Below are 144,179 nucleotides of genomic sequence, written 5' to 3'. Positions count from 1 at the left end.
TCTTCATCACTGAGCTCCTATTCCTCCTTACCACCCTCACGTGTTGGTGCATCTTCACCACTGAGCTCCTATTCCTTGTTACCACCCTCACGTGTTGGTGCATCTTCATCACTGAGCTCCTAGTCCTCGTTACCACCCTCACGTGTTGGTGCATCTTCACCACTGAGCTCCTATTCCTTGTTACCTCCCTCACATGTTGGTGCATCTTCACCACTGAGCTCCTATTCCTTGTTACCACCTTCACGTGTTGGTGCATAGTCTCCACTGGGCTCCTAGTCCTCGTTACCACCCTCACGTGTTGGTGTATCTTCACCACTGAGCTCCTATTCCTCCTTACCACCCTCACGTGTTGGTGCATCTTCACCACTGAGCTCCTTTTCCCTGTTACCACCCTCACGTGTTGGTGCATCTTCACCACTGAGCTTCTATTCCTCCTTACCACCCTCACGTGTTGGTGCATCTTCACCACTGAGCTCCTATTCCTTGTTACCACCTTCACATGTTGGTGCATCTTAGCCCCAGAGCTCTTATACCTCAGTGCCACCCTTCATGTCTTGGTGCATCTTTGCTCCTGAGTTCATATTCGTTGTTACCACACTCAGTTCTTGTCCCATCTTTGCCCCAGCCCTCCTATTCCTCCTTACCACCTTCAAGGCTTGGTGTTTCTTTGCCCCAGAGCTCCTACTTCTCTCTACCACTCTCATGTCTTGGTGCATATTCTCCAGTGGGCGCCTAGTCCTCGTTACCACCCTCACGTGTTGGTGCATCTTCACCACTGAGCTCCTATTCCTTGTTACCGCCCTCACGTCTTGGAGTATTTTAGACACTGAGCTCCTATTCCTTGTTACCACTCTCATGTCTTGGTGCATATTCTCCACTGGGCTCCTATTCTTCCTTACCACCCTCACGTCTTGGAGTATCGTAGCCACTGAGCTCCTATTCCTTGTTACCACTCTCATGTCTTGGTGCATATTCTCCACTGGGCCCCTATTCTTCCTTACCACCCTCACGTCTTGGATTATCTTTGCCACTGAGTTCCTATTCCTTGTTACCTCTCTCATGCCTTAGTGCATCCTCGCCACTGAGCTCCTATTCCTTGTTACCTCTCTCATGCCTTAGTGCATCCTCACCACTGAGCTCCTATTCCTTGTTACCACTCTTGTGTCTTGGTATTTCTTCACCCCTAAGCTCCTATTCCTCCTTACCCCCCTCATGTCTTGGTTTATCTTCACCACTGACCTCCTATTCCTCCTTACCACCCTCACTTCTTGAAGTATTTTAGCCACTGAGCTCCTATTCCTTGTTCCCACCCTTGTGTCTTGGTGCTTCTTCACCCCTGAGCTCCTATTCCTCCTTACCACCCTCATGTCTTGGTTTATCTTCATCACTGACCTCCTAGTCCTCCTTACCACCCTACGTCTTGGAGTATGTTTGCCACTGACCTCCTATACCTCCTTACCACCCTCACGTCTTGGAGTATCTTCACCACTGAGCTCCTATTCCTCGTTCCAACCCTCGTGTCTTGGTGCTTTTTCACCCCTGAGCTCCTATTCCTCCTTACCACCCTCATGTCTTGGTTTATCTTCACCACTGACCTCCTATTCCTCCTTACCACCCTCACGTCTTGGAGTATCTTCACCACTGAGCTCCTATTCCTCGTTCCAACCCTCGTGTCTTGGTGCTTCTTCACCCCTGAGCTCCTATTCCTCCTTACCACCCTCATGTCTTGGTTTATCTTCACCACTGACCTCCTAGTCCTCCTTACCACCCTCATGTCTTGGAGTATCTTCGCCACTGAGCTCCTATTCCTTGTTACCACCCTTGTGTCTTGGAGCTTCTTCACCACTGAGCTCCTAGTCCTCGTAACTGCAGAGTTGATTGTTGGAATGTAGACCTCTCTAGTGTCACAGGTGTAGTGTGCATGAGAGCTTCCATTCTAATCATCGGATTAGAATGTATGATCATTTGGTTTGTAGATGGCAGTTGCATCTGTGAAAGGTGGCGAGCAGACGTATGTAGGGTTGAAGAATAACCTTGTGCATACTTTACGGTATTGTGCAAGTATCCTTCTTTTGGGACACAACATTGGCGATGAGCAGGGACCCTACAGGACCCCGCATGCTTGTGATCATCATTGTGGCTGAGCTGGGAGTGAGCAGTCAGAGAATGACTGGCTGCTTGGGAGGGGCAATCCCAGAGTTTAAAAGAAACTTTGAAGGCGTGCGTGCTGCATTTCTTTGGGCTCACCGGGTTTGGCTTTGGTATTGCGGAAAGGCCGGATAGTGGAGCCGGGTGATACCGGAGCGCAACGTTGTGCGTTCCATGGTGACAGGACCTTGCATTACAGATCGGAGGTGTTCAGACAAAGTATTAAAAATAAAATATTGTCAGACAGGAATATCGAGTCAGGAATATCGTCACATAGACATATCATGTACAAAAATATCGTCAAGAATATCGATTATAAGTAATTAGTATCCCTTTTACAATATTTAAATTATTAATGAAGTTTACAAACATATTTAAATCATTAATATCGTTTACTAAAGTATCGCTTGTAAATTTAAACAACATTGTATTTATTGGTTAATATTATTTTGAGAATATAGGGCCTGATTACGATGCATGTTGGACTCTAGTCCTACCGGCACCATAGCTGAAGCAGGACCACCCGACTAGAAGTCAGCGGTCCCGCTGCAACTAGATTACAATGAGACCCCCTTAACGGTGGTTGCAAAGTGTATATTTTCTATTGCGGCATGTGCTGTGGCTGCAGCACATTCTCCAAAATAAATAAACACTCTAAAAACATCCCTTCGGGGAGGAGCCTAGCGCGCATCCAAGATGGTCGCGTGAGCACAGGGCTCCCCGGACCCTCGCTGCTCCTCGGAATTTATCCTGACTCTATCCTGATTTGGTTGATGGAATCTGGAAGACGAATGCTGGCTGAACATTAAACTCCTTTCGGAAATCAAATCGGACCTGGCAATCCGGAGTTACGGTGGTTTGAATTTTTGAGGCCCACCCGACGGCTGTGCCCGATGCGAGGGTGATCTGTGGAGCCGGGGAGTAGTTGATCAACAACGGCAGCGGGGCTGTGCCAGTAGCCGTCACATCACTTTCGGTTTCACTTTTGGTCTTTGAGGGGCTGGACTGTGGACTTGCTTGGTGCGACTGGGCTTTCACTTTGCCTTCGCTTGATGCCGGTGGCTTCGTCTGCTGCCAGTGTGCTCATCGACGGTGGTCCCTTCGCTCCGCTATATTGCGGCCTGTGGTGCGACACGCGTCTGCCTGGCCTGTGCCACCTCGACGCTTCCTCGGTGGTCCCCTTCGGCAATCGAGGTTCTCATGGGAGGCAAGGGAGACCCCGAGAGGCGTAAGACCAAAACATCCCTACGTGGGGGACCGGTCCAGACGAACAACATGGACCGCTACACTCAGGGTAAAGGATCCCCCGGGACGGCCACTGTCCCCCGGAGGACACCAGTGGTGGCCCGTCCGTTTCTCCGGATCTGTCCCTGCAGGACATCATGAGCGCCATTAAGGGCATCAGAGAGACCATCGCTACGCAGTACGAGGCCCTGGCCCGCAAAATCGACACGGTGGCCATTGACATTACGCTAATCCGGGCGGATCTCTCTAAGACCAACGAGAGGGTTAAATCGCTGGATGTGCGGACGTCCTCCCTTGGTACGGGCGTGTCGGACCTGCAGGCCACTCTCGGCGATCTCAAGTCGGCCAATGATCTGATGGCCCGGCGGCTGGAGGACTTCGAGGGACGGGCCCGCCGCAATAACATCCGCGTCATAGGCGTTCCGGAGACCTCCGATAACCGCCCGGTTGATCTCCTGGTCGAGGAGCTCATCCTTGAACATCTGGCTCCTGCTGGCCTGAGTAAGTTTTTCGCTGTGGAGCGGGCCCATCGAGTCCCAGGTGGGCGGCCGCGACCGGGGGCCCCCCCGAGGCCTATCGTTGCGAGACTTTTCCATTACAGAGACCGAGTCGCGATTCTACAGGCCTCACGGGTCCATGGCCCGGTCCGACATGAGAACTCGTCCATTAACTTTTTCCCGGACTTCACCCAACTTGTCCAGAAACAGCGGATGGGCTTCCAGGGGCTGAAGCGGCGTCTCCGTGACCTCGGTCTCAAGTACTCTATGCTTTATCCCGCAAGGCTCCGAGTGGAACATGAAGATCGGACTACCTTTTTTGACTCTCCTGCGACTGTGAGTGACTGGCTGGATTCGCTACCGGACCGGGGTGACCGGACTGGGCCCTCTGCCGGTACCGAGGGTGGCGGGTCTCCTTTGGAGTGACTTATGGTCCCGGACTCTGCCATGTTGCACTGTTCGGCTGGGTTCTACTTCTTTTGTGCATTTTGTTTCATTATGTTGTGTGTGGGGGGCGGGCGGGGACGGGTCCCGTCCCTCCTCCGGGGTCTTTTCGTAGAATGGGGTTTGTAGGGCGACAGGCACACTGCAAGTTGGGGTGGTTTTTTGGACCGCAGGGTTGCAGGGTGGGGGGTGTTGGAGTTGGAGGGGGGTTGGTGGGTGGGTGGGGTTGTTTGGATTTGTGTTTTTTGTTTTCAAGGCGAAGTATTGGCTATGTTTTATCCTTGGGTGTTGCGCTCTTTGCTTGGGGGCCCTTGATCTACTGGAGGGGATGGGGGGAGACGGGTTGAGATTGATGTCTTGGAACGTCAATGGATTGGGGGACCGTATCAAACGGGGTGTTGTGCTGCAATATCTGCGTCGTCTGACTCCTGATGTGGTGTTCTTACAGGAGACGCATCTGGTTGGCAATGTTTGTCGGGCTATGAACAGGGGGGGATATCGACTTGTGGCCCACTCTGGTTTCACCACTGGTTCGAGAGGGGTGGGCATTCTCTTGCGAGCTTCACTTCCGTTGGAGATCACCAGGGTGGTCCCAGACGATAGAGGGCGCTACGTGGCTCTGACTGGGAGGTGGGAGGGGCAGTCCCTTTCCTTGATCTCGGTCTATGTTCCCCCAGGCCTCCAGAACTCCACCTTCTCAGACTTGGGTCGTATGTTGCTTGGGCTTCCTGACAGTCTTTTGCTTATGGGTGGGGACTTTAATTCGGTTGTCTCGGGTGACCTGGACCGTCATCCGCCCAGGACCCTCCCGGCTGCCCAGGCGTGGCTGGGCGGGCTCCTGGAAACCTTCGGTCTGGTGGACTGTTGGAGGTTAATGCATCCGACACAGTGTCAGTACACCTTTCACTCTGGGGCCCATGGGAGTCTCTCCAGATTGGATTATTTCCTTATGCCCGCGGCCCAGGCTACTCGGATTCGAGAGGTCAAACACCTGGCCAGGGGTATTTCTGATCACTCCCCACTGTGGTTACTTTTTGACGGATGTATGACGTTACAACGCACACTTTTACAACGCATGCACTTACAACGCATTTTTTACAACGCATAATCCATTACAACGCATGACATTACAACGCATGACACTACAACGCATTTTTAAAAAATACCTTTACAACGCATTTCCATTACAACGCATACTACCTTTACAACGCATACCATTACAACGCATAATATTAAATTACATTTAAGGTAAGTATTAGATAGTATAGGGGTAAAAGTTACTTTTCTAACTCCTGGGGGTGCAACAGTAGGGTAAGTGTTGGATAGTATAGGGGTAAAAATTACTATTCTAACTCCAGGGGGTGCAACAGTGGGGTAAGTGTTGGATAGTATAGGGGTAAAAATTACTATTCTAACTCCAGGGGGTGCAACAGTAGGGTAAGTGTTGGATAGTATAGGGGTAAAAATTACTATTCTAACTCCAGGGGGTGCAACAGTAGTGTAAGTGTTGGATAGTATAGGGGTAAAAATTACTATTCTAACTCCAGGGGGTGCAACAGTAGGGTAAGTGTTGGATAGTATAGGGGTAAAAATTACTATTCTAACTCCAGGGGGTGCAACAGTAGGGTAAGTGTTGGATAGTATAGGGGTAAAAATTACTATTCTAACTCCAGGGGGTGCAACAGTAGGGTAAGTGTTGGATAGTATAGGGGTAAAAATTACTATTCTAACTCCAGGGGGTGCAACAGTAGGGTAAGTGTTGGATAGTATAGGGGTAAAAATTACTATTCTAACTCCAGGGGGTGCATCAGTAGGGTAAGTGTTGGATAGTATAGGGATAAAAATTACTATTCTAACTCCAGGGGGTGCAACAGTAGGGTAAGTGTTGGATAGTGTAGTGTAATATTATGCGTTGTAATGGTATGCGTTGTAATGGTAGTATGCGTTGTAATGGAATGCGTTGTAAAGGTAGTTTTTAAAAATGCGTTGTAGTGTCATGCGTTGTAATGTCATGCGTTGTAATGGATTATGCGTTGTAAAAAATGCGTTGTAAAGGTAGTGCGTTGTAAAAGTTGCGTTGTAAAGGTTGTTCCCCCTTTTTGACACCGGGTCGCGGTCCGCTGGGCGGATCGCTCCTATTAACCCTTGGTACCTGCGAGACCCCGAGATCCGTGATAGCCTGATTAAGTCGATTGATCAATATTTTTCCGAGAATGAGGGGTCGGTGTTGTCCTCGGTGTCCCTGTGGGAAGCTTTCAAAGCAGTGCTTCGCGGGCATGCCCTGTCCCAGATAGTGGAGGCCAAGAGGGTTAAGAGAGAGGCGGTTGTGACGTTGGAGACTGAAATCTCGGGGCTGGAGGCAGCCTTGGAGGCGGGTGTCACCCCGGATGGGCTGCATGCCCTCAGCCTGAAGCAGTTTGAATATAAGTCTCTCGTCACTGATGCTGCCAAGACTATGTATAGGGAGCAGCAGGGTAGGTTGTATGACGCCGGAGACAAGGCGGGTAAGCTGATTGCCTGGTTGGACAAGAAGGAGAGAGTGAATCGTGTGGTCCCGGAGCTTCGGGTGTCGGATGGAGTGTGTGTGACTGAGCCTGGTGAGATTGTTGAGTGTTTTGCTGATCACCTCCGTGCAGTGTACTCCCCGGTGTCTGATAGAGATGAGGACGATTCTCGTCTTCTGCTTCGGGATATTGCCCTGCCCGGCTTATCCGTCGAGGACCGCGAGCTGATGGATGCCCCTTTGTCTGTCGAAGAGATAGCTACTGCGATTCGCTCCCTTCGCTCGGGCAAGGCTATGGGCCCCAACGGTCTGCCGATTGAACTATATAAGTTGCGCCCGGATAAAATCGCGCCTTTCCTCCGTCATATGTTTCAGGAATCGCTCGAGAGGGGTTCCCTTCCTGACGACCAGCGTCTGGCTACTATAGTGGTGATTCCCAAGGAGGGTAAGCCACGTGACCGCTGTGCCTCATATAGGCCTATTTCCCTGCTGAATGCCGAACCCAAAATCCTTGCTAAGGTCCTCGCCAATCGCCTGCTGAGCGTCATATGTGACTTGATACATCCGGATCAATGTGGCTTCATCCCACATCGTAATACCGCTCTCAACTTACGGCGTCTGCACGGCGTCCTCGCTAGGGCTGAGTACTTCGCTGAACCGGCCATATTGGTTTCCCTAGATGCCACGATGGCCTTTGATACCATTGAATGGCCATTTCTTTGGGCCGTCTTGGCGAAGTTTGGTTTTGGGGAGGGGTTCCTTAGCTGGATGAAGCTCCTTTATGCTGGACCAATGGCTCAGGTGGTTGTCAACGGGCGGGTTTCTCGGCCTTTCGCTCTCGGGAGGGGAACTAGGCAGGGGTGCCCGTTGTCCCCGCTGCTCTTTGCTCTCGCCCTGGAACCGCTCGCTGCCTGGCTCCGTTGGGAGCCCTCGATTAGAGGGCTCCGGTGGGCCCCGGGCTTCGAGGATCGGGTTTCATTGTACGTGGATGATATTCTCTTGTATCTCACCTCACCGCGGAAGTCGCTCAATGTTCTCTTTGATGTCCTTACTTCCTTCGGGAAAAACTCGGGTCTGATAATCAACTGGTCCAAATCTTGTGTGTATCCTATCTCTGGTGGTCTTCCTCTCTTGCCGCCTCAGCTTCCGCTCCAAATATCTCAGTCCGGCTTTAAATACCTGGGGGTGTACGTTTCGTTGGATCCGGCGGTCCGCTATGAGCAGAATCTCCTGTCTCCACTCCGGCGTTTGAGGGCAGATACGGCTCGGTGGTGTAAGCTGCCCTTGTCCCCGCTTGGTCGCGCGGCGCTGTTTAAAATGATGTCCCTTCCCAGATTCCTTTATGCACTCCAGAACTCCTTCGATGTCATTCCTGCGGCCTACTTTAGGGAGGTGGAGAGTTTGCAGAGGAGACTGGTTTGGGACGGACGATCGCGTATCGCTTTGGCCAAGCTGACTCTTTCCTGGTATGACGGGGGCATCACGCTTCCTGATATTAGACGGTACTATTGGGCCTCCCAGCTGTCTGCCATTAATCATGCTACGTACGCTCCTGGTTTGAACCCGGCATATGAGATGGATAAATCCTGCTTCCCGGCGGTAACTATAACAGAGCGCTTTACTCGCGGTCTGCTGGTAGGGCCCTTACGGGCCCTACCAGGATTGCGGTCCGTGTGTGGAAGGCGGCTAACGTAGCGATGGGCTGGAGTGAGCGTTTAACGTGCGCCACTCCTCTATTCGACTCAGACCGCTTGGGAAACCTCTGGACAACGAAAGGCTTTGAGCGCTGGGATACGATCGGCATCAGCAGAGTGGGGGACCTGTGGGTTAAAGGTGCGGTTAAATCCTTCGCGGCGCTTCAGCGCGAGTATGAGCTTAGTGACAGAGAGTTCTTCCGTTATGCACAGGTTCGGCACGCCCTGCTTTCGGTCTTTGGGGAGGGGACCACGGTCCCTTCTTCTTCGCCTCTCGAGGACCGCATACTCGATGGTCACGTCCCCGACAGTACTATCTCCCTGATTTACAAAAAACTGATAAACAATCGGGCTGACCTCTTGGTGCGTCTTCGGGAGGCATGGACGGGAGATGGGGTGGAGCTGGACGACGAGGACTGGCAGACTGCACTATCATCCCCTAAGGAGGTGGCCATCCCGGCCCGTCTCCGCCTGGTCCAGCTTAAGATTCTCCATCGTGTATATGTGACGGGCCCCCGCCTGGTCTCGATGGGGTTTTCAGACGACGGACTCTGTAAGCGTGGCTGCGGGCTCACTGCTACCTTTCTCCATATCCTATGGGAATGCCGCGAGGTGGCGGAATACTGGCGCCGGGTGCATGATATTATGAGACGAGTCACCGGGGTCGCTTTGCTGCCGGAGGTGCGTCGTTGTGTGCTGAATGTATGGGAGCCCAATGACTGCAATGCGGCTCAGGCTCGGTGGACGGCCTTGGGGAACATGATTGCAAAGAGAGATATTGCACAGCTTTGGGGTTCCCAGCGGCCCCCCACCGTGTCCGTCTGGAAGGAGAACATGGACTGGTGCATGTTCAGGGAGAAAACGGTGTATGTGGCTCGTGGTAAACCGGGGGCTTGGGGTAGAATTTGGGGACAGTGGAACGCGTATCGTGGGTCTATCTGTGCTCCCCCTTTGGTGGATACGTCCGGGGTTGCCTCGTCCCCCTGATCCTTGAGGGTTCCTTGTGTATCTCGTACTTTGGAGTACAGATTTGGTTCTCTCGTCGCCCCCCCCTCCCTCCTGGGTCTTCTTTTATTGACCACCCTCGGGTGGTTGGGTGTTGACTCCCCTGGCTGGTGTTCGCCGCCCATCATAAGTCGTTTCGCCTTGTTTTTGTATTTTTGTATTTTTCCTTTTTTTGTTGTTATTTATACTAAAAGTGTGTATTCTGATTTCTCTTATGTGCAGTTTGATCTACTGTGATAGTGCGGAGCCCCTGTGGGCCAGTCATTGTTTAATGATATGCTGGAACACTTCGACTACTGCCGGCCCTGGTGGTTGTAGGCCCGTGTTTGTAACCCCTTTTTATGCACAATAAAATCTTTTCAAAAAAAAAAACAAAAAAAAAACATCCCTTCACCGTTGGGGCCCCATGCGGAGCCTGAAACGTGGCACAGGGATGATTAGGGGGGCACCCCGGCACCATAGCTTAGTTACTTTCCACCTGCCTTTTCATGGCAAATTAACCGCCATGAAAGGGCAGGCGGAAAGGGACATTGCAATCCCGACGACGGTGTCTGAGTAGGCGCTGCCCTTATTGTAGGGATTACCAACCCACCAGCGCACCGACAGGCTCATTGAGCCCGTCAGAAGTGCGGCAGATGGTCCCTCCACCCGATGCCTCAGCCCCCGTATCGTAATGCGGTGGGCGGACGGCAGGGGCAGATGTCGTTGGGTCCGACACCGACGAACCATCCGTGTCGGACCCACTGACATCATAATGAGCTCCATAGTTTTGTATTGTAATTATAAAAATATTTGTAGTCATTTTTGATGTGTATTAAACATTGTAATACATTTTTGATTTATTTAATTTTATTTTAAAAAATGGAATGCCTGATTACGAGTCTGACGGTCGTGCGACAACCAGACTCATGGTGGCACAGAGGTGGCGGTCCACCATTTTGCCGATTACGACTTTGAAAGTCGTATCGACAGTGGACCGCTGACTGCACCAGGGAACAGTCATACCCTGGGGGTGGTGCAGCTGCACCACAACACAACGTGCTGAGCGGGGAATGACGCAGTCTCGCTCAGCATATTACCAGTTCATCCACTGCCAGCATTTCTTGGTGGCAGCCCCGCCATGAACCGGCTGGCGTTGGGGATATATTCAGGGGGGTAAAACACGTGCCCACCTGTCTGTACAGGGCAGCACGGTATGTGTTTTCCAGGTACCACCATGGGAAAGGCAAAGGACTGCCGACCATATCACAAGTTGAACATGTGCAACACTACATTTTTACCCCTCCGCAATCCAACACTTTCCCTACTGTTGCATTGACTTAGGTGGCAATAGTAAATGTTACCCTTCCTGAGTTCAACACTTTGCCTAATCTTGTATAAATTGTACTGGATATACTATATGTATTAATTGTAAACTTTTCTAGTTTACTATATTGTTCAAGTTTATTTTATTATGTTTTTGTTTATTTGAAACTCTAATTTCTTTTCATGTTTTTAATATGTGATATATTTTTCGTAAATTGTAATTCTAATTTTTGTTTAATTTTTTATTTGTAATAAAAATGGTCTCTTTTTTAAATTGTTCATGTTATTGTGTATATATATATATATATATATATATATATATATATATATATATATATATATATATATATATATATATATATATATGAATGAATGAAGCACTTTGTTTATTTAGACCATAGTCTTTAAACACTGCAAAAACCACAATATCAAATAACAAGCAATGCGTAAAAAATTCCTTATAGTAAAATTCATGATAAAAGGTTTTTGTGGTTTTCATATAGTTTCCCAAAGCGATGGCTATATCAAGATTTATCATTTCTACTAGTAAATCTATTGCTTGGGCTCTTGACCTAATTCCATATTGTAAGAAAATTGTGCGTAAAAACAATTTCCTCAATGCTAAAACTGGAAGGCAATCTACCAATATATGCAGGATATCATTTTTAGTTCCTAGGCCACGTTTACATATTCCGTCGGCATTTGACATTTCAGCCTTTATTTTTCCCTCCATTAGCCACGGGTTAATTCCAATTCGTACTCTTAGTAGTTCACACCTAAGCTCATAATTTGGCAAGGTGTCCAGGTATGGGTACCATGATTCTTTTACCCATGAGTGGCTTAACTCTTTCACTGATTTTTTCGTAGTCAAGTATTCCAAATCATTCTTTCTTGACTGTTCCTGACCTTGGAACCTAAGTGAGCCCTTAGTAAATTCTAGCTCCAGTGTGTGCTGAATTAGACTCACGTTTAGGTGCCGATCACGATCCGGTAAAAACCGGGTACGAACCGTCGGACGGAGCAAAATCTCCGTCCGACGCGTACCCGGTCGTCAAAATTTACAAACAAGGAATTACGATTCGCACGGAACACCATTTCCGTACGATTCGTAAAAAAGCCCGACCGAACAAAATAAACCTACCAATGCGATCCGGGAAAGGGCCGACCTGACGTCGGGACGCTCGCAGCCTGCCATTCACGAACCAGGAATCACGATTCGCACCGACGTCATCCCGCACGGTGAATATTTTCCGGCTGCCAAAAACTGGCGGGAAATCAGGACGACGCGAACAAGGACCACCAGTACGCGACGGACACACAGGACGACGCGAACAAGAAGGACCCGTACGCGACGGACAGACATGGACCCGAACCTACGGGTCATCCCGGCCCTCATAGCAGTCCACCTCCTCTACAGGTTCCGACGCAGACGCCGCAGAAGGTCAGAACAACTAAGGGAGGGGGGAAAGGGGGGGGGGTGGGGGTGGCAGGACCAGGGCAGGCCACAAAACCCCCACCAAAGTCACACACCACACATGCCCAGGACATACCTGACACCCATGCCCTGGTCACTACGAGGGGGTGGGGGCGTGTCCAGCTAAGCCAGCGACCGCCACAACGGAAGTCCATCACCACGCGAACCGGCAACACAACCAGACCGGTACCCACGCCTCAAGAGCGTGGGTACGAGACGTACCACGCCCACACCCACGTCACCCCAACAATGGCGGGACGGATCGTACCCACGTGGCAAAGGCCTGGGTACGGCCCGCACAAGCATCACATAGCGTGGGGATAGAGATGTACGGACCCTACCCCCACCCCCCCTATGCATGGAACGTACACCCACCCCACCAGTGGAAGTACGACCCGTACCCTCACCCTCGTATGCATGGAGCGTACCCCCATCCCAACAGTGTAAGTACGACCCGTACCCTCACCCGTGTATGCATGGAGCGTACCCCCACCCCAACAGTGTAAGTACGACCCGTACCCTCACCCGCGTATGCATGGAGCGTACCCCCACCCCAACAGTGTAAGTACGACCCGTACCCTCACCCGCGTATGCATGGAGCGTACCCCCACCCCAACAGTGTAAGTACGACCCGTACCCTCACCCGCGTATGCATGGAGCGTACCCCCACCCCAACAGTGTAAGTACGACCCCTACCCTCACCCGCGTATGCATGGAGCGTACCCCCACCCCAACCGCGTATGTATGTACCGTACCCCCACCCCAACAGTGTAAGTACGACCCGTACCCTCACCCTCGTATGCATGGAGCGTACCCCCACCCCAACCGCGTATGTACGTACCGTACCCCCACCCCAACAGTGTAAGTACGACCCGTACCCTCACCCGTGTATGCATGGAGCGTACCCCCACCCCAACCGCCTATGTACGACCCGTACCCTCACCCGCGTATGCATGGAGCGTACCCCCACCCCAACAGTGTAAGTACGACCCGTACCCTCACCCGCGTATGCATGGAGCGTACCCCCACCCCAACAGTGTAAGTACGACCCCTACCCTCACCCGCGTATGCATGGAGCGTACCCCCACCCCAACCGCGTATGTACGTACCGTACCCCCATCCCAACAGTGTAAGTACGACCCGTACCCTCACCCGCGTATGCATGGAGCGTACCCCCACCCCAACAGTGTAAGTACGACCCGTACCCTTACCCGCGTATGCATGGAGCGTACCCCCACCCCAACAGTGTAAGTACGACCCGTACCCTCACCCGCGTATGCATGGAGCGTACCCCCACCCCAACCGCGTATGTACGACCCCTACCCTCACCCGCGTATGCATGGAGCGTACCCCCACCCCAACCGCGTATGTACGTACCGTACCCCCACCCCAACAGTGTAAGTACGACCCGTACCCTCACCCGCGTATGCATGGAGCGTACCCCCACCCCAACAGTGTAAGTACGACCCGTACCCTCACCCGCGTATGCATGGAGCGTACCCCCACCCCAACCGCGTATGTACGTACCATACACCCACCCCAACAGTGTAAGTACGACCCGTACCATCGCCCTCATATGCATGGAGCGTACCCCCACCGTGTATGTTCCAAGCGTACATATCCAGAAATAGGAGGTGTGTGTGCAGAGTCCTCCCAGCAGTGCCCTGAGACAGGAGGTGTGTGTGCAGAGTCCTCCCAGCAGTGCCCTGAGACAGGAGGGGGGGTGCAGAGTCCTCCCAGCAGTGCCCTGAGACAGGAGGGGTGGGTGCCTAACACTCCCAGCAGTGCCCTGAGACAGGAGGGGTGGGTGCAGAGTCCTCCCAGCTGTGCCCTGAGACAGGAGGGGTGGGTGCAGAGTCCTCCCAGCAGTGCCCTGAGACAGGAGGGGTGGGTGCCTATCACTCCCAGCAGTGCCCAGAGACAGGAGGTGTGCAACACATGTGTGTGAGGCTGGAAGTACCCACATGCATACTGCCTACAAGGGAACATGTCCCCATGAACTCATGTCAACAGACTCCACACACAAGTACAGTGATCACCAAGGATGCCACGAATGTTGCAGGTGGAGACATGGCCCTGCATGCATGGCCAAAGTAGAAGGGCTCCGTCACACACACAGCTCATGTAGACACAGCTCTGCGCTAAACATTGGGAACACCCTGCAGGGAAGATATCAGGGTACACAGAGGGAGGAATACACCCTGGGACAATTGCACCATGCAGCAACTGCTTACATGAACAAAGAAAGTTAGCTAACACCTTGTGATGGCACACAGATCCCAGGGTCCCCCCAATGTGCAGCACACTACTACATTTCCCACACACCCAACACATAAACACCACCCAAAACCATGTAGCAGCCCCACCAACACCAATACCAGCATAGCAGTAGTGTCAGAATGAGAAAAAAAATAAAGCTTCATTCAGCATGATCACAGTGTCCGTGGATTGCAGGCAGTTAAATATTCACAAAGCCCATAGGGCAGTCAATAAGTCTCAGCTGGATGGGGGACACAGTGGGATGCGTGTCCCCTAGCTTGCCTGCACAGTTACATGCCGTCGTCTTCCACAGGGGTGAGGCCATCAGGGGGGGGGGAAGCACCAGGCACCGCAGGGACATCAGGGCAAAGGGGAGGCGTTGTGGGTGCAGGGATGGAGGACTCCACCACAGGGGGTGGGGCAGGGCCAAAGGCGGAGGCCAGGATGGCACTACACACCTTTGCAAGGTCCTCCAGGGAGTCCCCTGCACCCGAAGGATCCACAGGCCCCAAGGAGGGGGGGGGGGGTCAGAGGGATGGGTCGCAGCGCCACCGGGGGAGGGCGTAGACAGGGGGGGAGAATCAACCACCCTGACCGAGGACTTCCTTGACCGCTTGCGGGGTGGTGTCACTGTGGGGCTCAGGGACAGAGCGGCCATGAAGGAGTCCTTGGGGGAGATGTGGCCAGGAGAGCTGAGGGGAGGGGATTTGGAGGGAGTGGACTGGGTGGAATGCGGACTCCCACTATGGCTGCGTGTCACACGTTTGCCCCCCGACCCAGTGGGTGTGCCTACCTCACCCTGTGTGTGCGTGTCAGGAGGAGTGCGGTGGACCTTCCCTGCTGGTGTGGTGCCTGTGTCTGTTGATGTGGGTGCATGCCGACGTCTGGGTGTACGTGGAACAGGCATGGGAGTGGGAAGTGTGGATGGGGCAGGGGTAGGTGGGGGGAGGTCGCGCTGCAGGAGACCCACTGCTGCAGTCAGTGTCGAGTCTATGGACCTCAGCAAGTTGCGTTGGTCAGCCTGCGATGAATGAATGCCCTCCAAGTATGCCTCAATGTTGTTGAGGGTTTGCCCGTGGGCATGGAGGACATTAAGGATCGCAGCCTGACCAACCTGCAGTTGCCGCTGGATGTCCACAGACTCAGCATTGGCGGCAGCAGTGGAGACAGGGGCAGGGGGTGTGGTGCCTGGCATGAAGGAGACATGCGGTGACCGGGCACGCTGGGAAGGGACACGAGCAAGTGGGAGGCGGCTGATGGGAACTGAGGGGGCGGTGCGAGGTGTTGTTCCGCTGTCAGCTGCTGGTGCAGCCTCCGCCCACTCGGAGACATCCTCCTCGGACCTGTCAGCTTCGTATTCTGATGTGCCAGTCGACAGGTCCTCGGCCGCACTATCCTCCGCCTCTGTCCCACTCGATGTGCCAGCCCCGATGTCACGGCTGGCACTGGTGCTCGGTCCCTCCGCCTGGTCTGTGTCCATGTCTCCCTCTGTGTCCCCCGACGATGCTGTGGGCAGGGTGGAGAGACAGAAATTAATCAGACACCTGTACACATCTGTCACATGAGTCCAATCTACATAGGTAACATTGCATAGCCTGAAAAGGAAGATCCCTAACATCTACTAAACAAGGTACCGATGTAGGGCATGAAACACACAGTTGGTTGAGCCACCATGCCACTGAAATACCATGGAGAGCATGAGACAATAGCTAAAGACAGGAAACCGAGTCTGACATAGCACCCAGGCCCTGGGGACAATCCAGCACTGCATCTGCACCACACAGCGTTGGCGAAAATACCGATGACCAGGGACCATATCCATGAACTTGAGACACATGCTGCATAGGTAATGCTGAAAACATGCACAACATGACTCGGTCACTGCACCTTGCGTGTGTGTCCAGACAAACATCACACACTGCCCAGACCCAGCAAGTAGAAATCTGGATTTGACATATAGGCTTTGCCCGCCCCAACCACCCCCTACACGAGGCAAATAGTTGAGACACAGGTGGCACCAACATCTCATAGTCTGGGTGATTAACACAGGGGCAGGCAAAATGCAAGATTGGACGCCAAACACCCAAGGTGCGCCTGTACAAATAATGAGGTACCAGTGCCCATCCTCAGATGAGTATAACAAGACACACAGGCACTAGCAACTGTGAGTATGAAGAAGGACATTCAGGTCAGGCTGCACAGTGGACACCTGTACAAAATAGCACGTCTATATACATGGTGCCAGGGGACAATGGCACAGAGCACAACCTACGCTGTAGACACTGAGAGTGTCCACGTTTATGATGACACATACAACACCGATGAAAAGGTGCCCCAGGGGACAGTAGTGGCAACGCAACTCCATGCTCCTGAATGGTAATGACTGCAACCCACGCCACCATCCCTGCACTATGCGTATCGCACACTCATGCACATCATGTCACAGGCCACTACATAGGACATGCGCGCTGTAAGGCATGACACATGAGAGCCCAACTCCCATGTCTGGAGTCAGCATCAGTGCCAACTGACATGGAACCCACATGCAGTGAACTTGACAGGGCACAGCCAAGGTCCCAAAACCTGTTACACACCACCCCCACACATGATGCTACAGGCATAGTTCTCGTGGACAAAGCGCCAGCCTACATTACCTTGTGAAGGAGTGACTACACACAGACCAGGGAACACATTGCAAGGAGGGGAAGGGTGGCAGGGGCGCAGCGCTATACTGGGGCAAAATGGATCTGCACAGCACCTTTAAACCCTGGCAGTGAATTCATGCTACTGTGCCCTTACAAATGCCGGTGACACACAACACACACATGTACCTACCCCCTTCCGGCTGCTGCTTCGCCTGTAAGCGCCTATCCAAGTCTGGAAAGACCACCGGCAGCACACGCCTGTGGAGGTGGCTCAGACGGCGGCGCCCGCGGTTCTTGTGGCTCTCAGGTGAGTCCTCCAGCAGGACCCGTGCAATCCTCCGCGTCCAGCACCGGATATCCTGCCAGCGTTTCCTCACCTGGGACAGGCTCCGCCTCCGACCATCCACACCCCTCACGGCACTGACGGCGGTCAGCCAGATCTGCTCCTTGGCAGTGGCGCCTACCTGTGAGGAAGAACAAGTGACACCACATCAATACACCAGCCACATGTCACAGAGAGACATTTGATAACAAATTAGCTGGTAACAACAAGGCATGTCATGCAGCCAACGCATTGCACCTTTGTCATAGGGACATGATCCTCTGGTGAGGGAAAAAGCAGTACGTGCCATAGTGGGTACACAGGTGGAATGATGGCAATGTCACAATCAATGATCAAGGCTCACACTGTGCATCACACCCACCCCTCCTGTCTCAGGGCACTGCTGTTAGTGATAGGCACACACCCCTCCTGTCTCAGGGCACTGCTGGGAGCACTCTGTACCCACCCCTCCTGTCTCAGGGCACTGCTGGGAGCACACTGTACCCACCCCTCCTGTCTCAGGGCACTGCTGGGAGGACTCCACACCCACCCCTCCTGTCTCAGGGCACTGCTGGGAGCACTCTGTACCCACCCCTCCTGTCTCAGGGCACTGCTGGGAGGACTCCACACCCACCCCTCCTGTCTCAGGGCACTGCTGGGAGCACTCTGTACCCACCCCTCCTGTCTCAGGGCACTGCTGGGAGCACTCTGTACCCACCCCTCCTGTCTCAGGGCACTGCTGGGAGCACTCTGTACCCACCCCTCCTGTCTCAGGGCACTGCTGGGAGCACACTGTACCCACCCCTCCTGTCTCAGGGCACTGCTGGGAGGACTCCACACCCACCCCTCCTGTCTCAGGGCACTGCTGGGAGGACTCCACACCCACCCCTCCTGTCTCAGGGCACTGCTGGGAGCACACTGTACCCACCCCTCCTGTCTCAGGGCACTGCTGGGAGACATCAGGCATCCCCCCCCGGGACCCCCCCAACAGTACATGGCATGTGTGTCACACCAGGACACAATGGCAGAAGTCACAGTCACAACATAGGGACAGTCTGTGCCAGTGGCCTATGCACTCACCTGATACCCTGGTCGCCCATACAGCATGGGGTACTGTGGGAGGATCACATCCAGCAATGCCATGTTCTCCTCCAGGGTGAATGGCTGTGACCTCTCCACAGCCCTTGACATGGTTCCAGGGAATCAGTAGCAGCAGCTGGGTCGACGAATTCAAAGATGTGCAGGCAAGTACTCCCTCATGGGACCTGGCTGCCTTATATGTGCCTTTCTGCCCTGTCTCATGCACAGGAGTACAGAGTGATTGGTCACTCACATTTGCATCCTATGTTTCCACCAATCCCTTCAAACCTAGCAGTCTGTGTGTACTCTATCGGTTTCATTCTCCTGCATGATGTCAGCTCCACAAACACATTGCAACAAAGTATTTTAATTCCAACTGACTTTTGCTGTTCACCTTCCAGAAGAAATTCGAATTTTGAACTTGGTCTCCATGACAACCAGCATGCATGTAGGCCTTAATACTTGTCCCTCATGTGTCCCCTATGTAATTTTGAGCTCCACACACCGGTACGGTGCGTTCCGGGGCCCTAGGGCACCCCAAATGCATTGCAACGGCCCGTACACGCGTGACTACGTTCACTATCAGTATGGGTGGCCTCGCGTATGCGTACTCGTAGTGGTACGGGCCGTACACACGCCTGTACGCTCCCTATCACTACGAGTACGCATACGCGAGGCCACCCATACTGATAGGAGCGTACAGGCATGTGTACGCTCCCTATCAGTATGTGTGGCCTCGCGTATGCGTACTCGTAGTGGTACGGGCCGTACACACGCCTGTACGCTCCCTATCAGTATGGGTGGGCTCGCGTATGCGTACTCGTAGTGATAGGGAGCGTACAGGCGTGTGTACAGCCCGTACCACTACGAGTACGCATACGCGAGCCCACCCATACTGATAGGGAGCGTACAGGCGTGTGTACGGCCCGTACCACTACGAGTACGCATACGCAAGGCCACACATACTGATAGGGAGCGTACACACGCCTTTACGCTCCCTATCAGTATGTGTGGCCTCGCGTATGCGTACTCGTAGTGGTACGGGCCGTACACACGCCTGTACGCTCCCTATCAGTATGTGTGGCCTCGCGTATGCGTACTCGTAGTGGTACGGGCCGTACACACGCCTGTACGCTCCCTATCACTACGAGTACGCATACGCGAGCCCACCCATACTGATAGGGAGCGTACAGGCGTGTGTACGGCCCGTACCACTACGAGTACGCATACGCGAGCCCACCCATACTGATAGGGAGCGTACAGGCATGTGTACGGCCCGTACCACTACGAGTACGCATACGCGAGGCCACAAATACTGATAGGGAGCGTACACACACCTGTACGCTCCCTATCAGTATGTGTGGCCTCGCGTATGCGTACTCGTAGTGGTACGGGCCGTACACATGCCTGTACGCTCGCCATCACGATGGGTACACATAAGGCAGCACTCCCATAGTGATATGGGAACGTACACAGGCCCTCTTTGCAGCAGTACAGCGGTATTCACACATCACAGTGGTGACAGGCGGCACACAGGTAGGGATAGGGCGGACATACTTGTCCATGGATGGACATACTTGTCCATTAATTGACATCGAGGCATCGTCTGTGCATCACTACATGTGTGGGGCACAGGTGTGAAAGGCCTGTGATGTGGAACATTACTCCTGAGTCGAGAAGGCACCAGATGTATGATGAGATGTGTACAGATGTACTGTGTGATGGTGCGATGTGTGCCAGGCATGCCCTTGACTCCTTTGACATGTGTGCATGTCGTACTGCGCACTTGGGGTGAGCGTCACTGGCATGGCACGGACACCAACACACGGAAGTGTCCCCTGATGCCCGGTACAGGGGTTATGACACCTGACTTGTCACTACCCACGGTGCACAATGTGACTATGTCATGTATGTGTGGGGGCTTCCCATCAGGTTGATGTTGGAGCACCCTCAAAAGCTGCAGCCGTTGCAGCAACCAACATGTGTCTGTGTGTAGATTGTCATTGCACACTGTTCCGCACACCATGCCACATGTGGTATCGGATGTGAGGTGCACATGTATGCATGGGACACGGAGTAGCGTGACAAGGACATGTCAGCATCCTCACAAGGTATGTGTGGTGAGTCATGACTTGTGCACCTTCATGGCAAGGTGTGTGGGCTGGCCTAGTGTAATGTCATGTGACCTGTGGCTCCAGTGTTCCGCTAACAATCTCTGCAATCGGCATCCTACTGCTGCTGATGTGTGGGCGTATGTCACTCCTGTGTTGCGTCTGGCTGTTCACTTGCACTGGGACACAGCTATTCCCATGGCGTGGCATGGGGAGGTTCTCAATCTCCGTGTGTAGCTGGGTCTTTGAAGGAGTGTCACCTTGCATCCATACGTGTCCTGGCCATGTAGCACATACCTGACTCCCTATGTAGCATGTGTGTATTGCCAGATTAACATGTGCTCAGTACACATGAGTTGTTGTCGTAGTGCACTCACTCTTCGTTGTCACTTCCAAATTACTGCAGAGCGCCGCCTCTTGCCCGAAGAATTCCAGACTTGGCTGCCATGCAGGATAATGACAGCATCCGGCTCTACCGCTTCACCCAACCGTTGATTCTGGAGTTGACGGCGAGACTGGCACCACACCTGCAACCGCAGCACAGGTATCCCACGGCACTGACACCCCAGCTGAAGGTAATGACTGCCCTACATTTTCTTGCCACGGGTACCTTTCAAAATACCATAGCTCATGTTGGTGGCATGTCCCAGAGCACGTTCAGTGGTGTGCTGCATGATTTCTTAGAGGCCATGTTGATTCACCTGGATGACTTCATCAAGTTCCCAACCCCTGAACAGATGACTGAGGTCAAGCGTGGATTCTATGCCCTGGGAGGGATGCCCCATGTCATTGGGTCCATAGATGGGACACATGTAGCTTTGGTACCACCACACGCACGGGAGGTGGCGTACCGCAATCGGAAGCACTACCACTTCATCAATGCCCTTGTGGTGTGTCTGTCCAACATGGTGATTTCACATGTCTGTGCTCGTTTTCCAGGATCAGCACACGATGCCTACATCATGAGGCGTAGCGGGATGCCTGATATGATGATGCAGCTGCGCAACGAACGGGCATGTGTTGTTGGTGGGTACAGTCTGTCTGTCCTGTATTCAGTATAGCCTACCAGCACGACCGCTTCACCACTTCTAACGATGACCATGTGCTTTCCATGTAGGGGACGCTGGCTATCCCAACATGCCATGGCTGCTCACACCTCTCCGCAACCCCATCACACCGGCCCAGCTCCGCTACAACACCGCCCATGGCCGGACAAGGCGAGTGATAGAGAGGACGTTTGGCATGCTGAAGAGCCGATTCAGGTGCCTCCACAAGACCGGCGGCGCACTCCCATATGCCCCGGCGAAGGTCTGCAAGATCTTCATGGTCTGCTGCATGCTGCACAACATGGCAGTTGAAAGAGCAGTGCCACTCATCCTGAATCAACATGACGAGGACCATCCACCCGTGGAGGACGAAGGGCTTGGCAATGGGGCTAGTGATGTGGAGGATGTGGAGCCGCAAGAGGACATCCGGACTCGGCTCATACGCGACTTCTTTGCATAGTGGTGAGTACCAGTGTCTGAGTGTGCACGCATTGGTCCCCGTGTGGCATGCGTTGTGATGTGTGTCTCCACCTGCATGTATGGCACGTGAGTCAGAGGTGTGTGTGGGTGTGTCACTGGAGTGATGGTGCCAGTGATGGTTGTACTTCCTCAGTCATAATTGTGACCTAGCATGTTGTCATCCATACATGTGTCGAGTAAATGCACATGCAAGTGGCTGTGCTTTTTGTGGCTGACTTCTTGTGTGTCTCTCTTCCCCAGGTACCTGGGCATGCCGTCTGCTGCTTGCATTGTTGTGGCACTGCTATTCCTCATGGACATGACATCGTGGGCTGACTCAGCGTTACATGCACGGACACGTTTGGAAGTCTCCATGGGGTAAGGGATGCATCTGGGGTGTATTGGGTGTGGCAGTTGTTCACGATGTGTGCACACTGCCCCTGTCGGTGTTTGGTTCCTCTGCAGCCATGTCGCATCCCCATGGGACACGACATGCAGCTGTGTACACCTGAATAGATGGTCTGCCTGGTTGACAGTCATCAGTGATGGGATAGGGGATTGTCATGTGATGATGGCATCAATGTGTGTGACACTGCCCTCGGACACATTCGGTTAGCATTGGCTTGACATGGTGTGGGACTTCGACATCCGCGGATCTATGGTGTATGGCAGGCTCTCCGTGTGCAGCTGTGGGTATTTAGCTGTTAGCCGACGCTTGTGTGGCAGTTCCATGGCGAACACGCATGTGTGCTGCTGAAGGGGGGTGCCAGTGTTGGACCCACATGTTACTCCACATGATGTGTTCCTGTGTACTTCGAGTTGCCTCTGCAATCCCCAATACATGACTAATAAAGGTGTCCCTATGCCTCCAAGGTGCCTCTTCTCAGTCAATGCTGGTGTGTTGCCACGGTGCATCCTGCTTGTCTGGCATGGTATTCCCTGATTGTGGCTATGTGTCAATGTGTCGAGTGGCAAGATGCAAGCTGTGTGTGTGGGCTGAGACTGTGTATTGGGCATGATGTCCATGACTGTGTGGGTATTGTGACATGTGCCATCCCCATGCATCCAACGTTGGCCAGGCCCCCATTCTCTGCATCCACCGGACTCAAGCTTGCAGGACATGTTTCTGCCACCTGTCTACACATACCTGGGTGCCCCCCAGGACACTGGACTGGATCCCTGACCTCTGCGCATGACTGTTGCTGTACTCAATGTGTCTGTCAGCACGGTTGTTCGGTAACCCCCTCAGCTGGTTGGGCCCATCATGGGTGTGTATGGTGCTCCATGTCTGTCTTGCCTAATACACTGTGACCCATGTGTCCTGTGCCAGACTCAGGCCCCAGGGTGTGGGTGGTTGAAGACAAAAGATGACTCAGGCATGTTTTAACTTTACAAGACACATGTTAGGTAATAATGCTACCAGCAGCCATCTACTCTTCATAGTGTGATTTATTATTGGGGTGGGGGGGGGAAACAAAGTGAGTGTCTTTCCGGGAATTTGGAATCCAAAGTTCAGTAGGGGAGTTGGTGTCCTTGCCATTGGATGTCCTCAGAGTCCATGCCACAGTCTTTGTCAACATTGGTCAGCCAGTGACCAGCAGGGCCATGTGGCAGAGAATGTCTCTTGATGCTGTGATGCTGTTGCTCCAGTGGGCCAGGTGCCAGGCCAGGTGTCCTGGGAGATGGTGATGTAGCGCCGACCCTCACGGTCCTTTCCGTGGACGACCCGGCCTCCTGCGGGGAACCTCACCAGCAGGCCGTGACGACATCTGGGATGCTCCGTCGGATGTTTCCTCCTCCTCCTCCTCCTGATCCCTCCCTGTGGGTGGTGATGTTCTCCGCCTTCTGGCACAGGGAGGGTCGGCCATGTTGTCGGCCATCCGACGGAGTGTAGCGTGAATCCCCTGGAATGCCGTCACTTGCTCAGCCTGTCTGTCCTCCATCCTCCGTTGGTGTACCAGTAGACAGGCATGTAGCTCCGCATGTTGCTGGGCCTGCTGGGTCTTTATCTCATCGAGGCTCCCCTTGATCTCATTGAGGGTGGACACAACCTGGGCCATGCCCGTGGTGTCCTGCCGGTATGAGTCCAGGATGTTACGGACATGGGAAAATACCGGATCCCCAGCCAACTGGTCAGGCTCGTGCCTCCGCCGTCCTCCACTCCCACCACCCCTGCCCACTTGCGCCTGGCCTGCCCTTGTGGGCACATCGGGTCTCCGGGACCCCTGAGGGGTGGCATTGGCGTTGTCGCCTGCCTCCTCCTGGGTGCCCGGGACACCGTGTCCCTCCTGGCCTGCCTGGCTGCATTGTGGTGTTGGGGCAGGGATCCTGGGTGTCTCCTGGGATGTGGCAGGAGTGGGGGTGGTGGTTGGCACAGTTGTACCTGACGCAGGTGCTGCAGGCGGTTGGACACCAGAGGGGCCAGGTCGGTCGGGCTCGTCCACAGAGTGGTGAGAGTGGTCGCTGCCGGTGGGATCGGGCTCCTGCAGATCCGGGTCCTGTGAGTGTTCCCCCCCAGTGTTGGGGGGTGCACCACGACGTTGACCTGTGTGTGAGAGAGACAATGTTAATTTTGGTCCATGCAACATCCATGTTTCATCATTTCCTAAGTTGGCACATTTCCTCTTGGAATTAGGATCTGTCTTGCATTCCACTCACAGTGCACTTGTGCATGGGTGTGTCCCTTGGGCACCACTTTGGCACCTTTAACTATGTGTGGCACAGTCTTACTTGCTGCGTCAAGTGTGACTGCAGTCAGCAGTGGAGTGGGCAGGTGTTGCGAGCCATGCATTGGCGCCTTCCGTGTAGCACTGTACATGTGCACATGGATTTGTTCCACACACTTATGTGATGCAGGTAGCTGTCATTGTGCTCGTGCACAGGTTGTGACATGGCCCTGTGTTTTGCCATGGAGTAGAGGGGGGGTTCTGGCACCGGCCACCCTTGGCTACATGCACGCAGTCTACCTGCTGACGAGCAGACATTCCCACACACCACACGGCTGATTTGCTCTCCCTGTGTCTCCCTCCCTCTCTGTCCCCCTCTCCCTCCCTCTCTGTCCCCCTCTCCCTCCCTCTCTGTCACCCTCTCCCTCCCTCTGTGTGTCAGCCTCCTCCCTCTGTCCGTCTCCCTGTGTCTCCCTCCCTCTCTGTCCCCCTCTCCCTCCCTCTCTGTCCCCCTCTCCCTCCCTCTGTGTGTCAGCCTCCTCCCTCTGTCCGTCTCCCTGTGTCTCCCTCCCTCTCTGTCCCCCTCTCCCTCCCTCTCTGTCCCCCTCTCCCTCCCTCTCTGTCACCCTCTCCCTCCCTCTGTGTGTCAGCCTCCTCCCTCTGTCCGTCTCCCTGTGTCTCCCTCCCTCTCTGTCCCCCTCTCCCTCCCTCTCTGTCCCCCTCTCCCTCCCTCTCTGTCCCCCTCTCCCTCCCTCTGTGTGTCACCCTCTGTCACCTCAGCCCAGCTTCCTGGGCACACACTGTTAGCAGATCTTTGAGTGGCCCTTGGCTTGTTGATGTGAGTTTGTTTCTGATCTCCAGGCACCCATTGGGTGTGATGTGTGTCTGTGCGCTGCTGCTGTGGTGGTGTGTGCTGCCACTCTTTCACAATGTTGGCTGTTCATTAGCTGCTGTCATGTGCAAAACAGTGCCTTCACCCCCATGTGTTGATGCAAGGCGGCCGCCATTTGCTGGCAAGTCATTCCTGTGTTGGGACACACTGTTTGTCTGGCTGTGACCTAGGCCATATGGGCAGAGTGCATTGTTGTCTGCTTCGGAGTCGCACTATGTGATTTTTGGTGCCCAGCCTCCCGCCATCCGGGTTACCGTGTCATGTGTTGTTGTCTTCTGTGACTTGACATTGTCCAGCTGGGTGCATGGGGCATGGTGGCAGCAGTGGCATGTGCGTGCTCATGGAGTGTGGTTGAGTAATGCGATGGCTTGTGGTGGTTGCGTGCCTGTTAGTGATTTTGGTTGTGGATGCCGTTCCCCCCATGTGAGGTGCGTTGTTTGTGTACTCACCCGGGTCTCGGAGTCCTTCTAATCCTTCGACTGCCTCCACCGGCAGTATGGCCATCACCCTCTCCTCCCAGGGATGGTACTGTACGGGTCTGCGGGAGGGCCCTCCTCCGGTGGCGTTGGCCTGGTCGTGTTCCTCCTGCCTCTTGGCTCTGACCCTCCTCCGCAGATCGTACCACCTGTTCTGGCATTCCTGCCTGGTCCTCCTGGTGTCCGCAACAGCATTCACAGCATCGACGATGGTCTGCCACATGGCTGTTTTTGCTGCCAGGCTGGTGTTTCTGACCAATGTTCCAAAGATCTGTGGCTCGACTCTGAGGATTTGATCAACAAGGACCTCCAACTCTCGGTTACTGAACTTTGGATTCTTGGTAGTGGGCATGGTGAGGGGTGTGGGTGGGGATGGTGGGGGGGGTGTGGATGTTGGGGGGGGTGTGTGGATGGTTGTGTGTGTGTGTGTGTGTGTGTGAATGTGATGAGGGGGTGTTTGTGAGGGTGGTTGTGTGAAGGTGTGCAAGTGTAAGGTGTGGTGTAGCTTGTTGTATGGTTCTGTGGTGTCTGGCAGCAGTGAGTCTGTTGCAAAGGCTCATGGTTTGTGTGTGGGGCCCTTTTTATTGGTCCATGGGTGGGTGTGGCAGTGTTTGAATTTTGGGTGGGTGTGTTATAAGTAGTGGTGGTGTTTTGGCCCTCTGTTTGTCTTTGGCAGTTGCAGGTCAGTGAAGGTGTATTTGTAGTGTTTGTTGGCCATGTTTAGTGGCTTTGTGCCATTCGAATAGTGTCTTCTTGTGTTGTTTTGTTTTGTCCTGGTTGTGTACGTGCGTTTTGAGCGTGTGTACGGTGTGTAGATGGGCCATTTGGTTGTACGGTGCAGTCCTTGTGTGTGGGTTGGTACGACTCGTACATGCGGTTGTGATGTTGGGACCTGGGGTGCGCTCCGTACTTAGGAGGTTGTGTTGGGGGTAGGACCGGAACGTACTGGGGTGTACATAGACGGGGGTATGACACGTACTGGGGTGGGGGTACGACTGGAACGTACTGGGGTGTAGGTACACGGTGGTGCGACACGTACAGGGGTGGGGGTGGGGCTCGAACGTACTGGGGTGTACATAGACGGTGGTACGACACGTACAGGGGTGGGGGTGAGGCTCGAACGTACTGGGGTGTACATAGACGGTGGTACGACACGTACAGGGGTGGGGGTGGGGCTCGAACGTACCGGGGTGTACATAGACGGTGGTACGACACGTACTGGGGTGGGGGTACGACTGGAACGTACTGGGGTGTAGGTACACGGGGGTATGACACGTACTGGGGTGGGGGTACGACTGGAACGTACTGGGGTGTACATAGACGGTGGTACGACACGTACTGGGGTGGGGGTACGACTGGAACGTACTGGGGTGTAGGTACATGGTGGTGCGACACGTACAGGGGTGGGGGTACGACTGGAACGTACTGGGGTGTAGGTACACGGTGGTGCGACACGTACAGGGGTGGGGGTGGGGCGCGAACGTACTGGGGTGTACATAGAGGGTGGTACGACACGTACTGGGGTGGGGGTACGACTGGAACGTACTGGGGTGTAGGTACACGGGGGTATGACACGTACTGGGGTGGGGGTACGACTGGAACGTACTGGGGTGTACATAGACGGTGGTACGACACGTACTGGGGTGGGGGTACGACTGGAACGTACTGGGGTGTACATAGACGGTGGTACGACACGTACTGGGGTGGGGGTACGACTGGAACGTACTGGGGTGTAGGTACACGGTGGTGCGACACGTACAGGGGTGGGGGTATGACTGGAACGTACTGGGGTGTAGGTACACGGGGGTATGACACGTACTGGGGTGGGGGTACGACTGGAACGTACTGGGGTGTACATAGACGGTGGTACGACACGTACAGGGGTGGGGGTGGGGCGCGAACGTACTGGGGTGTACATAGAGGGTGGTACGACACGTACTGGGGTGGGGGTACGACTGGAACGTACTGGGGTGTACATAGACGGGGGTATGACACGTACTGGGGTGGGGGTACGACTGGAACGTACTGGGGTGTACATAGACGGGGGTATGACACGTACTGGGGTGGGGGTACGACTGGAACGTACTGGAGTGTAGGTACACGGTGGTGCGACACGTACAGGGGTGGGGGTGGGGCTCGAACGTACTGGGGTGTACATAGACGGTGGTACGACACGTACTGGGGTGGGGGTACGACTTGAACGTACTGGGGTGTACCTAGACGGGTGGGGGTATACATACACGGGGGATACGTGTCGGACGTACGGGGGCTGGGGGGAGTGTTGGGCGCGTATGCGGGCACATGGCTCCATGGTTGCTATAGGAGTTCGGTGCGGACGGTGTTTTTTCCATACGGTTGTAAGCTCGGACGCACGGGATGGATCGTGATTCCTCAGTCGGACTTGGCTTTTCACGTTTGTAAGGTAAATCGTCCGAGGACGTGTCAGACACATTTTCCGACCCGAGGACGTGTGGGGAATGATTCCCAGTGCGGTTCGTATGGACTTTTTACCATGCGAATCGTGATTGCCAGTTCGTACGGCACTTGTACGATTCGTACGGTAAAAAGACCCGATACGAGTCGTACGGGGACATTTTTTACCGGATCGTGATCGGCACCTTAGTGTCTCCGCTATGGTTGACAGCTTCTTTTTTACCTCCCTTGCCCACTTTAAGCTACTGCTTCGGATCTCCTCTCTACACCATTGTGAGACCTTCTTCAGACCCCCGGGATCCTGGCGTTTCCAAAATCTTAGCAGTGACATTTGAATCTGAATGTTCCAAGCTATTGTTCCTATCTCCATTCTTACCGCCCGGATCATAGCAGAGCTTGGTAGAGACAATAAGGTTTTTAGGATCTTCCCTTCTTCCTGGTCCCACCTGCATTCGCCACTTAAGTACAGAACTTCTGCCCTGTACAAAACCTGCGGAGGTATCATGGCATCATATGCTTTTAGCATAGGTCTATGGGACATTCCTCCATATTCCTTATTACATTTTTTCAGCCCACAGATTGAGGAACAGGTTTTGCTTTTTGGGCTTCGATGTGGGTTCACCGTTTAAGGGCGCTATCAAACCAGAGGCCCAAATATGTGTATTCTTTTAGAATCTCCAGTTTTATTTGCCCTAAGAACCAGCTAAAAAAACAATCTCGTTTTAAAAAGCATAAAATCTTCGTTTTATCCATATTTACAACTAAAAACTTTCTCTCATAGTAGTCTCTAAAAACATTTAATTTCCTTTGGAGCCCAAGCTCCGTTTGATCGAGTATCACAAGGTCATCTGCATATAAAAGACATGCCACGTTATTCCCGCTCATTCTGGGGCTTGCACTTCTTTCCACTTCTAGGTAGGGGTAGGTCGGCCAGGAATAAGGCAAATAGTAAAGGAGCCAAAACACAGCCTTGTCTCAGCCCATTCCCTACCCCTATTTTCGGTGTTAGTGCCCCTTGTATATCTTTAATTTCCTGGGTCTAATTATTGCACCTTTCCAATTGTTGGGGATCTTCCCAGGATCTAATATTACTTGAAACATTAGTGAGAAGAATTCTGCCCACCAATTCAACTGTGATTTTATTATCAAGGCTGGAAGATTGTCTGGTCCTGCTGCTCTTGTTAAATTAAGGGTTTTTATAGTATATTTTACATTTGAGGGCAAGAAATCAGCTTTGATCTCCTCTACTAGCTCACCCCACTCCACAACGATCGTTATATACCATTCACAACAAAACGATGCCAGGGCCACAGAAATCCTTTAACTCGTGAACAAGGAGGTTCCCTCCGAAACGCGTCGAGTGACTTGGCTCAAAAAAGAAATAAACACGCTGTTAAAGGATTTCTGTGGCCCTTACATTGTTTTGTTGTGAATGGTATAAAACGATCGTTGTGGAGATTTGGGGTTCACGACCCCGCCAAGGCCCACCGCTGCATGGTATGAATAACATGAATATATATGTGCATATATATACATCTATATATATAGATGTATATATAAATATATAATATAAATTATCACATTAAAAAATATATTAAATTATAATATAAATTAAAATCATGAGTTTAACAATATTTGTAATTAGATATATGTCAAACAATATGCATATATTATTATACAAGTGTGTTTCACTTTTTGAAAATTATAAAAAAAAAAAATTAAAAAACATTAAATATATTTTATTTGTATTATATTAGTGGTATTATCTAATGTAATTAATGTTTACAATTTACATTTATAGACATTTAAAAAAACAATATTTTAGACAACTATGGGGCATATCAGCAACAACCGGCGATAATTCTCGCTAAGCGCACTTATCGCTAGGATAATTATCGCCAGCTAGCGTGGATTTTTATCGCTGAGATAGCGTGCTATTAGCAACGCTTATCTCAAAAGCGATAAAAATCCTAGCGCTAACTGCCTAACGTGAGATTATCGCTGGAAACCCAGCGATAATCTCAAGCAATGTGGAGTTAGCTTGCTGATAGGGACTCACAAACTTAGCCATGATATCCACCTTCCATAGGATATCATGGCCAAGTCAGTCCTGAAGCAGGCGTAAGGAAAGTAGCGATAACAGGAGTTATCGCTACTTTTCCTGCCGCTATGCTTCATAGCGTGGGGCTTGATGATAGGAGAAATGTCGCTTAGCGACATTTCTCCTGTCATGTCAGGTCAGGAACGCCCACTTTGCATCTCATCAGAGATGCAAAGCTGGGCGTTAGGAATCCTGACGCCAAAGCAAGGTTTCATGCGTTAGCGTGACCTTGCTAATTAGGCGATAAAATTATCGCCGCTTTTCGGCCAAAAACGGCCACAAAAGCGGTGATAATTTTCTATCGCCGCCTTGTAAATATGTCCCTATATTGGTTACAACGATATTTTTTGTTGTTGATAATGTTGTAATTTACATTATAATTATGGCATGACGATATTTTAGACATCGATAACTATGTCACAATAGTTTTGAATGGCGATATTTTGAGGGTCGATATTTTGTCCGTGGACCGAGCTCGGAAGCCTCAGTGTAGTTAGTTCACGCTACAATCGGGTGACTACAAATGTGTATTGAACATATGAGTAAGGTTTAAGGGGCATATCAACAACAACCGGCGATAATTATCGCTGAGCGCACTTAGCGCTAGGATAATTATCGCCGCTAGCGTGGATTTTTATCGCTGAGATAGCGTGCTATTAGCAACGCTTATCTCAATAGTGATAAAAATCCTCACGCTAAGTGGCTAACGTGAGATTATCGCTGGAAACCCAGCGATAATCTCACGTTAGCTTGTTGATAGGGACAGACAAACTTAGCCATGATATCCTCCTTCCATAGGATATCATGGCTAAGTCAGAAAAATACCAGACGTAAAAAAGCAGCGTTAACCGCGGTTAGCGCTGCTTTTTTTGTCTCTAACAGGGTTAGCGACATTCTTGATAATAGGAGAAATGTCGCTTAGCGTCATTTCTCCTATTATTTTACTCTGGAACGCCCCCTTTGCATCTCATTAGAGATGCAAGGGGAAGCGTAGAGTAAAAGGGTGCTAATATGCGAATTTGCATGTTAGCGCCCTGTGTTGATAGGGCGCTAGTTTTATCTCTGCTTTTTTGGCTTTTAAAGCCAAAAAAGCAGACATAAAGCCTTTGTTGATATGCCCCTAAGTTCTGTAGACTTACGACTTGGGGACGGAGTTCTCCCTTCAAGGGGTGTGGGGTAGAAATTATGTTTTGGGACACAGAGCTGGCGTTGGAGCGGTTCTTTGCCTAGAAACCGGCTATAGTCTCGCACTGAGTATTTAAGAGAGTATTTGACTAAATATTACTGGAGTATCACCGATATTAGGAACAGTAGCCAGGATGTGCGCTGCACCGTCATTTACCGTGAGCCGCCCATTCCTTTCTTGGCAGCCCCGGGAGAACCGGTTATGACGTGGCAAGAATGGAGGGACTCTTTTCAGCATGGTATGCAAACAAGTGACACTGAGGCATTGAACTCTGAAAACAAAAAATGAATGATGCTCCACTCTGTGGGCCCGAAAGGGGATCCGACAATATAATGCAAAGACAAAAAGGTGCAGGAACCAGACGAGGGGAGACCTGAAGAGAGACTGTTCACCAGCAGTTTGCGTTGCTATGGAGAGATATACATTTTTCCACAGGAAACAAGAACCAGCTGAAACGATTGATGATTATGTGTCCGCGTGGAATAAACTTGCCGCACCCTGTAGAGTTGGTGTCTTCTTGCTGATGAGTTAACAAGACCCCAATCATACTGCACGCGGAACACAGGAGTGCTCAGGACGGGTATGGGCAGGTGGGGCTGCGGCTCTGAACGATGCTTTGTCTGTGACAAGACAATCTGAAATGTCAGGTAGATGCTCAAAAGCCCTTTCACGTTCATCTGATGCTAAAGGAGCTGTAGGTACAGCAACTGACAAAAGGAACAAACAAGCATTTACAATGCAATGGTCTCGGCATTGGTAAAGTTGGGGCTGTTGGCATTGCTCATGACATTATTTTTGTTTATGTTTTTGTTTTTAAAACATTTAAAGAAACGGCATTGTTATTTACAATGTCAATAGCTTAATCACTCTCAAATGCGAGACCTATTGCATTTGCACCCACACACAGAGCCACCTACACACACACTGATTAAGCTATTGACATTGTATATAACAATGCCGTTTCTTTACATGTTTTAAAAACAAAAACATAAACAAAAAAAAATGTCATGAGCAATGCCAATAGCTCTAACTTTAACAATGCCGAGACCGTTGCATTGTAAATGCTTGTTATCATTAAAGTGTACCAGTGTGTAACCGTCTAGTAATCTATTTCCTGAACTTTCTCAACCCCCATTGTTTAGCTCTGTTTGAAAATAGCTGTCTGTGATGCAGCAAATTGAGACCAGCTACTTGCCTGTGTGAAGACAGTCGATCTCCCCATCGCAACAGTAAAGAGCTGTTTTTACATTGTCCAAGAAGAGTCTATCTTTTCTTCAAATTTAAGTTACCCTGCAATAAAGGTTTGAGTGACTTCCTATGACAATTTCCCTGTGTGAGCTGCTTTGCCTTGGAAAGTGCCCAGGGCCAGAATCTCTGCAATTTATGTCGCCTGAAGTTCCTTGGCTCTTATAATCCTGACCCCTTTCTTGTCAATAACCTATATTACTTCAACAAATAACGGATATATGCTTTCTCATATTTCACAGTTCCCAGTTTATATCCCCACATACTGATACCGTTGTTGGTATTTCTGGGGAACTGTGCTTAGGACTTTCGTGGCCTGCACCTTCCAAGCTTGTAAAAGAAACGCACAAACCTATTATTGAGGGTCTGGGGATTTACCGAGACTGTGACTTCAGCACTTTTAAATTCAGCAATGAGTAATTTACTTTACTCCCTTAGTGTTAAATGACTACCGCATTGACAAAGGGGTAGCGCACCAAGCATGATACTGCCATACAATCAGGAATAAACGTTGTGCAATGCACATCATATTTCCTCGCTACCTCTATTATACAATGCATGCATACTATCAGCATCAACTTTGCTGCGACACAAACAGATCAGATGTTAGTCCCGTGTGTACCTCTAGCCACTCTTTCCACATAGGCAATATTACAAACACACATCTCTCCAAACAACTACCTGTAATCGTTCTGAACAGTTGGCACTATGATACCACCATTGGTAGATGCACACTACACAAATGCTAGGTTACATAACATAACTTGACAAGCGTCACTTGTGAGTCCTACACATTGAAAACGATAGAACAAAAAACATAATTTTTATGTCAAGACAAAGTTGGGGAAAATCTAAGAACAAAGCGCTATAAAATGTTCTTCTGCCAAAAAAAGTGCGCCAAACAACATCAGCTCGGTCTAATTTCACTTTAAACAATTGTACGTGAAAACATAAGAATTGTACGGCCGCTTACTTTGAAAAGGCTCTGGAGCAAAGACAGACAATGTCACTGTCCTCACCGGGCTCATCTAAATGCAACACGATCTCTGCCACCATGCTCCACCATTCGCACAACATGATGGTTCCCGCGGAGAACAGCAACCAAATATGCCTTCTCTGTACGCGGGGGTGCCACACAAATGCCCCAGTGCCTCTTGGCGACAAGCATCGAACGTGTGAGTCGTGCCAAGATTGCGCTTTATCACCGGTAAACACGGTAATCACTGCGCACGAGGACCGAAACAGCGGCTCCAAGTAAACACACTCAATCAGGTAAAAGAAAACATATTCTATTTAGATAGGGCAGTACTGTGACAATCAGGGATTGGTTTGTTGAACTTTTGTCATGTGACTGGCTGGGATGCTATTGCCAACTGTTCATTGGCTAATAGTGCTCTGAAACTACACGGCTGTGGATTGGCTGAGAGACGTCTGCCAATTTATTACTGGATGAGTGATCCCGGAAGACTGCACTCAGCCCTACGATTGGATGACGGCATGCCTGTTTTCTTCTGCGCGGGCAGTGTGTTTTGTTTGCAGCCCACCCGGCCTGTACTGTCGTCATAGGCGTGTCATCTTCTCCTTCTTTTCCTACGGCAGCACCGGCCTCTGTAAGAGCACCTTTCGTAATTTACGCCACCGCACCCGCTCTGTCTGTTGCGCCCCCGCAGCTTTTCACTTGGATTATTTTCTGCAGGCGGTTCAGGTGAGGCTGCTGCAATGTGTAGTATCACCTGACATCGGACCAGTTTTGGTACCGAATGGGGCTAGGTTGCTTATGATTTAATCCCACTTAGGTGCCAGTGCAGAGCTGGCTATGCGAAATTGCCCAGATGCTGTCTTCCAAGCCCCTGTACGAACCAATAGAAACACCCCCCCAACCTATTTAAACAAGAACACCCTTGGAGAGGTGAGGAGACCAGAGCAGCAACCGGACGAAGGGGGAGCGGACGAGCACACGACTGCCTTTCTCCGTGGCAGAGCAGAAATGCCTCGGAGAAAGGCACCGCCCTTTTTGGATTCGGGGGCGTGTTTTGCTGTTGTCTCCTCCCTGAGACTTTTCGCAAAAAACACGCCCCCCGATCCGAAAAGGACGGGGCATAATCGGAGTGACTGGACCTCTTCTCCAGTGGCTGGCCAGCATTTAAGAGGCCAGCCAATGGAGAACAGGAGAGAAGAGGGGCGGGTGCAAGCCCCTCTTCTCAAAGTCACTCAAACTCATTAAATCTCGGAGCGAGACTGCGCAAGCGCAGCCTTTCGCAGCCGAGACCTAAAAAGGGGCAGTTAATCAAAAATAAACTGTCTAAAAATAGTAACAGGGTCAAAACCAACAGACCAACTTACGAGACAAAGAGAAATGAGCAAACTGACCTAAATGCTATCGATGAGGATGTATGGATCACATGGCCAATAGGAAGGGTTGTCCTGCGTGTAATCAAGAGTGTGCAGGCTGTGGGATCATAGGACATTTTGTAAGAGTCTGCAAACAAAACAAAAATGGCACCCCAAGGCGAAATGCGTGAGTGAGATGAACGCCGAGGAGAGCTCAGAAGGTGAAGAATTTGTTGAAGAGCAGAGTTTTCAACATTAGCGGTCAAGCTGTGTGTTTGAGTGAAACATCAGGAACAAGCCTGTGTGTGAGATGTGGATTCCTGGCATCGCCCACCATTGGCATTGTGGCTGATTCAGGGTCACCAAGCACAATAGTTAACGAGGAGGCTTGGAGAGACGCGTGCGTCCAATAGGAGAAGTCCTGCCGCCTTCCGATGTCAAGCCTGATAGGTTCCCGGGTGAGCCCGTTCCAATGTTGGGCTTCAGATGGGTGAAGATGGAATCCGAAGGGAGTACGGCTGAGAGGAAACTCTATGTGGGCGGCAGAACACGGGCCATCAGTGTTAGGGTGGATAGGCCAACGTCAGCTGAGCATCATTTTGGAGCCTAACAGTGCAGATGAACAGGGCTGGGGTTAGAGCTGGTGGCGCCTGGGGTGTCAATCATTGTTATGCACCCCCCCCATAACCTCCTTTTAAAATTCCCCCACTACCACTGGGCAAAATGACCCCCTCATGTCTCCATAGCCCCTCTCTCACATACATTTAGTCTCTTTTAAAGCACTGGTTAAGGCTGACTTTACTAATAAGAATGTATATCTATTTAAATTAACTCTTTTTATCAATATCAGAATAGATCATGAAAGACTGGGGGCAAAGAATCATAACATCCTAGCGTATGTTATGCAGTTTGCCAGCAGGTCTTTGATGAAAGTTCGTAACAGTCACCGGGTCTATATTGGGGATGGATCATATGAACTGAGGTAAGAAAAGGATCCAGGTGACAAAAGCAGTAATCCACTCAGCTATCCACATAAAATACAGATCTGTGATCTGCACGGTACACGTACTTCTCAGAAGGCATATTAACAATCTGCGCTATATAATGGGCGCACAAGGAACTCTGCCACAGTGAGTTATTGCTGAGCACAGAGCCCCCCAGAGGTCAGCACACCCTTACCCAGGTCATCGCTCAGTGCGGCCGCACCAGTCGCACCCCTTAAAGCCGGTCCTGGTGCTGGGCAGGTGTTGGTAGTAGCAGACAGTGTTGAGACAGGTAACAAGTTAAGAAGAGAGATCCCAGAAGTATTCTCTGCTCAGGTCGGTCAGTTGAAGTGTTTTCAACACAGAGGGGCCGATTCCGATCCGGGTCAGAAAGTACTCCAACCGAGCCGGATCCGGAGTGTTTTCTGACCGAGCCGAAGTCCTGCAGTCCAACCGAGCGAGTATGATGCGGCCGTATGCTGTCGGACTCGGTTCAGACGGACTCCCATAGAAGTCAATATGAGTCGGTCGTACGACGCGTACATGGGCTTGATATTTTTTTGATATTTTTGGGTATTTGTAGAGCGCAGACATACGCTCCGGAAGGAGCATCTTGGCGCTAAGTTAGCAAGCAGCGGGTACATAAGAGATGGTACGTGGTGAGGAGACTAAAGCTAGATAGCTGCCAATACAGAGGTATCTGATTGTTGGTAAACCCAGGTCTTTAGGAGTTTTCTAAAGGTGCTCTCCTTGTCGGTGAATCTAAGATTGACAGGTAGATTGTTCCATGCCCTAGCTGCCAGGACGGTAAAGGTCCTCCCACCCCTGGTTTTGTATTTGAATCTTGGAATGGTAATAAGATTTGTACCAGATGATCTCAGATCTCGCGAAGGGTTGTAGCGTATGAAGCGCTTTGCAAAGTAATGGGGCCCTGAGTTTTTCATAGTTTTAAAAACAGTAAGGAGAAGTTTAAAAAGAATCCTTTTGTGTAACGGTAGCCAATGGAGAGTGTTCAACGCCGTTGAAGCTGATGACCTTCTAGGAAGTCCCAACACCAATCTGGCGGCTGCATGTTGTGTGCTCTGCAGCTTTTTAAGGGTGGACTTTTTTACTCCCGCCATTAAACCATTACAATAATCAAGTCGGGAGAGTATTAGAGCTACCGCAACTGATTTTCGGGCTGCAATGGGGAGGAAGTCAAAGAATTTTTTCAAAGACTTAATGAGTCCAAAACAGCGGCCAGCAGTGATCCTGACGTGGTCATCGAAAGAGAGGAATGAATCGAATTGCACGCCCAGGTTTCGCGCTGAATGTACAGCGCTAGGTGGAGCCTCAGATCGTGTGGGCCACCAGTCCTTCGGGCAGAAGGATATATCTCTGCTCAGCAGTATGATTTCGGTCTTGGCACTATTGCATCTTAGATGATTGTTGTTAAGCCACTGGAAGACATCGGAAAGACAATTTTGGAAACGCAGATCTGCGCTCGTACACTTTTTGTCGATCGTAACGACAAGTTGTGTGTCGTCAGCGTATGACGTGACGAGGATCCCATGGGATTCTATCACAGCGAGGAGGGGGGCCATATAGATATTAAAAAAGAGGGGACTTAATATGGACCCCTGGGGCACTCCTGATGTTATGGGTTTCTCGCTGGATAGATAGGGACCCAAGGACACAGTTTGGGACCTATTAGATAGGAAAGATTTAACCCATGCCAAAGCTGTGTCTGTCACGCCGATCTCTCGCAGTCTGTTGATCAGGATGACATGCGAGATAGTGTCGAACGCTGCTGTTAGGTCAAGCAGGATGAGGATGGCCTGCCTGCCCTCATCCTGCAGGAACTTGATAGAATCAGCTAGTTCGATCAGAGCTGTTTCTGTGGAGTGACCAGATCGAAATCCCGACTGCTGCGGATGCAGGATGTTACCAGTCTCTACAAAGGTTTTCAACTCTTCATATACCAGCTGTTCCGTGATTTTACCAAGGACAGGTAGTAATGAGATGGGGCGCATATTGGTAAGATCAGTGGGGGATTTGTTTGGCTTCTTCATCAGAGGCTTCACAATAGCCTTCTTCCAGTCATTGGGCACCATCCCGGAGTCGAGAGATTCATTTATGATGGTGTTAATATAGGGATTCACTGTATCAGTCAAATGGTGCAGGATGCTAGGTGGACAGGAGTCAGTGGGGGCTCCTGATTTACATGCCAAAATTGCCTTACGTGTTTGTTGAATGGAAACAGGTTTGAAACTAGAGAGCAGACCGTGGTTGTCTGTAACCTTGCAAGAGGTGGTCAAGGAAGGAGGGAAGTCTTTCTGAATATTAACAATTTTCTCTACGAAAAAGTCAGCGATTTGATTGCACAAGGTTGCCGATGGAGGAATTTCCGGCGCAAGAGTTTTGGGATGGGTGAAGGACTTAACTATAGTGAAGATAGTTTTTTGTTTTTGATGGGCATCATTTATGGCTTTCGTGAAATATTCCTTTTTTGCCTTTTTTATGTTAGAGAGGTATGATTTCCTTTGTTGGACATAAAGCGCCCTTGCAGCCTCATCGTACGTTTTTCTCCATTTTCTTTCTAGTCTACGACAGAGAAGATGGCTATCGGATAGGGCCTGGGTAAACCAAGGTGCGTTAGGTTTTCTTTTATGTTGATTCCCATGTTGATTTTTGGGTGCGGAATTCTCCAAAACAATTTGGTCAATCCAAGCATGGAAATTATGGGAGTCGGCAGTTACGTCTCCAGTTAGTATCGGGGGTTTAGGTGGGGGTTGAGAGGCCAATTTAATATGTTCCGACACTTTCTTCCAATTCACTATAAAGGAGGGGGGGGCGTTTCTTGTTAGGCAAGGTGGGGGCTTGTGTCTTGATATTAAAAGGAATGAAAGAATGGTCAGTCCAAATTTGAGGTATCGGGAGGGACGTGGTCAGAGTTGTAAGATTAGAGCAAATACCGTCAAGGGTATGACCCGCGATATGAGTGGCCGCAGTGACAAGTTGGGACAATCCAAAGATATTTAATGAATGTTGGAAAGAAATGGCATGGGGGTCTATACAAGACTCTAAATGCAAATTCATATCTCCTAATAAGGTAAAATTGGGATAGTGCAGTGTAAGTGCTCCCAAGACCTCATCTAGTGACTCAAGAAAAGGGGTGGCATTCCCAGGGGGGCGGTATATGAGTCCCCCTGAAAAGGAGGTCGCGGCATTAATTTTAATTGAGAAGCCTATGCCCTCACTTTCTTTGAGGTGGCCTAGATCAAATATATGGCAGGGGAAGGTTTTTTTAATAGCTAAAGCTACCCCACCGCCACGCCCAAGTGGTCTGTCCCGCCTGAAAATTGTGAAATTAGGGGGAAGGGCAGTAGCCAGGTCGGGATTTGACGAGTCATTGAGCCAAGTTTCGGTAATAAGAAGAGCATCTAAATCATGTCCTGTTATTAAATCAAGTATGTCTTGGCTGTGACAGGCTAGGGATCTAGCATTAATGAGACCTCCCTTAAAGTAAGTGGGATTAGTCTTTAAAGGGGAAGGGGAGTCAAGTACTTCCGAGGTTAAGAGGGGGGGTACCCATTTGCAATGTGAACATACGAAGGGGCTGGAGAGGGGATCAATAGGGGGGCAATCAGCGCAGTGATTGACTGTTTTAGGACGTAGGGCGAGTAAATTTCGGCTGTCGTACCTGATTTTAGGGGCTAGTTGGGCAGCATGCCCTGCGCCCGGCGCAGTCCGGTCGCGGACGGGCGCAGACGGGCTTGGCTTAGGCGCGGCTTCGGCGCGCGTCCGGCGCGCCCGCTGCGCCAGCCCGCTGCGCCGTCTGGCCGGCATGCACATGTTATAGAAAGAGAAAAGGGCGGGAGGACGGCGCGACTAGAGCGCTGTCCCCGCCTGACTCAAGATGGCGCCCACCGCCGCCGAGAGTCGGTAAAAGCGGTTGTGCCAAATGTGGGCGGTCAAAGCCTGCTGCAAGTGTCAAGGTGTCAGAGTGCCTCCCTAAAATAATTCCCCTTAACTTTTTGAAGCCCCCCAGAAAAAGCGGATCAATGTAGTACAAAGTAATCAATTTTAAAAGCGTTCCAAATGCTCAATAGAAAAACACAATGACGAGTAAAACACCACGATATGCTGTGTACGCTGCTCGCAGCCCCAGTTCCCCTCACCGGGGAGAGCTTCTGAAGGGCTTCCATTGACTGAATTGGTACGTCGCGGACAAGTGCGCCCCCTACAGTGAATACGCGTCGGTGCCATCCGCACCGTACATGCCTGTGTTGGGGAGACCCATTGGTCTCCCCCTGTGTCCGAGTCATAGGGCTGCGGGTGACAGGGGGTCCGACGCGAACCCTCAAAGGCAACCACCCGGACGATTTGCGAGCCGGACACTCCGGCTCGCACAGGCTGTCCGATGCGTGCATCGTACTGGCTCGGTCGTGAATCGCATCCATTGCACGCCACGGTTAGCTTCCGACCGAGATGTACGGAGCGGTTCGGACTCGGAAACGAGTCGGTGGTGAATGTCATGTAGCTCGCATCGTACTTGCTCACTCGTACAGCTGTACGAGTCGGGCGGAAAACACGCGTATGGCGCATAGTTTTTCCGGCCGGATCGCATTCGGTGCCCTTTCGACCCGGATTGGAATTGGCCCCAGAGTGGTGATGGAAGAGAGTGCTGTCCCAGTGGTTCACAAGGTGCGTCAGGTACCGATGTTGTTGAGAGATGATGTAAAAAAGAGCTGATGAAACTTCAGCATGCTGGGATAATTGAACAATTGAATCCTCTGATGTGCTCTCCCCCTTCGTTCTTACTAGACGGTCAAAGGGTAAATTGAGGCTGTGCGTAGATTTGAGAGAGTTTATCAAGAATATTCTGATTGAACGATTCCCACTTACTAGAATTAATGAATTGTTGTTAAGATTAAAGGAAATTCATGGTTTTCCACAGTCGATCTCTCGTCTGCATACCATCAAGTCACACTTCAAAAGGAAAGCACAAGGTTGACTGCTTTCATAAGACACGTGGGCTGTTGTTAGTTTGTGGGGATGCAGTTTGGACTGTGCTCAGCAGCTGGTTTTCCAGGGACTAATGTTTAAATTGATTAAAAAATGCAAGGCATTTTATTCTTTCAGGACGATATCCTCATCATGGGAAAAGATAAGTGTGATCAGGATGAGCGGTTGAACGAGATCCTTAGTATATTGAGAGATAAAGGCTAAACGGCCGAATTCTCAAAGTGCAAATTTGCAACGTAAGAAGTTATATACCCGGGAAATGAAGTTGGTCAGAATGGCATTAAACCAAAAAAAGAATTAGCTGAGGCTGTTGTGAAAGCACTCACACCCTCAAGTAAGGAAGGGTTAAGTTCGTATTTAGGACTCACTGACTATTATGCCTAGATTCTCTGTAATTTTTCAGAGAAAACGTTTGTTTTGAGGGAGTTATTGAAAGAAAGGGAAACATTTTTGAGGACAGAGGATTGTCAGCCTACTTTTGAGAGTCTTTGCAGGGTTTTGATCCTGGAGCTCACCTTGCATTTCAAGAATGTCCCTAAGGCTGCAGGATTTCAATTATAAAATTCCGTAAGTTCCCGAAGTCCACAGTAAGGGTGCAGACTGTTTAAGCCAATTACTGCGAACCGTAAATATGTGCCCTGTGGAAAATGATTCTGATTATTAAGTTGCACTTATAAGAGCGAGGATGTAAAATGCATACGTAAAGATGAGTGGATGGATGAGAATGGACGTGATTCTGTGTTGATGGATGTAAGGGGCTTCATCAACAATTGTTGGCCGTGTAAAAGTAATATGAGCAAAAGTTTGAAGAAATGTTTTGGAATTCAGGCAGGAGCTTTGAAGTAATAACGGTTTTGCGATGATAAATGTGAAAGTTGTTTCACCATCAAGTGTGGGAGAGAACAGTTCGAAAATATGCCACGAAGGGTACCTGGGAATAGTGAGATGCAAGAAAAGAGTGAAGGAATCTTTTTGGTGGCCGGGTGTTGATGTTGAAACAGAATTGTTTGTGCGGAATTGTCAGTGTTGCGTGGACTCTGACAAAACTTTAAGGACCCTACGTCCTACTTTGAGCCCTAAAGAATGTCCCAAAACTTACTATTGGGGTAGACATCATGAGACCAATTCTACCTGAAGATAGAGGAGTGAAAGACTTATTGGAAGTGGAGATTGTGCTTTGAGGATTCTTTGACAGTGACCACATTTTTGGAGGACATTTTTATTTGGGAAGGGCTACCCAGAAAGGTTGTGGGTGATAATGGACCACAATTCAAGTCAGCAATGGTTGAAGATTTCTTGTCAAGGAATGGAGTAACCCACAGCACCACATCTGTCTGTCACCCAGCTGGGAATGGCCAAGTGGTATGGTTGAACCATATTATAAAAAGTACCATTCAGTGAACCCTCAGGAGTAGAGCCTGAGGAAATGGGAAGTAGAAGGAGGAGGTGGAAGTGAAGAAAATGGTCTGCGCTTACAGACTCATACAGTAACTGGCTTTAACCCATTTGAATTCCTGAGGACTGGAAGGCATATACTAAAGACAACCTGGCATGGATGAGTGTTTCGAAACGTATGGAGTGGTCAGCAGAATTTGTCATTAAGAATATGCAAAAAGCACAAGAAACTTATAAAACTTATTATGATAAGAAACATAGGTCCTGATTACGATGCCAGTTGGACGAGCATCCGACTGGCATCTTGCCAGAAAGGAAACCCACCGAATATTAGTTAGCAGTTCCATATGATGAATTAAGATGTAACCACCCATGAGGCGGCCGAAAACATCAATTTCTCTATTTTTGGCTTGTGCAGCAGGGCCGGGCTGGGAACCGAAACTGGCCCTGGCAAACTGCTCGGCCAGCCACCCTGGTGCGGGTAGGATGGGGGTGCGGCCGAGCTGTTTGTTAGGGCCGGTTTTGGCCGATTTTGGTACAGGGGGCCGGTATTGCCGAGCCCAGGTAACAAAAACGGCACCCAGGGGCTCAAAACCGGCCCCCACCCTAGCAGCCCTCCGGGGAAACACCCGGAGCCTGCTATGGCCAGTCCGGCCCTGTTGTGCAGTGGTTGGAAAAGGGCAGCAGCACAAGCCGCATTGGGACAATGGATGTTTTCAAACATCCATGCACAGTGTGCAGGGCACCACGTGGTGCTTGCCACACGGGGTATGGATGTTTGGGGGGCACCACAGGTGCCTCCCAGGCCTCATAGCAAAGGCTGTTGAAGGATGGGCCCTACTAGTGGCCCCCAAAGTCAGATTCCGACTGCTTTTCAATGGCGGGCGGACCACCATTGAAAGGCAGCTTGAAAGGGACATCGTAATCCCTACAGTGTTGCCTGAGCAAGCACCGCACCTTTGTAAGGGATTACATTCCGAACAATGGTCATATGGGCTCCTTGAGCCAGTCAGAATCGTCGGTCGGTTCCTGGGCATGCTGCTTTCGACTACCCCGCATTATAATGTGACGGTCAGAGAGCAGCACTAGATGTCGGTCTGACCACAACCAACTGGCTCTCAGTTGCTGCCCGACCGACATCATAATGAGGGCCAGAGTGCCGTTGATACTAACCTGCAAGTAAGTGAATGAGTGAAGGTGAAGAAAGATGTATAAGTGGTCAAGGACAAGAGTATGTTTTCACACCCGTTGAAAGTGGTAAAGTGTTTAAACAATTCTGTGTTGTTGAGTGATAGAAAGGTGTGGCATATGAGCTGTGTTGCTTGGTGCAAAGAACCCACACAAAGGGAGGAAGGTTTGAATGACTACATTGATGGCTCATGGCAATGGTTGTGGGAGGACACAGAAGTACCAGAAGGTTGGTCGGTTTCGAAACCGCATGGATGTCGGTCGGAGGCAACTCCGACTGACATCCTTATTAGGGCAATTGTCTATTTATGATTTCATTTTAAAGTCTTCTTAAAGATTTTCAACAAAATGTATTAGAACTGTTTGGTACTAGAATTGCCAGTACTAAGTGTGTAATTGTTGTAAGATTATTTCTTTTCTTGTCAGTTTTTAAATGGAGGAGATGTGTGTAGATTTGATTGTTGGAATGTAGAGCTCTCTAGCGTCACAGGTATAATGTGCACAAGAGCCTCCATTCTAAGCATCAGTTTAGAAGGTATGATCATTTGATGTATAGACGGCAGTTGTGTCTGTGTAAGGTGGTGTAGAGTCAACAAATAAACTTGTGCATACCTTACTTTATTGTGCGAGCATTATTCTTCTGGAATGCAGCAGCTGCCACCCTCTCTTTTTTTGCATTTTCGCCACTGAGCTCCTATTCCCATTTACCACCCTCACGTCTTGGAGTATTTTCATCCCTGACCTCCTCTTCCTTGTTACCACCTTCACTACTTGGAGTATTGTTATGTTTTGTTCCTGATGTCGGTTCTGATTTGGAACCTGTTGTAGAATGTTGTCATGGACATTCGGGTAGAGCATTCTGGTGTTGGCAGTTTTGACTTTGCTGGATGAGCTGTTGGAGTGGCTGTGTTCTGTCTTCTGTAATAAAGACTCATCTTTAATCTATCAAGCTTGCTGATTCATGTTGTTCCTTGCAACACATTAGCAATGAGTGGCACGAAACCCGCCGCCCTTGAACAGCACCAGTACAGATTGGTCAGTTGTGGACAGGCAAGTGAGCAGTGCTTTGAGTACGTGACTTTATTACTGGGCGCCTCGCATGGCCTTTAGCTTTGCTCCTCATTGGTCACAATTTGGGATTTGGCTTTTCGTTCGGGCACTTTGGTTACCACGTGCCACTTTTAAACTCAGCTGCAGTGCAGTCTTGCCTTGCGCCTGACACCTTCAGACTTACAACTCGCAGCCTTCCTTCGAAAGCACAGCCATCCTCCCAAGCGCTTCTTCTCGACCCATTCCGTCAAGGCCGATTTCCCTTGAAAACACTACTCATGTTCGGCGGCCATCTTTTGGGACGCATTTTGCAATTGCCTGTCTACAGCAATAGGCATGCCTTCCTGCTTTTACTGAGTTTATTGACGGCGACAGGCATGCCTCGGTAGAGCGGAGTATTGAGTTTGCGGTTAGCAACAGATGCACAGATATAACTTCTTCAAACTGATTTCAGCGATGGGCGCGCTTTTTTCGCATGTTAGTCACGATTTCCAAGAATGCATTTTTGTCTATTTTCTGCAATTTACATGTGTATACTGCCAAGCTCTTTTTATTGTTTGTGACTTACATAGTACATAGTTTTCGAGTTAAGTACATTTATTGGCAAACTCCTCAATAATAGCTTTATCAGTGCCTGGTGCCTCGCCACACCTGCAACATGTCTTGTTCTTCTTTTTGTCAAGTCCTCATCCGTACAAAATGCTAAATGCCAATATTCCCCACCATTTTTAGTGGAAGCTGGAATTCAAAAATATAAGTGCGTTCAATGGTTTAAAACTTTGCCAGTTATTTAATATCCATTGATTGGGAGACATTTAATGAAAGGCGAAAGCTAGCTCTGCTTTACAACTGCTTAGGTGCTGAAGGTCAACGTTTATTTGACCATTTAACCACAGTTCTTCACCCTCCCAAAACGGAATTGGATACATACAGGAAGCTATAAATAGACTTGAAAAGTATTTCAAGGATGACATCAGTATTATTGTGGAGAGGCACAGATCGTTTTACCAGGACACAATTGCAGTTCATCTCCATAGATACTTTTCTGGCTGAATTAAGGGTGTTACGTTCGACATGTGAGTTTGATGGTAACCAGGATAATTATTTCGGGGACAAGATAGAGGTCAATTGTTATGACAAACGTATCCAGGAGAAACTGTTATGCTGTTGTACTCCTAATTTCCAAGAAACCCTGGAGATAGCTGGAGGGATTGGTAGAACAACTCAGGCTTCGAAGGAATTGAACAAAGGCAAGGAACATGTCGCTACTGAACAGGTGAATGAGGTCACATTCAAAGCCAAATCTCACAACTTGGTTGATAAAGACTTTAAGAAAGGTTGGAATCTTCAGTAATGCCAATACATGCTTCCGGTGTGAATTCAGCAACCACTTGGCCAATGATAAGAACTGTCCTGCAGTTAATAAAATGTGCTAGTGTGAGGAATGTACAAAAGGTGGGGTTTGCTAAGAAAGAGGAATACCCTCAACACTTTGATTTGGTAGAGGAATTGGACACTAGAGTAGTGCTAACCATCAATATGGTGGAGGAAACTGAGGGTGATGGTAAAAGTGGGGATCCTATTTGTGATATGTGTATTGGCAAGACCAAATTAAGAGTCACTGTGGATTCTGGATCACCTATCACCATCATTTCTGATAAAGTATACTATTCAGAGTGGTGTTCAATCCAGTGGATTGGTTAAGGGACTCAAGCACGAAATTGTGTTAAAAAAGGACACTGTGCCAGTTGTGCGCAAAGTGAGGCATGTTCAGTTAAGTGTTAGGAGCTAGCTGAAGGAACATTTAGACAAATTGTGTTCAGCTAAAGTCATTGAGCCTGTTAACTCTTTGGAGTGGGTTTCCCCCATTGTGCTAGCCAAAAAGAAAAATGGTGAGATGAGGCTCTGTGTGGACATCAGGTCTCTCAATAAAAAACATTTTGGTGGACTGTTTCCCCCTCCTGCAAAATTCAAGAGATGTTGGTGCAATTGGGTGTTGCTAAGGTACTGTACACCATTGATCTGAGGGCAGTGTACCTCCAAATAGATTTATGTGTTAGTTCCAGATCTTTAACTACTTTTAACACACTTTTGGTGCATACAGGTCTCTACTCTTGCCTTTCAGCCTAGCATGGGCCTAATCATACTTTCACAAATTAATGTTTAAACCTTTTACGGACAACAAACAGTCTTTGTGACACCCAGACGATAATCTGATATTCACAAATAATGAAGAAGATCACTTGAAAGTTTTAGATGACTTGTTAGGCACACTAGAAAGACAAGGGATAAAAGTAAAGAAAGATACATGTTGCTTCAAGGCTCCAGAAGTTGAGTTTTTAGATCATATATTGTCGAGAACTAGCATTAAACCCAAAACTGACTTGGTTGATGTTATTAAAGAAAGACTTGAACCTACAGATAAGGGCCAGCTAAGGTACTTCTTAGGTTTGTGTGAATATTACTCTAGGTTTATTGAGAATTTCACTTTACAAACAGAGCCTCTCAGGAAAATATTGCGCAAAGGGGCTGAGTATGCTTTGAGGATGATCAACATTAAGCTTTTGAAGGTTTGATGTGTTTGACTGTTGATGCCCCTGCCTTATTCCCTTTCAGAGATGGTGCAAAGTCTATTGTGACAGCAGATGCAAATGGAGTTGGTTTGTGGGCAGCGCTCTGGCAGATGATGGATGGGAATGTACAGTAGCCTTTGCTTCCAGCCATTTGTCATCGGCTGGGTGCAATTATAGTACTATCGAACATTGTCAGAACCTAAGCTGAAAACTGCCAAGTCTTCAGATTTTTTCTAAAAGTTAGAAGTTCCGTAGCAGACCTTAGAGAAAACGGAAGTTCATTCCAGGCGTTGGTGGCTTTGAGCACAAAACTCTTTCCGCCCCAGTTGGCCTTTTTTACCCTTGGGACGGCTGCCCGCTTAGCTTCCCTAGAACGCAGTATTCTCCTAGGGACATACCACTGGAAGCGTTCTCGGAGGTCCAATGGCCCAGCTCCATGTAGGGACTTATATACGATACAGAGGGCCTTAAAATGGATCCGTTGTTTCATAGGGAGCCAGTGCAGATCTCGTAGACCATCTCTGATTGACACGTACAAAGGAGTATCCTTGAGCAACCTTGCTGCCGCATTCTGTACCATCTGGAGTCTGTTAAGGTGTTTGTTATGGATTGTCAGATACAGACTGTTGCAGTAATCCAGACGGGACAGAACTAGAGCGGATACTACGGATCTGAAGCTTTCAGCTGTTAGGAAGGGTTTGATTTTTTTCAGAGTACTTTGAATGAAAAAACATGTAGACACCACTCTACTAACCTGGTCCCCGAATGAAAGCGTGTTATCTACAATCACACCCAAGTTTTTTACTTTAGGTGCTGGAGGGGGAGGGAGGCCCATCTCACTGGGCCACCAGGCCGCGGTCCAGAGGTTAGAGTTGTTCCCGAATATGATCACCTCTGTCTTGCCTGCGTTTAGTTTCAGGCAATTAGCGGCCATCCAGCCAGTAATGGCAGCCAAACAATCCTGGCAGTTGGAGGCTTTTGCCGCATCATTACCTTTTTGTAGAGATAACACTATCTGTGTATCGTCGGCATAGGAGGTTAAAAGTAGGCCGAACGATCGTATAAGGGTCGCCAGAGGTTTCACATAAACATTAAAAAGTGTGGGGCTCAGGGAGGATCCCTGTGGAACTCTGCAGGGGAGTACAAATGGCTCAGAGTTATCTTCTCCCAGATCCACTGTTTGTATTCTGTTTGTCAAGAAGGATTTTAGTAGGTTCAAGGCAGAGCCCTGTACCCCGGCCTTCGATAAACGTCCCAACAACACCTCATGGTGTATCGTATCGAAGGCCGCTGACAAATCCAGCATGATCAGAATGGCTGAACCTCCCTGGTCAACGGTCTCCCGGACCTCTTACGTTGCTTTTATCAAGGCTGATTCCGTGCTACGGCCAGCACGGAACCCATACTGTGAGTCGTCCAATAGATTGTTTGTCTCCAGGAACCGGCTTAATTGCGTATTCATTGCCTTCTCCATAATTTTAGCCGGAAAAGGGAGGCGGGAGATAGGCCTATAGTTATTGGGGTCTTTTGGATCGAGATTGTTTTTTTTTATAAGAGGTAAGATGAAAGCTGTTTTCCAAGATATAGGATATTGGCCTGTCTCCATTATCAGGTTAAGTAACGGAGTGAGGGTATTGGTGATGATTTCCGGAGACATTTTAATTATTGTAACTGGACAAGGATGCAGCTCGCCCACGGTAAGTGGGTGAGTGTGAGCAAGAATTGGGGTTCCTGAGTGCGTTTTTAGGGTGCTAGCAGGGCATAGGGTGAGATTTTGCCAACACAGGCAGTCGCAATCGTTTGCAGTGGGAAAGCTGCCACTTGAGTAGAAAATCTACTCGAGCTGCAGCAAAAGAAGCAGCGTCCTCTGGCCTTATGCGTGCTGCGGTTTGTGCGGACTTTGCAGTATGGAACACGTTCCTGATGCATGAGCAGTGCGACAAGTCGTTTTCCACACGTCTGCAGGATCTCGTGGAGTTTTCATGTAACTCCATGTGTTCCGCCCACCCCTACTCTCTATATGGAGTCACCTCTCGACTTTGTCCACGATATTCGTGTGGCTCTACATCATTCCTGTACTCGACATTCCAGGGTCCAGTCGATGACCTACACATCGTTCCCTCGGTGTAAACATCAGGTCCTTACACTTGCGAATCATCCCTACCGTAGGGGGCCCTGAGCACTGTCACAGACAGAGCTGTGCCTGGTGGTAGAGTGGAGGGTGGGGTGGACTAACCTGGGTGGTGGCAAGTACCCAGCAGATGGCTCCACTGGGTGGATGTCCTGTATGAAGCCTCCCCACCCCCGGCTGTCCCTGGGAGAGCTGTGTCAAGGATGCAGAATGGGGGGTGGGAGGGGGGAGGTGCCCACAGATGGCTCCCTCTGGGTGGATGCCAGGTCTCTGTACATGTGAATCCCCCTGGCACCGGCTGTCCTAGGGGGCTGTTTCACAGTCCCTGGAGAGCTGTGTCATGGATGAATGAAGGATGGGTTGGAGGGTAGGGAGGGGGAGGTGCCCACAGATGGCTCCGACTGGGTGGGGGCCAGATCTCTGTACATATGTATCCCCCTAGCCACGGGTGTCCTAGGGTGCTGTTTCACAGTCCCTGGAGAGCTGTGTCATGGATGCAGAAAGAAGGATGGGTTGGGTCTAGGGAAGGGGGAGGTGCCCACAGATGGCTCCCTCTGAGTGGATGCCAGGTTTCTGTATATGTGAATCCCCCTAGCACCGGCTGTCCTAGGGTGCTGTTTCACAGTCCCTGGAGAGCTGTGTCATGGATGCAGAACGGAGGATGGGTTGGAGGGTAGGGAGGGGGGAGGTGCCCACAGATGGCTCCCTCTGGGTGGATGCCAGGTCTCTGTACATGTGAATCCCCCTACCACGTCTGTCCTAGGGTGCTGTTTCACAGTCCCTGGAGAGCTGTGTCATGGATGCAGAACGGAGGATGGGTTGGAGGGTAGTGAGGGGGGAGGTGCCCACAGATGGCTCCCTCTGGGTGGATGCCAGGTCTCTGTGCATGTGAATCCCCCTAGCACCGGCTGTCCTAGGGTGCTGTTTCACAGTCCCTGGAGAGCTGTGTCATGGATGCAGAACGGAGGATGGGTTGGAGGGTAGGGAGGGGGGAGGTGCCCACAGATGTCTCCCTCTGGGTGGATGCCATGCTCCTGTACCTGTGACGTCGGAGGTGCAGAGTGCCAGACAATGGGATGAAAGGCCTGGACGCCTCAGATGTGCAGATGCGGGGCTGTCTCTTCAGATGTGCAGTGTACACACTGTTGAAAGGCCCAGGGAGGGGCGGCGGGGGCTCAAAGAGAACAGCACAATGCGCTTGGGGCCTGGGAGGGGCAGAGCCTTTCACTTCATATATCTATTCAGAGAGAGGAGGCCAGGGGAGTGCAGCTGGCGCCCAGCGAGGGCCGATGGTGCAGAATAAGGAGGGTCTGGGAAGAGGATGGAGAGAAGTAACTTCGAAAAACTTCCGGGTGAAATAATGCAACAGTTCACTGATGAAAGGTGACAGGTCAAGGGTCAATGCAGTACCAGGGGAATAACCTGGTTATACCAACCTAACCGGTATGTAGGCTAAGACAGGGATGGCCGGTAGGAGGTTACAGTACTCGAATACAATAGGCTTAGGTGCGCCTTAGTAAAGGTCAAAGGTCACCCTAGTAGCAGAAGAGGTCAGTATTACTGACCGGAGAGGCACGAGAGGGTGTATAGCCCATCCGCGCTGATTGATGGGGCACAGGGGCGTATCTATGATTGGTGCAACAGGTGCAGTGGCACCAGCGCCCAGAGGACTGAGGGGCTCACTGAACCCTGATAATAGCTGTGTTTACTACCCCAACAGCAGTCAAATGGGCCATGTATCCTCCTTGCACCGGCGCCCATGGCATCCTTCCTTGCTACGCTACTGCCCCAACCAGCCTCCGAGTGCCACCAGTCCAGGGGGCAACAAACAATGGAGAGTTTTTTTCTCCACCGAGGTTTGGGAACCAGAACAGTTGTGGCCCATACTGAAGCTGGGTCACACCCGGTGTGCCCGGCACAAGGCGGGAGGGGGTAAGGAGGGTACACGCGGGTAGGTAAGACGTCTAACCACTCTTTTCGCAGGGTGGTCACCATCCTCCCTGCCAAGAAGTTGGCCCCACTGAGATATGCTGAACTTGTCCCAGTGTCACTTTCAGACACCCGGTCACTTTCAGCAGCACCCCTCGCCTGCTTTGATTCCAGGCAGCACCTGTGCGGGAATTCTAGGGGACGGGGCAAGGGGTGGGGGTGTTATTTTAAATTCCAGCTGGACCCAAAACAAAGGCCGCAGTCAAAGGGCCATCAGGCCTCCTTCTGTTTGAGTTTACTGGCTAGGAGCTCTCTGGGGACTCACACCTGGAGGGGGAAACCACGAGGCTCACAGTTTGTTACCACTTCACAGGTCCTTAAGAGAGGCAGCTTCTGTCATTGTTCAGTCCCTGTATATAAGGCATATGCATGCACTGCAGGAATGTCAGATGCGTTGGTCTGTCTCAGTATTTGCATAAATAACAATTTAAATATCACTATTTTATTTTAATTATTTATAGTGCTGCGATCCCAATGCAGGGTGTCAGAGCGTTTTACATCACACGTAAACATTTTACTATAAATAAACCGTGTTCCTACTGCGATGGGTGATGATACACCAGGTTACTCTGGCGCTCTCAATTCATGGGTATGAGTATAACTCTGTCTATTGAAACGGTAGAGCTCCAAGGGAAGAGGGGGATCACTCAACCCTCCTGATTGGGACCAACAATACCTCACTATATCCAGAACAAGTTTCCCGAGCACACACTTAAAACTATTCAGCAAATCAGTCAATATGACACAAATGTATTTTTATTTTTTGTGGTCTTTAATGTTCTTTCTTTTAATTTGCCCAGCCAGCTAACACGTTTCGTCATCTAGTGTGTTCCCCACGACTTCCTCAGGGCTTGAAAATAACATAAGCAATATTTGCAGTCTATGATACATCACATATACATATTCCAAGTTTTTACCTTTGTGGAAACCCAGACCTTCCGTAACAGTATATTTATCCAGTGTCCCGTGTGCATCATCATTATTAAATACCAGTTATGGGCATGGGAGTTTATTGTATTTTCACACACTCAAATGGTTACATATTGCCATGCACAACACATATAGTGACCAGTTTACATAATCAAGTTTCACAAGGGACGGGGTGCAGTGAAATTGGGCTCTCCCAGTCTAACCGGATAACTATACCCACCATCCTGTGGACTATGTATAAAGCCATATGTCCAAATCAATAGGGTGAGAGTACCTGTGTATCTGAAACTTCCTTGTTCGTAGCTAAATGACAAATAAGTCACTCCACAGGAGCATTATTGTTAATCCAGGGTATACATCAAAGTGATATCGAACATATTCCCCAATATCAAACAAAAACTATCCTACCTCTACGCCGGTTCTACTTCCGTCTCGGCAGAACGATTGAAAGTAAAATTTCATTTAAAGCACCTGCGATTTCCTATTTTCCTAGTTACAAAGTCAAAATGGACTTGTTGCTATCTCCATCATTAATTTCTATGCCTCAGGTCATTGGACCCCAAAAAAAACCTTTAGTCTCACCTCATAATTTTACATCCATTAGTTCCAGACCTCTTTCCTTAATATGAGTGTTTCACTTGATTTCTTCCTTTCCTTTCCTTTTATCCACATGCAGTGGCTCGAGTAACTGCCACCTATAATAAAATACGCCTTAACATTAGGAATGTCAATGTCGTAATTCTATGTCCATGTAATTCCAGCCCCCCCACCGCAATTATTCTTCCCAATGTGCTCGATTACGATCTACATACTGGTAATTAATCTGAAATACATGCCACGAGGCAGCCTACAGTTGACGTCACCCACCATGTGCTACCGTGTTCCTAATATCTACAGCACCGATATTGGTATTCCGGCGTCCCACATTAAAGTGCATTCATCACTAGTCTCAAACTGTGTCCAATACTATACATGCGTGTCCTATATGTTTAAACTTGAATTGGTGGATTACAAATTCCCAAATGAAATCATATTTACAGAGAAGAAACTATGCCCATACGATATGTGATAACTTGGACTTGATAGTGATCTCGGTGTTGTTCCGCGTCTGTAGGTGATACGAGGTGTTTCAGGATATATTCATCCAGGGTCTTGTCAGACCTTAGGATGTGCCAGTGCTTGTATATACTTCTTTCTCAATCCCTTGGATGTTACATCACTCTGGTTCTTTACATCTCCTTATTCTTGGTTGGATTTTCTTTTGAGATGTCCGATCTTTGTGCTTTAAGGACCCTATTCTCTGCATTTGTAATCACATGTCTATTGCAATCTCAGGCCATGAAACGTATTTTCATCTTTCCCATACATGTCAAAAAATCCACATCACCACTACAGTTCCTCCTTGCCCTGGCCAGTCCGCCTGGATCTGGTGTCTCGGATGTGCCCTCCTCGCATGAAACAGGGCGTCGCAGGATGTAGGATCCCTGTGCAGCCTGCTCGGTATCGGGTCGGTCTTAATAAATAATTCCACATCCAAAATACAACATTTGTTGGGCTGTATTGGAAGGTAAAGTTAATTCCCATATCATTGCTGTTCAAGTATTTGCGGGATAAGTCTAAGTTCGCCATAGTCCCTGACCAGATCATTATGCAGTAATCAATAAATCTGCCCCAGTAGATGATCGAATCACACCATTTACCCCGCTCGAGCCCCAGATCCACTCACCCTTAAGCCAGCCCATGAAATAGTAATGATGATGCTCACGGGACACTGGGTAAATATACTGTTGAGGAAGGTTTGGGTTTCCACAAAGGTAAAAACTTGGGAAAAAAAATATATATATACATATATGTGGTGTATCGTACACTACAAATATTGCTTATGTTATTTTCAAGCCCTGAGGAAGTCCTGGGGAACACCCTAGAGGCCGAAACACGTGTTGGCTGGCTGGGGAAATCAAAAGAAAGAAGATTGAAAACCAAGAAAAAAATAAGAAATCCGTGTCAGATTGACTGATTTACTGAATAGTTTTAAGTGTGTTCTCGGGAAAACTGTGAGCTCGGGAATCTTATAAATAAATCATGTGTGTGTAAATCAACATATAAGATCTGTTACATAAGACAGTGGGAGTTACAAGGTGTAGGAGTCACATGTCCTTCATACCTCAAAGTGCTATACTAGAAAGAATTACAATTTATGAACTGCAGGTAACAAAAGGATCTTTATGTTAAAAGCAGTAAACCACTCCCCCATCTGCATAAAATAAACATCTCTCATCTGGATGTAACATGATGTGCTTTGCAGGAGCCCTCTCTGCTACTGTGATTCAAAACTGGGATTAAACAAAACACAGCTTTCTCCAGCATATTCGTGAACAACCAATTGATCTGAACAGATTTCCCACCATGTTACTGCTTGTTGCCAACTTCTTTGTGGCAGAGTTTTAAAAATGAAATGTGCAAGTCGAGGCCCAGATTTTGCTTCTGGGCTGCTCACTTTTTTGGCACAACCTGACGCAAAATATTTTTGGGTAAAGCTTGTAATGCACTTTTATGTACCTTTCTCGACCTCCTAAACATTAGTTTGAGGTCTTAAGATCTGATGTCACTTCTTGTGATGTCACTTTCTGTGAGGTCATGAGTTGTGATGCCACTTCCTGTGATGCCACATTCAATGTTACTCACTGTGATGTCACACAGCATGGGGTCGCTTGCATGCTGCCTAACTTGGTTAGCTCCCCACTTGTGTTTTAGGACCTGTGCCCTGCGGGTGTGGCTTCAGTGGCTGTTGTGTATGCTTGTGTGGTTGGGGGGGTAAGATGCACTCAGGGAACTGGCGGTGGCTCCTCTTTGCACTAATTGTGTGTGCTGTGGACTTTGGGAGCGCCTATTTAGTTATGAAAGGAGCCCCAAGGAGTCTTCAGTCCTTCTGTTGGGATGGCTTTTATTGTATTACACCATTTATATAGCGCTTACTACCCCTCTGTGGGCCCTGAAGCGCTTGCTTACATGGACAGCATGCTTCGCTGTGTATAATTCTGTCCAATGACGAGCCAGGCCCCAAAGTACAGAAAAATTCCAATAGTTTCTTAACATAACTGTCTGTGAAATGTATGGCCTTTGACACTATGATTGACACCAAGGTGCACTCCACCACCCCCTACTGAGGAGTGCCGCTCACTGCAGGCCGTTGTGACATCATTGGTGAAGTCAGCTGCTTGTGGGTGGCACACTCAGGCATCGTTCCACTCCTAGCCAGTGCTGTGCCCACCCTGGGAATGTGGTATCCCTGTTTACAGAGCGCATGGAGGTACAGCACCTGACCCTACTGCGTACGCCGCCCCCTGCCCAATGTGGGTGAGGCTGGCACTCTGCACCTTCACTCTGCAGTCCAGGGAGAAGGTGCCCTGATCCCCACGGTCATATGGAGAGAGTCGGCAAAGACTAGGAGGAAAAACCAAAGGTTTTGGGGTCATTTCCCCGTAAAAAAGGTAATGTCCAACAGTTGTATAAAGTGCTTTATGCCCCGTTGTGGGACATAGAAGAGCATTTTCGTATGGATGGTGCGCTGCACCGTGGGGCAGTGCGTGGCAGAGTGTTGTGTGAAGTGTTTCATGCTCCGATGTGGGACCCAGAAGAGAAGTTTGGGGCAGATAGCACTCCACACCATGGGACACTGTGTGCTTTGCATAGTGTTGTAGAAAGTGCTTCATGCCCCGTTGTGGGACATAGAAGCGCATCTGCACACAGATTGCACTTTACACTGTGGGGCAATGCGTGGCTGGCAGAGTGCTGTATAAAGTGCTTTATGCCCCGTTGTGGGACATAGAAGAGCATTTGGAGATGGAGTGCACTCCAGACCATGGGGCAGTGCGTGCTTGGCAAAGTGTTGTGTAAAGTGTTTCACGTCTCTCTGTCTGAGGCAGAAGTGCATTTGTTGATGGATAGCTGTTAGAAGGTGGTTCTGACACTATGGGCCGCCCGGATTTTTCGCTTTTTGAGCACCTAATTGTTGAGCTTTTACTGTGGGGGAGCCTCATAAGTTGGGACTCACCCACAGTGAACTCAGGATGTAAGAGACTGCATGGGGATTTTACTGGTGTTCCCGTGGCTTGACCAGGCCACTGCGCAGCAGCTGGAGTAAGGGACACCGGGCTGGTTACATGCAGACACATGTGTACATGGAATAGGCTTTATAGGCTGGAAAGAAACATGCCAGGGAAAGTCAGTGTGTTTTACTGTGTTTTCACTTCATTTTTCCCCTAAGGGAATGTGCGGCCCATGGCTAGATTAACTTCCGTTAGGCCTACAGATTCCAGACACACACTTAAATCCAATGTAGCGAATGTGAAAATAAGTTTTCTACAGAGTCCAAAGTCATATTTGTACTGCTTTTGGGTCATCCAGAACTGTCATATTTCTCTGAGCCAGCCATGACCAGACCCAGGCTGAGGGCTGACCTCAGCTGGATGGATTGATAACCGTTCTTCCACAAGCTAGGGCCTCCTCTCCACGAAGAGAAGATGGGTGGGGCTGCAGGCCAATCCATCAACTGCTGTCGCTGGGTGCCAGGCACCAGGCTGAACCAAGGAGGGAAGGCAGCTTGGGGGGAAGATGCTTCCGAGACATGTGGCAGAAACCCTGGACAACGCCATTTTGAACAAGCTCAGAGGCTGGACAAGAAGGAAGGGGCAGGGACGTGATGTGTCGCGGTTTGATAGGACCAACAGAGACTTCCTGCCAGCCCCCTACTCAACTTTTAAAAAGTTCTTGCACAGGAAGAGAGGCCCAGAAGGCGAGCCTGGCGAAAGGCTGGCGCAGGGAGCCAGTGAAGACAGCACACTGCTGAATCTACCCTCTCAGAGACCCAGAGGGCAGAGGAGAGTGTTCCCAGTGGCTGGGGCTGGTAAAAAGGAGCATGAAGCGCCCCATAATGCCTCGCCTGGCATTTGGAAATCTGCCGTTTTGGTGCTTGGGGGCCCCCAGAGGAGGGGGGTCACCCTCATGGAAGACAGCACACTGCTGAATCTACCCTCTCAGAGACCCAGCGGGCAGAGGAGAGTGTTCCCAGTGGCTGGGGCTGGTAAAGAGGAGCATGAAGCGCTCCATAATGCCTCGCCAGGCATTTGGAAATCTGCCGTTTTGGTGCTTTGTGGCCCCCAGAGGAGGGGGGTCACCCTCACCTGTGAAAAGGGGTGCAGGGGCCTGCAGGAGCACCGCAGTCACCCCCAGCATAAAGAAGAACAGTCCACCCCTAAGTTCACGGGGCATCTGAAAGAATAACCCCTCAAGGGCTCAGCCAGCCTTTAACACCTTCTAGGCTGGAACTTATGTTCTACAGCTGAGGGTGTACTATGAAGTGCATCATGGAGTGAAGGGCTGAGTTGGGGATGTCTGGAGAAGGGCATCCCCTGGAGGTGAAGTGGTGTAATTGCACCGAAATGCATTTACTTTTGGTTATTTCTTTTTAGGTGGACTGAAAGTCACATGTGTAAAGTGAAGTACCTGTGTAAGGTGATGTTAAGCTGAATGGAGTTATGTTGCTGGACCTTCCTGCTAGGGGGTCTGGCTGTATTTACGTAATCCCATGCTTTTACCTGTGATTCCTTTTAAAGTGAAGAGGCGCACTACAGGAGAAGTGTAGTTGCCAGTTCTTCTTTTGAAGGGACTGTATGTCACATGTGTAAGGAGATGTCATAAGCCAAGTGGGGTTATGTTGCCAGACAGTCCTGCTAGGGTGTCTGGCTGCATATGCGCAATCCTGTGATTTCATCTGTGATGCCTTTAGGGGCTGTAATTGCAATGCATTCAAATGATCAACCAAGGTGATGAGTGCTGTCATTCTAAAGTGTGCGTAAACATGGATTCTTGCTGCTGCGCTTAGGTGAAGACCCCAGACTGCTAGCCCGTAAGATATAGAGGTGCATACTTTATGGTCAGTAGGAGATGCTCAGTCAGGGTCATGTGTCACTAAGGCAGGTTTACCCCTTTTTAATGCGTGTTGAGGTAATGGGGTGGGTCGCCACTGGGATGGTGCCAGTGGCAGGGCCCTCGCTCCAGGTTATGTTCAACTAACTGCATTGGGGGCAAGTTGATGTGCATACATGGGAGTGGTGGTACTAGACCCCACCCCCCCTGCGGGAGGGGTGGAGATGTTATGCAATGTCACAAAGTAATTCCAACAGCTTATGTATATTTGTAAATTGGTGCATAGTATTGACTGGTGTGTGTGTTTAATAAATGTACTCTTACTTTTATAAAGCAAAGTACAGACTGGACAATCAATTATTGAGTGTTATTTTTGTGCACCTGCAAACGGCGATTACTAGCCCACACCACCTCCCTTGAGTAAGCCTCAGACTGCTCTGCAACGCTGCCCTCTGAGAGTCAGGCGCTACAATTGGGTGTTTGGTTCCCAGTGAAGGACAAATGTAGTCATGTTATTTGTGCAGGCCTCACAGATGCTGCCGCGTTTTCCAACATTGGTGTCTAGCGGCGGGAAACATAGTATCCCATTCTGGTGTGCATTTATAGCATTTGATAAGTCCAGTTTTGCCACACATTACCTATGCAGCAATGAGCAAATGGAAGAACGCAAGGCTCTGAGAAGGGTTCAACGTTTTGGTTATGTGAACTAAAGGTATGGGAAAGGGAAGCCCCGCGCCCATGTGTTTCATGTGAAGTTATTATGGTTTAAATGTAAGCTGTATTGATATGACCGTGCTATGTTGATTATAATGTGCTAGCAGGATGGTGCTTTCCAGGAAATGATTGCATACAAATGTTCTAAGCCATATTGTACATCTTTGAACCCTAACACTACATACACTACACCTGCATGAGGAGGGTGTCTCCTCAAGAGATAGGGACAGCAACTGATACCTACATCACAGGTGGGGGTGTAGGGGTGATTGACCTTCAAGAGGGACAGGAGAAGTAGGGGTCCTGGGAGGTTCCTGTGCTTTTTAAGGGCAGGGAGGGTTTCCACAGGAGGGGCCCCAGATATCCTTCCCCCACTGGAAGTTTCTTGCTAATGGCGCAGGCCAAAACCACTGGAAGGGTGGGGCAGGAGGTTTCTTTACCCCGGGTAGTAGCGCCCCAGGGATTCCCATGGTGAGGGACCCCAAGAAACTTTTCCCATTGTGGGAGGAGGGTGTGGTAGAGTTGAGTGTCAGGCAGGTCCCCCAGGTTAACTGGTGGGGAGGTGAGCAACCCAGGGGTGGCCCCTGGTAGTGGGTGGCCCCCAAGGAGGGTAGTTCTTGAGTGATGGTGTGTAGTGGTAGCCCCTAGGTACCCTAGGTGGGCTAGGTAACTGACCCAGTGGAGATCTGAGTGGGGGCGATGTGCTCCCTAGTTTCCAGGGGAAGGGTTAGTGGTAGATCCTGAGGTGGCGGGGTCGGGTGGCCGGTGACCAGTCCGGTAGGTACGGTGGGACTTGAACCCCAGGACCAGGAGCTGGTGGGGGGAACCTGAAGTGGTGGCTGGGGTGAGGCCTAGCCGGTAACCAGTCAGGTAGGTCCTGTGGGACTTGGACCCAAGGACCAAGAGCATGGGGGTGTTCCCCCAGCTGGAGGCAGGAGGTGGACTTCTGTCAGGTAGTACCACCCTGAACACAGGTGGGGCCTATCTTAAGTGAAGGGACCCTGTGTTTCGCGAAGGGGTGGTGCAGGCCTAGCCGGGATCTTTAGGGTCCCTGGCTGAGAGTGGTAGTACTACCCTGAAGGCAGGTGGGGCCTATCTTAAGTGAAGGGACCCTGTGGTTCCCCAAAGGGGTGGTGCAGGCCTAGCCGGGATCTTTAGGGTCCCTGGCTGAGAGTGGTAGTACTATCCTGAAGGCAGGTGGGGCCTATCTTAAGTGAAGGGACCCTGTGTTTCGTGAAGGGGTGGTGCAGGCCTAGCCGGGATCTTTAGGGTTCCTGGCTGAGAGTGGTAGTACTACCCTGAAGGCAGGTGGGGCCTATCTTAAGTGAAGGGACCCTGCTCTTCATAAGGGGTGGTGCAGGCCATCCAGGGACCATGTAGGTCCCTGGACGGTCTCCCAAGGCGCTGCAGGGAGACCGGGGAGAGCCATGAGAGGTGGGCCTTGGTCTAGCTAACTCGGGACCCACAGGCTCTCTAAGGGTACTCCGGGAGGAGAGCGCACCTCTCGGAGGGAAGGGTACATAGGCCCTGTTCTCGCAGCGGAGAACAAGGAAGGGGTCTAGGTTCCCGGGGTAGTTTCCGGGTGGAGCTACTGACGGGGGGAAATGAGCTGTAGGATGTCTGATGAGGCACTGGACCCTTGTCCGGAGAAGTGGTAGGCATAGTGTTGCATGCCCAAGGGCAAAGGTGAGCCTAGTTAGGCTGAGTCCATGTAGACCATGAGTGACCTAGAGGTATGTAACCTAGAGCCCGGAGGGTTCTTAGGGTAGTCTGGGATCCCTGTCATGGGTGGAGATTTCATGGATGGGAGGAGTAGGTGGTCTAAGCGGATAACTGGTCAGTAAGGGGGGTCTGGTCAGAACCCCTTATAACTAGTTATCGCTGACTACGGGAAGTGTACCCATGTAGAGTGGCTACTTCTTCCCTGTAGGAATCAGCTGGGCGCAGCGTGTGTTAGAAGGTGGTTCTGACACTATGGGCCGCCCAGATTTTTCGCTTTTTGAGCACCTAATTGTTGAGCTTTTACTGTGGGGGAGCCTCATAAGTTGGGACTCACCCACAGTGAACTCAGGATGTAAGAGACTGCATGGGGATTTTACTGGTGTTCCCGTGGCTTGACCAGGCCACTGCGCAGCAGCTGGAGTAAGGGACACCGGGCTGGTTACATGCAGACACGTGTGTACATGGAATAGGCTTTATAGGCTGGAAAGAAACATGCCAGGGAAAGACAGTGTGTTTTACTGTGTTTTCACTTCATTTTTCCCCTAAGGGAATGTGGGGCCCATGGCTAGATTAACTTCCGTTAGGCCTACAGATTCCAGATACACACTTAAGTCCAATGTAGCGAATGTGAAAATCAGTATTCTGCAGAGTCCAAAGTCATATTTGTACTGCTTTTGGGTCATCCAGAACTGTCATATTTCTCTGAGCCAGCCATGACCAGACCCAGGCTGAGGGATGACCTCAGCTGGATGGATTGATAACCTTTCTTCCACAAGCGAGGGCCTCCTCTCCACGAAGAGAAGATGGGTGGGGCTACAGGCCAATCCATCAACCGCTGTCGCTGGGAGCCAGGCACCAGGCTGCACCAAGGAGGGAAGGCAGCGTGGGGGGAAGGTGCTTCTGAGACATGTGGCAGAAACATTGGACGATGCCATTTTGAACAAGCTCAGAGGCTGGACAAGAAGGAAGGGGCAGGGACGTGATGTGTCGTTGTTTGATAGGACCAACAGAGACTTCCTGCCAGCCCCCTACTCAACTTTTAAAAAGTGCTTGCACAGGAAGAGAAGATCTCTCTGTGGTGTGGTCTGCTGAGGGTGAAGGTGCTGGAGCCTGGCACAATGGGCAGTTGGAAGGAGAGACCCCCTGACTGCCCCAGGACCCTATCAGCACCAGAAGAAGAGCCCAGGACTGGTGCACAGAAGCAGGGGCCTCTGCGCAGGGAGAGAGGCCCAGAAGGCGAGCCTGGCAAAAGGCTGGCGCAGGGAGCCAGTGAAGACAGCAAACTGCTGAATCTACCCTCTCAGAGACCCAGAGGGCAGAGGAGAGTGTTCCCAGTGGCTGGGGCTGGTAAAGAGGAGCATGAAGCGCCCCATAATGCCTCGCCAGGCATTTGGAAATCTGCAGTTTTGGTGCTTTGTGGCCCCCAGAGGAGGGGGGTCACCCTCACGGAAGACAGCACACTGATGAATCTACCCTCTCAGAGACCCAGAGGGCAGAGGAGAGTGTTCCTAGTGGCTGGGGCTGGTAAAGAGGAGCATGAAGCGCCCCATAATGCCCCGCCAGGCATTTGGAAATCTGCCGTTTTGGTGCTTTGTGGCCCCCAGTGGAGGGGGGTCACCCTCACGTGTGAAAAGGGGTGCAGGGGGCTGCAGGAGCACCGCAGTCTCCACCAGCATAAAGAAGAACAGTCCACCCCTAAGTTTCACGGGGCATCTGAAAGAATAACCCCTCAAGGGCTCAGCCAGCCTTTAACACCTTGTAGGCTGGAACTTATGTTCTACAGCTGAAGGTGTACTATGAAGTGCATCATGGAGTGAAGGGCTCAGTTGGGGATGTCCGGAGAAGGGCATCCCCTGGAGGTGAAGTGGTGTAATTGCACCGAAATGCATTTACTATTGCCTCGGACGTCATCTGGCAGCGCCGGGGGGGTTTAAATCATCCACAGGTCTTCCGCAGTGCGGGACGCGTGCGGGCGAAGCCCGGGCCAAGGGCGGGCCCGTCCTTGCCCGTCATCGCCAGAGGGAGCCAGGACAGGGCCACCCCTCTAATCTATGAGTTCCAGAGCCGACATATTAACATGATAACAAGGTACTGTGACCACCCTTGCTGTGTATATGTGGGAGTGTTTCTTTAACGTTTAGGACCCCAGGACTGTCTGATGAGATCGTTAAACAGTTTGTGAGGATCTCGATTATTGTACACGGATCCACATAACATCAGCATTGTTTACAGGGTAAAATCAGGTCGAAAAACCTGCTTGATTGACTAGGGTGTCTGCTGAGATAACGTGCAGGAGACCCGCGTAGGTCTTACAGTCCTATGAGTCCTGCCATTGCCCCATCTGAATCTATCTGAAATTGGGTCTCTTAAACGTCTATTGACTTTTTGTTAAGAGGCCTATCAGCCGGCGTGCTGGAGCAAAAACTGGGGCTAAGGGCGGGCCTACCCAAACACTAGTTTGTGCCCTGGTGTCAGGGGAGACGCTCCAAACAGGTTGCTCGCAACTTGGATTGCCTGAGCGCTCCAAATGAAGGACTCAACTGCCCAGGAGACAGTTGGACTCTGAGGCCGGGCTGGCCAACCCCTCAAAGATCTGCACCCTGCTATCGGATTATAGACTTACTTACAAAAGATATTGTTGGTCGTAAAGGGTAAAAGGGTGTCCCTGTAGGTTATAAATTTTAACAGCATAATTGTTTTTACCCAATTATCCTATATTTGGTACGAAAATGTCCTCTTGTTCTTTGCAATATTTTGGGGATTGAGGGGATTTTTGTTGATTGGCATTTGTTTGATCCTAACAGCTTATCTGTATTAACGACCGCAATGGGAAAAACTAGTAACAAACCTCATCCAATGACTAGGCACCATGTTGCCGCGACTCAATCCCTTCCGAGCCTAACAGCAATTGATAAGATGCTCCAAAAAACGATAGGGGTGGTTGCGACAGCAATAGAAAATACGGAGAGGCGATTATCGATTACTCCAGTTGGCCCTCCACTACAGCAAGAGGGAGACCTCTCTATAGCTACAGTTAATCCCCTTGACTGCAGCTTCCTCCGTACGTCATCTTTTTCTGAGTTACCCTGTGCCCAGCCCGTTACTACTATTTTTACTAGCCCAACACCGCCCAACCGTGCTTCACAAGTTTCGGTGGAAAAGGTAGCCAATTCCCGCCAAAAAAGTAAGAAAAGTAAAACCCAGAAGAAACAAAGTAAAAAAACTTCTTCTTTGATTGCACCGGTACAGATTGCCGACGGTCCATCTACAGCCCCAGTAGGAACTCCTACTTGGGTCACCCATTTACTACTAGATTTCCAGTCCCAAATTGAACAGGTTATCGGCTCCCTTATTAAACCATTGGTATGTAAAGTGGATAGATTGGTTTCTACGCTTAAACATAGGTCAAGGGAAGCCGAAAATTGTGAGCCAAATAACAAAAGAAACTAATGGATTGAACCCGAGTACTACCAACCCTATTACTCAAGTTGCTGATGGTGTATAAAGGCACCTTGCTGCTGGGCTAATTCCGGACAACCTAGAACTAACCGGTGGTGCCCGGGTATCGCCTAGCAGCAACATTAACAGCACAGCTTCAGCAGTCACACAGTCAGTAGGCAACCGACCTCCGGGACCGCCTCTGTCACTGCTTAATGACGGGAAAGGAATGGGTGGCTCTAGTATAGTGCCGAGGGGCGGAACCAGTACCGGGGCACGAAACCAGGACCGACAAGTTCTAGGAAATAGAAATAGCCCAGTAAGGGGACATCCCGCTAAATTGCCCATTATTAATTTACCCCGGAGTCCTTGCCTTATGTTGTGGTACTCACTGGGGTTCCCCCTTTGGCCCATGGAAAAAGTGAGGACCACAGTGAGCTTAAAAATAAATGTATACATTGGCTAAGGACCAATAGACCCTCACCACCCAGTCAATCTGGGGAAATTTTGACAGTCAGAAGAGTTGATTGGGTTGGGCCCAGACCTAAAATCCGTACAGGAAATTGTGTGATCATAGATTTTAGACTCAAAAGTGCTGTGGATTTTATATGTAATGGGCTCCCCGTCTGGTCGAACACCCAAATCTTCCCCTTGCCCCTCTCATACTTTTACCCAAATGTTCAGAGGAGACTAGGCTGGGACCCGAATTACACACAACGGGGGGCTTATGATAATTCTCCCTACAGTTTCCTTCAGGGGATAGCAGCCGGGGAGCATACAAGTTCATTTTCTCCCTTGCTTTCTTTATACCCCCAAAATAATAGGTTTAGCCCCCTTGAATTGGTCGATTGATGCCCCGAGGGATATTGCCCCATATCCCCTATGGTTAGTGGCATAGATAAACAAATTGGTGAGATAAAGGGAAGGGTTTCTTCTTCACCCCAAATGAACTTAAGCACAAATTATCTTCAAACTAATGAAGATATGATGCAACGGGGGGCATTAATACAATCTGTGGAGATTACCGCCCTTAACGAGCCACCACCTCCTAATAAGATAATTATAGGGGAATTTGAGCATAGAAATCCGACCTTGGATGTCGGGAACTATACTGGTTTGGAAAGAGCACAAAGCAATCCACCAAGAACTGAGGGCCACATAAAAATCCTGTTTGGAATGTGGCTGGATTAAAAAATAAATTGCCATTGCCCGAGTGGGGCTCCTTCATGGCTCTCCACGATATCTGTTTGATGCAGGAAACTTGGGCATTGGAGGAGAGCGCTGTGCCTGGGTATGCTACTTTTCATACCTTGGCTACAATTGGGGCCAGGGGGAGGCCATCGGGTGGGCTTACAACATGGGTGGCTACGCACTTGGGTGTCAGGGCTGTACAAATGCACACCAATTCCCCAGACGTCCAGTGTGTACTCCTGACCCCAGAAAATATGCCACAGTTGGCCATATTGAATATTTATTCAAGACCCACCAAGTGTGGGCGGGAGTCTGTCGCAGCTGATGTACTCAAAAACTGTATCCAGTCATTTGACCCAACAGCAGCATTCGTGATTGGAGGAGACTTTAACTGCCAGTTTGAGCCCTTGGTGAGCTCTGAGTGGGGTGAACAGGATGACGAAGACCAGCTGTGGCATGTTCCCGAACCACAGATTACCCCCGTTAAGGTTTGGACTCCACTGGTCCTGCAATTACAATCATTTACCCTCTCAACTTCTATGCGGGCGTGTAATGGACGGGTGGAGCCAGATAGACCTGGGACAGCTACGTTCAACAGACTACACCAAACTTCCATCATTGATTACATAATGATGGAAACTAAATACTGGGATAGGTTGCTGGAGTTTAGGGTCGTCCCAAGGTACGATAGTGATCACAATGTCCTTGTACTAACATTAAAACCCGGAAGCTTTGGGTTGACAAACCCATCGCCCGATGCAATCAGTGTCACTCCTCCCTATATAATAACCAACAATAGACGTAGGGTTAAATGGCCACACTTACAGGAGTCCCCCACTCTATTGGCAAAAATGTATAACATAGCCATACCTTCGATTCTCGAAATGGGGGATGATGCCCACAAGGGCAGAGCAGTGAAAATCCACGAGCAATTGGTAGAGAATTTAGTGGATATGTTCTGCCCTGTGGTTGTGGCCAAAACATCACGGGACAAGTTACACCCCTGGTATGACGCCCCATGTAGAAAGGCAAAAAAAGATCTATTGGCTGCCATCAAAGCCCAAGATAGAGTATGTATAAAGAAATCGCGACTTCTCTATAAAAAGGCAATTATAAGGGGTAAGAAGGATTGGGAGGATAAGATATGGGAAGAGATGGGATCCGCGCTTAAGCGTAGGGATACCAAATTATTTTGGGCTACCGTTGTAACAGCCACGAACGGGGGTGTTAGGGCATGTGCCCCAAACATAGCGTCATCTGTGTGGGAGGCACACTTTAGTGCTCTATACGCCAGTGTTGAATTGGACACTATAATTGATCCAAGTTATAAACCCCCGAAGGAATTGGGATTGAAGTGGTCGGCTGTCCTACCACATGGGGTAGATGGGGTTCCTTACCCGTCGCCCTCCCGGGGCTCCCCCCATGAGTATCGACTGGAGGGGGCCTTGGGTGGACGGCGGAAGAGGAACCGAAAGGATATTGGGGATGGGAGGTACCCCGAATGCCTTGAAATTATTACCTTGAAGGAGGTTGTGTCAGCATTGGGAAGGCTACCTCCTAACAAGGCCCCAGGCCTGGATAAACTTCCAGGAGATCTATTTCGTACGCAGCCAAAAATATGGGCACCGTATTTGGCTGTCCAGTTTAATGAGTTTTTATTTGGAATTGATCTGCCGGGGTCATGGTTAGGGGCTGAGGTGGTTCCCATTTATAAAAAGGGTTGCCCGCTAACCCCATCCAACTACAGGCCCATTAGCCTTATAGACACAACCCAAAAGCTAATGGGCAGGATTATTCTGGATCGAATCCTGGGTTGGATGGAAGAAAAGGAAGTATTAACAACACTCCAGGCAGGATTTAGGTCAGGTATTTCTACCTTGGACCAAATATTCCGTTTTCAGGTCCTATTTTGGAAAACTGCAAGTGTGGAGGGTGGCAGCCTCTACCTTGTGTTTGTTGACCTGCGGGCGGCATTTGTTCTTGTTCCCAGGGCTAAGCTATGGGAGGTCCTGGCTGACCTGGGTCTCCCGCCCTACCTTTTGACAGCTTTAATTAGACTACATACTAACAACTATGCTCGGGTTAGGTGCGGGAGGAATGGGGAACTATCTAAATGTTTTCCTGTCCTGAGGGGAGTACGCCAGGGTTGTGTCCTGGCCCCAACGCTATTTAGCTTATATATAAATGGTCTGGTTGATCATTTGTCTGGTATTCCAGATAATGATTCTCCCAGACTAGCGACTGGGAGAGTGCCCGCTCTGATGTTTGCGGATGATACTTTGTTGCTATCCAAAACATCATCGGGCCTCCAGCGTGCCCTGGATGGTTTTGTGGCGTTTTGCGCCTTGCGGGGACTGGAGATAAACTTGGATAAAACCAAGTATATGATCTTCAATCCCCCAAGGCGGACACGACCGAACCCTGTCCTTAACGGGACCCCTTTGGAACGGGTAAAAATATTTGTCTATCTTGGCATAACCATAACAGAGAATTTTGAATGGGGCCCCCAAATCTCTAAATCTGCCCTTAAATTAACGCAAATGAGTGGAGGTATCAGCAAAGTCCACAGGATATCCGATCTTAAACCGGTAGCCCCGGCCCTCGAAATTTACCGATTACAAGCTAGAATGGCCTCAATCTATGGTGCTGAATTTTGGGGCCATAAAAATATTTCTAATCTTTTGAGGGTGGAGCAGAATTTTATGAGGATTTTGGTGGGATTACCATCAAGTACACCACTCATTCCCTTACGTTTTGATTTGGGGCTGGAGCCGATAGCTGAGCTCGTAGCCGCAAGACCTATGTTATACTGGAAGAGGTTGTGGTCTGTTCCCGAGCTGGCCTCCTATAGAGCTGAGTTTTTGGAGATCTGGCCCCAATTAAAAAACCAAAATATCCCATGGTTGCTCTACATTAAGGCTTTTAGTAAAAGGCTAGGTATTCCGCAGATTTGGGAGACTCCTGAGCTGTCTTGTTTGGGGATGACCAAATCAGACCTTCAAATTCTGATGAGGAGACAGAACCTGTCAAATTTGCAGAGATCGGCTACTCTGGGTAGGCTCTCTGCTGAGTTCCTCTTAGTAAAAATGGAACCCCGTTTTGAGGAACTTCTAGATGTAATACAACCGCCTCTAGCGAGGAAGCTGTATCTCCAACTAAGGCATGGTAGCCTGCCCATCAGGATTTTTACCTCAAAATGGTCCAAATCAGAAGGGGAAGCCTGTCCCATATGTAATTACAAAAGTGAAGATGTTTCTCACATTCTGTTTTTTTGCCCCGCATATGTTCGAATCAGGAAATGTAGGTTAATCCCGATATGTAGGAACCTCGGATTTCGCTATTTTGCACAGGCCTGTCGGGTTTTGATTTATGATACCCACCCCCCCATTGTTTTTGCCGTATCCCGTTTTTTACTTGGTATGTGGCGCAGAAGACAAATTTTGATGCAAAAATGTGATAGATAAAGTTTTCTTTTTTAATTCGACCTTTCATAACTTCTGAATTTAATCTCTTTTTAACATTGTCTTTTATCTTGTATTTAATTCTTGTGCTTTGTATGTATTTTATCTGCACTTTTATGGTCCTTGACCGAAATAAAGTTATCAATGAATGAATGAATAATGTTAAGCTAAATGGAGTTATGTTGCTGGACCTTCCTGCTAGGGGGTCTGGCTGTATTTACGTAATCCCATGCTTTTACCTGTGATTCCTTTTAAAGTGAAGAGGCGCACTGCAGGAGAAGTGTAGTTGCCAGGAGTACTTCTTTTGAAGGGACTGTAAGTCACATGTGTAAGGAGATGTCATAAGCCAAGTGGGGTTATGTTGCCAGACAGTCCTGCTAGGGTGTCTGGCTGCATATGCGCAATCCTGTGATTTCATCCTGTGATGCCCTTAGGGGCTGTAATTGCAATGCATTCAAATGATCAACCAAGGTGATGAGTACTGTCATTCTAAAGTGTGCGTAAACATGGATTCTTGCTGCTGCGCTTAGGTGAAGACCCCAGACTGCTAGCCCTTAAGATATAGAGGTGCATACTTTATGGTCAGTAGGAGATGCTCAGTCAGGGTCATGTGTCACCAAGGCAGGTTTACCCCTTTTTAATGCTTGTTGAGGTAATGGGGTGGGTCGCCACTGGGATGGTGCCAGTGCGCAGGGCCCTCGCTCCAGGTTATGTTCAACTAACTGCATTGGGGGCAAGTTGATGTGCATACATGGGAGTGGTGATACTAGACCCCACCCCCCCTGCGGGAGGGGTGGAGATGTTATGCAATGTCACAAAGTAATTCCAACAGCTTATGTATATTTGTAAATTGGTGCATGGTATTGAGTAGTGTGTGTGTTTAATAAATGTACTCTTACTTTTATAAAGCAAAGTACAGACTGGACAATCAATTATTAAGTGTTATTTTTGTGCACCTGCAAACGGCGATTACTAGCCCACACCACCTCCCTTGAGTAAGCCTCAGACTGCTCTGCAACGCTACCCTCTGAGAGTCAGGCGCTACAATTGGGTGTTTGGTTCCCAGTGAAGGACCAATGTAGTCATGTTATTTGTGCAGGCCTCACAGATGCTGCCTCGTTTTCGAACAATAGCACTCTACATTGTGTGGAAGTGTGTAGTTGGTAGAGTATTGTATAAAATGCTTCATGCTTTGTTGTGGAGTGCCGAAGAGCATTTTACGACAGATCACACACTATACTATGGGACAGTGCGTGGCTGGGAGAGTGTTGTGTAAAGTGTTTTACGCCTCTTTGTGTGAGGCAGAAGAACATTTGTGGACCGAGAGCGCTCTACACTGTGGGTTAGTGCGTGGTTGGCAGAGTGTTGTATGAAGTGCTTCATGCCCCGCTGTGTGACATAGAAGAGCATTTGTGGATGGGCAGCACTTCAAACTGCGGGGCAGTGTTTGGTTGCAAAGTGCTGTATTAAGTGCTCCATGCTGCGTTGTGGGACACAGAAGGGTATTTGTGGGCAGAAAGCACTCTTTACCGGGGGCAGTGAGTTGTTGCCAGAGTGTTGTACTTGCTGTGATCCTTTGTGGGGAGTATTTTGCAGTTGTGCAAGAGTGTCTAGGAGGTGCACTTGTCTGGGGCGCAACGCATACAGTGTGTTGCAATTAGCTGGTGCTAATAATGTACTCAGCAGGTCTCATGTTATGTTTTGCGGTTTCCATCATGTTTGAGGCAGAGGAAGGAGGCAGGGGTCTACCTGGTGGGGCGGTGTTATTGGTAGCCCAGCTGATGGGGCTGGGGGTCTGACTCTAATGGCAGCTACACAACACCAACCCAGCCAGAGGGGCATTTACAGCAAGAAGGGGGAGGATCCGAAAAGCTGCAGAGGTCAATACGGCTACATGCTCAAGGCAGAAATGCTGTCAAATGAGCAAATCTATGCCACATGGGCAAGAAGGGGAGGCAGTCTAGTCTGAGGTTTGTTTTTTGCTCGTCAACTTATCGTTGACAAGCTGAGCACTCCAAACGGAGCACGGAGAGGGCAGACCTCCACAAACTTCACAAGAGGGGTGGAGTTTACCGCCCACCCCTACCTTTGGGCGTAAGCAGTTATAGGGACAGGGATGCTGCCTCCAAAAAATCTTGAGTAATAATGTGAGATCAGCTGCCGGGGCCATATTATGCAAAGCTCTTTTTTACAGAAGTGTAATCAGTTTGCAGAAGAAGACACATGGGGTGTAAAGGAACAAGGTTCTTCAAGAGAGGCAATATTTGCCTGAAAATAATCATGGTTTACAGTAAATGTGTAAATGCATAGTTTACTTTTGCAGATATTCTACTTAGGGTGAAATCTACATAAGTACCTTGCCTCTGGGGGGATTCTGGAATCATTCCTTGTGGATTCCATAAAAACTGAAATCTACTCCAAGCAAAGAGGAAAGCCTACAGGGTAGTGTGGTGGAACTCGTGGAGTTTTACTTCATGGAATGCCACAGAATTACCTAAAAACTCTGTCAGATTCTGCGTAGTTCTGTGAGTGGCAAAATTCCAGTCTGCCGTACTACTTGCGCTGATTTTTAGCACTGTGAGCTTGTCCCGCACTGTAAAATCAGCATGAACAGCAGTGCGCAGCATGTCAGAGGATTCGGCTTCTTTCTGCCGCTCAAGTAGATTTTCTCCTTGAGCTGCAGCTTTCACAACTCAATTGGCAACTTTCTCAATGCGAACAGTAGCAACCTGCCACTGCCGCCAGAGATGAGAAATCTCATCAGTAGGCGGTCTAGTCCACGTTTTTTGTTGCTCGTCAATTTAACGTTGACAAGCCGCGCATGAGAAAAATTTGCCACATGGTGGTTGGTGCAGTTTTCGCCAAACTCCACGCTCCAAACAGAGCACGGAGTGGGCAGACCTCCACAAACTTCGCAAGAGGGGTGGAGTTTACCACCCACCCCTACTTTCGAGCTTGAGACTTGGCCCCCCAGAAAGAGAAAGTGTCTGATTGTGAAAGTACTGGGAGACACAAATCCCAGAAAGGTACAAGGAAGAAATTAAGAGAAAAGAAGAAGCAGCAGATGAAGAGTCCCCTGCCAAGACAGGAACAATGAACACCTCATGGAACAGAAGGAAATAAAAACACACATATTATATCCTATACCAAATAGCATTGTGTTCCCCCAAGAAGATATCCAATGTTATTTCTGGGAAAGAATGGATTTTAAGATGGAAGCCAAGATGGGGATGGCATAGTTGGATTAACGAGGATACTGCCTGGGCAGGTCTAGGCAGAGGGCCCAGTGGGCAAGAATCATGGAACAGGTTCTGGTTAAGGATGGGGGTGTTTTATTACCATACAGAGTAAACATTTTCTGTTAAATTCCATATTCCATGATTCTTACATGATTATACATCGCAACAATCTTGATCAGTATTGAAGTGCGTTGGCAGTGCTGTGTATGTGACTTAGTCCAAAGAAGCTGTGGGTCCATGTGCAGGTGGCACCGTGTGTAGGGATGCTGCCCACCCATGCCTGAGGCCAGATCCCCTCCCAGGCACTTCTTGAAGATGGAAGTAGGCAGCATTCCTACCTTACAAGCCCGTGTGCACACATCTCACGGCGTTGAATTGAGCCTGCCCTTGCCCTCCTGGGATACCGATCCCAGGGCAGAGAGGGGGCTCTGACGGTCCAATTAGAAATAAGTAATTGCCGGTAAGTAAGTAAGTAAAAAACTTTATTTCAGTTATTTAAAACCTTTACAAATAGATAAAATTAGCACAAAACAGAAATCTATAATGAAAGCAACCACAATCCCTGTTAAGAAATGTAATAGACTAATACAAAACGGAGAATAACGCAGCCAGCTCAGCCGCTGATAGAGAAAAAAAGAACATGTCTCCAGGGGCTGAGAACATACGTGAATTATACAATTGCCTCTTGGCCCAGAAGTGAAATGCAAACCCTCATTTCAAGGAGTTAACTAGGGGCAGTGGCAGATCAATGGAAACAACTGTTTGTAGCTAAGGCTGTACCTCAAACCCAGTGAGTACAATTAATGTCTAGAAAGCACTGCTCGTTTTTGCACAAATGTACAATCGATAACAGATTAATAAAGTGAGATTTGAGGGCCACACTGGAGCTGCCAGGGTCCATACACATCTGGAGACTTGGGCAGGGAGGTCCTTCTTACAGTATTTCTTACATTCAGGAGCTGAACTGCCTGACGTATACATTTCACCTCGCGAGCTGACAGTTTCGGGGAGCTCCCGGACTGGCAGCAGCGACTGAGTCCTGGCAGGCTCTCAAGTTTAGTTGCAGGAAGAGTGGGGGCAGCCAATATCTTCGAAGTGGCATTAGGGGGTCACAAATGCCGGGTATGCGCGTCAGAGACTCCGACGGTGCTCCCCAAAGCTGGCAGGACCGTTCAGTGGTACCTTTCGCTCACCCAAAGTGGTATTCTTTCAACGGGATCCCCCCACACCTTAAACGTCATCAACACTGTTTCTCTGACAGTTTCGAGTGCAACTCCAAGAGCTCCGCGACTCCCGATTCATCGGACTCGGGGGGCAGAGCTGCAGTTCCCTTCATGTCGGGGTCTGCCTCGCTGTCCAATGATCTTGACATGAGTCTGTTTTTCACCAGGTAATAGGGAATACACCAAACACGACATGTTTCTAAGCAGCCGTTTTAAAGTTTGCATTTACCGCGAGGTTATAATGCACTTAAATATATATGGTTGGCTGCATCACAGACAACCCTGGAAAATAGCTTCCGAAGGCTGCAGAGGGGCTCTGCTCATGCATGGGCACCCTCTCACATAAAACCCAGCACCCTGCCTTCAGGATTGATAAGGCCTGCCATAGGGGTGACTGATAGGTTTATATGTGCAGTGATTTAGAAGAGATATAGGTAACCTATATCTAAGTAAGTGGTGCATGCACTACCTTACACAGGCTGAAGTAGCAGACCTGTGGTGTCCTTTTGAATGGCCTCTCAGGGGTGGCACAATACATGCTTCAGACCCTGGGAGGCCTCTGGGGTACCTATGCCCTGGGTACATGGTGTACCATATACTAGGCACTGATAAGGGTACCCCAGAATCCAATCTTGAGTGTACCTAAAGTACATGCAGTCAATTTAGGGGAAAAAGCAGATAAACTGGGGTCCTGATTAGCAGGACTCCAGACTAGTAAAAAACCAGCAAAACATTAGGAAAAAAGTGGGGGCATCCATGCAGTCAGATTCCACCTTCCTACATAACCCCCCCCCCAAACGAAAGGAGATAAGGCTAACCTTGCTCAGTTGAGACTTCATTGACAAAGTGCCCATATAAGGAAGATCCTGCACTAGCACGGATGCCCCCTGTCTTATGGTCCTCTAAGGAGTCCCTACCCTTAAGGGTATTGGATTTTCTCCAAATTTTGGGGTTACTACCTGTGGTGTATTTGGCAAAGTAAAAGGCTGGTGGGGTGTCTGAGTTGAGAAATTAGGCCCTAATAAAGTTGGTCTCAGCTTCCTCAGATCACTGGTCACCATGGAGGCCTTTCTTTCCATGACTGAGTTGTATCTGACCCTGAGGGTCAACCACTGGCTGCCTACAGCTGGGGGTTGGGTCCCTTTGGTTGGAACACTGGAGGGAGAGGGTAGGTTTGGAACCATTTGGTCCCAGGTTTGCCCTTGCCCCATAGAGTCCATCTGGGGGAGGTCCCTACCCAATGGTAAGAGGGGATCCCTCAGTGTGTTGAGGAAGTTTCACCTGACTAGGGCTACTAGCCTGGGTGTCCCTAATCTGTTGATGAGGGGGTTCCTCTGGACAGTGGTCCCTTAGGGGTCCACTAACCTCCCTGACCTCTGTAGCCCTATTCTGATTGAGGTAGGGTAGAGAGGGGCAGGATACCTGCTCCAGACTGGGTACCCCCTTGAAAGGGTCCCCTGCCAACAGGGGTGTTGCCAGGACAGGCCTGACCACCTCTAGGGCAGTTCCTTCACAAGGGGTATGATCAGTTCCCTGAGGAGGCTGACCCTTACCTACAGTCTGGGGGGGGGGGGGGAGAAGACTTTTCTTCAACCCTTCTGCTCTCTGGTGGAGTAGAGTGGGCCATTCTTTCTGGCTCCACTACTCCAAAATTTCCCTGGGGTTGGGCTGAGGCCCTATGGGTCCCACCAACTTTCTCAGGGAGGCCTAACATTCTTTAAATGGGCCTGGTATTCAACTTCAGCCCAGGCTGAAATTTCTAGATCACATTACCCAATAGGCAATCTACAGGCAAGTTTGGGGACACTGCCAGTCTGTTTGGGTCAGTGACCCCTCCCCAGCTGAGAATGACTATGGCCATGGGATGATCTGTCCTGATACCATCAATGCTGGTCACCTGGTACTTAAACTCAAGTAAAAGCTGTTGAGGGGGGACTAGGTTCCCTGTCACCATGGTGACACTAGCCCCTGTGTCCCTAAAGGCCACAGCTTTTTGACCATTTATTAGTGGCTCCTGTCTGTACTTGCCCAAAGAATTAGGACTGAGAGTAAAAGTGGCAAATCCCTTTATTTATTTATTTTATTTATTTTATGAGTTTTATATAGCGCTGGCTATACCCAGAGGTATCAGAGCGCTTTACATGAGGATCAGAGTTACAGGTTACAAGTTACATTTGTTCCAAGAGCAAAATCAAACATAGGATAAAAAGCAAAGTTACAGAACTTCGTCAGGGGAGGGGGAGGAATGGGAGAAAACAGGGAGATGGGGAGAAACTGTTCCCAATGTCTGGCTGGGTAGGTGACAGCCGAGGGGATGAACCAAGGCCGATCTCCTCTATAGCTGAACAAGGCAGCTCCACCGGGCATCGGACATAATGCTCGGACTCCGCTGTCAGGATCAGGAGCAATCTGAGAATGTCATAATAAAGTGGGGGAGTTGGAGAGATGAATAACTATAGTCCGAACTAAATCCAGACGTCATCTTGAGGTCAGGCACTGTCCTGAGGGGGCTCTGCGAAGAATATTTTGGCTTCGAACAAAGTCCCCGGGCCAGATCGTTAAGTCGATGGGGGGGGGGGATTCCCAGAGATGCCTACACTGCCATCACATAAATGAGAGGGGAACTCCCATTCCGGACAAGCAGAACTCCACCATTGGATAGTGGAGTGCCCGGAGGTAATCAAGGGACGACACCAGGCTTTGGGATCCAGCTTTGTATGGGGAGGCCATGCTGCCTTTTCTCTCCCACTTTTTTATTTAGAACCATTGAGTGTACCTTCCCTCCGATGGACAGTCCTCCATCACAGACTGAGGAGGCCTGTGAGGGGGACCTTTCTAACCTAGGGTCCACCTCAGTTCGCCATGAGAATCCACCTAACTTTTTGGGTGCACTACAACCACCTGGGGGAATCCTACTTGTAGTACCAGGAGGAGGGGTAGTAGTGTTGGGAGGAACATTTTCCTTATTGCTGACCTTTGGACAATTGGGATCATTTTTCCCGTGGCCAGGCTTTTTACATGGCAATTGGGTTTCTTTTCAGGAGAGGAAGGAGTTTGGGACCCACCCCCAGTAGAGGACCTTTGGGGCCCTGTAGTGGACTTATGCTTAGATTTATCCCCACCTTTCTCTTGGGTCTTGGAAGAATCTTTCTTCTGGTCACCACCCTGATTCTTTGGCTTCACCCTGGTTCTGAACCATTTATCTGCCTTCTTGCCCAATTCTTGGGGAGAAGTCAGATCTGAGTCCACCAGGTACTGGTGTAAAAGCTGTTTTTGACAATTATTAAGGATGTGCTCGCTCATAATCAAATTGTACAATCCTTTGAAGTCATGCACCTTGCTGCCATATATCCAACCTTCCAGAGACTTAGTAGCACAATCTACAAAGTCAACCCAGTCCTGAGTCTGTGCCTTCTGGGTGTCTCTGAACGTAATCCTGTATTGTTCAGTGGTTAAGCCAAACCCATCAATGGGAGCACTCTTCAGGACTGTGTAATTATCAACATCCTCTTCTCTTACAGTGAGGAGCTTGTCTCTACCTTTGTCAGCAAAGGAGAGCCACAAGATAGCTGCCCACTGCTCTTGAGGGGCCCTCTCTACTTTACAGGCCCTTTCCAGTGCAGTTATCCATTTGTGCATGTCATCCCCACTCTGATATGAATGAATGAATGAGGAGTTTCTTGTATCGCGCGTACTTAGCCCAGTGGGCGTCAAGGCGCCTAGATTAAATACAGCAACTTAAGACCCTACTTAGTCCTATTTAATCATGAGTAGGCCTTCTTAAAGAAATACGTTTTTAGAGCCTTTTTGAAAGAGTCGATGGAAGGGAGAGTTTTTATCTCCATGGGGAGGGAGTTCCACAATTGCGGAGCGACGACGGAAAAGGCTCTGGCTCCCCATCTGACAAATTTGATGCGGGGGACAGCTAGTTGACAGAGTCCCGCAGAGCGCAGGTTTCTTGAGGGGACATAGCGCGAGAGAAGAGAGCCAATGGCACTGGCAGGACCATCCATCAATGCTCTGTGGGTGAGACAGAGGATTTTGAAGGCGATTCTGTGCTGTACCGGAAGCCAATGAAGCTCTTTCCTGGCTAAGGTGGCAGAGGAGGCTTTGGGGAGATTCAAAACAAAGCGTGCTGCAGAGTTCTGAAGAGTCTGCAAACGGTGGATCAGCCCTTTGTTGACTTCCATATAGAGGGAGTTGCAGTAATCCAGTCTCGAACCCACCAGGGCGACTGCAACCTGTTTACGCGCCTGGGGGGAAAGGTACCCACGGATTTTGTTGAGTACCCGGATCACACCACAGCAGGTAGCAACGGTCCTGTTGACTTGCAGGGACATAGAGAGTGAGGTGTCAAATATCACTCCCAGATTTCTGGCAGATAGGGAGGGGGTGGGGCAGATGCCAAGAGATAGGGAGGGACTATCTTGTTCGGGTTCCTATGGTCATGAGAATACTCTCTAGTTCTAGGGACACTGTTGCTGCCACCATCGGACTCTAGTCCCAATCTTCTGGAAGCTCTCTGGAGCTCTAGGTATTCCCTGTCTAAGGCCAATTGCTCCCTTTTGAGCCTGAGTTTGATTCTTTCATACTCTTGTAATTGACACTTCTTATCATGAGAGGATTCTCTTCTATGAGAAGCAGAGGTCCCTAGAGAAGTACCTGAATGATTAGACTCCACAGAGGGAGAACTTGATCTTCTAGGCAAACATTGTACTCTCCCCGGTGGAGTAAAGAGAGGGCCACTGAGGCCTTCTCCTCCACCTAAAGGAAGAGTTGGATTTTCCAGGTCGGAATCATTTTGATCCTCCTGGCCAGGGTTAGAGTCCATGTCAAAGAAGTGTTCACTTCCTGGTCTGTCCTCACCTCCTGTCCCACCCACTCTTTCTACTTCATCAGACCCTGGGTCTTTCTGAGGTCATCTAAGAGCAACATCTCTATGAGACGTTGGGGTCTTGCACTGCTCCCTGTCCTCAGCTTCATAGATGTGCACATATTTCTCAATTCCTGAAATGAGAGAGGATCATACCTAGTTGGCAGAGAGCCACTGGCTTCTCGTCCAGAAGACATACTAGTGTTATGTGGTGTAGGCACCTACCTAACCTAGTGGGAACTAAACTCTCTTGGGTTGGAGAAAGGGTGTGCTAGACCCTTAACTACCCAACTCCAAGTTCAGTAGAACTTACTTATTCTAGTCTTGATGTATTATATGTACCTAATACTTTTAGTGGTTTTCAGTTAATCACTCAATGAGATTTATCTGGTAAAACAATAGCAAGCTTAAATCCCAACCGCTGCACACCAATGTGAGAAGTTGGCCTGGTATATGCTGACCACTAATTAAAGTGGGCACCTTGTACCAGTCCAAATGACACTTATTGATGATTAGATTAAAGACAACCTTTATTGAAAGCTATCCTAGTGGTAGCTATGGAGAGCAGCCTTCAGGCTAAGTCTTGAAGGAATGTAAAGCAGCTTGTTTTACCAGATCAGAACCTCCTGAATGACCAAATAAAAGGAGAACCACACAAGTGTTATATAAAATATATGTATTTATTACTAAACACTCTCTACTAACCTCTTTATGAGATTAGAGCACAAGGCACACAATACTTTATCAATAGAACGACAGTAAATAGCACAATACACAGCGGACTCCAGGGGTAGACCGAACCATATAATAAAAAAATGGTATAACAACAACGACTTCACTAGACACAGTGCCTAGAGCACGTAGAATCGCTGGGACATTAAGGAACCACCCAAAGGAGTGACACAGGGAGCCCACGGAGGACGGGTGCATTGTGAGAACACAGACGCGAGATCCGTACAACTCTATGGGAAAGTCGCAGTTGGAAAATTACAGTTTAAGGACACTTCGGAGAGGACTTCAAGCAAACCATTTGGAACATAGAAGGTTCTAAGTCCAGCACCCGTGTGAGTACCAAGGTATCCGTGTTACCTATCCCAGAGGAGCCGGGTGCATAAGGGTCAAGTGGTGTCTGAAACCCTTGTCGTTTTCAATGGCGTGATGCGAAGAATTGCTGCTGCCGGGAAGATGAAAAGTATCTGTGGAATACAAGCCTGGATCCGAGGTGAGAAGAACCTGAAAGCAGAGGGCTCAGAGTCTGGGTCACTTCAGGGTGACCAGGGGCTCGGTAGACGAATGCCCACCAATATCTGGTGCTTCAGGTGCGAAGATAGGATGCTTGACTCTGCAGCCACGGGGACCAGGAGACGTCAACGATGACCAAAGTCCGGAGGTAAACTTTCCCTCAAAGGATGTCGAGTACTGGGAGGTCAGTGTCCGGATTGAACACCAACAAGCCTTGGCAACGGCAATGAACGCGGGCAGAGGAAACAAGATACGGTGAGGACCAGTAAGGTCCAGTAGACTCTCCAAGCTATGGGGAGTCAGGCCACATCTGGAGCAACCAGGGAAGCACAAGGGAAATCAAAGTTACCTTCCAGGGACCCACAGGCCAACGGACCAGGGATCGCGAAGGGACCTCTAGCTGAATCACAAAATACCAGCCCACGGAACACTCTTGGAGTGTAGGCTGGAAATCTTCAATGGAAATACTGCTTGGGATCAGGACTACACATAGCCTAAAGCACAGCCTCAGGGATCGCTAAAAAGCATATGCTGCTGCAAATGGATTTGGGTTGCACGGTCGCCACGAGGGATTCTGGTCTCAGGATTGCTGAGAGAGCAGATCAACCTCAGAGACGCTCAGAAAACCACCTCCTGTGTTGTAGAAATCTTCGGAGTCCTCAGGAGCTCAGGAGATGCAAACCAGTCAGATTTGTTAAGATGCCTGCAGCTGCAGGGGAGTAACTCCTTTACTCCAAGGGAGATTCTTCTGTCGTCCAGCGAAGTGTAGACCATCGAAGTACGTGGTTTCTGCTTGCAGATTTTAGTCCAGGTTAAATCTAAAGTCCTGTAGTCAGGGGTCCTACTTTATACCCAAGGAAGTAGTTGGACAAACTCTGGGGACCCACCTATGGGAGGGTCAGGACAGAGGGGTGGCTACACCCATGTCCTTTGTCCAGTTCCACGCCAGAGCAGGAGCAAATGGCTCCTGCAACCAGTTTAAGCTGGACTATGCACAGGGACACCAAATGTGCCCCCAGTGCAGACTTTCTGGAACTCTCAGAGTGCACCCACCCAGCCCCAATACTCTAAAGCCTGTCTGGGAGGTGGTCACACCTCCCTGTGACAGGAAACCTACTGACAGGCCTTCCTCTGATTGAGCTTGGCTCAGCAGCAGGAGGGTAGACTCGTGTCAATGGGTGGCAGCATCCATTTTGTGATGCCCAGGTCGAGAAAGCTGGTACCGGGTGTACCGGTGTTTCACATAAGTCCCTCTAGAAGGATGGAATCATACCTACTGGCGGGGAGGTATGATTCCAAGGTGTTTGACACCAAACGCGACATGTTTCTAAGCAGCCGTTTTAAAGTTAGCATTTACCACGAGGTTATAATGCGCTTAAATATATATGGTTGGTGCATCACAGACAACCCTGGAAAATAGGTTCCGAAGGCTGCAGAGGGGCTCTGCTCATGCAGGGGCACCCTCTCACATAAAACCCAGCACCCTGCCTTCAGGATTGATAAGGCCTGCCATAGGGGTGACTGATAGGTTTATATGTGCAGTGATTTAGAACATAGTGAACCTATATCTAAGTAAGGGGTGCATGCACCACCTTACACAGGCTGCTGTAGCAGACCTGTGGTGTCAGTTTGAATGGTCTCTCAGGGGTGGCATAATACATGCTGCAGCCCTTGGGGGGCCTCTGGGGTACCTATGCCCTGGGTACATGGTGTACCATATACTAGGGACTGATAAGGGTACCCCAGTATCCAATCTGGAGTGTACCTAAAGTACATGCAATCAATTTAGGGAGAAAGCAGATAGACTGGGGTCCTGATTAGCAGGATCCCAGTCAGAGTGGTCGAAAACCAGCAAAACACCAGGAAAAAAGTGGGGGTAACCCTGCAGTCAGATTCCACCTTCCTACACCATATACATAAGTGCAGCAAGTGCAGAGCAAGTATACGTTCTATCCTGGTCATAAATGGGTGGGGCGAAGAGCCAGGTTGAGAGGAAACTTTTTAAACAGGAACAGTGGTAGGAACTTCTTCCACTGGAGGCAACAGGTAAAAATGCCAGTCCTGTTACCTTCAACCATAATTATTTGTTGCCACCACTGCTACTTCTTCTCTGCCTAAGGAGATGGTAGAATTTACTCTAAGAAAAGGAATGGTACTAATTTTTACATACATGGAAGTCCCTCAGTGAACATGCATCACTGTCTCCGGAGACATATCTATCTATCTATCTATCTATCTATCTATCTATCTATCTATCTATCTATCTATCTATCTATCTATCTATCTATCTATCTGTCTGTCTGTCTGTCTGTCTGTCTGTCTGTCTGTCTGTCTGTCTGTCTGTCTGTCTGTCTGTCTGTCTGTCTATCCATACATCCATCCATCCGGCCGACAATCAATCAATCAATCAATCAATCAATCCGTCCGTCCGTCCGTCCGTCCGTCCGTCCGTCCGTCCGTCCGTCCGTCCGTCCGTCCGTCCGTCCGTCCGTCCGTCCGTCCGTCCGTCCGTCCGTCCGTCCGTCCGTCCGTCCGTCCGTCCGTCCGTCCGTCCGTCCGTCCGTCCGTCCGTCCGTCTGTCTGTCTGTCTGTCTATCTATCTATCTATCTATCTATCTATCTATCTATCTATCTATCTATCTATCTATCTATCTATCTATCTATCTATCCATCCATCCATCCATCCATCTGGCAGGCAATCAATCCGTCCGTCCGTCCGTCCGTCCGTCCGTCTGTCTGTCTGTCTGAAGCACTGGAGATAAAAAAGAACATTCCATGACAACTATTCCGGCCTGTGATTGCTTCTTGTGATTAGCACCCCCCCCCCCCCCCGCCCCCTCTGCCCCCATCCCTTTGTGAATTCTGAATTTCCTGGAAATGCACAATGCTGCCCTGGCAGAGAGCGCGTCCAGGACTCCTGCGAGGCTTTTAGCGAGACCAGCCTGGCACGTTTCGTGCAGACCCAGGCCAGCAGGCTGAGACAGCGTGCAAGCGGGCATCTGGCGGGACTGGCAGGGGCGGGGCCCCCGCAGCAGACCCTGGGTGTATACTGGTTATTCCAGAAACAAGGCATTATTGTATATTATTAATGCTGTGACGAGGGTCAGAGACGCGGCAATCGGCCCCATAGCCCCAGGGCGAGGAAAGTGGGACCCGCACCCTGGTTTAACAGCAAAACCATGCATTGTGGGTCTCTCACGTCCTTGTGATTCCGGTGCCACTGCACCCGCTGCATTATTGATCACTCAACGCCGCGTGGGTCAGACCCTTGATTTTCATGGGCAGGAAGGGGGTGGAGAGGGGAGTTTACCTTATCAGCTTCCATGCACATGGGCACCGTGTGTTTAGGGTGAATATGTTAATATTAGGGTTGTAACTCAATCTCCCCCCTTGGGAGACAGACAGACTGACAGACAAGGCCAGCTCCGAATGAGGATGGATACCCCTGAACTCGGTAGGGCCTGTGGGATGTTCCCGATAGAGAGGACCCTAAGAGCAAGTAACGCCCCTGTGCACTGCCTTCACCCCACTGTTATTGTATGATCATTGATCCTCCCTCCAAGAAGACTGAGTGAACTTAACCCTTTCATTGCTGGCACACTTCTGAAGCGGAGCTTTTAGCTGTTTAAAAGCATTGAGTCCTTTGGTCTCTCAGTGCACAAACTTTTATTTTTTTCAGCACGTCAATGATTAACGGAAAATCTTCACTTAATATTTTGTTAGATTTTTCAAATGAATAAACAAGAATCCTATAATGGGAACCAAGAGAATGTCAACTTAAATGTCTGGAGTCCGGCAGACTAAATATATGTGGGCTTTGCCATGTGACTGACTTCACTGGCTGTGGAGCTCTCAGTCATTCCTCAGCCAGAGACTCTCTGACTTCACTGGCAGTGGGAGCTCTCAGTCATTCCTCAGCCAGAGACTCTCACACTTCGCTGGCAGTGGGAGCTCTCAGTCATTCCTCAGCCAGAGACTCTCTGACTTCACTGGCAGTGGGAGCTCTCAGTCATTTCTCAGCCAGAGACTCTCTGACTTCACTGGGAGTGGGAGCTCTCAGTCAGACCTCAGCCAGAGACTCTCTGACTTCACTGGCAGTGGAGCTCTCAGTCATTTCTCAGCCAGAGACTCTCTGACTTCACTGGCAGTGGAGCTCTCAGTCATTCCTCAGCCAGAGACTCTCTGACTTCACTGGCAGTGGGAGCTCTCGGTCCGACCTCAGTCAGAGACTCTCAGACTTCACTGGCAGTGGGAGCTCTCAGTCAGACCTCAGCCAGAGACTTTCAGACTTCACTGGCAGTGGGAGCTCTCAGTCATTCCTCAGCAAGAGACTCTCAGACTTCACTGGCAGTGGGAGCTCTCAGTCATTCCTCAGCCAGAGACTCTCAGACTTCACTGGCAGTGGAGCTCTCAGTTAGACCTCAGCCAGAGACTCTCTGACTTCACTGGCAGTTGGAGCTCTCAGTCATTCCTCAGCCAGAGACTCTCACACTTCACTGGCAGTGGGGGCTCTCAGTCATACCTCAGCCAGGGTCTCTCTGACTTCACTGGCAGTGGGAGCTCCCAGTCATTCCTCAGCCAGAGACCCTCAGACTTCACTGGCAGTGGGAGCTCTCAGTCATTCCTCAGCCAGAGAGTCTCTGACTTCTGGGGCAGTGGAGCTCTCTGTCAGACCTCAGCCAGACACTCTCTGACTTCACTGGCAGTGGGAGCTCCCAGTCATTCCTCAGCCAGAGACTCTCAGACTTCACTGGCAGTGGGAGCTCCCAGTCATTCCTCAGCCAGAGACACTCTGACTTCACTGGCAGTGGGAGCTCTCAGTCAGACCTCAGCCAGAGACTCTCTGACTTCACTGGCAGTGGAGCTCTCAGTCATTCCTCAGCAAGAGACTCTCAGACTTCACTGGCAGTGGGAGCTCTCAGTCAGACCTCAGCCAGAGACTCTCTGACTTCACTGGCAGTGGAGCTCTCAGTCATTCCTCAGCCAGAGACTCTCAGACTTCACTGGCAGTGGAGCTCTCGGTCCGACCTCAGTCAGAGACTCTCTGACTTCACTGGCAGTGGGAGCTCCCAGTCATTCCTGAGCCAGAGACTATCAGACTTCACTGGCAGTGGGAGCTCTCAGTCAGACCTCAGCCAGAGACTCTCAGACTTCACTGGCAGTGGGAGCTCTCAGTCAGACCTCAGCCAGAGACTCTCAGACTTCACTGGCAGTGGGAGCGCTCAGTCAGACCTCAGCCAGAGACTTTCAGACTTCACTGGCAGTGGGAGCTACCAGTCATTCCTCAGCAAGAGACTCTCAGACTTCACTGGCAGTGGGAGCTCTCAGTCATTCCTCAGCCAGAGACTCTCAGACTTCACTGGCAGTGGAGCTCTCAGTCAGACCTCAGCCAGAGACTCTCTGACTTCACTGGCAGTGGGAGCTACCAGTCATTCCTCAGCCAGAGACCCTCAGACTTCACTGGCAGTGGGAGCTCTCAGTCATTCCTCAGCCAGAGAGTCATAGACTTCACTGGCAGTGGAGCTCTCAGTCTCACTGACTTCATTGGCACTGGGAGATCTTAGTCAGACCACAGCCAGAGACTCTCTGACTTCACTGGCAGTGGGAGCTCTCAATCAGACCTCAGCCAGAGACTCTCTGACTTCACTGACAGTGGAAGCTCCCAGTCATTCCTCAGCCAGAGACTCTCTGACTTCACTGACAGTGGAAGCTCCCAGTCATTCCTCAGCCAGAGACTCTCTGACTTCACTGGCAGTGGGAGCTCCCAGTCATTCCTCAGCCAGAGAGTCTCTGACTTCACTGGAAGTGGGAGCTCTCAGTCAGACCTCAGCCAGAGACTCTCTGACTTCACTGGCAGTGGGAGCTCTCTTGAATTCGGTTTATAAAATTATTACAAAATTGCTTTCGATTCGTTTTAATTTTGCCTCTTCACAATTGATTCATGCAGATCAAAATGGCTTTATTTCAGGTCGCCACCTTATCACTAACACACATTATCTTATTGAGGCACTAGTTATTTTGAAACACGGAAGGTCCCGGCCTTAGTCCTCCTTTTTGATGCAGAAAAGGCTTTTGATTTGGTGGTTTGGGACACACTTTTTTTTATTTTACATAGATTTGGTATTCCCCCTCAAATTATTACCTTAATTAAAAATTTATATCAGGGGGCAAAAGCCCATATCCTTGTTAATTCATCTATGGTGGGCTCGATTTTGGTGGAAAGAGGGACGAGGCAAGGCTGTCCATTGTCCCCCGTCCTTTTTAGGTCTCGTGAGCCAAAGGCTCTAAGAGACATTTTATATCTGGCATTTTCAAAGTGCTGCCGTGGCCTAAAGCTACAGTGCACGTGAACGTGCACGCGCGCAGCGCCATGTGTCTTTCCTTCGTAGCGATCGTGATCACTTTCACTTTCGCGGGCTCCTCTGTTGCTGGCATTCCCCCCTCCCCTCTCGTTTGTTTATTTTCTCTGGCTGCACGCATAGCCTGTTCCCACCTTTGCTCCGCCGGGCTTGTTTGTTTTCCTTTCACTGCCGTGTCACTTTCAGTGAAAGCCCCTCCCACTCCCTCCTCGTCAGCTTCATGTTTTTTTCCAGCGGCGGGCTTGTCTTGTTCAGCTTCTTTTGCGGTCTTTGGCGCCTTTTCCCTCTTTATTTCATAAACACGGCGCCCTTACCAAGTCTACTGTGAGAGTAGTTTGTCCCACAATCTGTTCTCATTTTTAATTTTGATGAATGCGGTAAACTGAACTACATCCCAAGGGCCCGCCAACCAGCAAAAACCATGAGGTAATCGAATTCAGAAAATAAACCCCCCATTCTATCCAACCTTACTCGGAACTGCGGCCTCAAAGGCCCCTACAACGGAGCCTGTTTGTATTTATTTATCTTCAGCTGAGGCCTTGTGTCACCGAGGGCTGGCAGGAAATGAGAGTTTAACATAAGGAGTAGTAACTGGAGAACATCATGCGCTCGCGCTACAAACGCCAATGCCCCCGCCTTCCTGAACATGGACTAAACCTGGAGAATGAGACACGTCTTTTAGATGATGGAGTTTGGCAGGAACCAAAGCCAGAGGTGGGTGGTGTAATTTTTGGGATCTCAATTTACAGCTCTGCCATGCCCCTGAATCCTGGAACAGGGCACTCTGTGTTGTTGCAGTGTATAGCGCTGTCCCTGCACTAAATGAGTCCACTCTATCAGAATGATGTAACCCCCTGTGTACGATGCGCCCAGGACCTAAACCCACCGTGCTAACCTCGATGCTTCTAGTGCTGATCATTGGCGTTGTTCTTTGAGTGTGCTTGAAAATGCTGAACCTCATCCACCGACATGAGCCCTTGTTTTTAGATCTGGCCATGTGTGTGATTGGCTCTCAAAAGCATCCACCTGTCCTGCTCTTCACACGCTGTGCACATTGACGTTAGTGACAGGTGTATAACGTGTACGGTAGCCTCCCGGTGCCGTGTACCGCAGAGTGGTGCCTCCTAGTGTGCGTGCCTCCTGGCGTTGGCTGTGCGTGTGTGTGAGCATGCTGTGGGCTGTGTACACTGTGTGTTACTCCACATTGTTGGCTGTCCGTGTGTGTGAGCACGCTGCCTGGACTGTGTGTCACTGTAGATTTGTGGCTGTCAGTGCGTGTGTGCATGCTGTGGGGTGTGTATACTGAGCGTCACTGCACATTATTGGCTGTCCGTGCGTGTGAGCAGGTTGTGGGCTGTCTGGACTGTGTGTTACTTCACACTGTTGGCTGTCTGTGTGTGTGAGTAGGCTGTGGGTTGTGCACACTGTGCATCATTCACTGCACATTGTTGGCAGTCTGGGCGTGAGAGCAGGTTGTGGGCTGTCTGGACTGTGTGTTACTGTACATTGTTGGTTGTCAGTGCTTGTAAGCAGTCTGTGGGCTGTCTGGACTGCATGTTCTTCACATTTTTGGTTTCCTTCAGCTGAATTACCGCAAAAAAACGATTTTTCTGGCCTGTGCGCTGCTGTAGGATCTTGGCATTTTGACTGTGTCTGATTGCACACTTGGGTGTGTGATTGCAGGCTTGGATTCACCAGCCATGTAGCACCGAACATTCTTGGCTTTGTGTATGTTGCTGCAAGATCTGTGCTATTGGGATCTTTTGTTACTGCACGTTTGTGGCTGTCCGGTGCCTCTTGATTAGTTCTTACACATAATACATGCAGGGGCCCAAAGCTTCCTTTAAGAGCTCGTGACTGCTCCGCCACATGCCCAGACTGCCTAGATTCGTTGCGCTTTCTGGCCTTCATCTCACTACTGCAGTTTCTCTTGCACCCCCTCTGTCACCCCTTTTCACTGGAATGGTTGTTGGCGCCCATCACCTGTAAACACCAGCAGTACTTCAGCACTGGGTGTGTTACTACAGGTTCAGGTGGGATCACTGTGTGACTGCTTGGCTGTGGGAGTCTCCAGGCCAGCCCCAGGGAGCGACCAGACTTGTAGGAAGTTACGTACATGCTGCATGTACCTATGCAGGACAGTGTTCATGCAGTTAGTGCCCTGTTAGGCGGCGGCAATGCTGTGGGAAGAGGGCAGAACTGGGGTGGGGTCTATCAATGTCGATGAAAGTGGCACATTGCCAGATGGTTTTTTTCTGCCACGCTTCTGTTCGTGAACATGCTATTAAGGTAGAAATAAATGATTAGTTGGTTAGAAAGAATGATGAGTCTACTTCTGACACTAACACTTTGCAAAGTGAACTGTACTCTGGCTGTGGAAGTTGGAACCAAATAGAAATGGTGTAAAGGAGAGGTTGGAGCATCGCTTGTATGTCAATATATTGTTGCCATACAAATAGTGCCCTAAAATTTTTTTACAAAAATATTGTCCCATTAGGTGGAAATTTTCTGTTATAAATTCTAATGTGGTGATATTTTGGTACCTGGTACCATATTTATATGTCTGACAAGGATATTGTGGCAACACACTGGATCATCAGAGGTCCCGTGTGTTGGTAGCTTTAATGTAGACACTGGACACTGAAATTGGAGGCAGGACTCTGACAGATGGTTGAGATGGAACACTTTGGGTGGCAATGGTCTACACAGGGATGGAATAGTCCTAATGAGAATTGTGTGGTGGGTCCCTGTTGTAACCCGTGCATTAGTCATTCACTTTCCTTGTGTAAGTAGTGGTGTTTCCTTGCACACATGTCTGAATCCTACTGTCATAATCTCCCATCGCATTTGGCGATGCAGCACGCGCAACAAAATTAGTTTCATTTATTTATATGTTTACTTACCTCTAATCAGCCGCAATCCGTAGTTTACTACCCCCCCCCACCCCCTCGCCCCTCCCCCGCCCCACATCAGCGCCCGGCAGCACTGCCACCACGGGCCGCTACTGTCAGCCATTCCAGTGCTTTGCCTCTCACACAGATCTCCCCCAATCTCTGGATTAGGGTTGCATGAGAGATGATATCTCCAGGAGAGCCAGGATAGCCGAGTTCCCCTGGTGTAAAGCAAGCCTGCTTGTGTCAGCAGCCTGCACAAAGGCTGTCTCCGTGCTATAAGACGCACGGCAACCTGACTGGTAGGGCTCTAATAGGAATAGGTTTATAAAACGAGACAAGTTGTTGGTTGACCAGGGTATCTGTTACTTTTCCAAGAAAGTGAAGCAATGATATGGGTCTGTAATTGACCAAATCAGTAAGGTCGGCCGTAGGTGTTTTGAGACTCGGTTTGCCATTGCAGCTTTCCATTTAGTCATAAGCACTTCCAAATTTAGAGAGAGGTTACACAGGTCCTTTATTAGACCGAGAATTATTGGGGCAGAGCTATAATGCTCTGATCCACGACCGGAGCCTGCGCCTAAGGCTGTTGTTAACGAGCGCGCTGCCAGTAGGACGTGTTTTGGTGTGCTACAAATTGTGTTGACTGGTGCGCACTGCCGCATTGAGGAGGGGTGATTTCTAGGAGTGAAACAGAACTAAGAACTGGCATTTAATTATGCTTTCGCGCACATGGGACTATTGCCTAAAGGAGTGCAGCATTCTGTGTTACGAGTACAGCGAGGGCATTATTGATAGGAGCACATTGTTTTACAGTGACTTTCCACGCGTTGGAAACCGAGTCTATAGCCATACTGACTCCCCAAGTTCCTTTATTTTTACAAGTACGTTTACTTTTGCTAAAAAATACCAAACAAACATTTCTAAAGAAAGAATCCTTATGTATGTTGGTTCTATGTCGCAACAAACATAAACTAATGAATACAAAGCAAAAAAACAATACCATTCGCAAAACAAATTGCTTTAACTTACACAAAGGCGAGACCTATAGCATTTCCAATGCTTGTTGCTTTTTTTTATTGGGCCTTTAGCAGCTGCAATTAGAAAAAGTAAGGATATTCTCCCGCCTAGCCCCTGCATGGACAAGATAAAATTATACGCAGATGATATAATGCTGCTGTTGAAGCCTGAGAAACATTCACAAATTCAGGTTTTTTCTGTTTTTACAGAATTCGAAGCCCTGGGGGGGTATTGAATTAACAAAAAGAAAACTGAGATTTTAATTTGCAGTGAGATCAATTATGAACTACACCCAGATATTCAGAACTGTATTCATAATAGACCTAAAAGGTATCTGGGTGTTTAGTTTTTCGTCCTCAGTCCGTGATTTACATATTTTGAATTTTGAACCCTTGATTCAAAAGGTTTGTGATATGTTTTCACGATTGAATGCATTGCCTCTATCCATTTTGGGCCGGGTAGCATTAATTAAAATGTCAGTACTTCCCTTATTCAATTTTTTGTTTTCCACTATTTCTTGTGTTCTTCCCGGCTCCTTTGTCTCAAAAGTCGAGTCCTTATTTTCAGCCTTTGTTTGGGCAAAAAAGACTCCTCGAATTGCTATTAACACTCTATATATAGATAAAGAACAAGGAGGCCTCGGTTTGCCAAATTTGAAAGACTATTACTATGCATACTTCGCACAGTATCTCTCAAGATTTAAACATTCAATTCCTACAGAGACATTGTTTATAAATTTTTTCTTTGACTTAATTTGTAAAGAGACTAAAATTCCCTCTCCATTATCGATATTTAAATCTCCTAAATTAGTTAGATATAAGGTTTTAAGATGGTTTCTTAAAAAACGCGATCTTATGCTGGAAAGGTACTCTCTTTCCCCCCTGAGTTTAATAACTCCACTGAGTGATGCTATTTCTAGATTCGGGATCAACTTGGGGTCAGAAACTATACATAACTGGGCTAGATCTGGGTTTATAACTTTATCGAACTTCGTGAAAGACGGTATATGCCTGACTCCTAATGAGATTGCTATCTCAACTTGTGGAAATATTCTTCTTATGGGCTCATATGTCTTACTGTATAAGTCTCTGGTTCAACTCGATGTAGCGCAGATTAGCCAATCCTCACAATTAACAAATGATCTTTTCTGGTCCCCAACTTTTAAAAATCCCGGAAAGTGAAGAAGAAGCTTAGTGCAAAATAGGGAGGAGGATGTAAATACCAAAGCAATTAAAAAACGGCAGAAACAGGAAAATATTAAATTATCTGATAATTGCTGGAAAACTCTAAATAAATTTAATTTCACGGTTTTGAAAGGGGCCAACTGGAGACGAATGCTTTTCTTTAGTAAGTGGTTCCTATATTATACTCCTGCAATTATGGCCAAAATGTATAGCACTACGTCGCTCTTTTGTTTTAGATGTTCTCAACCGGACCTGGCTAACTGGTCCCACATAATGGCCTTTTGTCCTAAAATTAGGACATTTTGGAAAGGATTGTTCTCTTTGCTTTCTCTTCATTTACATTTTTCGATTACCAGTTATGAAAATTTAATTATATTTGGATTTGATCCAGAGCTTAATCTGGCTGATTCTTTAGCGAAACTTTTGTGTATATTAGTAGCAGTAGCCAGATCGCTGATTCTTAAGTACTGGAAGTCAGAAACAGTTCCAACTGTAGATGAATGTTATCAAAAAATTAAGAGAGTTAGGAAAAGCGAATTAATATTTGCTCAAAGGATTGGGGCAATGCGTAAATTCACCCAAATTTGGGAATCTTATTTTGAATGAAAATTGGATGTCTCTTGACAGAACTTTAATTCGTTGAGTTGTTTGTATGTCTTCGGCTGATCTCTCTGCTTATGTACTCTGTATTTATTTTCGATGTATTGTATTAACTGTCTTGAATGGATTGTCAAGAACTAAAAAAAAAAAGACTTTAGGGGCAGTGGAGCTCTTAGTCAGACCTGAACTAGAGTCTCACTAACTTCACTGGCAGTGGGAGCTCTCAGTCATTCCTCAGCCAGGGTCTCTCTGACTTCACTGGCAGTGGGAGCTCTCAGTCAGACCTCAGCCAGAGACTCTCTGACTTCACTGACAGTGGAAGCTCCCAGTCATTCCTCAGCCAGAGACTCTCTGACTTCACTGGCAGTGGGAGCTCCCAGTCATTCCTCAGCCAGAGAGTCTCTGACTTCACTGGCAGTGGGAGCTCGCAGTCAGACCTCAGCCAGAGACTCTCTGACTTCACTGGCAGTGGGAGCTCTCAGTCATTCCGCAGCCAGAGACTCTCTGACTTCACTGGCAGTGGAGCTCTCAGTCAGACCTCAGCCAGAGACTCTCTGACTTCACTGGCAGTGGGAGCTCTCAGTCATTCCTCAGCCAGAGACTCTCAGACTTCACTTGCAGTGGAGCTCCCAGTCATTCCTCAGCCAGAGACTCTCTGACTTCACTGGCAGTGGAGCTCTCAGTCAGACCTCAGCCAGAGACTCTCTGACTTCACTGGCAGTGGGAGCTCTCAGTCATTCCTCAGCCAGAGACTCTCTGACTTCACTGTCAGTGGAGCTCTCGGTCCGACCTCAGTCTGAGACTCTCTGACTTCACTGGCAGTGGGAGCTCCCAGTCATTCCTGAGCCAGAGACTATCAGACTTCACTGGCAGTGGGAGCTCTCAGTCAGACCTCAGCCAGAGACTCTCAGACTTCACTGGCAGTGGGAGCTCTCAGTCAGACCTCAGCCAGAGACTTTCAGACTTCACTGGCAGTGGGAGCTCTCAGTCATTCCTCAGCAAGAGACTCTAAGACTTCACTGGCAGTGGGAGCTCTCAGTCATTCCTCAGCCAGAGACTCTCAGACTTCACTGGCAGTGGAGCTCTCAGTTAGACCTCAGTCAGAGACTCTCTGACTTCACTGGCAGTGGGAGCTCCCAGTCATTCCTGAGCCAGAGACTATCAGACTTCACTGGCAGTGGGAGCTCTCAGTCAGACCTCAGCCAGAGACTCTCAGACTTCACTGGCAGTGGGAGCTCTCAGTCAGACCTCAGCCAGAGACTTTCAGACTTCACTGGCAGTGGGAGCTCTCAGTCATTCCTCAGCAAGAGACTCTAAGACTTCACTGGCAGTGGGAGCTCTCAGTCATTCCTCAGCCAGAGACTCTCAGACTTCACTGTCAGTGGAGCTCTCGGTCCGACCTCAGTCTGAGACTCTCTGACTTCACTGGCAGTGGGAGCTCCCAGTCATTCCTGAGCCAGAGACTATCAGACTTCACTGGCAGTGGGAGCTCTCAGTCAGACCTCAGCCAGAGACTCTCAGACTTCACTGGCAGTGGGAGCTCTCAGTCAGACCTCAGCCAGAGACTTTCAGACTTCACTGGCAGTGGGAGCTCTCAGTCATTCCTCAGCAAGAGACTCTAAGACTTCACTGGCAGTGGGAGCTCTCAGTCATTCCTCAGCCAGAGACTCTCAGACTTCACTGGCAGTGGAGCTCTCAGTTAGACCTCAGTCAGAGACTCTCTGACTTCACTGGCAGTTGGAGCTCCCAGTCATTCCTCAGCCAGAGACCCTCAGACTTCACTGGCAGTGGGAGCTCTCAGTCATTCCTCAGCCAGAGAGTCTCTGACTTCACTGGCAGTGGGAGCGCTCAGTCAGACCTCAGCCAGAGACTTTCAGACTTCACTGGCAGTGGGAGCTCTCAGTCATTCCTCAGCCAGAGACTTTCAGACTTCACTGGCAGTGGGAGCTCTCAGTCATTCCTCAGCAAGAGACTCTCAGACTTCACTGGCAGTGGGAGCTCTCAGTCATTCCTCAGCCAGAGACTCTCAGACTTCACTGGCAGTGGAGCTCTCAATCAGACCTCAGCCAGAGACACTCTGACTTCACTGGCAGTCGGAGCTCTCAGTCATTCCTCAGCCAGAGACTCTCATACTTCACTGGCAGTGGGAGCTCTCAGTCATACCTCAGCCAGAGAGTCTCTGACTTCACTGGCAGTGGGAGCTCTCAGTCAGACCTCAGCCAGAGACTCTCTGACTTCACTGGCAGTGGACTTCTCAGTCATTCCTCAGCCAGAGACACTCTGACTTCACTGACAGTGGGAGCTCTCAGTCATTCCTCAGCCAGAGATTCTCTGACTTCACTGGCAGTGGAGCTCTCAGTCATTCCTCAGCCAGAGACTCTCTGACTTCACTGGCAGTGGGAGCTCTCAGTCAGACCTCAGCCAGAGACTCTCAGACTTCACTGGCATTGGGAGCTCTCAGTCATTCCTCAGCCAGAGACTTTCAGACTTCACTGGCAGTGGGAGCTCTCAGTCATTCCTCAGCAAGAGACTCTCAGACTTCACTGGCAGTGGGAGCTCTCAGTCATTCCTCAGCCAGAGACTCTCAGACTTCACTGGCAGTGGAGCTCTCAATCACACCTCAGCCAGAGACACTCTGACTTCACTGGCAGTCGGAGCTCTCAGTCATTCCTCAGCCAGAGACTCTCATACTTCACTGGCAGTGGGAGCTCTCAGTCATACCTCAGCCAGAGAGTCTCTGACTTCACTGGCAGTGGGAGCTCTCAGTCAGACCTCAGCCAGAGACTCTCTGACTTCACTGGCAGTGGACTTCTCAGTCATTCCTCAGCCAGAGACACTCTGACTTCACTGACAGTGGGAGCTCTCAGTCATTCCTCAGCCAGAGACTCTCTGACTTCACTGGCAGTGGAGCTCTCAGTCATTCCTCAGCCAGAGACTCTCTGACTTCACTGGCAGTGGGAGCTCTCAGTCAGACCTCAGCCAGAGACTCTCAGACTTCACTGGCATTGGGAGCTCTCAGTCATTCCTCAGCCAGAGACTTTCAGACTTCACTGGCAGTGGGAGCTCTCAGTCATTCCTCAGCAAGAGACTCTCAGACTTCACTGGCAGTGGGAGCTCTCAGTCATTCCTCAGCCAGAGACTCTCAGACTTCACTGGCAGTGGAGCTCTCAATCAGACCTCAGCCAGAGACACTCTGACTTCACTGGCAGTCGGAGCTCTCAGTCATTCCTCAGCCAGAGACTCTCATACTTCACTGGCAGTGGGAGCTCTCAGTCATACCTCAGCCAGGGTCTCTCTGACTTCACTGGCAGTGGGAGCTCCCAGTCATTCCTCAGCCAGAGACCCTCAGACTTCACTGGCAGTGGGAGCTCTCAGTCATTCCTCAGCCAGAGAGTCTCTGACTTCTGAGGCAGTGGAGCTCTCTGTCAGACCTCAGCCAGAGACTCTCTGACTTCACTGGCAGTGGGAGCTCCCAGTCATTCCTCAGCCAGAGACTCTCAGACTTCACTGGCAGTGGGAGCTCTCAGTCATTCCTCAGCCAGAGACTCTCTGACTTCACTGGCAGTGGGAGCTCCCAGTCATTCCTCAGCAAGAGACTCTCAGACTTCACTGGCAGTGGGAGCTCTCAGTCAGACCTCAGCCAGAGACTCTCTGACTTCACTGGCAGTGGGAGCTCCCAGTCATTCCTCAGCCAGAGACTCTCAGACTTCACTGGCAGTGGGAGCTACCAGTCATTCCTCAGCGAGTCAGTCATTCCTCAGCCAGATCCTCATAGACTTCACTGGCAGTGGATCTCTCAGTCTCACTGACTTCATTGGCACTGGGAGATCTTAGTCAGACCACAGCCAGAGACTCTCTGACTTCACTGGCAGTGGGAGCTCTCAATCAGACCTCAGCCAGAGACTCTCTGACGTCACTGGCAGTGGGAGCTCTCAGTCATTCCTCAGCCAGAGACTCTCTGACTTCACTGGCAGTGGAGCTCTCGGTCCGACCTCAGTCAGAGACTCTCAGACTTCACTGGCAGTGGGAGCTCTCAATCAGACCTCAGCCAGAGACTCTCTGACTTCACTGACAGTGGAGCTCTCAGTCATTTCTCAGCCAGAGACTCTCTGACTTCACTGGCAGTGGGAGCTCTCAGTCATTCCTCAGCCAGAGACTCTCTGATTTCACTGGCAGTGGAGCTCTCAGTCATTCCTCAGCCAGAGACTCTCTGACTTCACTGGCAGTGGGAGCTCTCAGTCAGACCTCAGCCAGAGACTCTCAGACTTCACTGGCAGTGGGAGCTCTCAGTCAGACCTCAGCCAGAGACTTTCAGACTTCACTGGCAGTGGGAGCTCTCAGTCATTCCTCAGCAAGAGACTCTCAGACTTCACTGGCAGTGGGAGCTCTCAGTCATTCCTCAGCCAGAGACTCTCAGACTTCACCGGCAGTGGGAGCTCTCAGTCAGACCTCAGCCAGAGACTCTCTGACTTCACTGGCAGTGGGAGCTCTCAGTCATTCCTCAGCCAGAGACTCTCACACTTCACTGGCAGTGGGAGCTCTCAGTCATACCTCAGCCAGGGTCTCTCTGACTTCACTGGCAGTGGGAGCTCCCAGTCATTCCTCAGCCAGAGACCCTCAGACTTCACTGGCAGTGGGAGCTCTCAGTCATTCCTCAGCCAGGGAGTCTCTGACTTCTGGGGCAGTGGAGCTCTCTGTCAGACCTCAGCCAAAGACTCTCTGACTTCACTGGCAGTGGGAGCTCCCAGTCATTCCTCAGCCAGAGACTCTCAGACTTCACTGGCAGTGGGAGTTCTCAGTCATTCCTGAGCCAGAGACTCTCTGACTTCACTGGCAGTGGGAGCTCCCAGTCATTCCTCAGCAAGAGACTCTCAGACTTCACTGGCAGTGGGAGCTCTCAGTCATTCCTCAGCCAGGGAGTCTCTGACTTCTGGGGCAGTGGAGCTCTCTGTCAGACCTCAGCCAGAGACTCTCTGACTTCACTGGCAGTGGGAGCTCCCAGTCATTCCTCAGCCAGAGACTCTCAGACTTCACTGGCAGTGGGAGCTCTCAGTCATTCCTCAGCCAGAGACTCTCTGACTTCACTGGCAGTGGGAGCTCCCAGTCATTCCTCAGCAAGAGACTCTCAGACTTCACTGGCAGTGGGAGCTCTCAGTCAGACCTCAGCCAGAGACTCTCTGACTTCACTGGCAGTGGGAGCTCCCAGTCATTCCTCAGCCAGAGACTCTCAGACTTCACTGGCAGTGGGAGCTACCAGTCATTCCTCAGCGAGTCAGTCATTCCTCAGCCAGATCCTCATAGACTTCACTGGCAGTGGATCTCTCAGTCTCACTGACTTCATTGGCACTGGGAGATCTTAGTCAGACCACAGCCAGAGACTCTCTGACTTCACTGGCAGTGGGAGCTCTCAATCAGACCTCAGCCAGAGACTCTCTGACGTCACTGGCAGTGGGAGCTCTCAGTCATTCCTCAGCCAGAGACTCTCTGACTTCACTGGCAGTGGAGCTCTCGGTCCGACCTCAGTCAGAGACTCTCAGACTTCACTGGCAGTGGGAGCTCTCAATCAGACCTCAGCCAGAGACTCTCTGACTTCACTGACAGTGGAGCTCTCAGTCATTTCTCAGCCAGAGACTCTCTGACTTCACTGGCAGTGGGAGCTCTCAGTCATTCCTCAGCCAGAGACTCTCTGATTTCACTGGCAGTGGAGCTCTCAGTCATTCCTCAGCCAGAGACTCTCTGACTTCACTGGCAGTGGGAGCTCTCAGTCAGACCTCAGCCAGAGACTCTCAGACTTCACTGGCAGTGGGAGCTCTCAGTCAGACCTCAGCCAGAGACTTTCAGACTTCACTGGCAGTGGGAGCTCTCAGTCATTCCTCAGCAAGAGACTCTCAGACTTCACTGGCAGTGGGAGCTCTCAGTCATTCCTCAGCCAGAGACTCTCAGACTTCACCGGCAGTGGGAGCTCTCAGTCAGACCTCAGCCAGAGACTCTCTGACTTCACTGGCAGTGGGAGCTCTCAGTCATTCCTCAGCCAGAGACTCTCACACTTCACTGGCAGTGGGAGCTCTCAGTCATACCTCAGCCAGGGTCTCTCTGACTTCACTGGCAGTGGGAGCTCCCAGTCATTCCTCAGCCAGAGACCCTCAGACTTCACTGGCAGTGGGAGCTCTCAGTCATTCCTCAGCCAGGGAGTCTCTGACTTCTGGGGCAGTGGAGCTCTCTGTCAGACCTCAGCCAAAGACTCTCTGACTTCACTGGCAGTGGGAGCTCCCAGTCATTCCTCAGCCAGAGACTCTCAGACTTCACTGGCAGTGGGAGTTCTCAGTCATTCCTGAGCCAGAGACTCTCTGACTTCACTGGCAGTGGGAGCTCCCAGTCATTCCTCAGCAAGAGACTCTCAGACTTCACTGGCAGTGGGCGCTCTCAGTCAGACCTCAGCCAGAGACTCTCTGACTTCACTGGCAGTGGGAGCTCCCAGTCATTCCTCAGCCAGAGACTCTCAGACTTCACTGGCAGTGGGAGCTCCCAGTCATTCCTCAGCGAGAGACTCTTAGACTTCACTGGCAGTGGGTGCTCTCAGTCATTCCTCAGCCAGAGACTCATAGACTTCACTGGCAGTGGAGCTCTCAGTCTCACTGACTTCATTGGCACTGGGAGATCTTAGTCAGACCACAGCCAGAGACTCTCTGACTTCACTGGCAGTGGGAGCTCTCAATCAGACCTCAGCCAGAGACTCTCTGACTTCACTGGCAGTGGGAGCTCTCAGTCATTCCTCAGCCAGAGACTCTCAGACTTCACTGGCAGTGGAGCTCTCGGTCCGACCTCAGTCAGAGACTCTCAGACTTCACTGGCAGTGGGAGCTCTCAATCAGACCTCAGCCAGAGACTCTCTGACTTCACTGGCAGTGGAGCTCTCAGTCATTCCTCAGCCAGAGACTCTCTGACTTCACTGGCAGTGGGAGCTCTCAGTCATTCCTCAGCCAGAGACTCTCTGACTTCACTGGCAGTAGAGCTCTCAGTCATTCCTCAGCCAGAGACTCTCTGACTTCACTGGCAGTGGGAGCTCTCAGTCAGACCTCAGCCAGAGACTCTCAGACTTCACTGGCAGTGGGAGCTCTCAGTCAGACCTCAGCCAGAGACTTTCAGACTTCACTGGCAGTGGGAGCTCTCAGTCATTCCTCAGCAAGAGACTCTCAGACTTCACTGGCAGTGGGAGCTCTCAGTCATTCCTCAGCCAGAGACTCTCTGACTTCACTGGCAGTGGAGCTCTCGGTCCGACCTCAGTCAGAGACTCTCTGACTTCACTGGCAGTGGGAGCTCTCAGTCATACCTCAGCCAAGGTCTCTCTGACTTCTGGGGCAGTGGAGCTCTCTGTAAGACCTAAACTAGAGTCTCACTGACTTCATTGGCAGTGGGTGCTCTGAGTCAGTCCTGGGCCAGAGTCTCACTGACTTTAGGGGCAGTGGGAGCTCCCAGTCATTCCTCAGCCAGAGACTCTCAGACATCGCTGGCAGTGGGAGCTCTCTTGAATTCGGATTATAAAATTATTACAAAATTGCTTTCGATGCGTTTTAATTTTGCCTCTTCGTAATTGATTCATGCAGATCAAAATGGCTTTATTTCAGGTCGCCACCTTATCACTAACACACATTATCTTATTGAGGCACTAGATTATTTTGAAACACGGAAGGTCCCGGCCTTAGTCCTCCTTTTTGATGCAGAAAAGGCTTTTGATTTGGTGGTTTGGGACACACTTTTTTTTATTTTACATAGATTTGGTATTCCCCCTCAAATTATTACCTTAATTAAAAATTTATATCAGGGGGCAAAAGCCCATATCCTTGTTAATTCATCTATGGTGGGCTCGATTTTGGTGCAAAGAGGGACGAGGCAAGGCTGTCCATTGTCCCCCGACCTTTTTGCTTTTTTTTATTGGGCCTTTAGCAGCTGCAATTAGAAAAAGTAAGGATGTTCTCAAGCCTATCCCCTGCATGGACAAGATAAAATTATACGCAGATGATATAATGCTGCTGTTGAAGCCTGAGAAACATTCACAAATTCAGGTTTTTTCTGTTTTTACAGAATTCGAAGCCCTGGGGGGGTATTGAATTAACAAAAAGAAAACTGAGATTTTAATTTGCAGTGAGATCAATTATGAACTACACCCAGATATTCAGAACTGTATTCATAATAGACCTAAAAGGTATCTGGGTGTTTATTTTTCGTCCTCAGTCCGTGATTTACATATTTTGAATTTTGAACCCTTGATTCAAAAGGTTCGTGATATGTTTTCACGATTGAATGCATTGCCTCTATCCATTTTGGGCCGGGTAGGCATAATTAAAATGTCAGTACTTCCCTTATTCAATTTTTTGTTTTCCACTATTTCTTGTGTTCTTCCCGGCTCCTTTGTCTCAAAAGTCGAGTCCTTATTTCAGCCTTTGTTTGGGCAAAAAAGACTCCTCGAATTGCTATTAACACTCTATATATAGATAAAGAACAAGGAGGCCTCGGTTTGCCAAATTTGAAAGACTATTACTATGCATACTTCGCACAGTATCTCTCAAGATTTAAACATTCAATTCCTACAGAGACATTGTTTATAAATTTTTTCTTTGACTTAATTTGTAAAGAGACTAAAATTCCCTCTCCATTATCGATATTTAAATCTCCTAAATTAGTTAGATATAAGGTTTTAAGATGGTTTCTTAAAAAACGCGATCTTATGCTGGAAAGGTACTCTCTTTCCCCCCTGAGTTTAATAACTCCACTGAGTGATGCTATTTCTAGATTCGGGATCAACTTGGGGTCAGAAACTATACATAACTGGGCTAGATCTGGGTTTATAACTTTATCGAACTTCGTGAAAGACGGTATATGGCTGACTCCTAATGAGATTGCTATCTCAACTTGTGGAAATATTCTTCTTATGGGCTCATATGTCTTACTGTATAAGTCTCTGGTTCAACTCGATGTAGCGCAGATTAGCCAATCCTCACAATTAACAAATGATCTTTTCTGGTCCCCAACTTTTAAAAATCCCGGAAAGTGAAGAAGAAGCTTAGTGCAAAATAGGGAGGAGGATGTAAATACCAAAGCAATTAAAAAACGGCAGAAACAGGAAAATATTAAATTATCTGATAATTGCTGGAAAACTCTAAATAAATTTAATTTCACCGTTTTGAAAGGGGCCAACTGGAGACGAATGCTTTTCTTTAGTAAGTGGCTCTTATATTATACTCCTGCAATTATGGCCAAAATGTATAGCACTACGTCGCTCTTTTGTTTTAGATGTTCTCAACCGGACCTGGCTAACTGGTCCCACATAATGGACTTTTGTCCTAAAATTAGGACATTTTGGAAAGGATTGTTCTCTTTGCTTTCTCTTCATTTACATTTTTCGATTACCAGTTATGAAAATTTATTTATATTTGGATTTGATCCAGAGCTTAATCTGGCTGATTCTTTAGCGAAACTTTTGTGTATATTAGTAGCAGTAGCCAGATCGCTGATTCTTAAGTACTGGAAGTCAGAAACAGTTCCAACTGTAGATGAATGTTATCAAAAAATTAAGAGAGTTAGGAAAAGCGAATTTATATTTGCTCAAAGGACTGGGGCAATGTGTAAATTCACCAAAATTTGGGAATCTTATTTTGAATGAAAATTGGATGTCTCTTGACAGAACTTTAATTCGTTGAGTTGTTTGTATGCCTTCGGCTGATCTATCAGCTTATGTACTCTGTATTTATTTTCGATATATTGTATTAACTGTCTTGAATGGATTGTCAAGAACTCAATAAATAAAAAAATAAAAAAAATAAAAAGACTTTAGGGGCAGTGGAGCTCTTAGTCAGACCTGAACTAGAGTCTCACTAACTTCACTGGCAGTGGGAGCTCTCAGTCATTTCTCAGCCAGGGTCTCTCTGACTTCACTGGCAGTGGGAGCTCTCAGTCAGACCTCAGCCAGAGACTCTCTGACTTCACTGACAGTGGAAGCTCCCAGTCATTCCTCAGCCAGAGACTCTCTGACTTCACTGGCAGTGGGAGCTCCCAGTCATTCCTCAGCCAGAGAGTCTCTGACTTCACTGGCAGTGGGAGCTCTCAGTCAGACCTCAGCCAGAGACTCTCTGACTTCACTGGCAGTGGAGCTCTCAGTCATTCCTCAGCCAGAGACTCTCTGACTTCACTGGCAGTGGGAGCTCTCAGTCATTCCTCAGCCAGAGACTCTCTGACTTCACTGGCAGTGGAGCTCTCAGTCATTCCTCAGCCAGAGACTCTCTGACTTCACTGGCAGTGGGAGCTCTCAGTCAGACCTCAGCCAGAGACTCTCAGACTTCACTGGCAGTGGGAGCTCTCAGTCAGTCCTCAGCCAGAGACTTTCAGACTTCACTGGCAGTGGGAGCTCTCAGTCATTCCTCAGCAAGAGACTCTCAGACTTCACTGGCAGTGGGAGCTCTCAGTCATTCCTCAGCCAGAGACTCTCAGACTTCACTGACAGTGGAGCTCTCAGTCAGACCTCAGCCAGAGACTCTCTGACTTCACTGGCAGTGGGAGCTCTCAGTCATTCCTCAGCCAGAGACTCTCAGACTTCACTGGCAGTGGGAGCTCTCAGTCATACCTCAGCCAGGGTCTCTCTGACTTCACTGGCAGTGGGAGCTCCCAGTCATTCCTCAGCCAGAGACCCTCAGACTTCACTGGCAGTGGGAGCTCTCAGTCATTCCTCAGTCAGAGAGTCTCTGACTTCTGAGGCAGTGGAGCTCTCTGTCAGACCTCAGCCAGAGACTCTCTGACTTCACTGGCAGTGGGAGCTCCCAGTCATTCCTCAGCCAGAGACTCTCAGACTTCACTGGCAGTGGGAGCTCTCAGTCATTCCTCAGCCAGAGACTCTCTGACTTCACTGGCAGTGGGAGCTCCCAGTCATTCCTCAGCAAGAGACTCTCAGACTTCACTGGCAGTGGGAGCTCTCAGTCAGACCTCAGCCAGAGACTCTCTGACTTCACTGGCAGTGGGAGCTCCCAGTCATTCCTCAGCCAGAGACTCTCAGACTTCACTGGCAGTGGGAGCTACCAGTCATTCCTCAACGAGTCAGTCATTCCTCAGCCAGAGACTCATAGACTTCACTGGCAGTGGAGCTCTCAGTCTCACTGACTTCATTGGCACTGGGAGATCTTAGTCAGACCACAGCCAGAGACTCTCTGACTTCACTGGCAGTGGGAGCTCTCAATCAGACCTCAGCCAGAGACTCTCTGACTTCACTGGCAGTGGGAGCTCTCAGTCATTCCTCAGCCAGAGACTCTCTGACTTCACTGGCAGTGGAGCTCTCTGTCCGACCTCAGTCAGAGACTCTCAGACTTCACTGGCAGTGGGAGCTCTCAATCAGACATCAGCCAGAGACTCTCTGACTTCACTGACAGTGGAGCTCTCAGTCATTTCTCAGCCAGAGACTCTCTGACTTCACTGGCAGTGGGAGCTCTCAGTCATTCCTCAGCCAGAGATTCTCTGAATTCACTGGCAGTGGAGCTCTCAGTCATTCCTCAGCCAGAGATTCTCTGACTTCACTGGCAGTGGGAGCTCTCAGTCAGACCTCAGCCAGAGACTCTCAGACTTCACTGGCAGTGGGAGCTCTCAGTCAGACCTCAGCCAGAGACTTTCAGACTTCACTGGCAGTGGGAGCTCTCAGTCATTCCTCAGCAAGAGACTCTCAGACTTCACTGGCAGTGGGAGCTCTCAGGCATTCCTCAGCCAGAGAATCTCAGACTTCACTGGCAGTGGGAGCTCTCAGTGAGACCTCAGCCAGAGACTCTCTGACTTCACTGGCAGTGGGAGCTCTCAGTCATTCCTCAGCCAGAGACTCTCAGACTTCACTGGCAGTGGGAGCTCTCAGTCATACCTCATCCAGGGTCTCTCTGACTTCACTGGCAGTGGGAGCTCCCAGTCATTCCTCAGCCAGAGACTCTCTGACTTCACTGGCAGTGGAGCTCTCTGTCCGACCTCAGTCAGAGACTCTCAGACTTCACTGGCAGTGGGAGCTCTCAATCAGACCTCAGCCAGAGACTCTCTGACTTCACTGACAGTGGAGCTCTCAGTCATTTCTCAGCCAGAGACTCTCTGACTTCACTGGCAGTGGGAGCTCTCAGTCATTCCACAGCCAGAGACTCTCTGACTTCACTGGCAGTGGAGCTCTCAGTCATTCCTCAGCCAGAGACTCTCTGACTTCACTGGCAGTGGGAGCTCTCAGTCAGACCTCAGCCAGAGACTCTCAGACTTCACTGGCAGTGGGAGCTCTCAGTCAGACCTCAGCCAGAGACTTTCAGACTTCACTGGCAGTGGGAGCTCTCAGTCATTCCTCAGCAAGAGACTCTCAGACTTCACTGGCAGTGGGAGCTCTCAGTCATTCCTCAGCCAGAGACTCTCAGACTTCACTGGCAGTGGGAGCTCTCAGTCAGACCTCAGCCAGAGACTCTCTGACTTCACTGGCAGTGGGAGCTCTCAGTCATTCCTCAGCCAGAGACTCTCAGACTTCACTGGCAGTGGGAGCTCTCAGTCATACCTCAGCCAGGGTCTCTCTGACTTCACTGGCAGTGGGAGCTCCCAGTCATTTCTCAGCCAGAGACCCTCAGACTTCACTGGCAGTGGGAGCTCTCAGTCATTCCTCAGCCAGAGAGTCTCTGACTTCTGGGGCAGTGGAGCTCTCTGTCAGACCTCAGCCAGAGACTCTCTGACTTCACTGGCAGTGGGAGCTCCCAGTCATTCCTCAGCCAGAGACTCTCAGACTTCACTGGCAGTGGGAGCCCTCAGTCATTCCTCAGCCAGAGACTCTCTGACTTCACTGGCAGTGGGAGCTCCCAGTCATTCCTCAGCAAGAGACTCTCAGACTTCACTGGCAGTGGGCGCTCTCAGTCAGACCTCAGCCAGAGACTCTCTGACTTCACTGGCAGTGGGAGCTCCCAGTCATTCCTCAGCCAGAGACTCTCAGACTTCACTGGCAGTGGGAGCTCCCAGTCATTCCTCAGCGAGAGACTCATAGACTTCACTTGCAGTGGTAGCTCTCAGTCATTCCTCAGCCAGAGACTCATAGACTTCACTGGCAGTGGAGCTCTCAGTCTCACTGACTTCATTGGCACTGGGAGATCTAAGTCATTCCACAGCCAGAGACTCTCTGACTTCACTGGCAGTGGGAGCTCTCAATCAGACCTCAGCCAGAGACTCTCTGACTTCACTGGCAGTGGGAGCTCTCAGTCATTCCTCAGCCATAGATTCTCTGACTTCACTGGCAGTGGAGCTCTCGGTCCGACCTCAGTCAGAGACTCTCAGACTTCACTGGCAGTGGGAGCTCTCAATCAGACCTCAGCCCGAGACTCTCTGACTTCACTGGCAGTGGAGCTCTCAGTAATTCCTCAGCCAGAGACTCTCTGACTTCACTGGCAGTGGGAGCTCTCAGTCATTCCTCAGCCAGAGACTCTCTGACTTCACTGGCAGTAGAGCTCTTAGTCATTCCTCAGCCAGAGACTATCTGACTTCACTGGCAGTGGGAGCTCTCAGTCAGACATCAGCCAGAGACTCTCAGACTTCACTGGCAGTGGGAGCTCTCAGTCAGACCTCAGCCAGAGACTTTCAGACTTCACTGGCAGTGGGAGCTCTCAGTCATTCCTCAGCAAGAGACTCTCAGACTTCACTGGCAGTGGGAGCTCTCAGTCATTCCTCAGCCAGAGACTCTCAGACTTCACTGACAGTGGAGCTCTCAGTCAGACCTCAGCCAGAGACTCTCTGACTTCACTGGCAGTGGGAGCTCTCAGTCATTCCTCAGCCAGAGACTCTCAGACTTCACTGGCAGTGGGAGCTCTCAGTCATACCTCAGCCAGGGTCTCTCTGACTTCACTGGCAGTGGGAGCTCCCAGTCATTCCTCAGCCAGAGACCCTCAGACTTCACTGGCAGTGGGAGCTCTCGGTCATTCCTCAGCCAGAGAGTCTCTGACTTCTGAGGCAGTGGAGCTCTCTGTCAGACCTCAGCCAGAGACTCTCTGACTTCACTGGCAGTGGGAGCTCCCAGTCATTCCTCAGCCAGAGACTCTCAGACTTCACTGGCAGTGGGAGCTCTCAGTCATTCCTCAGCCAGAGACTCTCTGACTTCACTGGCAGTGGGAGCTCCCAGTCATTCCTCAGCAAGAGACTCTCAGACTTCACTGGCAGTGGGAGCTCTCAGTCAGACCTCAGCCAGAGACTCTCTGACTTCACTGGCAGTGGGAGCTCCCAGTCATTCCTCAGCCAGAGACTCTCAGACTTCACTGGCAGTGGGAGCTACCAGTAATTCCTCAGCGAGTCAGTCATTCCTCAGCCAGAGACTCATAGACTTCACTGGCAGTGGAGCTCTCAGTCTCACTGACTTCATTGGCACTGGGAGATCTTAGTCAGACCACAGCCAGAGACTCTCTGACTTCACTGGCAGTGGGAGCTCTCAATCAGACCTCAGCCAGAGACTCTCTGACTTCACTGGCAGTGGGAGCTCTCAGTCATTCCTCAGCCAGAGACTCTCAGACTTCACTGGCAGTGGAGCTCTCGGTCCGACCTCAGTCAGAGACTCTCAGACTTCACTGGCAGTGGGAGCTCTCAATCAGACCTCAGCCAGAGACTCTCTGACTTCACTGGCAGTGGAGCTCTCAGTCATTCCTCAGCCAGAGACTCTCTGACTTCACTGGCAGTGGGAGCTCTCAGTCATTCCTCAGCCAGAGACTCTCTGACTTCACTGGCAGTAGAGCTCTCAGTCATTCCTCAGCCAGAGACTATCTGACTTCACTGGCAGTGGGAGCTCTCAGTCAGACATCAGCCAGAGACTCTCAGACTTCACTGGCAGTGGGAGCTCTCAGTCAGACTTCAGCCAGAGACTTTCAGACTTCATTGGCAGTGGGAGCTCTCAGTCATTCCTCAGCAAGAGACTCTCAGACTTCACTGGCAGTGGGAGCTCTCAGTCATTCCTCAGCCAGAGACTCTCAGACTTCACTGGCAGTGGAGCTCTCAGTCAGACCTCAGCCAGAGACTCTCTGACTTCACTGGCAGTGGGAGCTCTCAGTCATTCCTCAGCCAGAGACTCTCAGACTTCACTGGCAGTGGGAGCTCTCAGTCATACCTCAGCCAGGGTCTCTCTGACTTCACTGGCAGTGGGAGCTCCCAGTCATTCCTCAGCCAGAGACCCTCAGACTTCACTGGCAGTGGGAGCTCTCAGTCATTCCTCAGCCAGAGAGTCTCTGACTTCTGAGGCAGTGGAGCTCTCTGTCAGACCTCAGCCAGAGACTCTCTGACTTCACTGGCAGTGGGAGCTCCCAGTCATTCCTCAGCCAGAGACTCTCAGACTTCACTGGCAGTGGGAGCTCTCAGTCATTCCTCAGCCAGAGACTCTCTGACTTCACTGGCAGTGGGAGCTCCCAGTCATTCCTCAGCAAGAGACTCTCAGACTTCACTGGCAGTGGGAGCTCTCAGTCAGACCTCAGCCAGAGACTCTCTGACTTCACTGGCAGTGGGAGCTCCCAGTCATTCCTCAGCCAGAGACTCTCAGACTTCACTGGCAGTGGGAGCTACCAGTCATTCCTCAGCGAGTCAGTCATTCCTCAGCCAGAGACTCATAGACTTCACTGGCAGTGGAGCTCTCAGTCTCACTGACTTCATTGGCACTGGGAGATCTTAGTCAGACCACAGCCAGAGACTCTCTGACTTCACTGGCAGTGGGAGCTCTCAATCAGACCTCAGCCAGAGACTCTCTGACTTCACTGGCAGTGGGAGCTCTCAGTCATTCCTCAGCCAGAGACTCTCTGACTTCACTGGCAGTGGAGCTCTCTGTCCGACCTCAGTCAGAGACTCTCAGAGTTCACTGGCAGTGGGAGCTCTCAATCAGACCTCAGCCAGAGACTCTCTGACTTCACTGACAGTGGAGCTCTCAGTCATTTCTCAGCCAGAGACTCTCTGACTTCACTGGCAGTGGGAGCTCTCAGGCATTCCTCAGCCAGAGACTCTCTGACTTCACTGGCAGTGGAGCTCTCAGTCATTCCTCAGCCAGAGACTCTCTGACTTCACTGGCAGTGGGAGCTCTCAGTCAGACCTCAGCCAGAGACTCTCAGACTTCACTGGCAGTGGGAGCTCTCAGTCAGACCTCAGCCAGAGACTTTCAGACTTCACTGGCAGTGGGAGCTCTCAGTCATTCCTCAGCAAGAGACTCTCAGACTTCACTGGCAGTGGGAGCTCTCAGTCATTCCTCAGCCAGAGACTCTCAGACTTCACTGGCAGTGGCAGCTCTCAGTCAGACCTCAGCCAGAGACTCTCTGACTTCACTGGCAGTGGGAGCTCTCAGTCATTCCTCAGCCAGAGACTCTCAGACTTCACTGGCAGTGGGAGCTCTCAGTCATACCTCAGCCAGGGTCTCTCTGACTTCACTGGCAGTGGGAGCTCCCAGTCATTCCTCAGCCAGAGACTCTCTGACTTCACTGGCAGTGGAGCACTCTGTCCGACCTCAGTCAGAGACTCTCAGACTTCACTGGCAGTGGGAGCTCTCAATCAGACCTCAGCCAGAGACTCTCTGACTTCACTGACAGTGGATCTCTTAGTCATTTCTCAGCCAGAGACTCTTTGCCTTCACTGGCAGTGGGAGCTCTCAGTCATTCCTCAGCCAGAGACTCTCTGACTTCACTGGCAGTGGAGCTCTCAGTCATTCCTCAGCCAGAGACTCTCTGACTTCACTGGCAGTGGGAAATCTCAGTCAGACCTCAGCCAGAGACTCTCAGACTTCACTGACAGTGGGAGCTCTCAGTCAGACCTTAGCCAGAGACTTTCAGACTTCACTGGCAGTGGGAGCTCTCAGTCATTCCTCAGCAAGAGACTCTCAGACTTCACTGGCAGTGGGAGCTCTCAGTCATTCCTCAGCCAGAGACTCTCAGACTTCACTGGCAGTGGGAGCTCTCAGTCGGACCTCAGCCAGTTACTCTCTGACTTCACTGGCAGTGGGAGCACTCAGCCATTCCTCAGCCAGAGACTCTCAGACTTCACTGGCAGTGGGAGATCTCAGTCATACCTCAGCCAGGGTCTCTCTGACTTCACTGGCAGTGGGAGCTCCCAGTCATTCCTCAGCCAGAGACCCTCAGACTTCACTGGCAGTGGGAGCTCTCAGTCATTCCTCAGCCAGAGAGTCTCTGACTTCTGGGGCAGTGGAGCTCTCTGTCAGACCTCAGCCAGAGACTCTCTGACTTCACTGACAGTGGGAGCTCCCAGTCATTCCTCAGCCAGAGACTCTCAGACTTCACTGGCAGTGGGAGCCCTCAGTCATTCCTCAGCCAGAGACTCTCTGACTTCACTGGCAGTGGGAGCTCCCAGTCATTCCTCAGCAAGAGACTCTCAGACTTCACTGGCAGTGGGCGCTCTCAGTCAGACCTCAGCCAGAGACTCTCTGACTTCACTGGCAGTGGGAGCTCCCAGTCATTCCTCAGCCAGAGACTCTCAGACTTCACTGGCAGTGGGAGCTCCCAGTCATTCCTCAGCGAGAGACTCATAGACTTCACTGGCAGTGGGAGCTGTCAGTCATTCCTCAGCCAGAGACTCATAGACTTCACTGGCAGTGGAGCTCTCAGTCTCACTGACTTCATTGGCACTGGGAGATCTTAGTCAGACCACAGCCAGAGACTCTCTGACTTCACTGGCAGTGGGAGCTCTCAATCAGACCTCAGCCAGAGACTCTCTGACTTCACTGGCAGTGGGAGCTCTCAGTCATTTCTCAGCCAGAGACTCTCTGACTTCACTGGAAGTGGAGCTCTCTGCCCGACCTCAGTCAGAGACTCTCAGACTTCACTGGCAGTGGGAGCTCTCAATCAGACCTCAGCCAGAGACTCTCTGACTTCACTGGCAGTGGAGCTCTCAGTCATTCCTCAGCCAGAGACTCTATGACTTCACTGGCAGTGGGAGCTCTCAGTCATTCCTCAGCCAGAGACTCTCTGACTTCACTGGCAGTAGAGCTCTCAGTCATTCCTCAGCCAGAGACTATCCGACTTCACTGGCAGTGGGAGCTCTCAGTCATACCTCAGCCAGGGTCTCTCTGACTTCACTGGCAGTGGGAGCTCCCAGTCATTCCTCAGCCAGAGACTCTCTGACTTCACTGGCAGTGGAGCACTCTGTCCGACCTCAGTCAGAGACTCTCAGACTTCACTGGCAGTGGGAGCTCTCAATCAGACCTCAGCCAGAGACTCTCTGACTTCACTGACAGTGGATCTCTTAGTCATTTCTCAGCCAGAGACTCTTTGCCTTCACTGGCAGTGGGAGCTCTCAGTCATTCCTCAGCCAGAGACTCTCAGACTTCACTGGCAGTGGGAGCTCTCAGTCATTCCTCAGCCAGAGAGTCTCTGACTTCTGGGGCAGTGGAGCTCTCTGTCAGACCTCAGCCAGAGACTCTCTGACTTCACTGACAGTGGGAGCTCCCAGTCATTCCTCAGCCAGAGACTCTCAGACTTCACTGGCAGTGGGAGCCCTCAGTCATTCCTCAGCCAGAGACTCTCTGACTTCACTGGCAGTGGGAGCTCCCAGTCATTCCTCAGCAAGAGACTCTCAGACTTCACTGGCAGTGGGCGCTCTCAGTCAGACCTCAGCCAGAGACTCTCTGACTTCACTGGCAGTGGGAGCTCCCAGTCATTCCTCAGCCAGAGACTCTCAGACTTCACTGGCAGTGGGAGCTCCCAGTCATTCCTCAGCGAGAGACTCATAGACTTCACTGGCAGTGGGAGCTGTCAGTCATTCCTCAGCCAGAGACTCTCTGACTTCACTGGCAGTGGAGCACTCTGTCCGACCTCAGTCAGAGACTCTCAGACTTCACTGGCAGTGGGAGCTCTCAATCAGACCTCAGCCAGAGACTCTCTGACTTCACTGACAGTGGATCTCTTAGTCATTTCTCAGCCAGAGACTCTTTGCCTTCACTGGCAGTGGGAGCTCTCAGTCATTCCTCAGCCAGAGACTCTCTGACTTCACTGGCAGTGGAGCTCTCAGTCATTCCTCAGCCAGAGACTCTCTGACTTCACTGGCAGTGGGAAATCTCAGTCAGACCTCAGCCAGAGACTCTCAGACTTCACTGACAGTGGGAGCTCTCAGTCAGACCTTAGCCAGAGACTTTCAGACTTCACTGGCAGTGGGAGCTCTCAGTCATTCCTCAGCAAGAGACTCTCAGACTTCACTGGCAGTGGGAGCTCTCAGTCATTCCTCAGCCAGAGACTCTCAGACTTCACTGGCAGTGGGAGCTCTCAGTCGGACCTCAGCCAGAGACTCTCTGACTTCACTGGCAGTGGGAGCTCTCAGCCATTCCTCAGCCAGAGACTCTCAGACTTCACTGGCAGTGGGAGATCTCAGTCATACCTCAGCCAGGGTCTCTCTGACTTCACTGGCAGTGGGAGCTCCCAGTCATTCCTCAGCCAGAGACCCTCAGACTTCACTGGCAGTGGGAGCTCTCAGTCATTCCTCAGCCAGAGAGTCTCTGACTTCTGGGGCAGTGGAGCTCTCTGTCAGACCTCAGCCAGAGACTCTCTGACTTCACTGACAGTGGGAGCTCCCAGTCATTCCTCAGCCAGAGACTCTCAGACTTCACTGGCAGTGGGAGCCCTCAGTCATTCCTCAGCCAGAGACTCTCTGACTTCACTGGCAGTGGGAGCTCCCAGTCATTCCTCAGCAAGAGACTCTCAGACTTCACTGGCAGTGGGCGCTCTCAGTCAGACCTCAGCCAGAGACTCTCTGACTTCACTGGCAGTGGGAGCTCCCAGTCATTCCTCAGCCAGAGACTCTCAGACTTCACTGGCAGTGGGAGCTCCCAGTCATTCCTCAGCGAGAGACTCATAGACTTCACTGGCAGTGGGAGCTGTCAGTCATTCCTCAGCCAGAGACTCATAGACTTCACTGGCAGTGGAGCTCTCAGTCTCACTGACTTCATTGGCACTGGGAGATCTTAGTCAGACCACAGCCAGAGACTCTCTGACTTCACTGGCAGTGGGAGCTCTCAATCAGACCTCAGCCAGAGACTCTCTGACTTCACTGGCAGTGGGAGCTCTCAGTCATTTCTCAGCCAGAGACTCTCTGACTTCACTGGAAGTGGAGCTCTCTGCCCGACCTCAGTCAGAGACTCTCAGACTTCACTGGCAGTGGGAGCTCTCAATCAGACCTCAGCCAGAGACTCTCTGACTTCACTGGCAGTGGAGCTCTCAGTCATTCCTCAGCCAGAGACTCTATGACTTCACTGGCAGTGGGAGCTCTCAGTCATTCCTCAGCCAGAGACTCTCTGACTTCACTGGCAGTAGAGCTCTCAGTCATTCCTCAGCCAGAGACTATCCGACTTCACTGGCAGTGGCAGCTCTCAGTCAGACATCAGCCAGAGACTCTCAGACTTCACTGGCAGTGGGAGCTCTCAGTCAGACCTCAGCCAGAGACTTTCAGACTTCACTGGCAGTGGGAGCTCTCAGTCATTCCTCAGCAAGAGACTCTCAGACTTCACTGGCAGTGGGAGCTCTCAGTCATTCCTCAGCCAGAGACTCTCAGGCTTCACTGGCAGTGGAGCTCTCAGTCAGACCTCAGCCAGAGACTCTCTGACTTCACTGGCAGTGGGAGCTCTCAGTCATTCCTCAGCCAGAGACTCTCAGACTTCACTGGCAGTGGGAGCTCTCAGTCATACCTCAGCCAGGGTCTCTCTGACTTCACTGGCAGTGGGAGCTCCCAGTCATTCCTCAGCCAGAGACCCTCAGACTTCACTGGCAGTGGGAGCTCTCAGTCATTCCTCAGCCAGAGAGTCTCTCACTTCTGGGGCAGTGGAGCTCTCTGTCAGACCTCAGCCAGAGACTCTCTGACTTCACTGGCAGTGGGAGCTCCCAGTCATTCCTCAGCCAGAGACTCTCAGACTTCACTGGCAGTGGGAGCTCTCAGTCATTCCTCAGCCAGAGACTCTCAGACTTCACTGGCAGTGGGAGCTCTCAGTCAGACCTCAGCCAGAGACTCTCTGACTTCACTGGCAGTGGGAGCTCCCAGTCATTCCTCAGCCAGAGACTCTCAGACTTCACTGGCAGTGGGAACTCTCAGTCATTCCTCAGCCAGAGACTCATAGACTTCACTGACAGTGGAGCTCTCAGTCTCACTGACTTCATTGGCACTGGGAGATCTTAGTCAGACCACAGCCAGAGACTCTCTGACTTCACTGGCAGTGGGAGCTCTCAATTAGACCTCAGCCAGAGACTCTCTGACTTCACTGGCAGTGGGAGCTCTCAGTCATTCCTCAGCCAGAGACTCTCTGACTTCACTGGCAGTGGAGCTCTCGGTCCGACCTCAGTCAGAGACTCTCAGACTTCACTGGCAGTGGGAGCTCTCAATCAGATCTCAGCCAGAGACTCTCTGACTTCACTGGCAGTGGGAGTTCTCAGTCATTCCTCAGCCAGAGACTCTCTGACTTCACTGGCAGTGGGAGCTCCCAGTCATTCCTCAGCCAGAGACTCTCATACTTCACTGGCAGTGGGAGCTTTCAGTCATTCCTCAGCCAGAGTGTCACTGATGTCAGCATAAGTGGAAGCTCTCAGTCACTCCCAGCCAGAGTCTCTCTGACTTTAGGGGCAGTGAAGCTCTCAGTCAGACCTGAACTAGAGTCTCACTGACTTCACTGGCAGTGGGAGTTCTCAGTCAGTCCTGAGTCAGAGTCTCACTGACTTCTGGGGCAGTGGAGCTCTCTGTCAGACCTCAACTAGAGTCTCACTGACTTCATTGGCAGTGGGTGCTCTGAGTCAGTCCTGAGCCAGAGTCTCACTGACTTTAGGGGCAGTGGAGCTCTTAGTCAGACCTGAACTAGAGTCTCACTAACTCCACTGGTAGTGGGAGTTCCCAGTCAGTCCTGAGTCAGAGTCTCACTGACTTCAGAGGCAGTGGAGCTCTCAGTCAGACATGAACTAGAGTCTCACTGACTTCAGTGGGAGCTCCCAGTCAGTCCTCAGCCAGAGTCTCATTGACTTCAGGGGCAGTGGGGGCTCTCATTCAGACCTGAACTAGAGTCTCACTGACTCCACTGGTAGTGGGAGCTCTCAGTCAGTCCTGAGCCAGAGGCTCAATGACTTCAGTGGCAGTGGGAGCTTTCAGTCAGACCTGAACTAGAGCCTCACTGACTCCACTGGCAGTGGGAGCTTTCAGTCAGTCCTGAGCCAGAATCTCACTGCCTTTAGGGGCAGTGTGAGCTCTCATTCAGACCTGAACTAGAGTTTCACTGACTCCACTGGCAGTGGGAGCTCTCAGTCAGTCCTGAGCCAGAGTCTCAATGACTTCAGTGGCAGTGGGAGCTTTCAGTCAGACCTGAACTAGAGTCTCACTGACTCCACTGGCAGTGGAAGCTCTCAGTCAAAACTGGACCAGAATCTCAATGAATTCACTGGCAGTGAGAGTTCTTAGTTAACCAGAGCCAGATTTTCACTGACTTGAGTGTCAGTGGTAGCTCCCAGTCAGACCTCAGCCAGATTCTCACTTACTTTAGTGACACAGTGAGCTCTCAATCAGAACTGACCCAGAGTGTCACTTACTTCAGCTGCAGTGGGAGCTCTGAGTCAGACCCGAGCCACAGTTTCACTGACTTCACTATCAGTGAGTGTTTCGAGTCAAACCTGAACCAGAGTCTCACTGACTTCAAAGGCAGTGGGAGCTCTCAGTGAGACTTAAGCCGGAGCCTTGATGACTAGGTCCCACTGACTTCACTGGCAGTGGGAGCTCTAAGACAGACCAGGACCAGAGGTTTCCTGACTTCACAGGCAGTGGCAGCTCTGAGTGAGACTTGAGCCTGAGTCTCGCTGACTTCAATGGCAGTGGGAGTCCTCAGTCAAACCTGGACTAGAATCTCACTGACTTTACTGGCAATGGGAGCTCTCAGTCAGAACTGAGCCAGATTCTCACTGACTTCGCAGCAAGTGGGAGCTCTCAGGCAGTCCTCAGGCAGAGTGTCACTGACTCCACAGTGCAAGCTCTCAGACTGACCTGGATCGGAGTCTTGCTGACTTTATCTGCAGTGGGAACTCTCAGTAAGACCAGGACCAGAGCTTTCCTGACTTCACTGGCAGCGGGCACTCTCAGTCAGACCTGAACCTAGGTCTCACTGGCTTCACTGGCAGTAGGAGCTCTAAGTCAGACCAGGACCAGAGCCTCACTGACTTCACTGGCAGTGGGAGCTTTCAGTGAGACTTGAGCCTGAGTCTCACTGACTTCACTGGCAGTGGGAGCTCACAGTTAGTCCTAAGGCAGTTGGAGCTCTCAGTCAGTCCTGAGCCTGGGTATCACCAACTTCACTGGCAGTGGCAGCTTTGATTATTCCTAAGGCAGCAGTGGCAGCTCTCAGTCAGACCTGAAACTGGGTCTCAAACAATTCACTGGCAGTGGCAGCTCTCAGTCTGACCTGAGCCTGGGTCTCACTTATTTCACTGGCAGTGGGAGCTCTCAGTGAGATTTGATCCTTTGTCTCACTGACTTCACTGGCAGAGGGAGCTCCTAGTGAGACCCGAGCTTGGGTCTCACTCACCTCACTGGCAGTGGTAGCTCTCAGTCAGACCTGAGCCTGGGTCTCAAACACTTCACTGGCAGTGGCAGCTCTCAGTCTGACCTGAGCCTGGGTCTCACTTATTTCATTAGCAGTGGGAGCTCTCAGTGAGACTTGATCTTTTGTCTCACTAACTTCACTGGCAGAGGGAGCTCTTAGTCAGACCCAAGCTTGGGTCTCTCTCACTTAACTGGCAGTGGGAGCTATCAGTCAGGCCTGATCCTGGGACACACTGACTTTACTGGCAGTGGGAGCTCTCAGTTAGTCCTAAGGCAGTGGGGGCTCTTAGTCAGTCCTGAGCCTGGCTCTCACTGACTTCACTGGCAGTGGGCGGTCTAAGTAAGTTTTACCCACTTTGCAGGCATTGGTAACTCTCAGTCAGACTGAGCCGGGGTCTCACTCAGTTCACTCAGAGTGGGAGCTCTCAGTCAGACCTGAGGCAGACCCTCACTGACTTCACTGGCAGTGGAGCTCTCATTCAGACCTGAACCTAGGTCTCACTGGCTTCACTGGCAGTGGGAGCTCTAAGTCAGACTAGGACCAGAGCCTCACTGACTTCACTGGCAGTGGAAGCTCTCAGTGAGACTTCAGCCTGAATCTTGCTGACTTCAGTGGCAGTAGGAGCCCACAGTTAAACCTGGACCAGAATCTCACTGACTTAACTGGCAGTGAGAGCTCTCAGTCATAACTGAGCCAGAGGTTCACTGACTTCACAGCCTGTGGGAGCTCTCTGGCCGTCCTCAGACAGTGTCTCACTGATTTCATTGGCAGTGGGAGCTCTCATTCAGTCAAGAGGCAGAGTCTCACTCACTTCCCTTAGATAGGGAGCTCTCAATCAGTCCTGAACCTGGGTCTCACTCACTTCTCTGGCAGTGGGACCCTTCAGTCCATCCTGGGCCCGGGTCTCGCTGACTTCACTGGCAGTGGAAGCTCTCAGTCAGTCCTCAGTCAGAGTCCCGCGAACTTCACTGGCAGTGGGAGCTCTCAGTCAGTCCTGGGTCTGGGTCTCACTGACTTCACTGGCAGTGGGAGCTCTCAGTCAGTCCTCACTCAGTCAGAGTCCCGCTGACTTCACTGGCAGTGGGAGCTCTCAGTCAGTCCTGGGTCTGGGTCTCACTGACTTCACTGGCAGTGAGAGCTCTCAGTGAGTCCTGGGTCTGGGTCTCACTGACTTCACTGGCAGTGGGAGCTCTCAGTCAGTCCTCAGTCAGAGTCCCGCTGACTTCACTGGCAGTGGGAGCTCTCAGTCAGTCCTCAGTCAGAGTCCCGCTGACTTCACTGGCAGTGGGAGCTCTCAGTCAGTCCTGGGTCTGGGTCTCACTGACTTCACTGGCAGTGGAAGCTCTCAGTGAGACTTCAGCCTGAATCTTGCTGACTTCAGTGGCAGTAGGAGCCCACAGTTAAACCTGGACCAGAATCTCACTGACTTAACTGGCAGTGAGAGCTCTCAGTCATAACTGAGCCAGAGGTTCACTGACTTCACAGCCTGTGGGAGCTCTCTGGCCGTCCTCAGACAGTGTCTCACTGATTTCATTGGCAGTGGGAGCTCTCATTCAGTCAAGAGGCAGAGTCTCACTCACTTCCCTTAGATAGGGAGCTCTCAATCAGTCCTGAACCTGGGTCTCACTCACTTCTCTGGCAGTGGGACCCTTCAGTCCATCCTGGGCCCGGGTCTCGCTGACTTCACTGGCAGTGGAAGCTCTCAGTCAGTCCTGGGTCTGGGTCTCACTGACTTCACTGGCAGTGGGAGCTCTCAGTCAGTCCTCACTCAGTCAGAGTCCCGCTGACTTCACTGGCAGTGGGAGCTCTCAGTCAGTCCTGGGTCTGGGTCTCACTGACTTCACTGGCAGTGAGAGCTCTCAGTGAGTCCTGGGTCTGGGTCTCACTGACTTCACTGGCAGTGGGAGCTCTCAGTCAGTCCTCAGTCAGAGTCCCGCTGACTTCACTGGCAGTGGGAGCTCTCAGTCAGTCCTCAGTCAGAGTCCCGCTGACTTCACTGGCAGTGGGAGCTCTCAGTCAGTCCTGGGTCTGGGTCTCACTGACTTCACTGGCAGTGGGAGCTCTCAGTCAGTCCTCAGTCAGAGTCCCGCTGACTTCACTGGCAGTGGGAGCTCTCAGTCAGTCCTGGGTCTGGGTATCACTGACTTCACTGGCAGTGGGAGCCCGTTAAATCCGAGTCAAGGTCGCGGGACACGTGGCCTCTGGGCAGATGGTATGAGACCAGTGACGTCAGACTTAAGAGGCTCCTTTCTAGGAATAGCAAAGCATGAGGGGGGAGAGGGGCAGGGAGATTCCGCTCCTCTCTTGCAACGTGTGGGGGAGGGGGGGAGGCAGGCGTGATCCCAGAAGACATAGCGCGAAGAGCACGCACTGATGGGAGCAGCGTGCACTGGTCCTTGTGTGAGTATGTGTGTTTGTGTGTTTAATGATGGGGCAGCGTGCACTGGTCCTTGTGTGAGTATGTGTGTGTGTGTGTGTGTGTGTTTAATGATGGGGGCAGCGTGCACTGGTCCGTGTGTGAGTATGTGTGTGTTTATTGATGGGAGCAGCATGCACTGGTCCTTGTGTGAGTGTGTGTGTGTGTTTAATGATGGGGCAGCGTGCACTGGTCCTTTTGTGAGTATGTGTGTGTTTATTGATGGGAGCAGCATGCACTGCTCCTTGTGTGAGTATTTGTGTGTGTGTGTTTAATGATGGGGGCAGCGTGCACTGCTCCTTGTGTGAGTATGTGTGTGTGTGTGTTTAATGATGGGGGCAGCATGCACTGCTCCTTGTGTGAGTATGTGTGTGTGTGTTTAATGATGGGGGCAGCATGCACTGCTCCTTGTGTGAGTATGTGTGTGTGTGTGTGTTTAATGATGGGGCAGCGTGCACTGGTCCTTTTGTGAGTATGTGTGTGTGTGTGTGTTTAATGATGGTGGCAGCGTGCACTGGTCCTTGTGTGAGTATGTGTGTGTGTGTGTTTAATGATGGGGGCAGCGTGCACTGCTCCTTGTGTGAGTATGTGTGTGTGTGTGTTTAATGATGGGGGCAGCATGCACTGGTCCTTGTGTGAGTGTGTGTGTGTGTGTGTGTTTAATGATGGGGGCAGCATGCACTGGTCCTTGTGTGAGTGTGTGTGTGTGTGTGTGTTTATTGATGGGGGCAGCATGCACTGGTCCTTGTGTGAGTGTGTGTGTGTGTGTGTTTAATGATGGGGGCAGCATGCACTGCTCCTTGTGTGAGTATGTGTGTGTGTGTGTTTAATGATGGGGGCAGCATGCACTGGTCCTTGTGTGAGTATGTGTGTGTGTGTGTTTAATGATGGGGGCAGCGTGCACTGGTCCTTTTGTGAGTATGTGTGTGTGTTTAATGATGGGAGCAGCATGCACTGGTCCTTGTGTGTGTGTGTGTGTGTGTGTTTAATGATGGGGGCAGCGTGCACTGGTCCTTGTGTAAGTATGTGTGTGTGTGTGTGTTTTATGATGGGGGCAGCGTGCACTGGTCCTTGTGTGTGTGTGTGTGTGTGTTTATTGATGGGGGCAGCGTGCACTGCTCCTTGTGTGAGTATGTGTGTGTGTGTGTTTAATGATGGGGGCAGCGTGCACTGCTCCTTGTGTGAGTATGTGTGTGTGTGTGTTTAATGATGGGGGCAGCATGCACTGGTCCTTGTGTAAGTATGTGTGTGTGTGTGTGTTTTATGATGGGGGCAGCGTGCACTGGTCCTTGTGTGTGTGTGTGTTTAATGATGGGGGCAGCGTGCACTGGTCCTTGTGTGAGTATGTGTGTGTTTAATGATGGGAGCAGCATGCACTGGTCCTTTTGTGAGCATGTGTGTGTGTGTGTGTTTAATGATGGGAGCAGCATGCACTGGTCCTTGTGTAAGTATGTGTGTTTGTGTGTTTAATGATGGGGGCAGCGTGCACTGGTCCTTGTGTGAGTGTGTGTGTGTGTGTGTGTTTATTGATGGGAGCAGCATGCACTGGTCCGTGTGTGAGTATGTGTGTGTGTGTGTGTGTTTAATGATGGGGGCAGCGTGCACTGGTCCTTGTGTGAGTATGTGTGTTTGTGTGTTTAATGATGGGGGCAGCGTGCACTGGTCCTTTTGTGAGTATGTGTGTGTGTGTGTGTATTGATGGGGGCAGCATGCGCTGGTCCTTGTGTGAGTATGTGTGTTTGTGTTGAATGTGCACCAGGTGAGTCACACGGGTGCCTGGAGTTGCAGCCACTCACTATTTCCAGTAAAGCTGGATCTGTGAATGATTTCCGTTTTTGATGGACTGTTCCGAATATCCACCAGGGCTCCTTCTCTTTTGTAGAACATTCTGTGTCTCGTCTAAAGGGACAACATCTGTTCTTCCTTACAGGGCTTCGGATATATTTAAAGGAACTGCACCGACCTCCCCGGAGACCTCAGGCGGGCTTTAAGGAACAGGTGCAGTTCTTGTCAGCAGGCCTCAGTGACTTTCAAAAGACCGGCCCTATCGCTTCCCCGCGGGTGTCAGAGACATATAAATCAGTACCGGTACTTCTCATAAAGGCCTGATATACATACATATAAATCAGTACCAGTACTTCTCATAAAGGCCTGATATACATGCATATACAAACAGCACTGGTACTTCTCAAAAGGCCTGATATACATGCATATACAAACAGCACTGGTACTTCTCAAAAGGCCTGATATACATGCATATACAAACAGCACCGGTACTTCTCAAAAGGCCTGATATACACGCATATACAAACAGCACTGGTACTTCTCAAAAGGCCTGATATACATGCATATACAAACAGCACCGGTACTTCTCAAAAGGCCTGATATGCTTACATACAAAAACAGGTACTTCTCAAAAGGCCTAATATGTGTTTATATCAAAACAGTACCGTGCTTCTCAAAAGGCCTGACATACATACATATAAAAACAGCACCGGTACTTCTTAAAACGTCAGATATACATGCATAAAAAATCAGCACCTGGACTTCTCAAACAGCCTGATATACATGCATATAAAAACAGTACCAGTGCATCTCCAAAGGTCAAAAGTCCTGAAATATATACATATTAAAAACAGTTCCAGTACTTCTCAAAAGGCCTGATATACACACATATACTGTGGTAGTTGTGTGGTGAGCAGGGGTCAGTGGGGGCCCCTGAGTGGGTGTTCTTCATGGTCGCGGAGGTGAGTTCAGCGGTGGCTGGATTCCAGGTTGTGATGGTCGGCTTGTTGTCGGTGGTGGGGCTGGTGGTGGTGTCCGGCGACTGTTCGCTGAAGTTGTCGTAGAGGGTCATGATTTTCAGATGGAAGTATGAGCTGAGCTTGTTGCAGAGTTCCTGGGATGGTGTGACATCCATGGCTTCACTGGGGGGCTTGGTGCATTGCTGTATGACGTTGAAGAGTTCTTTGGCGTTGGTTGCGTTAGTGTGGATTTTGTTCTTGATGAAAGTCCTCTTGGTGTCTCTTATGCTCCGGTGGTATTCCCTCAGGGTGCTCCTGTAGCTCTTCAGGTCTTCCGTGGTTTTCTGATTTTGCCAGGTTTTCTCGAGGCGTCTGCAGGAGCGCCTGCCTTCTTGGAGTTCAATGGTGCACCAGGAGACCTTCGGGGGGCGTTGTTTGGCGGGAAGGCAGAGGGGTGTAAGCTTGTCGGCGCAGCTGGAGATCCAGCGGTGAAATTCTTTGGCTGCGGAGTTGGCGTTGGTCGTGGCGCAAGGGGCGTCTAGGAGGAGGGTGGTGTTGAGGTGTACCTCTGTGATCCTGCTCCAGTTCCTTCTTAGGGGGCGAAAAGGGGTTTGGGTGTGGTGGAGGTGTTGAAGGAGAAGTGTACGCAGTGGTGGTCCATCCAGAGGGGCTGCGAGATGTGGCTGAAGTGGATGTTAGTCCCTCCTGCGAAGATGGGGTCGAGGGTGTGTCCTGCTCTGTGCGTGGGGGTGGTAATGAGCTGCTTCAGTCCGAGGTTGTCAAGGAGGGTGATGGAGTCGGGGCCGCTGCGGTTGTCGAGGTAAAAGTTCAGTTCTCCGAGTAGGATGTAGTCCATATAGGTAATGGCGTGGGGTGCGACGAGGTCGGCAATGGTGGTTGCAGACTGGGTGCGAGGTCCAGGGGGTCTGTATGCGAGGGTGCCATGCAGCATGGTCATGGGGCTGGTCCGGATCTGGAAGTGGAGGTGGAGGTGTTCTGTGTTGGAGTGGGGGTCGCCCGTGCTGGAGGTGGAGAGTCGGAGGGAGGTCTTGTGTGTGATGGCGAGTCCTCCTCCTGGGCGGTGGGGGCGGTCCTTTTTCTTGATCTTGTATCCGTCGGGGATGGCAGTGGCGATGTTGGGGCCGGAGGTGGTGTTGGTCCAGGTTTCTGTGAAGAAGGCAATGTCGGACGAGAGGGTGTCGAGCAGGTCCCAGATCTCTACGGCGTGTCTGTGTAAGGAGTGTACGTTGAGGAGGATGTATGTCAGGTTATCGGTGGTGCTGGTGTCCAGGATGCCTTTGGTGGTCATGGGGGCGTTGTTGATGGTGAAGGATCGTCGGCAGTGTCTGCAGGAGAACTGTCCATGGGTGGTGTTCGGTGTGGATCTTTGGCAGTCGTTGTGTCTTCCCGGGTTGAGTGCATGGAGGGCTGCGGAGTTGTATAGGCGGGATTTCGGAGATCCAGGGTTCCTGGCGCTGCGCGCATTCGGGTCGCGGACAGGCGCAGATGGGCTTGCCTTCGATGCGCTTTTGGCACGGCGGCCATTAACTAGGGGGGGAGGGGCGTGCAGCTGGGAGGCGGGAGCGGGGTTGGGAATGGCAGGAAAGACGAGCGGTAGAAAACGTATGGGCAAGCAGTACGAAGGGCACAGAAATACAACAATGTGGGCGACAAAAACAGAATGCAGTAAAAGTGGACAACAAGGCAAAGAAACCAATACAATACTATGTGTCCAGTACCAGCACTTCCCTACGGATCCCCAGGTGCATTAAAAGGCCAGTACCAGCACTTCCCTGCTTATCATCAGGTGCATTAAATAGCCAGTACCAGCACTTCTCTGAAGAACCTCATGTGGACTTCAGAGCCAGTATCAGCAATTCTGTTCTGTGCAGAGACAGGTACATTTAAGGGGCCGGTACCATCACTTCTCTTTAGAATAATTCGAAATTCAATGGGTCAGTATCAGCACTTCTCTTCAAATCCTAAGGTACTCGAAAAGGGCCAGTATCAGCAATTTGCTGAAGACTCTCAGGAACTTAAAGAGGCCAGTACCAGCACTTTGCTGCAAACTCTCGGGTACTTGAAGGGGCCAGTACCAGCACTTTGCTGAAGACGCTCGGGTAGTTGAAAGGGCCAGTACCAGCATTTTGCTGAAGACTCTCAGGAACTTAAAGAGGCCAGTACCAGCACTTTGCTGCAAACTCTCGGGTACTTGAAGGGGCCAGTACCAGCACTTCCCTGCGATTCCCTGGAGCTTTAAAGAGCCAGTACCAGCACTTCCTGTGGATCCCCAGGTGAATTCAAGGGCCAGTACCAGCATGTTCCTGTGGATCCTCAGGTGCATTCAAGTGCCAGTACCAGCACTTCTCTACAGAAACTCATGTGGATTTAAAGTGCCAGTATCAGCAATACTGTGCAGAGACGGACGGGTACATTTAAGGGGCCGGTACCAGCTCTTCTTCTCTTCAGAATATTGTGTACTTTAAAGGTCAGTATCAGCACTTCTCTTCAGAGCCTAAGGTACTCGAAACGCACATTCCTGCTGAATCTCAGATACTTAAATGGGCCAGTACCAGCACTTTGCTGCAGACTCTCAGGTACTTGAAGAGGCCAGTACCAACACTTTCCTGCAGACTCTCGGGTACTTGAAGGGACCGGTACCAGCACTTTGCGGCAGACTCTTGGGTACTTGAAGGGGCCAGTACCAGCACTTTCCTGCAGACTCTCGGGTACTTGAAGGGACCAGTACCAGCACTTTGCGGCAGACTCTTGTGTACTTGAAGGGACCAGTACCAGCACTTTCCTGCAGACTCTCGGGTACTTGAAGAGACCAGTACCAGCACTTTGCGGCAGACTCTTGGGTACTTGAAGGTGCCAGTACCAGCACTTTGCGGCAGACTCTTGGGTACTTGAAGGGACCTGTACAAGCACTTTCCTGCAGACTCTTGGGTACTTGAAGGAACCAGTACCAGCACTTTACTGCAGACTCTCGGGTACTTCAAGGGGCCAGTACCAGCACTTTACTGCAGACTCTCGGGTACTTCAAGGGGCCAGCACCAGCACTTTCCTGCAGACTCTCAGATACTTGTAGGGTACTAGCACCAGCACTTTTTTGCAGACCCTCAGGTACCAGGGAGGGCTGGCATCAGCAGTTCTCTGCAGACTCATGTCCATTTAAAGAGACAGTGCCAGCACTTCTCTGAAAATCCTTAGGTACTTTCAAAGGGCCAGCACTTGTCTCCAGACCCTCGAATATTTGAAAGTTTCAGTACCAGGACTTCTCTGGGGGCCTTGGTACATTTAATGCAACGGCAGCATAAACTGCTCTTTTCCGGTGCATTTAAAGGGACAGTGCTCCTGCATTCCGAGTTTAAGTGCCTTGCAAGGATCAGGTGCTCCCGCCGGCTCTCATTCCTGCATGGTTAATCAGTTACTTGAGGCTGCGCGAGCCGTGATCCCCGGAAGAGAGGGGTGGATAATGGGCTCTCGGCTGCAGCTCGTCTCCCCTGACAGGCGGGGCCCTCGCTGCCGCCTTTCCCTCTAAAAATACCTCCTTTATTTGCGCTTGGGAGGTTTTGAAATGGCATGTTTATTCTTTCAAGTAATTGCAGCCCCAAACCCTGAGCAGTAAATAGAGATTTTTATTTCAGGAGGCAGACGCCATGACCGGCTCTGGGCGGGGGGATCCGGCTGGCACGAGTTCCTCCCCCCCACCAGCTCTGCCCCCCATGAGCCCGAGGCCTGGGGAGGGCGGATCGCAAGACTTTCCCTTTCTGCCCTGAAGTCCCGGCCAGGACCTGACTGGTGCCACCCGCGGCACCGGGCACTGAGGCAGGGACTAGCGCAGATACCAGAGGAAGCCTAGCGCTCTGAACCGTGTGAGCGTTACAAGCCGCTATGCGCCCAGCGCGCGACAGACAGCTGGAGACTCTAACAGGGGACAATAGTGCCAGGAATGGTGTGAATACTCCCATACCGGTACAGTGCCCGAAGAGTGCCAGCACACAATAGTGTCAGGCCAGTATAGTGCCAGTACACAATAGTGTCAGGCCAGCATAGTGCCAGTATACAATGGTGGCAGAGTAGAGGAGTGCCAGGTCAGAGAAGTGCCATGCCGGAACAGTGCCTGAATAGTACCAGCACACAGTTGTACCAGGCCAGCATAGTGCCAGCACACAGTAGTGCCAGGCCAGCATAGTGCCAGCACACAGTAGTGGCAGACTAGAAGAGCGCCAGGTCAGAGGAGCGCCAGGCTGAGATAACAAGAATCCAGAACATCACCAGGTGAGTGAGGGCCCAATTTGTGAGGTGTCCAGTCACGCTCGTGCCAGTCAGACACAGACTAAAACTATTCCAGAATAGTGCCAGTCCAGAACAAAGACAGGCAGGAGAATTATAATCCAGAAAAGTGACATACTGGGAATGTACAAGATCAGAGAAGTGTCAGTCTGGGATAGCACACTAAGGGGCATATTCTCAAGGATCTATCGCCGAGTTATCGGCACTTTATCTCAGCCAAAGTTGCTATAAATTCATTGCTCCATTCACAAGGTGGTGCTAACAGCGATGCCACCAGTTTACCTGCGATAGCAGCCACAATAAACATTGCTACGGATGACCCCGGCAACTATCGCTAATGAGATGCAGAGTAGGCGTTCCCTAGCAAAAAGCTACGACAACACCACGTCACAACATTCTCAACGACCAGCCAGATCTGCGATAAGATCACAAAACAGGCGATAAGGCGCGTTAGCAGCAGGGATTTAACACCTGCTCTGACCTGGTGCAAAGTCGGACTACAACCTGCACCAGAAAAGGGAGCCCAGCCCAGAGCCACACCTGAAGAACAACAGATGCCATGGAGCCAACGATCATGCAGCTCGGACCCCCAAGAGGGCCACAACTTCCACCGTCACCCACCTCCGGACCACCCCCCACACCCACGGGCCACAACCCGGGCTCCCCACACCTCCCCCGGACCAAAAGATTGCACATCAACGTCACGAAATCATGAACAAAATTTTCACCTGATACCATCAGGCCACAGAATCACAACAACTAACAGTCACGTGAGTACAGGGAAAGCAGAATCAATCATTCACCTTTGAAGTCCAAACAAAATATCACAATCAAATCTGTCTCCAAACAACTATTTGGAAGAGTCATGGCGGGCCATCCCTGGACAATCTGTAAGTGACGACAATATCCAAGATAGGAAGGTGTGTCAGGCACTCATCAAAGGACAGAGAGAGAGAGAGAGAGAGAAAGAGAGAGAGAGAGACCGAACAAGGAGCGCAAGGACAATCGGGCCCTTGGCACATACATGCCAACTGTTGCGTGTGTCTCGCAATTGGTGCACCCAAAATCTGAGGCCTGGCAACATATCCAGCGCGACGGCCACATCACATTTCAGAAATGCAAGCAGTAGTCAGACTAAAATTAGGATTGAAAGCTCCTTTGTCTCAATACACAAGGTGGAAGGACATCCGAACCTCCGACCTTGGTCTCCAACGCGCACGGCACCCCCTGAGTGAGATACCATACCAGACTCTGATGACGCCCACACCATGAACTGCGTTAATGAAAGACCACCATGTCCATACCCCACACACACACTTGTCCCTGCTCGAGCTACACCTACTTGGGATGCCCCTGACACATTGGTAAACAAGCATTTGCAATGCAATAGGTCTCGCATTTGGGCGAGTTTAAGCTATTCGCACTGTAAATGACAATACCTTTTATTTATGTGTTTAAGTCCGTATTTACGCACTGCTTGCAGGTTTTCAAAACACATAAATAAAAGGCATCGTCATTTACAATGCCAATCGTTCAAACTTTTGTAAATGCGAGAGCTCTTGCATTGCAATGTTTGGTGCGCTCCTGGCAGCGCGCTCTTCAAAGAGCCACAGCAGCCCATGGTCTTTCGGCAACTTGGGTTTTAAGAGGCTGCGTGGTTTGCGCTCTCTAGGAAGTAAAGGCTTCGAGGAGCTTCAACGGTTTGTACTCCCTGGTTGACACAAGGAGTAAGGGGCCTGTGCTCTCTAGCCCACAAGAACTTCAAGGGACTGCAGCGGCGCATGTTTTATGGGCAGCAAGGACTTCAAAGAGCTGTCCAAGGCTTGTGCTCCCTGGTTAAAGCAGTTTCAAGGACCTGCAGCGGCCTGTGCTCCCTGGTTAGCGCAAGCGTCAAGGTGCTAAAAAGGCCTGTGTTCACCAGACATTAAAGGTTTACCTGTCCCCTGAGCCACCATGGGCTCTAGAGAACTAGCTACTGCGTTATGTGTGCTTTGGACCCCAGGGCCTCAGGAAGCTACAGCGGTCAGTGCTTCCCGGACTGCAGCTTCTTCTGTTTGCACTCTCACGGTCTTCAAGGCGCTGCACGGTCTCACTACTCGGAGAAACGGGGAGCAGAGCGGCCAGGGAAGAAACAGAGAGGCCAACACCAAGAGAAAGAGGGAGAAACGTGGGGAGAACAAGACCTCGAGAAAAACTCTCAGTACTAAGAGATAGAGGGGCATATCAGCAACACCCGGCGATAATTATCGCTCAGCGCTCTTAGCGTGAGGATAATTATCGCCGGGTAACGTGGATTTTTATCGCTGAGATAGCGTGCTATTAGCAACGCTTATCTCCTCAGCGATAAAAATCCTCACGCTAACTGCCTAACGTGAGATTATCGCTGGAAACCCAGCGATAATCTCACGCTATGTGGCGTTAGCTTGCTGATAGGGACTCACAAACTTAGCCATGATATCCTCCTTCCATAGGATATCATGGCTAAGTCAGCTATGCTTCATAGCATGGGGCTACGCGACATTTCTCCTGTTATGTTAGGTCAGGAACGCCCACTTTGCATCTCATTAGAGATGCAAAGCTGGGTGTTAGGAATCCCCTCGCTAAAGCAAGGTTTCACGTGTTAGCGTGGCCTTGCTAATTAGGCGAAAAAATTATCACCGCTTTTCAGCCGAAAACGGACGCAAAAGCAGCGATAATTTTTTATCGCCTGCTTGTAAATATGCCCCTCAGTGCGGAACAGTGATTAATCGCTCTTTAAGTATTCTCTCGAGGATGCGCCGAGATTGCCAAAGCACGATTTAGCATCATAAATCCCTCAATAAGCACAAGTTTAGATGTGCTGCCTGCCCCTGAAAAGAACCTGGGGACATATTAACAAGGGCTTGCGATAATATTATCGCTGCGTTAGCGTCCGTTTTCGGACGAAAAGCGGCGATTATTATTATCGCTCTATCTACAAGGACACGCCAGCGTGTGTTTGCTTGCATTAGAGCCCGGTTTCATGCCGCCTTGCCCCGCATCCCTAATGAGATGCAAGGTGGGGTGTGCCTCGTGAAACTTCATTGTGGAATATCGCTAACGGGGCTTCGCGATATTTACAACGAAGCCCTGTCCGGCGTAGCGATATTCATTTCAGAGTTAACTCGCCCTTAACGCTGCTTCCAGACGTCTGCAAAAAACCTGTAATGTAGAATGTTTTACATTGCTGGTGGATTATGCTGATACGACCACATGGTCGTATCAGCAAGATTATCGCAGTATCTATGAGTTCAACACGTGTTTTCAGGCGATGCTGTTGCCATTTCCCCCTTATCGCTGGAAATGTATCACCCGGGAGAAACGCGTTGTAAATAACGCGCTAACCGGGTGATAAATTCAGCGATAAATACAAAAGCGCTAAGCGCGCTTTGCGGTATTTATCGCCGTCTATTGTTGATAGGCCCCCTGGACTGAGAGCCATTCGTTATCAGATTAAAACAATGTCAAGTTTATAGTAGCGCTGCGGGGAGGTGAGAACCTCTGTGCGACCAAGAACACACAGCTCGAAAGTGAACAGAACGTGCTTACTCTGCACGGTCTTCTCTCGTGTGTGCACAGTGCACGTGAATACACAGACCCACGAGCAGGCACGCACTGACGCATGAAAATTATTAACATTTCTCCTGGCAAACTGGACACCATCTCAGAGCAGGGTGCACAAAAGAGCCACTCGCAACCCTCCCTCGAGTCCAAGAACTCACCTGCTGTGGTCGGTACAAACAGGTGTATTCATTACAAACGTAGAAGATCCGATCTCACCTATAGAAAATGCTACAAAGAACTGTAAATCACAGTCACGACTACACAAGTAAGCGAATTCACGGACTTTAAAAAATAAAAATAGGTCTCAAACCTGCAGCAATAAAACACGGACTTTGAAACGGGTCTTTGAACCGGACCCGGGTTCATATCTAAGTTTACAGGAAAAAAACAGGGAATGGAATTCTCAGCAATGACTGTTAATCTCTTATAGTGCCCCCTTGTGGGAGAAGCAGTCCGTTTCAGTTTGACATGGTTTACTTATTCTCGCATCACCTCGCACGATGCGCTCGTTTCAGATGTTGTCTTGCTTTAGTTCAAGAAACATATGGGGCATATTATCAAGGACGGAGAATTCCAATCGAAGCCCATGTTCACACCAGAACATGGACTCCTATTGGAATTCTCTGCGGCATATTATCAAGCCCATTATCGCCGCTTTAGCGGCAGTTTTGTGCCGCTAAACCGGCGATGATTTTTAACGCAGTCCTTGATAATGTGCCCCCATGTCTCTTGTACAGCGCACACTATGAACCGAGTCGCCGCTAAGCACCGGCGTGAGTTCAAGTTGTGGATGGCGATTCATCACGGGCATGATTGACAGCAATGAAGCGGAGGCCAGGGCAGGATTCTCACAGTGCCCGTCAGTAGACTGTTGGAATGCACATTCAATCCTTGGCCTCTCTTCAAAGCGCACCACATGATGGTCAGATATGTGCCCGTTGTAACTGTGATTCTATGGGAAACTGTGTGAAGTAGGTCCACGGCTGTGGACAAACGGACAGCACAGAGGGAAAGCATAATGCAAGGCTTGCGCGAACATGACAAGACTTCACGTGCATCTTCAAAGCGTAGGTTCACGCGAAAGGGATCTTGGCGCTGTATAACAGAGGTTTAGTTTAACCCAAATCAATGGGACACGTTTTTAATGGAGGAGATGGAGGCGGTGCAGGCGGGAGAGTGGAAAGGCAGGTAAGAGGTAAGAACTGACGAGAGAGACATCCAGAAGGAGGACTTCAGACTAATGTGCGGACAACAAGGGGCACCAGAGCCCAAGAGAGAGAATGCAGGGGACGGTGAGTGAAAGGAGGCGCGAGAGAGACAGGCGCTCCGAAGACCACGCCCCTGCCACAGTCCGCGGGAATGTTTAATTCGGTCTCAGATATTCACAACTGAAACAGTTTCACCACATTCACAACAAAATAATTGTTCTTACTCATTTCACACTGCTAATAAGCACTGGCAAAAACAAGAAGCCTGGCTTGTTTTTGGCGTACAACCATTGCGCAGCATGTACGGATGCAATAATAGAAATGTTGACGAAGGCACCGAACACAGGCCAGGTGCCATGCTGTGAAACCCTGGGTACTAGTGCACAGGTTTCAAGCAACGCCCACAATTACATAGGCCACCCTAGAGGAAAAGATTCCGACTCACGCTAATTTGGCAACGGCCCTCCTAGAGCCTCCAACCTTCTTCACTCACTTGCAGCGGTAACAAGTCTGTAAGCGCTCGCCAGGCAGCCGCGGTTGTGACGTGGACTTTTCTCTTTTTCTGCCGTCCCACTTGGATGGCCTCGCCTGCTTTCCTTCTGAAGTAAAAGGTTTCTTATCTTTATGGGGCCATGTGTTTGGCCCCATAAAGATAAGAAACCTTTTACTTCAGAAGGAAAGCAGGCGAGCCCGTCCAAGTGGGACGGGCGAAAAAGCCAAACATAAACGTCACAACAAGCTCTTTTCCAATGGCTGGCCACCGTTTAGCATAAATGGTGACGCCGGCCAATGGAAAAGAGGGGCTGGGCTTATACCATTTACAGAAAAATACCCAAAACGTTAAATCTCGACAGCGAGACTGCGCATGCGCGCAGCCCACGCAGGCATGACCTAAAAACAACCCATACGTCCAAACGTTGAACACACATACGATTTATTGCTCCGAGCTGTGGCATATCATCCACAGAACTGCCGCCGGTCTGAGGAGTGCCGGTGGTACTAGACCAACAAACAAAATGGCAGGCAATCCCGGGCACATGCACAACCCCTGTCACGTGGAACTGTACTGTGCACAAATGCTGCATCTGTTGGGAGCTCTGCCAATGGCAGGTATGCAAATCAGTTACCGTCTGAGTTTCCGGCTTGAGTACGTCACATGCGTCCAGCCCTGGTTCCATTGTCGATCATGCATATTCGAGTGGCCCATGGATGTCTGCCTATTCAACACAACGGTAGCTGAACTGGATTATGACTTGTGTGTGCGGCCCCTGTTGGCCCACGAACAGGAGTGCAACCGGGATACCCGTGCATGGGTTGTCCTGATATGTGGCGTAAGTGCTGGCAGTAGTGGATGGGAGATTGCACAAGTCATCGTGTGCAGTGACCACATTGAGGCACTCCGCTATTGGGCTGTGTTGCGGATTGGTGAAACTGTGTGGACGGAGCACATCTGTGTGGACCAGTTAATGGATTGGCTCTCCCTCTTGTTCTTTGAACTCGAGAACGACGTACTTCTGGAACTGAGTGCTTAAGAAGCTGCGCTCGCATTCATGGACGAGTAACTACCTTCCGGCAGCAACAACTGATTGACACCCAGAGCACAGGTCCCAACACCTTGTTGCATCGTGGAGGTATGGTCACACATCCCAGAACAACAGTGGACATGTCTGTATTCGCCCGGACTCAGAATGCATGTGCGTGCACCTACGCGTCTTGTCACACACCTGTGCAAGGTGATGCAGCCCCATGGGCGGAGCTGCACAGCGTCGTTTGGCAACGTTCCTAAATCTGACATTCTGCTGGTGGGAGACTACACACATGGCAATGTAGCACGACGTGACCTTGTTGGTCTTTTTCACCTGCTCACTGTCAGCTTAGCACATAGTCGGCGCAGTCCAGTGGTACAGCACTATGCAGATCCCATGGGCTGTGAGTCGTGTCCCCTGACACGGGGCAATGAGCAGAAGCCAAACATCACATGACTCGACCAGCAGGGCAAGGTGGGCTGAGACCGTTGCCAACCGTAAGGATATGTGTTCATTTTTGCCTCCCCAATTCATGCACCTCGACACGTTCCCATTCTGCCTGTAAGTGTCTTAAGCATTTGTCTGCCTGCTGTGTCCCATTCCTTGCCCGTACTGACACGCACATGCTAATAAAGTCTACGCAACTTCACCAGTGTACAACTGTGATGAGTGTTGATTAGTATGACAAATCGTGTGCCTCAATAGGCATTGTCCGTACACTGGGAGGGACAGACTGCCGCTGGTACATTGGTGGTGAATCCCTATTGGCAGCTCCACCTCTGTGAGCCACACATTGTGGTTGGGATAGTTGCTGGTAGACCTGTGCCCTTACGTGTCTTCAGCAATGTGAGTATAGTGACCAATGTCTTGCCATGTGGATCAATGTGATCCATCAAAACAGGCTGTGTCTACACTAATGTGTGTGAGTAGGTCATTCTAAGAGTTGTTCTGTAGCCACATGCTATGGGGAACATTGCTTCAGGCGTGCTACCGATTTTGACATTTCTACACATAGCTCTATATAATACATGGATGTGGGGCTACGTTGGGGGGTTGCGAGATTGTTGTGCATGTGCAATGAGGCCACAGCTAGTTCACATCTTCACAGTCATCTAATTGGCCATGTGGGTCAGGGTCAAACATGCGCATTGATGACATTTACCAGGGTGTACCTTTTTGTGCAATGTCCCTACATTCATCTATACTTGTACAGGTGTGTGAACATAGACATGACACATCTGTGTGATTTGGAATGTTTTATTCACATTCTGGGGAGTGTCGGAGCTGGAGCGGTACATGGCCAGTTCAAGCCCACATAACGTGGTTGCCCAGTGGTGGGCCAACCAGAGTCCTTGAGGGAATGCAAAGTTAATCTGAAGAGGAAGAGTTCAGTCCGCAGCCGGATTGCTGTCTCATTGGTACCAGGGCAGATATAGCAGGCCATGTCGAGGTCCTGGTGAATGTCGCAGAGTGTTCCGGGGGACAGTGGGAGGTGTTGTTCCAGGGCATGATGCATGGGGCTGAACCAGGCAGGGACAGGCCATGTGGCGGGTACAGATGCTACTGCCTCCTTCCTCACACAGTCATTACCCTCCACATCTTACTCCTCTGAGACGTCTTCTGTGTCCGTTGTGTCAGGTGTGTGTGTGTCGTGATGTCAGTAGCATAAAACCTAGAAAGCCACTAACCTCAGAGGTCTGCCAGCAGGGACAAAGGTGCGTAGAGAGCCCCCCCTCCTCCCCTGGGCGCGACCCCATGCAGAGGACTATCATTGCTGCGTAAGGAAGCACTCCGGGGAAAAAGTTAGGTGGATAAAACAATAAAGTCTGCGGTCTCAGAGGGGTCTTCCAGGCCAATTCAGGTATAGAGGTATGCCCAACGTCAGATAAGATGCCTCGTGGGAAAATCCACACAAAGGGGATGACATGAAAACAAGGATTAATTAGAAGAACTGGGAGACCCATTCATCCTCACAGTCTGGTACTAAAGGACCCACCACTCACTTGATAACGCCGCAATAGCTTCGGGGGTGCTAGGACCATAGATATAGAGCTCTTCCCAGAGAAGTACTCAATGTAGGAAACAGAAGGGACCTCTTGTCTTGATGCCCCTATACTGAAGATGAAATGCTGTTAGCTTCACAGCGTGTCTGTAGGTGGCGTGTTGAGCTTGGAGGCGCTGTGAGCAGCACAGCGTAAGTCACACCAATGGACACAGTCCCCAGCTCGCTGTTGGAATATCACAGCAAGTGAGCGCCCATAGAATCACCAGGAAATAACAGCTCAACAGGAGAAGAAAACGAAGGAAAAGTTAAAGAAATGTCACAGACACGGGAGAGCGCTCCTGCGCAGCACCCCCGCGTCGCTCACCTCAATGCTACAGAGAGAGAGCGAGAGAGCAGGAGTTCAAAACAGCAGCACAAGTCCCCCGAAATCCAGTGGGGACGAGACTGGATACCGGCGTCAACGAAAGTCTTGCACAGCAGGCGGGAAATAACACGGCTCCTTTCCCGTCACTGCTAACCTCAGGAGTAATGAAACAACGAGCGCCCGACCTCCAGCAGGGCTCACCATCCGCTAGCGCTAAGCCTCAGGTATTTCCAGGAAGTTTGTCAAGCCCTGTCCCGAGGAAGGGGAGGGACTTTATAGCCGTCGGTATAGAGGCAGCGCCTGATCCGATTACCGCAACAAGATCCCATGGCCTTCTGGGACTTGTAGTTCCTTGTGCGCTTCTCGCCCCTGAAAGGCACCTTTTTCCCTGCCGGCAGACACATGCACACACATTCAGAGGAGTGGGGAGGGGCAGAGAAACCTCAAACCCCATATCCTTGTTCCTGGTTAAGGATCGCAACAGTGTGGTGGTGTTATGGCTGCATCACTGTGGGCCACTGACACATCAGGGTATGGAGGTGTAAGGGCTGCATCACTGTGGGCCACTGACACATCAGGGTGCGAAGGTGATAGGGCTGCATCACCGTGTGCCAATGACACGTCAGGGAGCGGAGATGTGTGTGTCGAGGTTCCTGCAGCAGTCATCTGGTACAGGCTCAGTGGCAGCAATGGCAAGATGAGGACCTGCAAGGCATGGAAGATCCCAGCTACATCTCGCTGGTGTTCAGCCGTGGCAGCTCTACTTCCATCCTGCATTGGCTCCATGGTCTCTGTTGGACTTGGCCCTTTTTGCAGGGTCATCCCTAAACTTTTTGCCTTCCTCCTGTATTTTTTCTGACCTGTTGTTGGCTGTTTTATGACTCTGGGCACCTTACCACTGCTGACCAGTGCTAAGGTGCATATGCTCTCCCTATGGTAAAATGTATACATTGATTGGTGTCCATGTTTGGCTTATTCGGTTTACTATCAGCCCCTAGTAAAGTGCACCAGGAGTGCCAGGGCTTGTAAATACGAATGCTGCTGGTGGGCTTGCAGCACTGGTTGTGCCACCCACAGAAGCGGCCTTGTAAAATGTGTCTAGGGTCTGCCACTGCAGAACCTGTGTGCAGTCTGGTACTGTCATGCTGGCTGGGCAAGTGCACACACTTGCCAGCCTCCAAACCTTCCCTTTGCCTCATGTTAGTCACCCCTATGGTAGGCCCACGGGCAGGGTGCATTGTAGATGTAAGGTAGGACATGCCCTGATGTGTGTGGCATGTCTTAATAGTGAATTACAGCCATTTTCGTTTTTCACTATTGAAGGCTACCTGCTCTCCATAGGCCAGAATGGGCTGCTGGAGTCCATACACGCTGTGACCCCAGTGGACTCATAGAGCATGGTAGAATGTCAAGTTTAGTATGCCTGAACTCAGAATAATAAAATACATCTTTTAGTAAAGTTTATTTTAATATCCTGCGTTTGTAAATACTACTTTTAGAAAGTTAGTATTTACTGACCTGACCATTTCAGTCCGCCTCTGCTGTGTGTGTGTGTTCTGCCTAGCAACAGTAAGGAGCAGGGTTGGGGAATCCCCAGAGACAGGTTGGCTGCCAGGTGGTGGGTAGAGAGATGACACCAGGATGGGTGGGAGGAGTACACCTTGACTCTTGAATAGACCTGTGCTCTGCCACCACAAAGCCGGCGCCGCCCCCTGTGGAGCGGCTGATGTCTCTGCCCTGCTGCTGAAAGGAAAGAGCAGAGTCACCATAACAAAGTGCGCCCCTCATCGCCCCTCCTAGGGCCGTGACACTCAGAAGCTCGCCTGCCTCAAACCCGTGAGAGCCCCGCTCCGTCCCGAGCCGCTCTCTGTCCCCGGGCCAGGCCGCCTGCATCCCTGTCACCGCCTGCTGCTGGAGCGCGCTGACCGCGCTATCACCCCTCCCGCCGGAAGCCGTCCGACGACTGTGATCTACGCCGGGTCATCCAGCTGCACTAACCGTGCCCTGCGACCCCGCTTCGCTATCCCCGGACATCTCAGGCCGCGCCGCCCCCGCTGTGGAGACCCTCCTGCACCGCCGTGCTAAAGGGTCGCTGGCCGCGCCTGCCTACGTGCCCACACCCGCTGATTGAGGACCCAAGAACACTTCTTAAGCTGAGAGTCGCACCGACCTGTGCCGACTCTCCACATCACGAAAGAAGTTCCAGTATCGGGCTCGGGGCCCGCAACGCCTTATTTCCCCGTTCGCAGGAGCCGATCTCTGTAAGTACTGGAACCACAAGTAACATTTGCAAGAGACTACAAAGTATCCATTTGAAACTACGAACAAAGAACATTTGCCTGCTTTATAACCTGGTGGCCTAGCGAAAACGGTATTGGTCTTGTGATAAGTCTGCTGAGAGATATATACGTATTTTTACATAAAGAAGCATATTTTTATATATATCCAAGGCTGGTGTCCGTTTCTGGGGGGATTGATGTATTTACTGTGTGTATGATTGTGAGTGCTTAACCAACAACGCCTGAGGAATCGCCTTGGCTGCTCACGCCACGCACCTAGAGGGTGAGCAAGGGTCATTCGCGAGGGGTTATCCTGCGCCCTGACGTGGAGGAGAGGGTTCCTGCTTGACACAAGGGCAACCTTGCGCCAACCAGAGACTCCCGACTCTAACATTGTTGGCAGCGGCTGGGATTTCGGATTTGCATTTGTAATTTGCATACAGTGAATTATTAATCACCAGATAGTGAGAGCAGACCAAGTAACGCAGCCACAGGTTTTCATTTTTGAACTTTGTTGAGACGTCTGCCATTACTGCAACCATGCCTGGCTCACTCTCTGCTGGAAGAGCACTCTCTGTGATTTCTGGAATGGATAAGGTGGATTGGGAGAGACTGGAAGGCTACACGATAGAGCAATTGAAAGGCTACAGTGTAAAATTCCGAGTTCCCCATGCTGGATTCAAGAGGAGGGTCCAGTACGCCAAGGCGTTGAGAGCCTGGAAGGAGTCACGAGACCCACGGAATGCGGGGGACATCGTTCCACCCGACAACCTTGAGGAGCCCAGCAGAGTCCGGTCGCCAGAGGAGCTGGCAGACAGGGCAGCAGACAGGGCGCATGCAATGGAGATGGCAAAGTTGGCAGGACAAATGGAAATGGAAAAGCAGAAGTTGGCCTTGGAGGCACAACAACGCCAAATGGATCATGATCTAAAAATGAGGGAGTTGGATCGCAAGATCAAGAGTTTAGACCGCTCTCCCTCTGGTGGCAGCAATATTGAGTTTTACAGTGCTGAGAGAGTAGTACGCACACCCAGAGATGTGGCGCCTGACTTGAAGGAGGGGGTTAACATACACCAGGAGGTTCAAGGGCATGAGGTAGCTCCAGTAGTGCGCAGTATCCCTGAAGGGAATAGGGTAACTGGCGCAGGGGTTCATAGTCCTAGTGGAGGGAGGGACACTCTACTGACTTTAGCTGAGAGGTACAGGGAGAGGGGTTCCCCCAACATTGAAGTCCTGGTGGGTGAGTGTGAAGACCGCCCAGAAGAGTGTGGGTTGTGGGACAGAGACAGTCAGATACTGTCTTGCCAGTCTCAGGAGAGTGGTGTGGAGTACGTGTGTGAGGCACTGGATGGTAAGGTGAAGGATAGTTTGGTTAACCCCGCTAGGGGGCTGTGTGATCCAATTGTGGGAGAGCATATTGTAAGTCCCTGTTTTCCAGAGCTATGCCGACACCTGTGTGAGGGTGAGTTTTCTGACCGCAGAGAGCCCACATTGGAGGCAGACCTTTTGGTGGATTCCAGAGGGTCTGGAGAGGCATTGGGGAGTGACCCTGTGGGGAGTAGCTCAGGTATCTTCCAACCCAGAGTGGTGGAAGTGGTGCAGAGTAGCCCAGCTAGGTCCCATGGTAGTGGGAGGGGTGTAGGGGCTCACGTCCTGTCTCAGTGGAGAAGGAGTGAGTGTGGGGCTGCGTGCCCCCAGGTGCCCGAAACCCAGTCTCAGAGCCTGGATGGTTCTTTAAGGGAACACCAGGCGGGGAGCCTAGGCTGTCCTGATGGGCCGCCCGTCGTACGGGATCCCCTAGTGTCTGGTGAGCTAGGAGTGTCTGTAATCAGACCTCCATCATTCCTGGTGTCTGGCAGTACCGCTCCATTTGGGAGGGTGCAGAGGTCCAGATTGAGGGGTGAGAGGGGGAAAGAGTCCCCAGTGGAAGAACCAGTGGGTCAGGGGCCAGCCAGAAGGGCTGCGTCGCCGGTGAATGACCATGGTGACACCACTTCTGTCCTGGGGGATCTTCAGGCACTGTCGGATGGACAGGGGTCGGGAGATCAGCACCAGGCAGACTGTCACGCGACACAGGAGTTCTGTGTCACCCTCAGGGGGGGCATGCGTGCTCCCCGGGAAGTCCTGGTGCGCCAGGCGAGCGTTCAGCCGCGTGGGTTGGTCCCAGGGTTGGGAAGCCAGGTTCAGGTGTTGTCTGACCTGGAGGGTGGGACCACTGTAATCAGTGGCCTGACCCATGTTGCTTCTGGGGGTACCACACCAGTTGGGGGTGGGCAGTACTCTGGAAGGGGGTGCAGAGGGAGGGAGTCCTCACCTCTGACCCCGGCTCAACTGAAGGGTTTAGACCCCAGGTTGGAGGGCCAGGTTCAGGGTGTCCCCCCTGACCTGGACGCCCAGTTGCCGGATAGAACCCCTGAACTGGTGGGCGAATTGTGCAGGACACCTGCCCCAGGTGCCCTGGCAATTCTGGAAGGGGGTACCACTCCAGGTGGGAGGGTACAGAGCCCCAAGGAGAAGGACTGGGTGTGGGAGAGGCCACCACAGTCTTGGGTCCAGCCGCCGGGTACAGTCCTGGGGCTGGTGGGTCAGTGCCAGGATGTCATACCAGGCCTGACAAGGGGGAGAATGGACAAAGGGTGCCAAGCACCTGGGGCTACTGCCCCCCGCTACCTGGCGCCACAGAGGATTGAGAGCCCTGAGAAGCATACGGCCTGGGTCTCATCCCTGACTACTGTCAGTGGCCACTGTAGCATTTTGCTGTCTGTCTGTTGGGACACACCTGTGGGCCAGTTAAGGTTAGGTGCTGCACAGGTGGTGTCCACAGGTGAGGAGAAGGGTTCCCCATGGATTGGCTTGGTGGGCCCTGAGAGTATGGACAGAGGTAGTCCGATAGGTTAAGATTGGCGTAGAAATGGAGTCTGCCCCTGCAGTTGCGGGCCAGGTCCTGGTTCTATCGCCCCAAGCAGGGAAGACCATCACGGTGGTGATTGGTCTACCCTGCGTTTTGGCTGGAAGGGGGTTGTGTTGGACTTGGCCCTTTTTGCAGGGTCATCCCTAAACTTTTTGCCTTCCTCCTGTATTTTTTCTGACCTGTTGTTGGCTGTTTTATGACTCTGGGCACCTTACCACTGCTGACCAGTGCTAAGGTGCATATGCTCTCCCTATGGTAAAATGTATACATTGATTGGTGTCCATGTTTGGCTTATTCGGTTTACTATCAGCCCCTAGTAAAGTGCACCAGGAGTGCCAGGGCTTGTAAATACGAATGCTGCTGGTGGGCTTGCAGCACTGGTTGTGCCACCCACAGAAGCGGCCTTGTAAAATTGTCTAGGGTCTGCCACTGCAGAACCTGTGTGCAGTCTGGTACTGTCATGCTGGCTGGGCAAGTGCACACACTTGCCAGCCTCCAAACCTTCCCTTTGCCTCATGTTAGTCACCCCTATGGTAGGCCCACGGGCAGGGTGCATTGTAGATGTAAGGTAGGACATGCCCTGATGTGTGTGGCATGTCTTAATAGTGAATTACAGCCATTTTCGTTTTTCACTATTGAAGGCTACCTGCTCTCCATAGGCCAGAATGGGCTGCTGGAGTCCATACACGCTGTGACCCCAGTGGACTCATAGAGCATGGTAGAATGTCAAGTTTAGTATGCCTGAACTCAGAATAATAAAATACTTCTTTTAGTAAAGTTTATTTTAATATCCTGCGTTTGTAAATACTACTTTTAGAAAGTTAGTATTTACTGACCTGACCATTTCAGTCCGCCTCTGCTGTGTGTGTGTGTTCTGCCTAGCAACAGTAAGGAGCAGGGTTGGGGAATCCCCAGAGACAGGTTGGCTGCCAGGTGGTGGGTAGAGAGATGACACCAGGATGGGTGGGAGGAGTACACCTTGACTCTTGAATAGACCTGTGCTCTGCCACCACAAAGCCGGCGCCGCCCCCTGTGGAGCGGCTGATGTCTCTGCCCTGCTGCTGAAAGGAAAGAGCAGAGTCACCATAACAAAGTGCTCCAGAACTGGACTGAGCCAGGCCCAGGCCCCCTGGCGCTAAAGAACAAAAGAATCACTGTATAAAAGTAGGAGCCTGGCTCCTAAGAAATCAGAATCCTGTTTACCACAAAGAACCTCTGCCCGACTAGAAGGAGAAGAAGACGCTGGAGGAGCTGGCCTGCTGCTTGCCTTGCTGAGAAAGGAGAGGAAGAGACTTACTGAAAAGACTTTGCTACTTTGTGCTTGAACATTCTCCAAGGGCTTGAACTGAGCTTGCCCCCTGAGCTGAACCCCAGGAACAGTGGGTTCTCTGTGCTTCTTGCTCATCCTCCAATTCGAGCCGTGTGGGCATCCCGCTGGAAAAGAGACTGCGCCCCTCATCGCCCCTCCTAGGGCCGTGACACTCAGAAACCCGTGAGAGCCCCGCTCCGTCCCGAGCCGCTCTCTGTCCCCGGGCCAGGCCGCCTGCATCCCTGTCACCGCCTGCTACTGGAGCGCGCTGACCGCGCTATCACCCCTCCCGCCAGAAGCCGTCCGACGACTGTGATCTACGCCGGGTCATCCAGCTGCACTAACCATGCCCTGCGACCCCGCTTCGCTATCCCCGGACATCTCAGGCCGCGCCGCCCCCGCTGTGGAGACCCTCCTGCACCGCCGTGCTAAAGGGTCGCTGGCCGCGCCTGCCTACGTGCCCACACCCGCTGATTGAGGACCCAAGAACACTTCTTAAGCTGAGAGTCGCACCGACCTGTGCCGACTCTCCACATCACGAAAGAAGTTCCAGTATCGGGCTCGGGGCCCGCAACGCCTTATTTCCCCGTTCGCAGGAGCCGATCTCTGTAAGTACTGGAACCACAAGTAACATTTGCAAGAGACTTCAAAGTATCCATTTGAAACTACGAACAAAGAACATTTGCCTGCTTTATAACCTGGTGGCCTAGCGAAAACGTTATTGGTCTTGTGATAAGTCTGCTGAGAGATATATACCTATTTTTACATAAAGAAGCATATTTTTATATATATCCAAGTCTGGTGTCCGTTTCTGGGGGGATTGATGTATTTACTGTGTGTATGATTGTAAGTGCTTAACCAACAACGCCTGAGGAATCGCCTTGGCTGCTCACGCCACGCACCTAGAGGGTGAGCAAGGGTCATTCGCGAGGGGTTATCCTGCGCCCTGACGTGGAGGAGAGGGTTCCTGCTTGACACAAGGACAACCTTGCGCCAACCAGAGACTCCCGACTCTAACAGTCTCCATTGTCCTCCACATCTGTGCCAACTCTGTGCTGTCATCGCTGGAGCCTGTCTGACTAGACAGTTCTTGTATCTGATTAATGGCCCCAGCGAGGTCAGCCAAGGATTGTTGGTGAGCATGGTGCAGACAGTGGGTGTCCGTTAAGGACAGTAACTGGTCCCTGATGGGACTTAGACACCCATGTATGGCATCGAGTTTGGCTGCCATGAGGCCAAACTCCACCCGCAGCTGATCAGCCCGCTTCTCCTGGCACCCTAACACACAGCGTTGGAATTCCATGTGTTGGTCGTGGACGCCCTGTGAACCAGCTGTGGTGGTGTGTGCTTCCTGCTGTGCGGTCTGTGCAGGGTGTGGGGTCACCGCGATGCAACTGGGCTGCCCTATTCCTGGGGGTGGGGTACGGAGGCTGTCCACGAGCCATTGGAGAGTGTCTGTGCAAATGTGCAGGGTGTCCTCTTCATCATCACTGTAGAGATGTGTGGTCTGCTCTGCAGGAGGTGTTGATTGTCCCTCTGCAATGTAACGGGGAGATGCAGGTTAACAGTGTGTTCCACTTATGTTCACGCATTGGAGATGTTTACATTCAGACTGCATGACAATGTACATTTTGGCTGTTTTGGTGAAGTTGGCTATTTTGATGGGAGACAGTGGATATTTCGACTACATGACGGATGTGAGGTTGCACTCGTACATTATCATCATATGCAATGCCAGATGTTATTGGCCAGTTTCTACGCACGAGCGGCACCAGTTGTGTCCTCTGTCCTGTGGTGTAAGGGTTGCACTTTGTACCACAATCTTGTCGATGTTGATGTACTGTGATTGCTATGTGTTTGTGCTGCATTGTTGGCGAGTTACCCCTGCAGCTCTGATTTGGCGGCCCCTTATCCCTTTGAGTCGGCGTGCCTTTGACTTGTGTGCTTTTTGGGTGCTGGGATGTTTGCGACTTGGGTCATTTGTGCTCTTGGACATATTTTGTACTCTTGTGCATTGTTTGTCTGCAGATGTGTTTTTGACGTCATGAGTTGTAGGTGCATGTGGATGTGTCAGAGTGTGACCTGCACCTTTACAGATGTGGTCCACACTCAGCCACCTCAAAGTCGTCTCGTGCACCGTGTCATGTATTGTGACTGCAGCCATGCTATCTGTCATGCAGTGTCACTTGCATTGTCCGTGTGGCTCACGGAGCCGCTGCTTTTCTGGATTCAGCACATGTTCATGGGTAGGTTGTGGCATTGGTGATATGGAGGGGGGCCCTTTGTGCACATTGTGGATGGAGGCCTACTTGGTGTTTCTATGTATGTTGCAGTCTGCCAGGGGTATCAGGGACATGTTCCACACTCATTGTGGGTGTGCAGTGTGCTGCGCATGATTATGCATGTGTGCCATTGTGCCCATCTGCCTCCATCCCCCAGTCCCTGGTCGTTACTCACCCTGTTGCTCTTGGGTCAGGTCATATCGAGCTGAGTCCAGACCCCTAACTCCTTGCACCGTCTCCAGACTGATGACTGTTGCCACCATTTCCTCCAGCTCATCGAGCTCTTCCTGTGGCGCAGGAGGCCCACCTCCAGTCGCCCTTGCTGGCTTCCTGTTGGCTGAGAGTTTCTCTTTGGTTTAGCTGTGCACTTCATGCCAGCGCCTCTTGACCTCCTCCATTGACCCCGACAACACTCCGACTGCATTCATGTTGGTGACGATGGACTGCCATATTTCCGTTTGTGTTGCCAATGGCGCAGTGGAGGTGACGAACTGTTGTTGGCAGTGGTCTATCACCCCGTCTTCTTCTTCCTCTTCTCCTTGCCCTTCCCCAAACACGGGGTTCCTGGCTGGTCCTCCATGGGGCTTGTGGGGTTGGGGTTGTCCTCTGCACTCGGTCCGGGTGCATCCATGATGCTACGCAGTTTGATTAGGTTTTGGTGTGGTTTTTTTTGCTTTTATAGTGCATTTTACCGCATGACGCATGGGAATTGCAGGCCTGTCGCTGGTTGTCGCTGATTTTTGTATTGCGATTTGGGGCATCGCAACTTATTTCGCGTTGGTGTTTTGCATTTTTGCGGAGTCACGTTGATTTTAGCGCGGTCATTTGACATGTTATCGTGGGACTATCGCATGATGCTGCCGGCTTGAGAATACCACATTAACACCAAGTTATTTTCCCGCGATAGACTGCGATGTGAAGAGTTGCGTTAAGCTAATTTTGCGATGGTTATCACACGTTCTTGAGAATATCCCCCTAGGTCTTATCCCAGCACCAGTTCGGGAGAGCGCCATGTGTGACTGGTGGCGAGTGGACAACCTGGATTTTAAAAGAGACAGTTCAAGAAGCAACGGAATAGGAGAGTTCCAGGCTGGTAAAGCCAAAAGACAATAAAAACAGAGACCAGAGACACTCCAGACAGGAGCAGAGGCTGAAGTGGGACAGTGAAGGTCCAGAGGAGAGCTCGGCCTCTACAGGACCGAGCCAGAGAAGCGCTCGGCCTCTACAGGACCGGGCCAGAGGAGCTCTCGGCGTCTACTGGATCAGGCCAGAGGAGCGCTCGGCCTCTACAGAACCGGGCAGAGAGCGACAGGCGAGAAGGCACTAGACCGGGGAAGCACTAGGCCAGAAGAGAGACAGTTCACAAGACATCCAACCAGAAGAACAGTCTCCCATCACCTGCAGTTTTTTAATCGATAAAGTATTTTTTAATTGTTTGCATGTTAACCCCAAAAGGTAACGGTGCCAAATACAACAAACATTGGCAATGGTAACCCAAATGGATTTGCATTTCAAGAGTGATACAAATCTATTGGCTTTGCTAATGATTTTTGCCACTGCTTTTTAGCATTTACAAAAATAAAAGTAAAAAATGAATGCTTGTGTGCTAAAGTCAGATAACATCATCAAACACGAGCGTTGGCAAACCCAATAGGTCTGGTCTTTGGAACCGGTTGACTTTGCCAGTGGTGTTTAGTGGCGCTGCGCAGGATGGCTCAAGGGAACTCCCACCCCAAAAAAAGAGCCATTACGCGGCTTCTGTGGCTGTGCCATTGTGTGCGTGGGCACCATGCATGCGCA

The sequence above is a fragment of the Triturus cristatus genome, chromosome 8 (assembly GCF_964204655.1).
Source record: "Triturus cristatus chromosome 8, aTriCri1.1, whole genome shotgun sequence".
Taxonomy (NCBI): domain Eukaryota; kingdom Metazoa; phylum Chordata; class Amphibia; order Caudata; family Salamandridae; genus Triturus; species Triturus cristatus.
Note: the sequence above shows the minus strand (reverse complement) of the source record.